The 144179-nt window shown below is 37.6% G+C and overlaps 8 protein-coding genes and 1 non-coding gene across 12 annotated transcripts; 4 read left to right on the top strand and 5 right to left on the bottom strand.

Annotated features, from left to right (window-relative positions):
* The first annotated feature begins 5609 nt into the window (after nt 1-5609).
* On the top strand, nt 5610-23607 carry LOC121881870 (adhesion G-protein coupled receptor F3-like). The gene is made up of 18 exons (XM_042389631.1): nt 5610-5661; nt 6112-6172; nt 8982-9066; nt 9636-9788; nt 10018-10170; nt 11288-11349; nt 11499-11557; nt 13695-13819; nt 14448-14675; nt 16256-16498; nt 16695-16835; nt 16990-17177; nt 17395-17583; nt 18986-20278; nt 20883-20924; nt 21194-21223; nt 21308-21384; nt 23135-23607. Exons 2-17 carry the CDS (start codon nt 6119-6121, stop codon nt 21374-21376), a joined length of 3114 nt encoding a protein of 1037 aa, XP_042245565.1. The 5' UTR covers nt 5610-5661; nt 6112-6118; the 3' UTR covers nt 21377-21384; nt 23135-23607.
* Nucleotides 23608-31216: 7609 nt separating this feature from the next.
* LOC121882395 (adhesion G protein-coupled receptor F4-like) lies at nt 31217-53984 on the top strand. Its single transcript, XM_042390632.1, has 18 exons — nt 31217-31412; nt 33683-33743; nt 35483-35495; nt 36226-36378; nt 36611-36763; nt 38828-38886; nt 39038-39096; nt 40874-40998; nt 41656-41883; nt 46024-46266; nt 46463-46603; nt 46813-47000; nt 48087-48275; nt 49632-50924; nt 51557-51598; nt 51859-51888; nt 51972-52048; nt 53330-53984. The coding sequence occupies exons 2-17, from the start codon at nt 33690-33692 to the stop codon at nt 52038-52040; spliced, it is 3039 nt and encodes a 1012-aa protein (XP_042246566.1). The 5' UTR covers nt 31217-31412; nt 33683-33689; the 3' UTR covers nt 52041-52048; nt 53330-53984.
* Nucleotides 53985-55028: 1044 nt separating this feature from the next.
* Nucleotides 55029-85603, top strand: LOC121882394 (adhesion G-protein coupled receptor F3-like). The gene is made up of 18 exons (XM_042390631.1): nt 55029-55805; nt 70030-70090; nt 70929-70941; nt 71649-71789; nt 71946-72098; nt 74076-74134; nt 74253-74308; nt 75820-75944; nt 76429-76659; nt 77797-78039; nt 78231-78371; nt 78582-78769; nt 80039-80227; nt 81292-82593; nt 83220-83261; nt 83545-83574; nt 83659-83738; nt 84973-85603. Exons 1-17 carry the CDS (start codon nt 55801-55803, stop codon nt 83728-83730), a joined length of 3051 nt encoding a protein of 1016 aa, XP_042246565.1. The 5' UTR covers nt 55029-55800; the 3' UTR covers nt 83731-83738; nt 84973-85603.
* Nucleotides 85604-85687: 84 nt separating this feature from the next.
* Nucleotides 85688-94754, bottom strand: mep1a.2 (meprin A, alpha (PABA peptide hydrolase), tandem duplicate 2). The gene is made up of 15 exons (XM_042391217.1): nt 94747-94754; nt 94345-94471; nt 94231-94255; nt 94073-94129; nt 93929-93966; nt 93769-93844; nt 93558-93675; nt 93242-93417; nt 91853-92074; nt 91599-91745; nt 90200-90415; nt 89627-90073; nt 87795-87968; nt 87411-87615; nt 85688-86148 (listed from the first exon to the last, which is right to left on the bottom strand). The coding sequence occupies exons 1-15, from the start codon at nt 94752-94754 to the stop codon at nt 85998-86000; spliced, it is 2187 nt and encodes a 728-aa protein (XP_042247151.1). The 3' UTR covers nt 85688-85997.
* A 3381-nt stretch (nt 94755-98135) lies between these two features.
* Nucleotides 98136-105294, bottom strand: mep1a.1 (meprin A, alpha (PABA peptide hydrolase), tandem duplicate 1). Of its 2 annotated transcripts, none has more exons than XM_042390725.1 (15): nt 104811-105294; nt 104005-104092; nt 103894-103918; nt 103755-103799; nt 103566-103606; nt 103205-103280; nt 102610-102727; nt 102326-102501; nt 101931-102152; nt 101546-101692; nt 101213-101428; nt 99873-100337; nt 98578-98751; nt 98403-98487; nt 98136-98312 (listed from the first exon to the last, which is right to left on the bottom strand). In XM_042390725.1, exons 2-14 carry the CDS (start codon nt 104062-104064, stop codon nt 98438-98440), a joined length of 1815 nt encoding a protein of 604 aa, XP_042246659.1. In that variant the 5' UTR covers nt 104065-104092; nt 104811-105294; the 3' UTR covers nt 98136-98312; nt 98403-98437. The 2 variants fall into 2 exon arrangements, with proteins under 2 accessions (XP_042246659.1, XP_042246660.1); XM_042390726.1 differs by having other exon boundaries at nt 104005-104134.
* A 2274-nt stretch (nt 105295-107568) lies between these two features.
* trnas-gcu lies at nt 107569-107650 on the top strand. The gene has a single exon. It is a non-coding gene; the product is annotated as a tRNA-Ser (tRNA).
* Nucleotides 107651-107756: 106 nt separating this feature from the next.
* LOC121882350 (protein FAM177B) lies at nt 107757-109857 on the bottom strand. Of its 2 annotated transcripts, XM_042390551.1 has the most exons (5): nt 109237-109857; nt 108809-108985; nt 108658-108721; nt 108457-108551; nt 107757-108223 (listed from the first exon to the last, which is right to left on the bottom strand). In XM_042390551.1, the coding sequence occupies exons 1-5, from the start codon at nt 109255-109257 to the stop codon at nt 108020-108022; spliced, it is 561 nt and encodes a 186-aa protein (XP_042246485.1). In that variant the 5' UTR covers nt 109258-109857; the 3' UTR covers nt 107757-108019. The 2 variants fall into 2 exon arrangements, with proteins under 2 accessions (XP_042246485.1, XP_042246484.1); XM_042390550.1 differs by lacking the exon at nt 109237-109857 and having other exon boundaries at nt 108809-109230.
* A 384-nt stretch (nt 109858-110241) lies between these two features.
* brox (BRO1 domain and CAAX motif containing) lies at nt 110242-118683 on the bottom strand. The gene is made up of 13 exons (XM_042390549.1): nt 118577-118683; nt 117969-118099; nt 117590-117696; nt 117161-117257; nt 116809-116904; nt 116646-116718; nt 116120-116225; nt 114710-114799; nt 114459-114544; nt 114141-114222; nt 112948-113098; nt 112241-112400; nt 110242-112082 (listed from the first exon to the last, which is right to left on the bottom strand). The coding sequence occupies exons 2-13, from the start codon at nt 118067-118069 to the stop codon at nt 111999-112001; spliced, it is 1233 nt and encodes a 410-aa protein (XP_042246483.1). The 5' UTR covers nt 118070-118099; nt 118577-118683; the 3' UTR covers nt 110242-111998.
* Nucleotides 118684-121653: 2970 nt separating this feature from the next.
* On the bottom strand, nt 121654-123630 carry LOC121882348 (alpha-1,6-mannosyl-glycoprotein 2-beta-N-acetylglucosaminyltransferase). 2 transcript variants are annotated; one of them, XM_042390547.1, is made up of 2 exons: nt 123513-123630; nt 121654-123408 (listed from the first exon to the last, which is right to left on the bottom strand). In XM_042390547.1, the coding sequence occupies exon 2, from the start codon at nt 123129-123131 to the stop codon at nt 121872-121874; it is 1260 nt and encodes a 419-aa protein (XP_042246481.1). In that variant the 5' UTR covers nt 123132-123408; nt 123513-123630; the 3' UTR covers nt 121654-121871. The 2 variants fall into 2 exon arrangements, with proteins under 2 accessions (XP_042246481.1, XP_042246482.1); XM_042390548.1 differs by having other exon boundaries at nt 121654-123435.
* Nucleotides 123631-144179: the final 20549 nt, after the last annotated feature.

The following is a 144179-nucleotide window of genomic DNA, read 5'->3' on the forward strand; positions in this document are numbered from 1 at the left end:
ATGTAACATGTTTCAGCGATTTTATATAATTTTTTAAAATATTAAAATTTATAATGGCAGTCTATGGGACTAACCGTCCAACTGAGTTGGAACCTTGGTCACTTTGACACTCAACTGCTCGGACGTCCCTTATCCTACAGACGCCATTCGAACTTTAAAATGTTCACAAAACTTTGAATTTTCAAAGTTATCAGATTGTTTAGTGATATCTTTTATAGTTTTTCAGCAATTTAAGCCAAAAGTCAGGGGTTTTGCAGACTTTGACAGGTCTCACCAGTGTGTCATGTGATCAGGCACAGTGGAGAGCACAGATATTTTTAGACCAGGAAAGATTTTCGGAATAGCTCTCCCTCCCACAATTTTAACTCCTCAAGCACATATCTTGCCTCAGTATGTTGCCACAAGCCTCCTCTCTCTCAAAATGTAAATACATTTCACATAGGTCTTATAGGTTTTGAGATCTGAACCTTAATTGATAGAGAGTCCCTGTCTTGCTCTCATTGACTGCAATACAGTATGCAGGATGTATGTCTCCTCTCACTCCAGTTTCTTAAACGTACAGATTCTCTGATCTTTTTTTCACATATCATTCATTCTCATGTTAAACTAGTCTTGCTTTCACTAATGATGTACAAATCTCTGGGCTTCAAGCTCTGGTTTGAGACAAATACATTTTCCTCATCAAAAGGGAGATTTTTTCCTCTCATTTTTGTGAATGTCTGTTGGCTCAGTGGTTTAGAGCACTGCTCTCATAATCAGCTTCACCTTAGAGGACAAGGTTGTGTGTTTGATACCTGCTCACTGCAGTGCTCCTCATAATATTGCTCTCATGTACAAAGTTGCTTTACATCTATATCATGTATCATAAGTCAATTCCTCTTTAGCTTACAGTAACATTATTACATAAAATGTGGATTGATATGCTTGTTAAAGACATCTTTTCCTCTGCTACATAGCATGTGTGAGTACTCCAGTGGTTTAAGCTCATGTCACTTCTGAGCTCCTTTTAGATCCAAAGGTTGTGAGTATGAGCCCCACTTAGGGCAGAAATCTGTGGAGATGAAGGAGTCCAGGTGATGTCAATCTGCTTACTGAGCTGGGCTGAACTGCTTTTTTGTCAATTTCATGCAATTGACAGACTAAATAACAGAATCTGGCCTGGCATTGCTGTGTGACATGTTAGCTTGGTGCATAGCATGTCTGTCTTACAAACATGAGGGTGTAGGTTCAATTCTTTAATTCTTTAATCTTGGTGGATTTTTCAATAGTGTTCAGCTTCCAGTTAGCTAGATTCGCTTTCAGCAATCACACGCAATTTCTAGTATTAAATGAAATTTGAGGGTTAATATCTTATACTGCACTGTAACTTTTTATTCTCCTGTTTTAGCTGTCCTATTCTATTTTAACTTATTTTTATTTACAATTTAAGACTTTTTAATTGGATTTATATGTCTTTTTATATTGCCTTGTGTTGCTTTTACATTCCATCTTGATGCCTTTTATTTTTTATGTAAAGCACTTTATATCACCTTGTTGAAATGTGCTATACAAATAAACTTGCCTTGCCTTGCCTAGTTATTAGTTAAGTCATAGTTATAAACTTTGGGAAATACGCTTTGCTTTCTTGCAAAGAGTTACATGAAAAGATAATTACCTCTCTTACATGAGAGTGGTATCAATCTTCTCATCTAGCCTGCTGCAAGACAGTGAATAAAGTGTATTTCCCAAAATATTAAACCATGCCTTTTGGCACCAACAGAGACATTTGTTGAAGAGTTTTAAGTCATAAGGAGCATATATTTGTTCTGTAAGGCCTTTCCACAGCATTTCCACAAGCCTCAAATCATTACACCAGTTAATATTACAAATACACCAAGTTCCTTTTGGTTAAAAAGAAAAACTGAAGCACCTATAAGGGATAGGTAACACAATACTAAACCATTTGTTTCATCATCATAAAATATTCAAACTATTGTCACTCAACTCAATCCAACATGCTTTTCACCATCCTAATATTCTGGAAAACATAAAAGAAGGCTTTGAAGATAAGTTGTCCCTGTTTGTGATATTTCAAAAATTGTTCACTGTAATATAACCTATACATTTGTATTTAATTCCAAATTAAAATTGGTCACAGTGGTCAAGAGGTTACAGTTCAAGTATACTGCATGTTTTGTCTAAGATCTATCTAAGATATGTCTGCCACAGTAGTCACTCCTGAAATGTGAAAAGGCAGAGGCGTTTCCCTGTAACTTTTCTGATTGGCCCTCTTAAAAATATATGCAATATGTATTCTGTATTATTGTTCATTGAAAAGACACTAGAACAGTATAGACCTTCTTATAGACACAGCTGTTTGTACCAGAGCTCAAAGCCTACAAGGATCATTACATCATCTACAAACAACTTTTCTGCCTTCCATGTGTTTTTCTCTGCCTGACTGTGACCTGATGTGTGGCGTGACTTAAGTTCAGACATATTTAAATGATCAGGGAAGTCATTGATTGTTTGTTTCTCTCTGGTTGGCTTTGTTCTCCAAAATAGGAAGTGTTTAATATATTTTACTTAAAAAATACTTTAACATGCATTTCTTCAAAGGTGACAGTCTATAGCTTACACACTGTAGTTTAATCCTTTCACTGTTGCCTGTTTTCTGATCTTCATTTTATATTCTAGTTTTGTACTCAGAGTCTAATTTCCTTCTCCTATCACTGTACTTTTGCTGCTGCGAAAAACCCACATTGATTAATACTTTTGTTATCTATTTATTCCATTACCTACTTATCTTGTTAAATCTTACCCAGATCTGTCTATGTTTCTGAAGATAGGCTACCTGTGTTATGATTACCCTCAGCATTAGGTTATAGGTAAAGTTGAGAGGCTCTTTACATATGCTGATCAATCCAGCTGGTGTGGAGATATGCAAATGGTCTTGCATTACAAACCCAGGACATCAGTCTCCCGCATAACACCTCCCCAACTTCACCATCACCACCTTTAATACACACACTTGCACACCTCTTTTCCAGTCTGACCGAGTCTTTCTGACGGATGTGCTCACTTACTTTGACTCTAATTCTGATGCGCACCTCATAGATATGAAGTACAGTCGGATCCCTGTTTGGTAATTGCAACCAGGTTGATGGGGTAATCATCTGCTTTCTGTACAGTGCTGTGTGTGAAGCCAAGGTGAGAGCCTTTTATTAATGTATTTTTATTGTTTTTGAAAAAATAGGATCTAAACAGGTGCTTGATTTTACAAGCACTTAGCTTTACTGTAGACAGATTCATTCCTTATATTCAGGTTTTAGTGTAACACCTTAAAAAACATATGACTGACTTAATATTAAATGTTGTAACAACCACTCCCTTTCTTCCTCTACAAAGTCATATATCGTCTTAAGTCTAAACTGACTGAGTCTTGTTTAAATTTGAGAATCCTGATTATTATTGTGTTAGAATCCTTCAACCTTTCATGTTAAAATGACATTGTTGTACCATTCAGTGCAACATTTTACATGATACTCCTGCGATCAAGAACAGTCCAGTCAGTATTTTGCTAACAGGAGCATAGAACAGACAGTTAATACAACATTTTGGGTTATCATCAAGGTGGACTGCATGGAGATTTCTCAATTTACATGATTAAGTGACTTGACTGTGAAGAATCAGAGTAAGTGAATGGGTGAATGACTCTTACTTTTATTGGGGAAAATTATTCTTAACCAAGAAATGCACCAGGTTGTACAGAGGGTATGAAAAGTGTTTTTTCTTCCTAGAAAATACAATAATGAATGTAAACAGATTTAATGTATCTAATCCCGAACATGAACGATTTGCTTCATAATTAAACACCAGCAATACATTGATTTTGAGCTTTAAAGTCTACTTTTGGGAGCTTATGTGACAGTTTTATTGTTTTGTTTTTGTTGAAAAGAGAAGTGTTAAATTAACTCCAAGGTCATTTTGCAATTCAAAATATCAGAACCACAGACTATGACTATTTAAAAAAAACCTCCCTATTAACTCCTCTGCCAATCTCAACAGAAATTAACATTATAAGCTTAAGAAGTATTATTATTATTATTTATTTATTCTTATAATAATATATAATAATTATACTGGATACGGCTATTGTACAGTATGTATATATTTGTGACTCATATAGCTCAGTTCATAAGCATCTGCATATTTTTGCAAGAACATGCGTGCCTTTCATTTGGTGGTAGTTGTTACAGTGTAACAATACCTCAACAAGAAAATTAGTTAGGCGTAATCTGTAGCACCTTAACAAGCCCTTGACCATTGTGGGTATAAACTACCTCATATGTGGACAGGAGTGAATAGTGCACTGTTAGGACAAACAGTGAAAACCACCAACTCATTCTTTGTATAAATAGTACAAATGCAAAGTGATGCAAATGAGACTAGCTAAAAGATGGCTTTGAATACTTTGGAAGGAAAAACAGGTAGATGGTGATAAGAGTTTAATGAAAACAGTGCTATAATAATCAGTGTAGATTCACCATTGTCTGACTCATAGTCAAATGTAAAGTGGGTGGTGTTAACACCCACAGTTCAGTTCAATTCAATTTTTATTCTTATGGCAGGTCTAAACCATACTCTTAAATTTACAGAGACCCAACAATTCCCCCATGAGCAAGCACTTGGCGAGAGTGGCAAGGAAAAACTACCCTTTAACGGGAAGAAACCTCAAGCAGAACCGGGCAGTTGGGCAGCCATCTGCCTTGACCGGTTGGGTTGAGAAAGAAAGAAAGAGAGAGAGGAGAGGGAGAGAGACACAGAGAAGCATAATAACAACAATAATAACAATAACAATGATAATAATAATAGAGATATGACTAGTAATAATAGCAATAATGGCAGAAGAAGGTGTCAAGGCAGGACACCCACAGGACCACGCCACCATCCCCACACCGTCTCTGCAGCCATGGCCCACAACTCTGACCCCGGATTTTCCTGTGAGATGAGAAAGCACAAAAACTCTGGGGAAGAAGCCAAGTTGGTAGCATGCATTAATGGTACATGAATGCGTACAGATGGAGAGGAGGTGGAGAAGATAGGTGCTCAGTGCATCATGGGAAGTCCCCCGGCAGTTTAGGCCTATAGCAGCATAACTAAGACCTGAACCAAGGCAAGCCTATCCGGCGCTAACTATAAGCTTTAATAAAAAAGAAAGTTTTAAGCCTTCTCTTAAACGTAGAGAGGGTGTCTGCCCCCCAGACCGAATCTGGAAGATGGTTCCACAGGAGAGGGGCCTTGTGCTAGTTTACCACCATTAAACCAACAAGCTAGAAGTCTATAGGTCTGGTAGAAGTCCCTAGAGGCTGCGATGCATACTGCAACCCAATCGTTACATTAAAGTGTTGCTTTAAAGGTCCAGTGTGTAGAATTTAGTGGCATATTGTGGTAAGGTTGCAGATGGCAACCAACTGAATACACCCTCCCTCCCCCTCTCCTTCCAAGTGTCTAGGAGAACCTATGGTGGCTCTGAAAATTTGCGAAAAATGCGAAAGGCCCCTTCTGGAGCCAGTGTTTAGTTTGTCCTTTCTGGGCTACTGTAGAACATGGCGGTGCAACATGGCAGCCTCCGTGGAAGAGGACCCACTCTCTAGGTAGACATAAAGGGCTCATACTAAGGTAACAAAATAACAATTATTCTTATTTTCAGGTGATTATACACTAATGAAAACATATTTATGAATATTAAATTCCATTTCTGCCAAGTCCTTTCCGCTAGACTCCACTAAATTCTACACACTGCACCTTTAAATAAGCTTAAACTAAAAGTCCTTTGTGAGTGGTGATTTAAGACCTGTGACACTGATATATCTTTAAAAATGTTTAAAGAGCACAGACTTTTATACACAAGAATACTTTTAATTTGAAATGTTGCCTATCTAGAAAGAGTTCTGTCATCTGCATAAGGGAGAACATTATGTAAACCCTTGAAATGATTTGGGGATTTCAAATGAGTGCAAGTACATTTACTTTATGTGCATTTGTGAGTGTGTGTATTTTGTATACATCAGTATTTTTGGTCCTAAGTTGATGCTACTGTTGGTTAATCTGATATCTTTTTCCCACTAGAAATACAATGGATTCCAGGGTCTTTAAGTTTCTGATTGGAGCTCTGTACATCTACTGTCAGGTAATGATGCTTCTCAGTTTAATCAGTAACATATTGCTGGCCAGTGTTATAGCTATTATTTTAACAGGATCTTGTTTAAAATTCCCCACTCAAAAATGTTTTTATTGTTACTTCACTTGAATGTTTGGACTTCACTGTGCACAATGATGTACAGTACTGCAACTGAAATACAGTGGAAACCGATTATAGTGATGACTTTCGTCCGGGTCAAATTGATCACTATAAGAAGATGATTATTATAACCGTTTTTTTTTTTTCATTTTCTTAATTTCTCATGCGGATTTCCATTTAATTGACATTTGCATATTTATTACATGAATATAAAGTAACGAAACGGGCAACTTTGCTATTTACTGAACAGTGTTTCAAATGCTTGTTTTGCTGCTGCATCTCGTTGGCTCATTTTTGGCAGTTTGTCATAAGCTTCAAGGAGACTATGTTTTTTATTGAGAGAAAATTACTTTTTCCTTTCCTTTTTCCCATCATGATTTCAATGTGCACGCAGCACCAGCCTCAGGTCACCAGCTGGCAGCATTGTGCGTTTAGGCTGTAGGGGTGGGGGCTGCTGAAAGAAAGTTGTACCAGAATCAACTTGAGAAATGCAACCTGTAATGTTGTACAACCCTGCCATGAGGGAAGACAAAAACATAACTAGGAAGAGGGGAGGACACTTCTCTTCGTTTGATAATGTTAGAAGTAAAGTTAGGCTTTGCTGACAGCTTCCTGGCTCATTTTAAAAAACGCGCACCAGGAGCGATGCAGTGGTCAAGCGAGCTAGAAAGTGGATGAGGAGAGCAAGCGGTGTTTGCAAGAAAATAGGTGAATGAGAAGGATAAAACATTATTTTCTGATTGTTTCACGGTGGTTACAAATAAACACCCACACCCCGCACCTCCACACAAACCTGCGGAGGTGCACCACAACACCTGATAATGGTGCCACAGCCGCTAAATACTACTATGGGAGTAAGGTAAAAAGAAAATAGAATTACCATAATTTTAACCATATGATAACCATATGTTTTCCTGTATGAAAAGACCCAAAATGAACACTGTAAGCGGACTTCTTGATTGAAGTAAATTATGTAAACAGCATTTGTATAGGAATGATTCTGTCCCGAGCTTTTTGATCCATAGAAGCGGTGGATCACTGTAACCATGACCACTATAAGCGGTTTCCACTGTATCAGCTTGTCTAGTTAGGTGATAAAGGCACATAAATACCAGAGACATAGTATTCTCTTGCAGTTCAACTGCCTTTAATAAATTCCTAAAGCATATGCATATGGGCTCCCTGAGCTCTGCAGCAAGAGGAGCCCATTGGACAGTTCACAGAATCATTCTATACTTTCAGCCTCCGCCCAACACAACTGTTAACACAGGCACCTCGTGCGCAGTCATACTTCTTTGTCTGCAGACACCTGTTTCCTGCAAGATAATCAATAATCAAATCCTTGTTAACTATCTGCCTTCAAAGAACACTGCTATCATCTGCTGCAGGTTTATTGGAGATTCCCAGTAACAACTGACAGAAAATCAGAGATGCAGCTTTTGTCAGTTACGCCCCTAAACTGTGGAACACACAACCAATAGATATCAGGGAGCCCAGCTCGTTGAATATTTTTAAAAGAAAGCTAAAAACTTATCTCTTCACTTTAGCCTTTAACTGGCTTTTGTCTCAGTCTGCTTTGCACTTATGCACTATGGCATTTCTGCACTTCTTTTAAAATCTTGAATTTTACTTGATTTTATACATTCTATGTTTTAACTTCATTTTTAACTTATTTTATTATTATTATTATGTATTCTATTTTCATATACATTTACATGCTTTTATGTTCATTTTATGTCTTTTATGTCTTTCTTGATGTGAAACCCTTGGTGCATGTAATTTTAATAATAATATTAGTAATAATAATAATAAAAATTCAAAATATGGTGTCATGCCTGTCTTGTACAGCTTCCAGTTCTTGCATTTTGTTCCCCTTTCCAAAGATCACTTCTTCTATTTATTCTTTCCCAACAGACTAGACATTAATTTGCCTACTTAAACAAGATGTGAGACATCTTGGCAAGACATTTTACTTAAAAATAGAACTATGTGATTACATCATATAAAGGTCAATACACAGGATCAACAGTGCATCATGTTCTTTAGAGACAAAACTGATCAGTTGAACACACTTCTACACTGAGTTAACGATCATCAAAATAGAAATTACTATAATATAGTAATTTCTCCAACAGTACACTTCTAATATCATTTTTTTCTCTACAGTACCAGTCTAAAGTTTGGAAGGACATTCCCGTTCCCTTTTATCCAAACTTTTGACTGGTACTGTATGTGCAGTGTTTGACATTAGAAGGCTGTTTTCATGTTCATCAAAGCAAAGGGGGAAAGTTTCTCTTTAGTCACCTTAAATCTGAGTTTACAGCATGGTCCTATCGTGATTCAATATCTCATCTCAAACAAGTGTGATGTGGAAAATTGAAGCCTCCAGTATAGGAGACATCTTGTGTCCAGCAGCCCAAACTTTTGAAATTAGCAAGATTTGCATATTGATAGATTCTGGATTTTTAAATGTTTTTTTTTATTTTTTATTTTTGCATGTATTCTTCTTTTCTAATGCTATTTTTAATATAATTTTTATAAATTGTATTCTAATGCACACGATCTTGAACGTTACATGTTTGTTTTGTTCTATTCAAAAGTGTTTTAGAATAAAATTTTTATATTTTAATTCGACTCAAGATTGTCACACCCATGACAGAAAGATTAATTCTGTTGTCTGTTTGATCTTGAATTGCAGGTCCTTGCAGAAAGAGCAAATGACAACAACAACAAAGAAACATCTTTCCATTTTCGGAATATACTATCCTATATGTCCACTATACGTATGTAATGTACACACAGTATTTATGCATGTTCAGTCATTTCCTTTTTTCCTATTTGACATCAGCTATTTTTAAATGTATTGTATATAGATGTATGTACATCTATACATAGTAATGTATAGATGAATATATTTTTACAATATTTTTACCATATATATACCCCCAATTACAATTATAATATATGAACATAGTAGCTTCTTCATGACATCATATAATTCTTAAGTGATATACTGTAATGTAACATGTACTGTAGGTTTAATGTATAGTTACAGTGCGAAATGACATTTATGTCACATTTCCAAGAGACAGTCACAGTTGACTGATGGTTAATCTGTTCCTGTATAATGTCACTTCAGCTGCATATTATGTAGGCAAACAGACCTTCAGCATTGATAGTACAATAAGGGAAACAGGGGAAACCTTTTGTCCACCATGGTTTGATATGTTGCATACTGAACTGAGTATATTTGATTTGTAGCATCTCTAATGACAAAATGAAAGGTGCTCTTGTATGCAATCCCTTTTCAGCTTAAAAAAATAACATGTTAAAATATCTCCTGTTGTTGTAGACGATGCAAACAATGGTGAGCTGATGGTGGAGAGTAATGTCACACTGGAAGCCGAGACCATCCTGTCAGCTTTGAATTCAACTGACATGCAAGTGAAAGATACCAACAGCACTCCCCACGATGTGACCCTTTTAGACAGTGGATTGATTTCAGGTATATTCCTGGAACCATTTCTTGTTTCTAGGTTTATCATTCCAAACAGTTCTTTAATACAGTGAGGAGGAAAGGGATGGAGGAAGGGGACATGCAACACAGCTCGGCATAAACCACACGGTTGTAATATGAAACAAATCCATGTTTCAGCTATAAGAAGACATTGGGGATGCTACATCTTAGAGTTTAGGAAAACCAGAAATCTCAGCACCTGTGTTTCTCTCTCCAGAGTGCCTGATCGTTGGAAATCAATCCAATTGCAACTGCTCTGATGGATACACTTGGAGCAATGATGTGTGCTACACTGAAAAATGTTGCAGTGAATCTACATGCACACAAAAGGTGTCGCACATCACACCACTCTGCATTGCCAAAGTCCAAGGTAACGGTCCAGATGTGTGATGAATTTTCATTTGCCTTTGTACAATTTGTACCGCTACTTTCTGGTGATCATTTATTGAATTTCGTATATTTGTATGACCAAGTGGAATAAGGATGGCTGTAACTTGATAGTTATACTACTGTGTTATTAGATTTTTGTATTTTTTATTCTTGTGATGTGGACAATATCCCAACAAACATTACGATGTATGACCGCTGTCTGATCGTCGCCTCAACACGTCCCGAGAAGGTAGACTATTATATTGTGCACTTAGCTGTAAGACAGTGTAATACACTCTTAAGACAATAAACAGAAGAGTATAGGCTACCATTTCAAAAACATAAGTAGAAACACACTGTGTTGATACTGACATGCAACAACATTTTATTAGGATAAACAAAACTGAGAAAAATGCTTATAGATAATCTAATTATTTGAAACTGTAAACCTTTTAATTACTTGTGATTCACTTCTCTCCAGTTTCCACTTATGTGAGGAGCCCAGATGCTCTAAATCACCTCTCATCAACAGGAACGTTACAGAACATATTTGCTAACATGAGAAAAAACTCCTTCAACAAACTCACATAACAGCGTTATATCTGCATCATTTCTGTCCTCTTGTGCTTGTTGCGTCTCAGACAACTGGTGGTTGCAAACGCTGCACATGTGCAACTCTCATCTCTCGTGGAGAGCTAGGTGAATTCTCATGAGGTGGGATGATGCTTCGCTCATGTCAAGCATCAATAAGACAAATTTATTAAGTTATGTGACTCAATAATAACCCCTTTGTTAAACTGTTAAAAACTCAGTGCTATGAAGTTTCCCAACCAAAGAATCTGAATAAAAAAGTTTAAAAGCACGTTTATCCTTTGTGGAGAGGATGTCATTTTAGCACGTCCGCTGACAGCCAATTAAAGACAGATTTAAACGTTTTTGTATAAAAAAATGAAAGAAACTAATCATGAATAAAGGTATTCCACGGTGAAATCCTGAGAAGGTTTTTTTGAAGTCAGGTCCAAGCGGAAAATAGCAACCAACAGGAGACATTGACTCTTGTGTACACATATTTGTGATATCAGAACTGACAGTAACGATAATGTTTGCAATCAACACAGTTAAAATCAATGGATCAGTTATGCTGTCGAAATCCACCTGGGATTCATCCAAAACAACAAAGGTACGTCTGCTTCTCATCTCAAATTTATACACATATATTCCTGAAGATGTTTGATATTTAGTTTTTGTAATAACTATGTTTATATTCACATTTCTACTGTCATTACAAACATTCAAATGTAAATGATTTAATGCTCTTTCTTTTTAAAGCTTGAAACTGCCTTTAAAGAACTGAATGGCTTTGAGTTCCTGAATGTAACTCGTCAGAGGTATTGTACTTTGCAAACTTATTGATTTATTATTTTGAAGTGTCATTTATTTTTTTGCATATACAGAGATTTTATTAAAAAAGGAAATAAGAGAAGAGTCTAAAGGAAAAAATATAGGAAGAGCAGGAGTTCCTGGTGGTTTTTGAGATCAGTCAGAATCTTAGCTGTCACAGGATTTCCACACACACTGGTGCGCACTAAGGGTTTACTCGAATACAAATAGGTTATTTGACAAAGCACAAATTGTTGTATTTAATAAATATTTGTTTCATACAAATATTTCAAAAATTATTTGTTTTCGGGGAAAAAAACAAACATGTCAAATACCAGCGCACAGGTCGGTTACATCGCTATTTCAGTCTCTCTCCTTTGCTCCGCTGTTACGTATATCAGCACGTCTCAACTAGGGGAGTCACATCCACCTGCTACATGACAAACATTTCCTAATATGGACATCACTCCTGGAATTTGGAGTGTTCGCCAGAGATAAAACTGAGCTACTGACACAAGCAAAGGGCTTATAAGGGACTCTCCATAACCTATTGTTTCACATCTCCTTTCCACAAGTTAGGTTGTAAAAAATTGGCAATAAATGAAAAGTGCAAAGTAATGAATCACCTTTGAAGTTCTTCTTTACACGTTACACACTGAACTGTCTCTGTGTTATGGGTGTATAAATAAGTAGAGTTCTGTCTGCACGTTGGTGATGCATTCAGTTTAGGTCAGTAGTCATTTGCTTCGTAAGGTGGTTTATTCATAAACACTTACTTTAACACTTTAATATCCTAAAATTAAAAGCATAAAAACACCACAAAAATTATCTTAAGTGATGATATATTAGCATGTCACGATCATGATGATATGAAGAACTGTAGTTCTATCAATACATTCAAGGCCAAATTAAAAAATCAACTAAAGACGAATCAGCTGTGTGACCACTGAGCCTAGTTTATATTATTAATTTTTAATTGACATTGTGGGTGTATGTGATGTGCTGTTGCTTTGTATTTTGTATGGTGTGTTCTTTGTGGGTTTTGTTTTTGTTTTGGGGTTTTTTTGTTTTGTTTTGTTTGTTTTTTTGGGGGGGGGGGGTTGTTTTTTTTTTGCTTTGTACTGTTTGTTGTTGTGCTGTTGTATGTTTTGATTGTAATGGGCTACAGATGCAAATTAGCTTCAAGCTAACTCTGGTGCAGTGCATCATTTATGCTAATACTGCACACTGTCCTGTTCAATAAATCAAATCAAATGACATAACCACCTTTGATACTCAGAAATAGTTTAGATTTATGGTTAAAGTCCCCCTCCAATAGTTCAACCTCTGAAATTAAAAATACTTGCATTTTTATACTTCTAGATTTTTTAATGAGGTAGAAGGAGGAGACATAATTTTAAGGACTTTTTTGTGGAAAAACTATATCAGACACAAATTATTATTCTAAGTAGAGTATTTTATATACATCTTAAAACTTTTCTGGAGGGGATCTTTAAGGAAAGATTGTGTTTTTAAACATTGAAAAACAGGTCCTGTCTTGTGCCGCAAGTCAGCTTTCACTATTTTAAGTATTTAAATTTATGAGACCACAATCTTTGCATAACCTTAACCAAGCGCTTTGAGTCGCCCAAACATCACTATGAAAACATAAATCATGCTTTAGTTGCTACAAGCAGATACTGTAGGGAAAGCAAATGAAATATGTTGTCAGTGAATGTTATGTAGATACCATTAGTATGAACATTTTGCAACTTAGGAGATACATTAATTATGTTTAAGAAAAAATGTAATCCATGCGGCTTTGCATTTCTTTCAAAACATATTTACTGTTGCACATTAGTAGTAAATACACATCATTCAGGACTCACCGACCAATCAACACCTGGCATGTGCCATAATTTGACAGATAGATCAGAGACTGGTGACCAGTGCTTGCAAATAATGTTTTCACTATGATAAAAATAACACTGAGACATTTATGAAATGTATGTCAATTTGAATACAGTATTTGAAGGTGTGGCAGCAGCAGTACAACTCATGTTGTAAGCATTTCAGTTGCATATCTCCTATTACTTTTATCACATACAGATACTTTCTATGTTTTTAACCAGTTATCTTTCATTGATCCTCTCCAAAATCTTAAAGGCCAGGAAACAGCATTGTTGATTTTGAGGCAGCTGTCAGCGTCAAAGTTGAGACTTCTAGACTTCAAAGCATAGTGTCTCAGCTGGAAACCTCTCTTGCGGCTGTAATTTGGGTCGACACTGTAGGTCAGTAAAAATATATTACTGTTTTTTGGCGTTCATTTGGATCATGATGACCCTTGACTCTGTAATTATTTCTTAGCTGCTGTAGTGCATGCTCTCTATAGACTAATATCTGCTGCTTTCTGTTTTGCACTCTGACTCTGAATTTCTGGTCTTAAAACCGACACTGTCAACACAGGGACAAGTGCATCTGGTGCATAATCAAAAGCTAATTCTAATGTCTCTCCATTTTTGTCTGAACCATGCTTATTGCAAAAAGACCTGGGTTACTGTGAACTGCAGTGAACAGCATCTTCTTGCAACTCACTAGAACAATCATAAGTGGTAACAAGTAAGATGAACGAACAATCGACTGATGATCTTGGTTTTGTCTAAGCTTTATCAGTTGTGGAAATAATAATTCAAGGCCATGGCATTTAGTCCCTTTGAAGCATGAATGTAATCAAAACGTTTCCTGATAATCTGCATATTAAATTAAGATAAACTGATAAAATGGAAAGAGCTGCTCTCTTGAACAGACAGATGAATCTAGGGACTAATGGACTTAATGACATCGCTACATATGACAAGCTGTACCTCCTACTCCTAGCCTACTGTGTTACTATGTATTAATATTACCTTTTCCACACAGGAATGGTCACCATAGAGGCCCCAGAAACAACAAAGTACTTGTCCAGCCCCATACTGAAATGCACTTTAGAGGAGGAGACGGACAGCGCTGGCTGGAACATGAGCAAGAAGCACGAGCGCTTTGAGCTCAACAATGGCACTGTGGTGAAACTGAATGAAAGATGTGCCACACAGGAATACAGGTCTTGTGTGTCTGTTAAACTCCAGGGGGTGACAATCTTGTGGGAAGGCAAGTACAGTGATTTCACATTTACAAAATCTTGCTTAAATTTAAGTCTAACTGAAATTTAAATCCTTTTTGCTAAGAAATCAGTAGAGATGAAAGCAGCACATCCACGTACTTTTCCCTTGTGTCATGCCCCAACCCTTTTTTGGGTGAAAGCAGTCCCTCTAATTTGACTGGTGGTAAAAGCAAATTTCAAGGTCTTTGCCAGTTTAATAGCATAAAATAAGAAACCGTATTGCTTTTTAGGTATTAGGATCCCAAATCCTATAGCCAGTCAAGCAAACAATTCTGTCATTGCCGACCAACAATCTGCATCATTATATAGAAAAAATGAAAGAAATGGGTTGATGAGTGTCATCACTAACAGCTGAGCTAAAGTAACTAGCAGATCTGAATAGCGTGTAAACAACTGTGGGATTTGCAAGAAACTTGCAATTGTGTCTGCCCCATTTCAGTGCGCCGGTGCTACGCTCAAAACGTAATGACGAAGGCCTGGAAAACTGTTTAAACTATGTATTTAAATGGAATGTAACCTCTCTGTAATCTGTCAACCAGCAGCAGCAACCACGTAACTGTCAGTTGACAAAACAAACGACAATGTTGGCCTACAGGGCAAAAGCCATGGTAGCTTTCCTAGCTGACAAATAACTGCTAGCATGGGCAGTAATGTTCACAATATTATTTTATGAAAACCTATCTCATTAATCTTCTTTGACTTGTTTGTGTTTGTACGGAACATGTAGTCATGGTGATGTTAACCTCGCTGAAATTTTGGCGGCGGATCTGGAGTATCTGCTGGCTACAATAACTGTCACCATACAGCGGTAAAACACATATTTTGAAAAGAAAAACGTATTTAAAATAAATACAAATGCAACCATTTAAAGATGCATGTCCCTCCCCTAATCCAAAAACATAACTCCCTTCCCAGTGCTTAAAAAATTATTTGCTCCCTCTGTTTTGCACCCCCCCCCCCCCCCCTCCCATAAATAACGAACAGTCCCTAACACAAAAACGCTGTAAATGAGAAAATACACTTATCGCAGCATGTCAGGTCACAACTTCATCTGGGCAGAGGTTAATGCAGTATTTGGACATACTTTGAATTTGGATTATTATGACGATAATCTTGACATAAAATCACTTCAGGGAACAGGCAGATGAAGACATTTTACTTGATACCTATGGCGAGCTAGCTGTTACAAGCTAAATTGGGATTTCCTTGTTTTTTCAGTATGTTCTATGTACTGCCCTTTCAGTGTACTATCAACATTCACTACTATGACTTTTAAAATTACAACTGTTGACTTTAATACCATTAACTAACCTGAAGCCACAGATCTCTTCTTTTACTGTCCTTCGCTCTTTGGGGAAGTAAACAGGGTGTTTTTATTGCTTGATGTGCAAAATGCGACACAGCAGTTTTTAGGCATGTGGCCACGAATTTTTCCAATTTGGCACTGGCACTTTTGCAGCACTTGTTTTCACCTATTATTATTATTAATTTTTCTGCTTTGATTACAAATTTGTGTTCAGTATGGCCCAATTTCATCCAGTGTGAATTATCTACATGTTCCCTGCAGGTATATATGAGTGTGGATTCACTAATGGGTCAGTCAGGCATACAGCCAAGAAACAGCTGAGAGTGTCATTCCTGCCTGATGAGATCACCCTGAGAATCAATCCTCTTGCTGTGGACTGTTCGGATCGGAAGGACAGTGAGAATGTTAACGTGAATGTCACTGCCACCATCTTAAACAGCATAGAGAGCTTTGATGTTTGGTGGAGCTACAGGGGTAAAGGGAAAAATAATCTAGTGAATACATGTAAGACAAAACTTCACTATTTCCCAAATCAATCGATCCTCCCTCCTTCCTTCTTTCTGTCAGCTGCAGTACAAAACAGCCCTACTTAAACTGAAACATAAACACAAATTGAAATTCACAATATTCCTGCAAAATGTATGTAAAATCCACAACCAACAAAAATAACACTGAAACTAATATCTCTCTTTTTCTACAGCTGATGGGGATTACCTGGTCTACTCTTTCACAGCTAATATCAGTTGCCAGAAATCCAACGTCTCACAATACGTGACTGTCACTTTTAAAAACACAGTTAATCAAAATAAAAGTGCACACGTGGATATACCAGTAATCTACAGTACGTGATTCTGTAAAGAATTGTAAATTTCTATGCTTTGACATGATGATTTCCAAGAGTCTCATTAATTCAAAATTTTACTTTGTTTATATTTACATTTATTTGGATTTGCTTCTCTTACATCAACCAATGATTCCCTACATTTTTCTCCAAGACGGTGAAACATTTTGTGAAAAGGATGAGTTTTGGCCAAACACTCCATCTGGAGACACAGTGATTAACCGAACATGTGAAGAGGGCAGGGTTGGCTATAAGTCACGTACTTGTAATGGCGTTATCTGGCAGGACGTGTTTTTCTACTGCGTTGATCAAGAGTTGAAAAAAGTTACAAAATCAGCAGATGTGAGTATAGCATTTAAGCTCATAGCACTGTGTGACTTTAGGATTATAAGGTTCAATCTGACTTTTTTTTTTTTTTTTAATCAAAAATTAGTTATTCACATGGCACTATTCTAAAATTAATAACATTTTAGTGGGTGTAGGTATATTTTACTTGTATGCATTAATTAATTTGTGTGCTTTTGTACACTGATTTTTGTTTGTTTGTTTGTTTTTGTAGCACTTCCAGAAGGGACTAGGGGCTACTCAGAAGGTGGCCATGGATATATTTGCAGGACTTCAGAACAGCTCTATGGCTGATTCAACCAATTCAAGTAGCATTATGGCCGACCTTGGCGCCTCCATCAACATTTTAAGTGTTATGTCCAGTGCATCAGTAAATATTGCCTTACAAGAGAGTGTCTTACCTGTAAGCCCTTGTCAATTACTTTTACATTTACTGTAATACATGTGCAGTTATGAACTTTAAGTTTCATTCTTGACCTTGGACACAGCAGTATAAAAAAAAGATTAACACAAGGTCTGCCTTCCTTGTTGTTTCCAAATCTTTTAACCACATCTCATGGCTGTCCTCTGCTGACGGAGTTCATACTTGCCAACATTTAGGTTTAAAAAGACAGGATGTTTTTTTCGGGGGGGGGGGGGGGTTAATGGATGAAGTGAAAGAGTTGGCGACAACTCTGCTCATTAGTGTAAGTGCAACAAGACTATCGCAAACCACCTGTTCAACAAGCATAAACATGTAGAAAAGCATATGGGACACTGCGGGCAAAGCAGGTGGAAATATGCTTTACTACATGTTTATGCTTGTTGAACAGGTGGTTTGATGAAGTTGGGACTAGTGCACTGGTTAAGGTACCACAACACATATCCCACACAGAAACTGAGAAACATCCCTTTGATTTGTATCACTACGAAATCGAGAGATTAATTAAAGAAATTACCAAACGGGGGGGCACAGCAGGAGAGAGAGTCAAAAATAGGGAGACTCCCGTGAAAATCAGGAGTTTTGGCAGGTTGGGAGTTGCTCAGTTGTCATGGAGATGGTTTAGTTGTTACCACACAAGAATAGAAACTGAAAAGAACAATACATGCCCAGAGAGGAAAACTGGAGTGCAGTATGCTCGATCTCCTTTGTTATCACGTGACAGAAATTTCATACTTAGGTCAAATGACAACTAAACCATCTCAATGACAACTGAGCAACACCATCCACTTTGGAAGGCTCGGCGATTTGGTTGAAAGCTTTGGAAAGAAGTCAGACCTTATTTTTGTTTAAATGTGTAGTTTCGGTTTTATAGGTTATGTTTCAAATGTGCACTTACAAATGAATACTGGTGAAGTTTTCATAAAGCTCTATGCCCTCTAAAATTGTACATCATTGACACATTACACATTTAAAGAATGAATTAATCTTATATGAGCTAAGAAAATCAGTGGCCCAATTGTGGCTGTTTGTCAGACCATGTGTCTGTTTTCTTTCACCAAAGTAACAAATTCACTCTGGCCCATATAAGGCTGTGAAATTTGTCTAATGGTAAGTTCAAGGTGAATGGACTTGTGGATGTGCTGAGAATCTGCTCCAGTTAGTACCTCTTGAACTAGCTTCAGTTCCATTTAGCTAGATTCTCCTGAAATCTACAGACTGGAGGTGATTCTCAGCGAGTCCAGCATGAGTTTGGAAACTGCAAGTGTTGGACAACTTGGCTACCTTGCCTGGGCTGATGAAAAATTCAATTGAATATTGGCCTGTACCAATAAAATATACCATAACACTGATTTTTCTCTTTTTTTCCATTCTTCTATTTCAGGATTTTGTCAATGCAGCAAGCAACATGTTGAACAAGACCTGGGATATGTACAACACGTCTGTTAAACAGAACTTGTCATCAAATTACCTTCTATCTGTGCAAGATCTGGTGAAGAATATCAAGGTTAACATGACCAATGAATTCAACAGTCCAAATCTAGACCTTAAATTCTGCTCAGGTAGCAGCTGTAGTGTGTTTGACATTGATGTGAATCTGAACAAGACCCACGGAAAAATGAGAACTGTTGCTGTGAAAAATCTAACAGATAAATTGAACAACAACTTCCAGGAAAAAATTACTACCAGCCTCTTATTATCAGTCACACTGGAAGACAACTATGATTCATCTTTAGAAATTAGAATGAACTTCCCCAGCGAAGAGGGAATTAAACCTTTGTGCGTCTTCTGGAACACCACAATGAGGGAGTGGTCGGATGAAGGATGCTTTTTCAACATTAGTGACGGAAACCACACACTCTGCGTGTGCAACCACTTGAGTATATTCTCTGTCCTCATGTCCAAGAGTGACGAATATGATGAAATCCTACATATAATTTCAGTTGTGGGCCTGTGTGTGTCTATTTGCGCCTTGCTGATCTTCCTCATCATTGAGGCTCTGGTTTGGTCAGCTGTTGTCAAGACAAACCTTTCACATTTCCGTCACACAGCCATGGTTAACATTGCTTTGTTCCTCTTGCTCGGTGACAGTAGTTTCTTGGCTTCTTCCTACCCTGACATTCTCAGTGACACCTGGTGTCTTGTTTTGACCATATGCAAACACCTCTTTTTCTTGGCCATGTTCTGCTGGATGCTGTGCTTGAGTGGCATACTCGTCCACCAGCTTATCTTTGTCTTCAGCCCAGTGAGGAAAAGAGCCTTCATGCTCTTCTCCAGCATTGTGGGCTATGTTTGCCCAATCCTAATAGTGGGATCCAGCTATGTGTATTACAAATGCACTGACAAGCCCTACCATGATAAGAAAAAATGTTGGCTACTTTTTAAAAAACCCTTGGAGGGATCCTTACATGCTTTCATCCTCCCTGTGGGAACTGTTATTTTGACAAATCTCTTTTCCATGGTGGTTGTCATTCTTACTCTGTTGAAGTCCTCGGTACCTGATAGCAGCAAGGCAGATGACAAGAAGACGGTCAAAAGTATCCTCAAAGTGGCAGTCTGTCTAACCCCTGTCTTTGGAGTAACATGGGTCATTGGCTTCTTTGATTTCACATTGAACGAAAAGGATCCCATGATAAAAGTTGCTCGATACAGTTTCACCATCCTCAATTCCTTCCAGGTAATTTGAAAGCAACCCACACACCAAACAGAATGTTGATATTAGGGATGCACCAATCCAACTTTTTCTTTGCCAATACTAATTCAGATTCCAGCATCTCCGAATTCCCCATCTGATACCAGTGCTTTAAATTTTACCAAATTTAAAATCTGTAAACCTCACTGCCTAGATTTCATTGGAATCATTTTTGTTTAAGATAACATGAGGCAGCCTGTCGTGACTTAATGAATATAATAACAATCTGATCGATGCATCCCTGGTTGATATTGTACTATAAATGTCACCAATGGCTAGTCAACTAACACTTAAAGTAAAGGAACGATCATAGTTAAATAGATATTTAAAAGTGTTGGGCCACCTGTGACAAGGGGAAACATTTAAACCCTGCCCTGACCTCCACACCCTTCCTGTAGTTTTCACTGACTTGTGTCAAATTACTTCGTGCATTGATTGCAAATTGCTAATGCAGAATGAAAGTTGAATATGAAAGGAATTGAGAGGAGTAATGGTATAAAATGTGTTATATATATTTGGGGTTTTTTTTCAAACAAAAGTATCTGCATAAAAACAGAGTTTGAAACCGATTACACTTGCTGTTTTGCAGGGCCTTTTCATTTTGCTAATGGGCTGTTTAACAGAGGAGAAGGTAGGTTTGTCATTTTATCAATGAGCAGATGTTCAGTTTCACACCGTGGTGGCCAATGCAGTGTTTTCAACTTGCTTTACAATAAACAGAACCATAATACTGCATCAATGACTTAGTGGTGAAATTCTTACCTGTGTAGTAGGAGGCATGTGATGCCAGGGGGCCATCAAAAAAGGCACTAGGGCACAAAAATGTTGCTCAGTAATTATATTTAGTATTTACCATCTGACTAATATATGAATGTAACATATTCTGGTTATTGTTAACAGGTTCGAGAGGAAATGATAAAGCTCATAATGGTAAGTTTACAAAATATGTCTATCTAGAATTAAACAATAAAAATGAAGAAAACATTTCATAACTCTGTTTGCTTCTACCCTCAGGCAAAATCAAAAGGACAAAATGGGAGCAAGAAGAAGTTGAATTCAACCACCTACACAAAAGACAAATGAAGACAGAGGTCAGTCTTATATTATGTGATTAATAGTCTCCCGTTTACTTGTGTCCATGCATTTGCTGTATCTTCTATTATACAACATTTTAAGCATCACATTAAAGACAGTAAGTAGAGTAAGACTCAAAGATGACTTAAAAAGATGACTGCTTCTAATCTGTAGCAAGACGAGACAATTGGGTGTCATTTTATTAGTCAGGTTGTGAGTTTTATATCTTCATCAGAACACAAGAAAGAATATCTCATGTGTAAATCTGTTTTGTTATGCTACTTTACATAGTTGGACCGTTAAAGATCACACTGGAAACCTGTTCATGTTTAAACAAGAGTCTGCAGTCATGCTAGCTGTGTAGTCAACCTCCTAATGCTGATATTTTCATCAAAGGTAAAAAAAAATTGACATAGTTACTGATTTTAAATATCTTGGTGTGATACTGGATCCAAATTTGAACTTCAAGAAACATGTTAAAACCATAAAGTACAACTTAGCAAATTTTAAACGTATTAGAAACTGTCTCTCTTTCGACACAGCCAAGATATTTACGCACTCCATGATTCTTTCCCATATGTCTTATTGCATCACATGTTGGGGGCAGGCTGGAGAAACAGCCATAAAACCTCTTGAGTCCTTATACAAACAAACTCTAAAAAGTCTGAACAAAAAGCCAATGCATTTCCATCACTGTAGGGTACTGGAGAAATACAATTTACTGAGCTTTGACAATTTTAGATTATTCTCAAATTTGTGCCTAGTTTATAAAAATTTAAGTGGTTTGGCCCCTCCTCCACTATGTGACTTTGTGTACACTCACTCAGTAAGTTCTATTAGATCCTCTATAATATCCTCTATACAAGATTGTACCGTACCATTTCTTCGCACTGCAATTGGGCAGTCAGCTTTCTCTGTGAAAGCCACAACTCAGTGGAATGCCTTATCTGATGATATGAAGAACTGCAGTTCTATCAATACATTCAAGGCCAAACTAAAACATGTACTAAAGACCAATTAGCTGTGTGACCACATTATTCATTTCTAATTGACATTTTGGGTGTATGTGATGTGCTGTTGTGTGTAGCTTTGTATTTTGTATGGTGTATTCTGTGTGTTTTCTATTGGGTTTTTCTGTTTTTGTTTTTTTTGTTTGTTTGTTTTTTTTGCTTTGTACTGTTTGTTGTTGTGCTGTTGTATGTTTTGATTGTGGGGGACTACGGATGCAAATCAGCTTCGAGCTAACTCCGGTGCAGTGCATCTTCAATGTTTAAAACTGCACACCGTCCCAATCAATAAATCAAATCAAAAAAACCTTCACCTGATAATGACGCTAGATGGCAGGTCAGCTGATCACCAAAGTCACTTATATTCATCCTCTGGGGACTACAAACATCTGTACCAAATTTTACCGCAATCCATTCAATAGTTGTTGAGATATCTCAGTCTGGACTAGTTTGGACTGGCCAATTGCTAGCCCTAGATCCATGCTAAAGTGGCTAAAAATATATTGTTATATATCATTATTTATCCACCATGTTAAACTTTTAAAACCTATAAATCTTTTAGCATAATTTCATGTTGAATAAATCAGGACACATACAGATTTTAAAAGATTAGCAGCAACAATATTTCTCATTATTCAAATGTTACCTTATTTTGTGTCAGAAATGCCAAGTTTGGACACTTCCAACTGTAAAATAGTGAGATAAAACTTGTGTTTAGTTGGTGTGTGAATCCAGTCTCTCTGTCATCTCTCCATTTCAGACTGTGAAGACGGACCAAGAAGAAGGAAACAGCAACTCACACATGTACTATGCAGCTCCATTTACAGCCACATCTTAGTGTTTGCTTTGTATGAGACTATAGTTCCTGGGCAGTTTAGTGAAGCTTATAAAACACAACACTGATGTTTTGATAATATTTAATGATTTGATTGAAAACCATTATTGTTAGTAGTTGAGACTGGAAACAAATTTCACATTAAATGAAATTCTGCTCTGAGGAATAATGTGTAATTCAAGGTTATGTATACATTTGGATACCATCATTTTCTCAAGGGGAGAGCAGATGCAGATTTTTTTTCATATGCTACAGAAGTGAAAGTCAGTACTGAACTGTCACTGTATATCTTTAAGGAGAGGCTTTAATGTATACCAACTCAAACCACTTAACTGGATTCTGTATGGCCAGATTGTACTTGTTGACTGTATATAAAACAGAATAGATTTTCTAAGATCTCTTGCTTGGTTTGATCCTTTTATTTAACTGGAAAATTTGTAGATTTACACTGTTTGACATAAACCATAACCTGTACTATAATATGTGTGTATAACTATTATCTGTATCTCAAAATATTTAATGAAATAAAGACAAGGAATATTGATTCCTAAGAGGAAGAGATAGACTTGCCTGGATTCATAGTCATATTGAATGTTTTTATCTTATGAAATAAGAATTGTGTTGAATTTATATTTGAATATGTTTCTGAAGGTTTAATCTAATCACACAAGTGTTAACTTTAATCGTATATGGATAAGCACTAGGGGTGTGCCCGAATACAAATACATTATTTGGCAAATCAGAGAAACAAGCTGACCAAACGTTAGCAGCAGCTCAGCTAGCAGCCCCTACTGGACGTCCTGTGCCCGCTGAACAGTGTCAGAGAAACACTGATTTTTAACGTGAAAGTGCTTTATTCAGTGTTTTTTTACCATTTTTAATCCCCGGGTCTGTTTCTTTTGGAGAGGAGGAGACCTCTGTGGATAATTCGGCTCCTGGTAAAAACATCCTGAACGATGAACACTGGAGTAATCCTAACCCGAAGAAGCTCATTTAACAATGAAGACAACCACTCCCATGATCCCACACTACTTCACACTTTCATCAAACTCCATCTTTTGTTATTGTTTTGATTGAGAGACACCTAGGAAATTACACATTGTGCATTTAAGTCTCGTAAATCCACGTACAGTATATTAGTTTTGAAGTAATTATTATTAATATTATTTATTTATTTATTTTACTTTATTTTTCATTTTTTCTGTATATTATCTTATACTTTATCATGTATCCTCAAGACCTTTAACCTAAAAGTGGTTAGTTGTTTCTTTGAGCTGCAGTAAATAGATGTCACTGTTTGGGACAAGAACTTACGGTATTGAGACTCATTCATTGATTAAACTGAAAAAGAGTTAGTGCTTTCTTCTGGCACTAATAAATCTTAACCAAAAAGGAGTTGGTGCTCCTAATAATGAGGTAATTAATTAATAAAGTACTAATACTCCTACTTTTATGGTGCCCTGTGTGAGGCCAAAACAAACCAACTGTCCCTGCTTCTCTAACATAAACAAACAATGTTAGCTTTAAAGATGGTTGCTTAAAAGTGCTAGAAAAGTCCAGAAAATGATTTGAAATCTAGTCAATGTTTGCTGGTATTTACTGTGAGATGATGGTGAGAATAATAGGGTTATTATTCTCACAGTTGTGATTTGCAATTTGCTTTGTTTTTAACTGATGTTAGCTGTTAGCATTAGCCGTTATGTTAACTGTTAGCCCATTAGCATGAACTTATTAGCTGTTATAGCTGAACTGGTTGTTTCACGTGTTGGCTGCCAGTTATGGTGATAACATGATAGAATTTGGCTGCCGTGATGCTTGGTAATACTTATATGTGTTTGTTTAAACTTGTGAATTGAGCTCTGTGTGAATTGTTGAAATGAAATCTGGTGCCACTGTCACCCGAGTTGAAGCATCTGACGCTGCTGTGCGCTGTTAAAAGCAGCCTGCATGGCTTAAGTAATTAACCCACTGCCCTGAGACTCTGGAGCGAATTTGCAACGAAAATTCCTACTATTATGTGGTTTTTAATGTAAGATTTGGCCAAAGTCATGGGATTTATGAAGATTTTTCCACTAGAAGACTGCTCTGAAATCCTGCTCTCAATCTGACAGGGAGAAGGAGGGAAGAAAGGCGGGGGATGGGTGTGACAGTTGAATGTAGCTCAGTTTTATAGGATACAGCAGAAAGGTTTCTATACATACAGTACATTATATACAAACTTTGTATGACGTTTAGGGTTATTATCATTTATTTTACAGTAATTATAGGTCTTATATGTATAATCACTAGTGGGGATGACCTATGAGGGGAAGGGAAAAAATGGAGTGAGGTTGACTGTTTAGTGATAAAGTGCTGCAGAAAAATAAAATCATAACTAAATTTTGTAGCTCTGTACTGAAGTTTTTCGTTTATTAAGGCCCGAGCACCTAGTGGTTCGCTCACACTCTCCATTCAAATATATGAGTATTTTTCTGTGTCCAGCTGCAGTTACTTATTGTCTCTACACACCTGACAGTACACATTTCAATCAAACTTTTACCAGGTCATGTGGGTTAAAAGTCTTTACTTTTCTAAAAATAGACTTGATGAAAATTACTTTTACACACAAACTCATCAAAAGTTTTCAATTTATTAATTGAAATTACAGTATAGGGCCCAAAACTTGCATAATTGTTATGACACTGGTGAGCAAGACAGAAATATCTCACCCTGCAGAAAATTCTCATCCTCACACCGTTGAGATTTGATATTTCACCATGACAGAGGAAGATGCTATAACTTTATTGTACATGCTCCAATCTACACCAAACTTTACATGTTTGATAAGAGTCCCGGCCTGAACACGTCTACATGACAATATTACATCAGTGATGCGAACTGGCTGAATAGTGCCCCCTACGAAATTGCAGCAAAGCAGCCCCAGCAGCAGGCAAAACAGTGGAGAAAGGAAGTGATGCTTAACTCCTTCCTGCCCTGTCTGAAAACAGCCCGGGTCTAAAAAAATTTATTTATTTATGTTATTTTATTGGACAGCACTTTGGTCATCTCTGGTTGTTTATAAATTATAAATAAACTTGATTTGATGTGATATAGTTGTAAATTGGTTACAGGTATGGGGGTAGGAGTTGTGCTTTATATATAGGGGATAGGTGAAATTTTGGCATTGCTGACTTCAAGCCTATAGCCACTTCTTGCTCAGAATATTGTAAAAATATTAGAATATATATGTTTAACACCTGACCAGCCTATAATGATTACCCTTAGTTCTGATACTTGATTATATTTAGCAAATAGTTCATGTACTTTCAATTTTAGTTGAAATCTTTTAATTCTAGACTTTTAGCTTTACAAGATCTGAAACACTTTATTGTTTTTTTGTTTATTTATGTGCAAAAATATCATTGTGAAAGATAAAAACGTGCAAGAGAGGCAACACACAGGTGCAAAAAACAATAAATATTAACCAATCAAGGGGCAGTCTTTAGTCCAGTGGTGGGGCAGTGTGGGAGGTTTTTTGGCTCAGCAACAGGGCAAGCTAACCATGAACAGACAGAAATCAATTTTGAAAGTCTCTTTGAAGGCATCTGGTTGCTTCAGCCTTGGACTTGAGGAAAACACATTGAAAAGAAGCAAAATAAATAAATAAATAAACATTAGGCTTTGTCTCACTGTGATGACATAAACAAATCATTTTGTGCAGTTGATTTAATGAGGCTGCTTCTCCTATTGTGGTCTTACTTTAATTTTGCTTGAGCGTTTTCAGCTTCTCCCAGCACTGTTTCACATTGTGATTAATGTTCAGATCACTCATCCTAGAGGAAATTTTCATGTAGACCTTTTTTATTCGACCCTTGTGTGTGAATGTGTGCTTGTACATTTGGTCGACCAAATGCTCACTGTTCAGGGAAAGTCTTTTTACTGAGTTGTCATTGCAGTTCTCTCCTCTTTCTTGTAAAACTGTAGTGAACACAAAGTTGTTTGCAAAAGGTTCAGAGGCTAAAGTATTTCTTAAATATTAAAATTTGTTTTCAAACACAAACATTCATTTTTACTTATTAAAAATCTGCACAAAATGTAAGAAAAATGTCAAAACTTACAAACAAAGGCCCTCTTTGGCAGAAATGCCAAGGAAATATTGTAGAGATGCTTATTACCACATGGAGCACAAAGCACAGGCCACTGTAGGTTTTGCTTCTATGTCAAATCACCACAAGGTGGTGCTAGTATAATAAACTTTACAGGCTGCAGGAATAATGTCATGACACTTCTCATTGCCGGTCGCTGTCTCAAATTCCACAGTGTTATATGTGCTTATGTAAGCTACACAACAGTGGCTTATATAAAATAGTTAAATAGCTCCATCATGACCAACTACACTACTCTTTCCCCCTCTAGCTTGTAACTGTCAAGTGTCATTGTTGTCAGGTCTTTTTCTTTTCCACAGAGAGAAATCATGTGCCCTGGTTTGTTTCCTATATATTTGCATTTGGTGTGTGGCCCGATCAGTTTTCCACTATCTATTTTGCCTTCCCATGAAACTGGTGGGTTGTGGAATAAGGCAGTAAGGCAGGAACATTTATTCATATATTACACACATATATTACTTTTTTACGGGAATACTTATTTTGCCTGGGAGGAGTCGCTACCATGACTAAAGTCGGGAGCAAAAGGCTCCTGTGCACACAGACTATGTGACAGACTGAAACATGATTGGCTGCAGCTTACTCTGTCAATTGTGCACTGATGCATATCTGTGTATCTATTTTCACAGAGGTATATTGTCTATTGCCCTGCCCAGAGGTGGGTATAAACCGTATACCTGTTTATAAAGGATAATAGCAATGACTTGCAGAGTTATCATTCATCATCATGATTGTTTCTGTGTTTTTTGCAGTCTGTCATTCCTCTACATCTGTTAGTTTTGACACATTTCACTTGAATAAGAAAGTGTGTCCAAACTTCTAACTGGTAGGCTACTGTAAATATGAGACTAAAATTAATATTTAAAATTACCGGCTATTTGGTTCTTCTTTTAAAAGTAACTGATGTCTTAATTTGCTTTTGGGAGATATTTTTGCCTATCTGTGCAACAGTCACAAATTAGCGAACAATACCTTTAATTAAATGTAATAACTGACTGATAGGGAAAATTCAGCAACACTTGACCTACCATTTATACCCAAATCTACACCTGTGACTGAACCACTTTTGTGATGTAACTAAAACGTAGCCCATTTCAATTTCAATTCAATTCAATTCAATTTTATTTATATAGCACCAAATCACAACAGAAGTTATCTCAGGGCACTTTTCACATGGAGCATGTCTAGACTGTACTCTTTGTTTTACAGAGACCCAACATTTGCCCCACGAGCAAGCACTTGGTGCCAATGGCAAAGAAAAACTCCCCTTTAACAGGAAGAAATCTCAAGCAGAACCATCTGCATTGACCGGTTGGGTTGAGAGAGAAAGAGGGAGGGAGAGAGAGGAGAGAGAGACAGAGAGACGCACAATACCAACAATAATAACAATAACAATGATAATAATAATAGAGGTATGACCAATAATAATAATAATAGTAGGTGTTAGTGTCAAGCATCCAAAGGAACCTGTGAGATGAGAACGCACAAAAACTCCGGGGAAGAAGCCATGTTAGTAACATGCGTTAATGGTACTTGAATGCATACAAATGGAGAAGGAGAGGAGGAAAGAGGAGCTCAAGAGCACAAGTAAGCCTACATTCTGGGAACAAAGTGTTCTAGTGGGATAATCTTTAAGATATGATGGAGCCTGACCATTGAGGCCTTTATAAGTGAGGAGAAGGATCCTAAAAAAAAAAAAGGTTTGTTCCTGTAACAGCCAGACTATGATTTTATATCTTAAAAAGAGTTACAGGTCTGGTTTTAGGATATAATCAGTATGTAGCTGAGGCTGAAATTTCTCTGAGGTGATATCAGTACTGCTGTCACTTTAGACACTTTTTTTTTTTCAGAAGAGGAAACAATATTTTAATGTTCCAAACTCAAATGAGTGGATAGAGGCGGGTAAAAAGATTTGGAACATATGTTAATACCACATACACATAATATGACAAATGCTCTACTAGTCAAATGTTCTGTTAGTCAAAATAGACTTGGGTCACAGCACAACTTGCACACCCATGGATCAGTTTATCAGTTGCACTGCAGAGTAGACTGGATCAGGAACAATACACTGACTGTCCTATTCAGCATGGGGTTATTTTTGTGTTGTTTGCCTTCATAAGGGCGTTGAGTCATTTGCATGACCTAATATGTACTCCTTCACAACAGTGCTAGTTGGTCAACAATGCATAATATGTAACTATCAATAAAGGTGGACTCAAACACAGACACAGACAATGAATTAAGTAATATAAACAGGGTTTTTTTTGTAGGACTAAAGCAAAATGAGGATGGCTGGCAAGGCAGAAGGTAGACGAACTGGAGTAGATATATTGTTGAGTTGATGGAGGGCAGATGTGCAGGCTGGGCAGGTGAGGTAAATGAGCCGCATTCAGGAAGGAGCCAGGGAGTGCCAAAGAAGGAAGCCACATACACACCACATACATACACTCAGAGACAGACAGACATGGGAAAACAGGAGACATAGGGGAAAAGGGAAACATATGGAAACACAAGGGAAATAACTGGAGGCACATCCGGGGCCGTGACAATATCCTGCTGCACTAATATGGCCGAAAAATGTTGACTCAGATAAATCTTAATGAAAGGATAATGTTCACCACACAGTCTGGGTCTCCATGTGGCATAATATCCATAACATCCTGCATACTTATAAAAATGTTGAAATATAGCAACAGCCTACTATAGCTACAAAAAATCAGTCGTAGTGATTTATGACCTCCTCAGTACTACGTGAGTGAGGCCTATCAACAGCACAAGCCTGTGCTGCAGTGACTGGATATGTGGCATATCACTGAAAACACTAGTGAAATATTTATTCAGGCTTTCTCTTCCACATCCGCCCTCTCTTGGGTCTCAGCTTATGAGCTTGTAGATAATTTCTGTTCTAAAATTACAAATATTATTGATGCTGTTGCACCAACTAAGGTGAAGGTTGTCTCTGGTAAGAAAATCTTCATGATCTCGATGGAGAAATGCCACGTGCCACAGTAGTCACCCCTGAAATGTGAAAAGGCAGAGGTCTGTTGATCCCTGTAACTTTTCATATTGGCCTCTTAAAAATATACGCCAGTACAGACCTTCTTACAGACACAGCTGTTTGTACCAGAGCTCAAAGTCTCCAAGGATCATTACGTCAGTTTTACTGCTATGCAAATATCAAACGTGTTAGTTTGCTAACCTTAAGTAAATAAGGGATTATATGAAAATTAGACAAGAGACAGATGTTTCAAATATGCATGCACTATCTACAGCCAACTTCACTGCCTTCAATATGTTTTTCTCTGCCTGACTGTGACCTGATGTGTGGCATGACTTAAGTTGAGACATATTTAAATGACCAGGGAAGTGACTGATTGTTTGTTTCTCTCTGGTTGGCTTTGTTCCCTAAGATAGGAAGTGTTTAATATTTTTTACTTAAAAAATACTTTAACATGCATTTCTTCAAAGGTGACAGTCTATAGCTTACACACTGTAGTTTAATCCTTTCACTGTTGCCTGTTTTCTGATCTTCATTTCATATTCTAGTTTTGTGCTCAGAGTCTAATTTCCTTCTCCTATTACTGTACTTTTGCTGCTGCGAAAAACCCACATTGATTAATACCTTTATCTATTTATCCCATTACCTACTTATCTTGTTAAATCTTACACAGATCTGTTTGTGTTGCTGAAGAAAGGCTACCTGTGTTATGATTACCTTCAGCATAAACTTATATGTAAATGCTCTGTACATATGCTGACATATCCGGCTGGCGTGGAAATATTCCATAAATGCAAATGGTCTTACATCACAAAGCCAGGACATCAGTCTCCCCCATAACACCTCCCCAGCTTCACCATCACCACCTTTAATACACACACTTGCACACGTCCTTTCCAGTCTGACCAAGTCTTTCTGACGGATGTGCTCACTTACTTTGACTCTAATTCTGATGCGCACCTCATAGATATGAAGTACAGTCGGATCCCTGTTTGGTAATTGCATCCAGGTTGATGGGGTAATCATCTGCTTTCTGTACAGTGCTGTGTGTGAAGCCAAGGTGAGAGCCTTTTATTAATGTATTTTTATTGTTTTTGAAAAAATAGGATCTAAGCAGGTACTTCATTTTACAAGCACTTAGCTTTACTGTAGACAGATTCATTCCTTATATTAAGGTTTTAGTGTAACACCTTAAAAAACATATGACTGACTTAATGTTAAATGTTGTAACAACCACTCCCTTACTTCCTCTACAAAGTCATATATCCTCTTAAGTCTAAACTGACTGAGTCTTGTTTAAATATGAGAATCCTGATTATTATTGTGTTAGAATCCTTAAACCTTTCATGTTAAAATGACATTGTTGTACCATTCAGTGCAACATTTTACATGATACTCCTGCGATCAAGAACAGTCCAGTCAGTATTTTGCTAACAGGAGCTATAGAACAGACAGCTAATACAACATTTAGGGTTATCATTAAGGTGGACTGCATGGAGATTTCTCAATTTACATGATTAAGTGACTTGACTGTGAAGAATCGAGTAAGTGAATGGGTGATTTACTCTTACTTTTATTGGGGAAAATTATTCTTAACCAAGAAATGCACCAGGTTGTACAGAGGGTATGAAAAGTGTTTTTTCTTCCTAGAAAATACAATAATGAATGGAAACAGATTTACTGTATCTAATCCCAAACATGAACAATTTGCTTCATAATTAAACACCAGCAATACATTGATTCTGAGCTCTAAAGTCTACTTTTGGAAGCTTGTGTGACAGTTTTATTCCCTATTATCACCTCTGCCAATCTCAACAGAAATTAACATTATAAGCTTAAGAAGTATTATTATTATTATTTATTTCATCTGAGTTATATAATATAATTATACCGGGTATGATTAAACAGTTCAATTCAATTTAATTTTATTTATATAACACCAAATCATAAAAAGTTATCTCAGGGCATCTCACATAGAGCAGGTCTAGACTGCACTCTTTAATTTACAGAGACCCAACAATTCCCCCATGAGCAAGCACTTGGCGAGAGCGGCAAGGAAAAACTCCCCTTTAACGGGAAGAAACCTCAAGCAGAACTGGGCTCTAGGTGGGCAGCCATCTACCATCAGTATAATAACCACAACAATAACAGTAACAACAATAACATTAATAGAGATATGACTAGAAATAATACCAGTAATGGCAGGAGAAGGTGTCAAGGCAGGACACTCATGGAACCACCCCACCATCCCCACACCGTCTCTGCAGCCATGGCCCACAACTCTGACTCTGGATTTTCCTGTGAGATGAGAAAGCACAAAAACTCTGGGGAAGAAGCCAAGTTGGTAGCATGCATTAATGGTACATGAATGCATACAGATGGAGAGGAGGAGGAGAAGAGAGGTGCTTATTGCCTCATGAGAAGTCCCCTGGCAGTTTAGGCCTATAGCAGTATAACTAGGAGCTGAACCAAGGCAAGCCTGGTCAGCCTTAACTGTAAGCTTTATCAAAAAAGAAAGTTTTAAGCCTACTCTTAAACGTAGAGAGGGTGTCTGCCCTCTGGACCGAATCTGGAAGATGGTTCCACAGGAGAGGGGCCTTGCATTAGTTTACCACCATTAAACCAACAAGCTAAAAGTCTATGGGTCTGGTAGAAGTCCCTAGAGGCTGCAATGCATACTACAACCCAATCATTAGTGTTGCTTTAAAGGTCCAGTGTGTAGAATTTAGTGGCATCTAGTGGTGAGGTTGCAGATTGCAACCAAGTGAAAACACCTCCCCTCCCCCTCTCCCACCAAGTGGAGAACCTATGGTGGCTGTGAAAATTTGCGAAAAATGTGAAAGGCCCTATCTAGAGCCAGTGTTTGGTTTGTCCTTTCTGGGCTACTGTAGAAACATGGCAGTGCAACATGGCAGCCTCAGTGGAAGAGGACCCACTCCCTAGGTAGACATAAAGGGCTCATACTAAGGTAACAAAATAACAATTATTCTTATTTTCAGGTGATTATACACTAATGAAAACATATTTATGAATATTACATTCCATTTCTGCCAAGTCCTTTCTGCTAGACTCCACTAAATTCTACACACTGCACCTTTAAATAAGCTCAAAAGTCCTTCATGAGTGTTGATTTAAGACCCGTGAAGCTGATATATCTTTGAGCAAATTTTAAACATTATGTAAACCCTTGATATGATTTGAGGTTCTCAAATGAGTGTAAGTACATTTACTTTATGTGCATTTGTGAGTGTGTGTATTTTGTATACATCAGTATTTTTGGTCTCTAAGTTGATGCTACTGTTGGTTAATCTGATATCTTTTTCCCACTAGAAATACAATGGATTCCAGGGTCTTGAAGTTTCTGATTGGAGCTCTGTACATCTACTGTCAGGTAATAATGCTTCTCAGTTTAATCAGTAAGATATTGCTGGTCAGGATTATAGCTATGATTTTAAAAGGATGTTGTATAAAGTTCCCCACTTAAACATTTTTTTAAATTGTTCCTTTACTTGGATGTTTGAGCTTCACTGTGCAGAATGATGCACAGTACTGTCATTGCAACTGAAATATCAGCTTGTCTAGTTAGGTGGCAACTAAATACCAGAGACACAGTATCCTTTTGCAGTCCAACTGCCTTTACGTTCCTAAAGTGTATGCATATGGGCTCCCCGAGCTCTGCAGCAAGAGCAGCCCATTGGACAGTTCACAGAATCATTCTATACTTTCAGCCTCCACCCAACACGACTGTCAACACAGGCACCTCGTGCGCAGTCATACTTCTCTGTCTGCAGACACCTGTTTCCTGCAAGATAATCAATAATCAATCCCTTGTTAACTATCTGCCGTCAAGAACACTGCGATCATCTGCTGCTGGTTTATTGGAGATTCCCAGTAACAACTGAAAGAAAATCAGGGATGCAGCCTTTGTCAGTAACACCCATAAACTGTGGAACACACCATCAATAAATATCAGGGAAGCCAGCTCACTAAATATTTTTAAAAGGAAGCTAAAAACTTATCTCTTCACTTTAGCCTTTAACTGGCTTTTGTCTCAGTCTGCTTCGCACTTATGCATTACTGCACAAAACCTTGTCTCTATTTATTCTTTCATAACAGACTAGACATTTGCCTACATAAACAAGATGTGTCATGTCTCATCTCAGACATGTGTGATGTGGAAACTTGAAGCCTCCAGTATAGGAGACATCTTGTGTCCAGCAGCCCAAACTTTTGAAATTAGCAAGATTTGCATATTAATAGATTCTGGATTTTTAAATGTTTTTCTGTTGTTGTTGTTTTTTTCTTTGTTTTTTTTTTTTGTTTTTTTGCATGTGTGTAAAAACTACATCAGACACACAAATTATTATTCCAAGCAGAATATCTCTTATAATACATGTGCCTGAAGGGGATCTTTAAACTTCCGTTTTGTTCTTTTATTTTAATGTTAATTTTTAATTTAATTTTTATAAATTATATCCTGATGCACGCAGTATTGAATGCTTTTGTCTCAGTCTGCTTCGCACTTATGCATTACTGCACAAAACCTTGTCTCTATTTATTCTTTCATAACAGACTAGACATTTGCCTACATAAACAAGATGTGTCATGTCTCATCTCAGACATGTGTGATGTGGAAACTTGAAGCCTCCAGTATAGGAGACATCTTGTGTCCAGCAGCCCAAACTTTTGAAATTAGCAAGATTTGCATATTAATAGATTCTGGATTTTTAAATGTTTTTCTGTTGTTGTTGTTTTTTTCTTTGTTTTTTTTTTTTGTTTTTTTGCATGTGTGTAAAAACTACATCAGACACACAAATTATTATTCCAAGCAGAATATCTCTTATAATACATGTGCCTGAAGGGGATCTTTAAACTTCCGTTTTGTTCTTTTATTTTTATGTTAATTTTTAATTTAATTTTTATAAATTATATCCTGATGCATGCAGTATTGAATGTTACATGTATGTAAATATTTTTATTAACTAACTTTTGTATGTATATTGCATATTTGTTTTGTTTTATTTAAAAGTGTTTTGGAATAAATGTTTTATATTGTAATTTGACACAAGATTGAATCACACCCATGACAGAAAGATTAATTCTGTTCTCTGCCTGTTCTTGCCATTGCAGGTCCATGCAGCAGGTGAGGCAGAAGATCATACATCACATAGAGCACTTCAGTAAAATTCCTCAGAAAACTTCCACAGATCCTCAGCTATGCCAGGATTACACTGGGAGACCTACCATCCACTGGAATTTAGATGGCAGACTCACGTTTAACCAAAAAATTAAGAAATAAAATAAAACTTTCCATTTTCAGAGTATACTATCCTATATGTCCACTATATGTATGTAACGTATACCCACTATCTATATCATATACCCACTATCATGTTCAGTCATGTCCTTCCATTTGACATCAGCTATTTTTAAATGCATTACAGTACATCTGTGTAGATGTATGTATTTTTACAAATATTTTTACCATATATATAGTCCTAATTACAATTACAATTACAATTCATATAATTCTAAAGCGATATACTGTAATGTAACATGTACTGTAGGCTTAATGTATAGTTACAGTGCAAAATGACATTTATGTCACATTTCTAAGAGATACAGTCAAAGGTGACTGATGGTTATTCTGTTCCTGTATAATGTATGTTATGTAGGCAAACAGACCCTCAGCATTGATAGTACAATAAGGGAAACAGGGAAAACCTTTTGTCCACCATGTTTTGATATCTCACATACTAAACTAGTATGTTTAATTTGTAGCATCTCTAATGACAAAATAAAAAGGTGCTCTTGTATGCAATCCCTTTTCAGCTTAAAAAAATAACATGTTAAAATATCTCCTGTTGTTGTAGACGATGCATACAATGGTGAGCTGATGGTGGAGAGTAATGTCACACTGGAAATCGAGACCATCCTGTCAGCTTTGAATTCAACTGACATCCAAGTGAACGATACCAACAGCGCTCCCCACGATGTGACCCTTTTAGACAGTGGAGTGATTTCAGGTATATTCCTGGAACCATTTCTTGTTTCTAGGTTTATCATTCCAAACAGTTCTTCTTTAATACAGTGAGGGGGAAAGGGATAGAGGTAGGGGAGATGCAACACAGCTCAGCATAGACCGCACAGTTGTAATATGAAACAAATTTATATTTCAGCTATAAGAAGACATTGAGGATGCTACATCTTAGAGTTTAGAAAAGCCAGAAATCTCAGCACCTGTGTTTCTCTCTCCAGAGTGCCTGATCGTTGGAAATCAATCCAATTGCAACTGCTCTGATGGATACATTTGGAGCAACGATGTGTGCTACACTGAAAAATGTTGCAGTGAATCTACATGCACACAAAACGTGTCGCACATCACACCACTCTGCATTGCCAAATTCCAAGGTAACGGTCCAGATGCATGATGAATTTTTGCCTTTGTACAATTTGTACCACTACTTTCTGGTGATGATTTCTGGTGATTTGTATGAGTGGAATAAGGATGGCTGTAACTTGATAGTTATACTACTGTGTTATTAGATTTTTGTATTTTTTATTCTTGTGTTGTGGACAATATCCCAGCAAACATTACGGTGTATGACCGCTGTCTGATCGTCCCCCCAACACATCCTGTAATGGTTCAAAAATAGTTCCAAAATGAAGGTTGAACCAACATCTGGGACATTACCTGGCTCTCACCTGGTTGTCCTCCCTGGGCTTTCCAACAAAGTCGAAATATGTTCTTGCCATTATCAACAGGCCTTTATAGCTATTCTGTAAAAGTGTATGTATACGATATGCATTCTATTGCTTCCTATATGTCTAAATTAACAATTTATTATGTTCTAAAATAGTTGACGGTCTGACCTAGGCAGCTGCAAGACGTTTTAATGACGTGGCACTTCCAAAATAATCCTGTTCATCAGTAAATGATATGTAAAACTGTCGTGGAAATTTAAAGTTGAAATCAAAGAGAGCAAGTTGTCTTCCAGAGTTTTATTGCAATGAACAGAGTTCACATTTTCAAATGCAGATCTGCCACTTTGCTATAGGCTGAAAGAGATATTGTATGAAATTCAATAATCGTATTTGTACATACAGGCGTGAGTCACAGAGCATCCCATATTAGTCATCCTAACAGGTGTCTTTTGATTAACGCATAATGTTCCTTCTATTCATTCATAGCCTTATCTATCTCTCTCCCTTCGGTGGTTTCCTTCTCTGCCTCTGTCTACTGAGAAGTAAAAGTTGAAGGCTGAATCCCACAGCTCGTTTTTGTTAACTTATTCAAACTTGTCAGGAACTGGCAGTGGAACATGTTCACACAAGAGGCAGAGAAGGCAGACTATTATATTGTGCACTTAGCTGTAAGACAGTATAACACACTCTTAAGACAATAAACAGAAGAGTATAAGGGTCCATTTCAAAAATATTTGTAGAAACACACTGTGTTGATACTGACATGCAACAACATTTTATTAGGATAAACAAAACTGAGAAAAATGCTTATAGATAATCTACTTATTTGAAACGGTAAACCTTTTAATTACTTGTGATTCACTTCTCTCCAGTTTCCACTTATGTGAGGAGCCCAGATGCTCTAAATCACCTCTCATCAACAGGAACGTTACAGAACATATTTGCTGACATGAGAGAAAACTCCTTCAACAAACTCACATAACAGCGTTATATCTGCATCGTTTCTGTCCTCTTGTGCTTGTTGCGTTTCAGACAACTGGTGGTTGCAAACGCTGCACATGTGCAACTCTCATCTCTCGTGGAGAGCTAGATGAATTCTCGCGAGGTGGGATGATGCTTCGCTCATGTCAAGCATCAATAAGACAGTTTTTCTTTAAATGTATTTTTGTTGGAAACCGGTGTCATGTAAATATCAAGAATGCAGAATGCAAAACTGTGTCCCAAAATTGTTTTTTTTTTTTTTTGGTGTAACAGAACAGAGGAATAAAACATCAATAAGACAAATTGATAAAGTTATGTGACTCAATAATAACTCCTTTGTTCAACTGATTTAAAAAGTTACCACATACAGTATGTAGCAGTAGACTACAGAGTAAATAAAATTTTTTAAAAAAGAATATGAAGTAGATTCCGCCTATACATTTATTCTTTGCGGAGAGGATGTCATTTTAGCACGTCCGCTCACAGCCAATTAAAGACACATTTAAACATTTTTGTATAAAAAAATGAAAGAACTAATCATGAATAAAGGTATTCCACGATGAAATCTTGAGAAGGTCTTTTTGAAGTCAGGTCCAAGCAGAAAATAGCAACCAACAGGAGACATTGACTCTTGTGTACGCATATTTGTATTCAAAAGTTGTGCACACTTCAGTTAAATGGTGATTTTACTTGATTCCCATGATGTCATGTCACCATCCAACCAATGTTTGCTGGGATACGATGTGATATCAGAACTGACAGTAACGATAATGTTTGCAATCAACACAGTTAAAATCAATGGATCAATTATGTCGAAATCCACCTGGGATTCATCCAAAACAACAAAGGTACATCTGCTTCTCATCTCAAATTTATACTGATATATTCCTGAAAATGTTTGATATTTAGTTTTTGTAATAACTCTATGTTTATATTCACATTTCTACTGTCATTACAAACATTCAAATGTAAATGATTTAATGTTCTTTCTTTTTAAAGCTTGAAACTGCCTTTAAAGAACTGAATGGCTTTGAGTCCCTGAATGTAACTCGTCAGAGGTATTGTACTTTGTAAACTTATTGATTTATTATTTTGAAGTGTCATTTATTTTTTTGCATATACAGAGACTTCATTAAAAAAGGAAATAAGAGAAGAGTCTAAAGGAAAAAATATAGGAAGAGCAGGAGTTCCTGGTGGTTTTTGAGATCAGTCAGAATCTTAGCTGTCACAGGATTTCCCCACACACACTGGTGTGTACTATGGGTTTAGCCGAATATAAATGTTATTTAGTAAAGCACAAATTGTGGGTCTTTTTTACAAATATTTGTTTCGTACAAATATTTTAAAAATTATTTATTTCGGGGAAAAAAACAAACATGTCAAACACCATCGCACAGGTCAGTTACATTGCTATCTCAGTCTCTCTCCTCTGATCTGGGGAGTCACATCCACCTGCTACATGACAAACATTTCCTAATATGGACATCACTCCTGGAATTTGGAGTGTTCGCCAGAGATAAAACTGAGCTACTGACACAAGCGAAGTGCTTACAAGGGACTCTCCATAACCTATTGTTCCACATCTCCTTTCCACAAGTTAGGTTGTAAAAAATAGGCAATAAATGAAAAGTGCAAAGTAAGAATCACCTTTGAAGTTCTTCTCTACACGTTACACACTGAACTGTCTCTGTGTTATGGATGTATTAATAAGTAGAGTTCTGTCTGCACATTGGTGATGCATTCAGTTTAGGTCAGTAGTCAGCACAGTCATTTGCTTTGTAAGGTGGTTTATTCATAAACACTTATTTTAACACTTTTATATCCTAAAATTAAAAGCGTAATAAAATAAAAACTGGATTTTTACGCCTATTTCCATTTTTATTCGAATACAAGTACAAATGTACTGCCTCAACAAATATAGATACAAATACAAATGCTGGCCTCTGCACATCCCTAGTGCGTACATGGCTAGCAAGTTATGGCTAACGTCTGTACAGTCTGTGCTTTACCTGCCAGTTTGGGACTTATGAACACAGACTAAAAAAAAAATCCATTGGTGAAATTCACGTCACTTAACTAAAACTTGGGTCACATCCTGTCTGAAAACACCTTAAACATGAGCATAGATCACTGTATGTGACGCCACCTTAAACTATTTGAACTGATGATATATTAGCATGTCAAGATCATGACATAACCACCTTAGATACTCAGTGATCCCTCCTCATGACTACATAAGTTTTGCAACCCTGTCTCTTAAAAATGACATTTATATATCTGTAAATGGTTTGGCTAAATACTTTTTTTTTTTCTGAACAAATGTAATTTTGGATTTTGTTCACTGGCTACATTCTTCCAGTTCAGGAAATGTGGTCAGGGTGGATGATGAGTGTACAAAGCATGGGGCCTTTGGGTTCCTACATGAAAATAACATTTTCTTCCAAATTTATGTCAAGGTCAATCACGCAGCACTGATGAAGCAGATTAGCTCAGTTTTTTAGTGTTAGACTCTAAACAAATAATACCTAAGAATGTTTTGCTGTTGCACATTAGTAGTAAATACACGTCATTCTTAGGAGACTCACTGGCCAATCAACACTCACCCAATCAACAACAGATAAATAAGGGACTGGTGAAACCAGTGCTTGCAAATGTTTTCACTATGATCAAAATAACACATTTATGAAATGTATGTCAATTCGAATATTGTATTTGAAGGCAGCAGTCTCATGTTGTAAGCATTTCAGTTGCATATCTCCTATTACTTTTATCACATACGGATACTTTCTGTTTTTAACCAATCATCTTTCATTGATCCTCTCCAAAATCTTAAAGGCCAAGAAACAGCATTGTTGGTTTTGAGGCAACTGTCGGCATCAAATTTGAGACTTCTACACTTCAAGGCATAGTGTCTCAGCTGGAAACCTCTCTTGAAGCTGTAGTTTTGGTCGAAACTGTAGGTCAGTAAAAATATATTACTGTTTTTTGGTGTTGATTTGGATCATGATGACCCTTGACTCTGTAATTATTTCTTAGCTGCTGTAGTGCATGCTCTCTATAGACTAATATCTGCTGCTTTCTGTTTTGCAACATGACTATTTTTTTGAATAGTGAAAGTTTGGTTGAATATCTGGTCTTTAAAAAAACACCACTGTCAACACAGGGACAAGTGCATCTGGTGCATAATCAAAAGCTAATTTCTAATGTCTCTCCATTTTTGTCTGAGCCATGCTTATTGCAAAAAGACCTGGGTTATTGTGAACCGCAGTGAACAGCATCTTCTTGCAACTCACTAGAACAATCATAAGTGGTAACAAGTAAGATGAACGAACAATCGACTGATGATCTTGGTTTTGTCTAAGCTTTATCAGTTGTGGAAATAATAATTCAAGGCCATGGCATTTATTCCCTTTGAAGCATGAATGTAACCAAAACGTTTCCTGATAATCTGCATATTAAATTAAGATAAACTGATAAAATGGAAAGAGCTGCTCTCTTGAACAGACAGATGAATCTAGGGACTAATGGACTTAATGACATCGCTACATATGACAAGCTGTACCTCCTACTCCTAGCCTACTGTGTCACTATGTATTAATATTACCTTTTCCACACAGGAATGGTCACCATAGAGGCCCCAGAAACAACAAAGTACTTGTCCAGCCCCACACTGAAATGCACTTTAGAGGAGGAGACGGACAGAGCTGGCTGGAACATGAGCACGAAGCACGAGCGCTTTGAGCTCAACAATGGCACTGTGGTGAAACTGAATGAAAGATGTGCCACACAGGAATACAAGTCTTGTGTGTCAGTTACACTCCAGGGGGTGACAAGCTTGTGGACAGGCAAGTACAGTGGTTTCACATTTACAAATCTTGCTTAAATTGAAGTCTAACTGAAATCAGTAGAGATGAAAGCAGCACATCCACGTACTTTTCCCTTGTGTCATGCCCCACCCCTTTTTTGGGTGAAAGCAGTCCCTCTAATTTGACTGGTGGTAAAAGCAAATTTCAAGGTCTTTGCCAGTTTAATAGCATAAAATAAGAAACCGCATCGCTTTTTAGGTATTAGGATCCCAAATCCTATAGCCAGTCAAGCAAACAGTTCTGTCATTGCCGACCAACAATCTGTGTCGTTATATAGAAAAAATTAAATAAACAGGGGTTGATGAGTGTCATCACTAACAGCTGAGCTAAAGTAACTAGCAGATCTGAATAGCGTGTAAACAACTGTGGGATTTGCAAGAAAGTCACTAAAAGAAGGAGAAAGCTATGACTGCTTGAGCAGAACAAATGTAACTTTAAATGTATAGCTGCTGTAAAGAAGAATATAGCTAAATTAATGGGGTTCAGAGCAGCAAAAACGCTATCAGTAAGGGACTGTTTATTTATCAGAGGGAGGGGGGTGGCTGAGGTGTGACTTTGTTTTTGTTTTTTTCTCCCCGGAGCTACAAATATTTTTCCTTGAGCCTCCCTGAGTGACTGGGGGAAATGTATGACCCTACCTCCACCATAAATAACCATATTTTATCATATTCACACCAAAGGTAGGTAGAATTGGAGAAAATAAAAAGCAAAGGCTGACCCTTTCCAACCATTACATTTAATAGTGAACCGTGACTCTTAAACCTTGGCCCTCTGACCCCCTTTCCCTTGTCAGGAAAACAGGAAAACTACCATCCCGACTTACTGTGTCTCTCTTATAGTACTGCAAAAGTTACCTATGACAATTCCAGCTCTGAAACAAAAATAAGACACTAACTTAGTCCAGCCAATGTAACGAGCAAGCAACATGGAGGGAATGAAAGTTATCACCAAAACAAAAAACAGCTAATTTCTTATGACAGCCACCCCTCCTACCACACAAAACCAACAACATTTAATAAGCCTACATATCACACACACACACACACACACCCACAAATACACACACAGCCAACATTAGCAGCATGTGCATATTTTTCATATTTTTCAAAATTAACTAACATACAACAGTGGCAGCAGTAGCCATAATAGTATCAGCTGGCACGGCTGCCGTTATTAGATTTTAAAAACGTACCCTTTGATGATCGCATTAACCCTCCTGTTATGTTCATTTGTCAGGAACAGCAATGGTGTTCCCGGGTCAATTTGACCCAGTGCATGTTTAATTATCCAAAAGATGTCCGAAACCAAAAAAATCCTAACAAGCAGTGTGAATATTTCATTACTAACTCCATTACTAACCATTCTATCAATATTTAGTGCAATGGCGTTCCTTACCTCTAACAGGTAATGGTTCAATTAGGATAATTCACTTGTTTTTCATTAAAAAAAATGCATGTTCAAACTTTTTTTTAAATGTTTCACCACTTTATTGCTTTTGAAAGACCAACATATGAAACACAATAGTTTTACATAACATTGAAACATAACATTTAAATTTTGTTTTACATACATGCACTGTTTGTGACCCAGAAATGGACAAAATCGCAATACAACAATACAACAGACAAGCAATCGCAATATGAACGTGTGTGTGTGTGTGTGTGTGTGTGTACATCTACACAGCACACAAGTGACATGTCACCACACTGTGCTTTGTGCAAATAAATTTAACACATTTCACACAGGTCATGCTTGTCTTGTTATCGTCAGATGGCCTGCAGACCTGGTACCTCTTCCTCTTTCTTTTCCCCTCAGCAGCAACCTAGAAACAAGAGGACCATGATTACTTTTCTATGGTGTCTTTTTGCTGATCCCAAGACACACACAACACACTCTCATATACTTATACACACACATGCACACGCACCACACACCACACACACACACACACACACACACACACACACACACACACACACACACACACTTACTTACCTCACGCACTGGTGTAGTACTTGGTGCAGTCCTCTCCTGGATGTCCCTCACCGTGGCTGCAGCGGCTGGGGTCCCGGGGACTGGGACTGGATTGGACCAGGGACTGTCATCCTTTTGCTTCTGCTGCTCATTTTGTAAAGGTTTGCCTGACAGAGTGTAATGTTGGTAGGACTCCCATGCAGAGAATCTTTTATATGTTTTGCCCCTCCCCTGTTGAGTGTCCACTGAATGTGGGTGGAGTTTTCCCGCGAGAACATAAATGGTTCTCGTCAAATATCATAACACCTGCACCTGTGTGTGTGTGTGTGTGTGTGTGTGTGTGTGTGTGCTCTGTGTGTGTGTGTGTGTGTGTGTGTGTGTGTGTGTGTGTGTGTGTGTGTGCGTGTGCTCTGTGTGTGCACTGAGTGTGTGTGTGTGCTCTGTGTGTGTGTGTGTGTGTGTGTGTGTGTGAGAGAGTGATTGGGATGAAATATGTCTCACAGTTGCAAAGAAAAAAATAGTCTGACATTTCTGACACCCTTTTACCTCCAGTTTGACTGCTGGGTCAAATTGACCCGAACAGTATCTATATGATATAAACATGCAGGGGGTGGTTGCAAATATGTGAGATGAACCATTTTCATATTATATGTTGATTACACTAATTAAGGCAAGCAGAAGAAGTTTCATACTGAAAAAATACTTTCAACTATTTTTCCTAGATCTTCAAACTTTAAAACAGGTCAATTTGACCCGGAACATAACAGGAGGGTTAACGTAAGTTACTTGAAAACGAAATTCTGGAGTTGAAAAAGACTTGGTTTTCTGCATCAAATTAGCTCTGGTGAAGGTCTTCCTTCGCAGATCAACTCCAACTTTTCATTAAAAGTTAATCTTGAAAAAGGTATGAATAATCCTCACTAGCCACGGATACTCCCGGCTTGTTTATCTGTTTTTGCCCGCTAGTTTGTGATCTCCATTTCAGTGTGCCGGTGCACTGCTCAACAAGTAACGGCGAAGGCCAGGAAAACTGTTTAAACTATGTGTTTAAATGGAGTGTAATCTGCCTGTAATCTGTGTAATCTGTCAACTAGCGGTGGCAACCACGTAATTGTCATCTGACAAAACAAACAACAATGTTGGCCTACAGGACAAAAGCCACAGTAGCTTTCTTAGCTGACAAATAACTGCTAGCATCGACAGTAATGTTCACAATATGATTTTATGTAAACCTATCTCATTAATCTTCTTTGACTTGTTTGTGTTTGTACGGAACATGTAGTCATGGTGGTGTTAACCTCGCTGAAATTTTGGAGGCTGATCTGGCATATCTGATGGCTACGATAACTGTCAAATGGTGTGAAGACGCCGCCTACTCGGTGCAGCACAGGTGTCCCGGCATTGTAATGGTGCGGACCCATTCACAGCGCAAAATGGGCCGAACTCATCATAAAATAGTGACAACAAAGCCCACCTATTTAGAGGGAAGATATGGTTATGATTGGTCAATTTTACTGGCATTTGAATTACTTGGCCCTCTGTAAAATTATAGCTTGACCACCAATCACAGAGCTGAAAGCAGCATTGTCCTCCCTGCAACTATGGACATGCAAAATTCTGATAGGCTGACAAAAAATTTAAATTGGGATTTCCTTGTTTTTTCATTATTTTCTATGTACTGCTCTTTCAGTGTACTATCAACATTCACCACTATGACTTCTAACATTATAGCTGTTGACTTTAGTATCCTTAACTAACCTGTGATGAAGTGTTTGCCACAGACATAAATTATCCCAGAGTTTACCATTTTCATAATCTCTGCAGATGGCCTGAAGCCACAGATCTCTTCTTTACTGTTTTTCACTCTTTGGGGAAGTAAACTGGGTTTTTTTATCGTTTGATGTGCAAAATGTGACGCAGCAGTTTTTAGGTATGTGACTTCTAGTTTTTCCAATTTGGCACCCTTGCAGCACTTGTTTTCACCCAAAAGGGGACGTGGTAATTCTGTTGACAGGGAAGTGACTTATATCTGCTTTCAGAAATTTAAGTTTTAATATTATTATTCATTTTTCTGTTTTGATAACAAATTTGTGTTCAGTATGGCCCAATTTCATCCAGTGTGAATTATCTACATGTTCCCTGCAGGTATATATGAGTGTGGATTCACTAATGGGTCAGTCAGGCATACAGCCAAGACACAGCTGAGAGTGTCACTCCTGCCTGATGAGATCGACCTGAAGATCAATCCTCTTACTGTGGACTGTTCGGATATGGAGGACAGTGAGAATGTTAACGTGAATGTCACTGCCACCATCTTAAACAGCACAGAGAGCTTTGATGTTTGGTGGAGCTACAGGGGTGAAGAGAAAAATAATCTAGTGAATACATGTAAGACAAAACTTCACTATCTCCCAAATCTATCGATCCTCCCTCCTTCCTTCTTTCTGTCAGCTGTAGTACAAAACAGCCCTACTTAAACTGAAACATAAACACAAATTGAAATTCACAATATTCCTGCAAAATGTATGTAAAATCCACAACCAACAAAAATAACACTGAAACTAATATCTATCTTTCTCTACAGCTGATGGGGATTACCTGGTCTACTCTTTCACAGCTAATATCAGTTGCCAGAAATCCAACGCCTCACAATACGTGAATGTCACTTTTAAAAACACAGTTAATCAAGAAAAAAGTGCACGCGTGGATATTCCAGTAATCTACAGTACGTGATTCTGTGAAGAATTGTAAATTCCAAATTTAGTGATATAGCTTTTAATCGTTTTAACATGCTTGAATTTCAACTTAGTCTATGTTTTGACATGATGATTTCCCAGAGTCTCATTAATTCAAAATTTTACTTTGTTTATATTTACATTTATTTGGATTTGCTTCTCTTACATCAACTAATGATTCCCTACATTGTTCTCCAAGAGGGTGAAACATTTTGTGAAAAGGATGAGTTTTGGCCAAACACTCCATCTGGAGACACAGTGATTAACCGAACGTGTGAAAAGGGCAGGTTTGGCTATAAGTCACGCACTTGTAATGGCAATACCTGGCAGGACGTGTTCTTCCACTGCGTTGATCAAGAGTTGAAAACAGTTACAAAATCAGCAGACGTGAGTATAGCATCAAAGCTCATAGCACTGTGTGACTTTAGGATTATAAGGTTCAATTTTTTTTTTTTTTTTTAAATCAAAAATTAGTTATTCACATGGCAATATTCTAAAATTATTAACATTTTGTGTAAGTGTATTTTACTTCAATGCATTAATTACCTTGATTAGAAAAAAGAAAATGTCAGGTAAAGTTCTGTCCCCTGTGTCATTCTCTAACTTGGTTCTACAAGGTTTTACCTGCAATGTATGCAAGAGGACCAATCAAGTTCTGCCTCTTTACTGCGTTACCTCACTGCTCTGTGACTAGGGTTAAGTTAGCTGAAAAGAACATTAAAACAATGCTTGATCTTAAGTCTTGAAACCTCAAAATGAATGGTTTTATCAAAAACACTATGAATTACACTAATGCAAATGCCAACTGAATTGTGAGCCATTTTTTAAAATCTTTTAGGCTAAATCTTTTTTCCCATAAGCTACCATAATAAAAAAGCTATCTTGCTAATGTTAATCACACAGCTCATCCTGTTTGTTTGAAAGATTTAATGTTATTATCAGTTACTGTGACTACTTCAGAGATTATCGCAATGAGATACAACAAAGGAATGTGAGATAAATTCAGGCCTCTAGCTGCTAATTGCTGAACATTTTAGTGATCAGATGCTAACTCTACTATGCAGCTACTGAATTGAGTTTGTGTCTACTCTGTTTCACCCAGCTGGCCAACAGATGGTGCATATACAGTGCCCCACTGTCTACAAAGCTTAATTCAGAGTCAGCAAGTTTCATAAATTATTTTTTTTTTACATTTGAAACGAGCAAATAAATTAGTTATTACTTTTTAAGCTTTGTGATGTCAACTAATGGGGGGTAAAAGGGGGGCAGGAGACAGTGCCATAAAACTAATAAAACAAAAGTGATTGGGTGAGGTAGCAATCAAGAGCTGACACAAAAGAGGCTGTTCAGATTGCAGATGGAACCTTACAAGTCCAAGATCACTACTGTTAAGACACTATCAACATTTTGTGTCTGGATGTAATTTGTGTGCTTTTGTTCACTGATTTTTGTTTTTTTGTTTCACCTTTCTAGAACTTTAAGAAGGGACTAGGGGCTTCTCAGGAGGCGGCCATGGATATATTTGGAGGACTTAAGAACAGCTCTACAACTAATTCAACTGATTCAAGTAGCATTATGGCCGACCTTAGCGCCTCCATCAACATTTTAAGTGTTATGTCCAGTGCATCAGTAAATTTTGCCTTAGAAGACAGTGTCATACCTGTAAGCCCTTGTCAATTACTATTACATTTACTGTAATACATGTGCAGTTATGAACTTGAAGTTTCATTCTTGACCTTGGACACAGCAGTATAAAAAAAAAAAAGATTAACACAAGGTCTGCCTTCCTTGTTGTTTCCAAATCTTTTAACCACATCTCATGGCTGTCCTCTGCTGACGGAGTTCATACCTGCCGACATTTAGGTTTAAAAAGACAGGATTTTTTTTTCCGGGGGGGACGGGGAGGAGGGTGTTAATGGATGAAGTGAAAGAGTTGACGACAACTCCGCTCATTAGTGTAAGTGCAACAAGACTGTCGCAAACCACCTGTTCAACAAGCATAAACATGTAGAAAAGCATATGGGACACTGCGGGCAAAGCAGGTGGAAATATGCTTTTCTACATGTTTATGCTTGTTGAACAGGTGGTTTGATGAAGTTGGTACTAGTGTGCTGGTTAAGGTACCACGACACATATCCCACACAGAAACTGAGAAATATCCCTTTGATTTGTATCACTATGAAATCAAGAGATTAATGGGAGAAATTACCAAACGGGGGCACAGCAGGAGAAAGAGTTAAAAATAGGGAGACTCCTGGGAAAATTGGGAGTGCTGGCAGGTTGGGAGTTGCTCAGTTGTCATGGAGATGGTTTAGTTGTCACCACAACAGAATAGAAAGTGAACAGAACAATACATGCCCAGAGAGGAAAACTGGAGTGCAGTATGCTCGATCTCCTTTGTTATCATGTGACAGAAATTTCATACTTAGGTCATATGACAACTAAACCATCTCAATGACAACTGAGCAACACCATCCACTTTGGAAGGCTCGGCGATTTGGTTGAAAACTTTGGAAAGAAGTCAGACCTTATTTTTGTTTAAATGTGTAGTTTGTGTAGCTCTATACCCTCTAAAATTGTACATCATTGACACATTACACATTTAAAGTATGAATTAATCTTATATGAGCTAAGAAAATCAGTGGCCCAATTGTGGCTGTTTGTCAGACCATGTGTCTGTTTTCTTTCACCAAAGTAACAAATTCACTCTGGCCCATATATGGCTGCAAAATTTGTCTACTGGTAAGTTTTAGGTGAATGGACTTGTGGATGTGCTGCTGAGAATCTGCTCCAGTTAGTACCTCTTGAACTAGCTTCAGATCCATTTAGCTAGATTATCCTGAAATTTATCGACTGGAGGTGATTCTCAGTGAGTCCAGCATGAGTCTGGAAACTGCAGGTGTTGGACAACTTGGCTACCTTGCCTGGGTTGTTGAAAAATTCAATTGAATATTGTCCTGTACCAATAAAATATACCATAACACTGATTTTCTCTTTTTTTCCATTCTTCTATTTCAGGATTTTGTCAACGCAGCAAGCAACATGTTGAACAGGACCTGGGATGTGTACAACAAATCTGTTATTCAGAACTTGTCATCAGATTACCTTCTGTCTGTGGAAGAGATGGTGAAGAATATCAAGATTAACATGACCAATGAATTCAACAGTCCAAATCTAGATCTTAAATTCTGCTCAGATAGCAGCTGTAGTGTGTTTGACATTGATGTGAATCTGGACAAGACCCTCGGAATGATAAGAACTGTTGCTGTGAAAAATCTAACAGATAAATTGAACAACAACTTCCTGGAAAAAAATACTACCAGCCTCTTATTATCGGTCACACTGGAAGACAACAATGATTCACCTTTAGAAATTAGAATGAACTTCCCTAGCGAAGAGGGAACTAAACCTTTGTGCGTCTTCTGGAACACCACAGTGAGGGGGTGGTCGGATGAAGGATGCTCTACCAACATTAGTGACGGAAACCACACACTCTGCGTGTGCAACCACTTGACTGCATTCTCTGTCCTCATGTCCAAGAGTGATACATCTGATGAAATCCTAGATATGATTTCAGTTGTGGGCCTGTGTGTGTCCATCTGCTCCTTGCTGATCTTCCTCATCATTGAGGCTCTGGTTTGGTCAGCTGTGGTCAAGACAAACCTTTCACATTTCCGTCACACAGCCATGGTTAACATTGCTTTGTTCCTCTTGCTCGGTGACAGTAGTTTCTTGGCTTCTTCCTATCCTGAGATTCTCAGTGACACCTGTTGTTTAGTTTTGACCATATGCAAACACCTCTTTTTCTTAGCCATGTTCTTCTGGATGCTGTGCTTGAGTGGCATACTTGTCCATCAGCTTATCTTTGTCTTCAGCCCAGTGAGGAAAAGAGCCTTCATGTTCTTCTCCAGCATTGTGGGCTACGTTTGCCCAATCCTAATAGTGGGATCCAGCTATGTGTACTACAAATACACCAACCAGCCCTACCATGATAAGAAAAAATGTTGGCTAAATTATAAAAAACCCTTGGAGGGATCCTTGCATGCTTTCGTCCTTCCTGTGGGAACTGTAACTTTGACAAATCTCTTCTCCATGGTGGTCGTCATTCTTACTCTGTTGAAGTCCTCAGTACCTGATAGCACCAAGACAGATGACAAGGCGACAGCCAAAAGTATCCTTAAAGTGGTGGTCTCTCTGACCCCTCTCTTTGGAGTAACATGGGCCATTGGCTTCATTGGGTTCATGTTGGATGGAAATGATCCCATTTCAAAAGTTGTTGATTACAGTTTCACCATCCTCAATTCCTTCCAGGTAATTTGAAAGCAACCCACACACCAAACAGAATGTCGATATTAGGGATGCACCAATCCAACTTTTTTGCCAATACTAATTCTGATTCCAGCAACTCCCAGTTCCCCATCTGATACCAGTGCTTACTTTTTCCCAAATTTAAAATCTGTAAACCTCACTGCCTAGATTTCATTGGAATCATTTTTATGTAAGATAACATGAGGCAGCCTGTCGTGACTTAATGAATGTAATTAATAGTGGACACACTTTATGAAAATTGAATTTCATGAAATTGACAAAGAAACTGTATTTAATGTGAATTGGTCATTTCATGGTAGGGCTTATTAAGGTAAGTATTGGCTCAATACCAATCTGATCGGTGCATCCCTGGTTGATATTGTACTGTACATGTCATCATGGTTTAACCTCCACACCCTTCCTGTAGTTTTCACTGACTTGTATCAAATTACTTCCTGCATTGGTACAAAATGTTGTCATTGATCACAAATTGCTAATGCAGAATGAGAGTTGAATATGAAAGGAATTGAGAGGAGTAATGGTATAAAATGTGCTATATATTTTTGGTTTTTTTTCAAACAAAAGTATCTGCATAAAAACAGAGTTTGAAACCAATTACACTTGCTGTTTTGCAGGGCCTTTTCATTTTGCTAATGGGCTGTTTAACAGAGGAGAAGGTAGGTTTGTCATTTTATCAATGAGCAGATGTTCAGTTTCACACCGTGGTGGCCAATGCGATATTTTAATCTTGATTTACAATAAGCAGAACCAAACACTGCATCGATGACTTAGTGGTGAAATTCTTATCTGTGCAATGGGAGGCATGTGATGCCAGGTGGGCCATCAAAAAAGGCACATTTTGTGCACTAGGGCACAAAAATGTTACTCAGTAATTATGTTGTAATATTTGAACGTAACATATTTGTATTATTAACAGGTTCGAGAGGAACTGATAAAGTTTGTAACGGTAAGTTTACAAAATACATCTATCTATAATTAAACAATAAAATGAAGAAAACATTTCATAACTCTGTTTGCTTCTACCCTCAGGCAAAATCAAAAGGACAAAGTGGAAGCATGACGAAGTTGAATTCAACCACCTACACAAAAGACAAATGAAGACAGAGGTCAGTCTTATATTATTTGATTAATAGTCTCCCCTTTACTTGTGTCCATGCATTTGCTGTATCTTCTATTATACAACATTTAAAGCATCACATTAAAGAAAATAAGTAGAGCAAGACTCAAAGTAAGAGTCTTAAAAAGATGACTGCTTCTAATCTGTAACAAGACAAGACAACTGGGTGTCATTTTATTTGTCAGTTTTATATTTTCATCAGAATGCAAGAAAGAATATCTCATATCTACATCTGTTTGTTATGCTATTTTACTTAAAGATCACACTGGAAACCCTGTTTATGTTTAAACAAGAGTCTGCAGTCATGCTAGCTGTGTAGTCATGCTGCACAGCTGTGTTTGGCTGAATGCTAATGTCAGCATGCCAACATGCTGTTGTTAAGCACGTGAAATGTTAAACATGTTCACCATCTATTAGGGTAACATTCCCAAATAAGCATTAAACACCAAGTACAACTGAAGCTGATGGCAAGTATTTCGTCATAAACCAAAGTATTGGAAAAATCGAAACTTTGACCTGATGTTAGCACTATATGAAAAGTCAAAGGGTCACCAAAATTTAAATTCTGACATGCTGATGAATCTAGATGCAAAGTTAAGCCAATGTTACCAATGTTATTACAATTAATCATTTGGGTAAATGTCCTTACTGCATTTCATGGCAATCAATCCAATAATAGACATCTCATTCAAAACCACAACCACTCAACCTCATGGTGGCACTAGAGAAAAAGGCAGGAGATCTCTAAAGTTATTAGGAACCATCATGAATGTCTGTACTAGATTAAGTGCCAATCCATCCAGTAGATTTTCATATTTGAAAACCGTCACCTGATAATGACAATAGATGGCAGGTCAGTGGATCACCAAAGTCATTCATATTCATCCTCTGGGGACCACAAACATCTGTACCAAATTTTACCGCAATCCATTCAATAGTTGTTGAGATATCTCAGTCTGGATTAGTTTGGACTGACCAATTGCTAGCCCTAGATCCATGCTAAAGTGGCTAAAAATATATTGTTATATGTCATTATATATCCACCATGTTAAACTTTAAAAATCTATGAATCTTTTTAAATAATTTCATGTTGAATGAATCAGGACACATACAGATTTTGAAAGATTAGAAGTGGCAACATTTCTCATGATTCAAATGTTCCCTTATTTTGTGTCAGAAATGCAAAGTTTGTACACTTCCAACTGTAAAATAGTGAGCTAAAACTTTGTTGGTGTGTGAATCCAGTCTGTCTGTCATCTCTCCATTTCAGACTGTGAAGATGGACCAAGAAGAAGGAAACAGCAACTCACACATGTACTATGCAGCTCCATTTACAGCCACATCTTTGTGTTTGCTTTGTATTAGACTATAGTTCCTGGGCTGTTTAGTGAAGCTTATAAAACACAACAGATGTTTTGATAATATTTCGTGATTTGATTGAAAACCATTATTGTTAATAGTAGTATTGGCACTAATTGTGATCTCCATCAGCTGAGGCTGGAAACAAATTTCACATTAAATGCAATCCTGCTCTGAGGAATAATGTGTAATTCAAGGTTATGTATACATTTGCATACCATTATTTTCTCAAGAGGAGAGCAGATGCAGATTTTTTTTCAAGTGCTACAGAAGTCAAAGTCAGTACTGAACTGTCACTGTATATCTTTGAGGAGAGGCTTTAATGCATACCAACTCAAACCACTTAATTAGATTCTGGATGGACAGATTGTATTTGCTGACTGTATATAGAACAAAATAGATATTCTAAGATCTCTTGCTGGGTTTGATCCTTTTATTTAACTGGAAAATTTGTAGATTTACACTGTTTGGCATAAACGATAACCTGTACTATAATATGTGTGTATAACTACCATATGTATCTCAAAATATATAATGAAATAAAAACAAGCAATATTGATTCCTAAGAAGAGACAGACTTGCCTGAATTCATAGTCATATTGAATGTTTTTATCTTATGAAATAAGAGTTGTGTTGAATTTATATTTGAATATGTTTCTGAAGGTTTAATCTAATCGCATAAGTGTTAACTTTAATCATATATGGATAAGAACATTAGATAGGAAGGCACTTTGAATGCTTGAAGTTATAGAAGTAATGAAATAAATATGTTGAATGTATATTTGTTTCTGAATGTTGTGTTAACCTCCAAATTACTTCTTTAACTCTGTTACTCACTCTATTACAGCAGCACCGTTATTAATCAGAAAATATCATGAATTACTTGAACATTATGAAAAGAATGTGTTTACAACTTTGTTGTGAAAGAGTAGGCCACAGTGACTTGAAGTGTGATTTTTGTGTCTAAAAACTCAGAATTACACTTCCCAAAAATTCCTTTATTTCAGAAGATTCAGGTTGCAGACACCAGCTGCACCTAAAGTCCCCTGAGAACAAAGAAATTGAATATTTATCCACAATTCAGCGTGAAAACCTTGAAACACACTCCTTTTTTCTTTTCTTTTTTTAACAAATTCTAAAAAGGAAAGCTAAACCGAACTTAGTTGAGCTGGCCTCCAAAACTCTCTGTCACACCCTGCCTGGACTTGGTGTGTTTTTTGGTCTTTTTATGTTCTTGTGTTCTGTGAGGTCTCCTGGTTTGCATTTCTGTTTAGTCCCTTGGGTCTTATGGGTTTTCTTGTTATATTTGGGTGGTGGGTTTGGCCACCTTTTGTTTAGACTGATGTGTTTTATACTTTAGTTCATGGTGGTTCTTGTACAGGTTGGTGTGGGTTGTATTTAGAATATTGTGTTTTCTGGGTTTTGGTTTTGTTACTGTGTTTCCCTTGTGTGTTCATGTACTCCTCCTCACCTGCCCTGCTTCACCCTTGCTAGCCCTGCTCTGCTCTGTGTCTTCCCCACACCTGCCCTGTATCAGTCTCATCAGCCCTGCCCTGCTTCCTGTGTTTCCTCAGCCAACTACTCCCAGCCTGCCCTTGTGTCTCGTCACCTGTTCCCCATTCCCTGATTAGTTTAGTCCGTATTTAAGGTCTGGTTTTGAGTTGAGTCTTTGTTGGATCATTCGTTTTGTTTCGTCTGCTAGTTCTGTTTAGCTCTGTTTGCCTGTTCTTGACCATCCGTGATTAAGGGAGGTTTTCATCAAATCTGCATTCCGGCCTCTGCGTTTTGGTCCACTCCTGCTTCCCCACCTGACACTCTCAAAGATGTCTCTTTATTTGTTTTTCAACCAAGTATATGTGCATTTAATCTTTAATTGAAACAAGTTTATTTGTTTTGTTTTATTTGTAACATTAAAGCTAAAATATGTAGCGTTGTGTTTGTCTGCTACAATTAGCATCTACCAAAGAGTATAAACTTACAAGATAATATGTCAGTGCTTTGGTTGTTTGACCGAAACTGTTATAAATTGACTTTTATTCAGTGTTCACATTTTTATGATAAACATTTTAGATCTTGGTCCTTTTTTATCTATATCTTAACCAGATGAAGGACTTGAGTCAACTTTAGACGTCATCTTAAGTTATCAGAGAAGCAAGCTGGGCAAACGTTAGCAGCAGCTCAGCTAGCAGCCCCTCCTGGATATCCGGTGCTCACCGAATATCATCAGATAAACATTGATTTTTTTATGTGAAACTGCTTAAGTCGGTATTTTTATGGCTTTAATCCCAGTGTACGTTTTTGGAGAGGAGACCTTTGCAGATAATTCAGCTCTGGGTAGAAACCTGCTGAACATCTGTATCTTAAGTTATCATCATCCCAACAATGAGGTAATTAATTAATAAAGTATTAATACTCCTACATTTATGGTGCCCCATGTGAAGCCAAAACAAACCAACTGTCCCTGCTGCTCAAACATAAACAAACAATGTTAGCTTTAATGATAGATGCTTAAAAGTGTTAGAAACTCCTCGGAAAGTCCAGAAAATCATCTGAAACCCAATCGATGTTTGCTGTTATTTACTGTGAGATAATGGTGAGAATAATAACTGTGAGAGAAAACTGAATAGTGGGTTATCATTTGATGTATTTACTGTATATATCATACATGTTTCAGATAGTGTTTTAGTTTGTGTTTCACACCTGTTCTAAATTCCTCTGTACTTAGTTCTTTGCTGTGTAAGATGAGGCAGTTGTATGTTTAACAGTTAGTTTATTCTGTAGTACTTTTACCTGAGCCAGTGATAAGATAAAATATAGTTATGAAGATGTTTATGTGTAAATCTGATGAGCTTTTGGAGGATAGTGTGGTTTGTCCTTAATTTAATATAGTAGTAATGTCATCTTGTGATGTCACTTGGTGCATGCTTATGTATTGTCATATGTGGTCGTGAAGAAAGACTGTTCCTAGGTTAGTTGAACTTTTGACCTGTGTTTCTATCTGAGGTTTGGTTGCTGACCTGTAAGGTTAGTAAACAGATGTCTTAAATTCTGTACAAGAGGTATTTAAGGGACTAGTTAAGTGCCAACTTTTCAGACAGAAAAGATAGCAAGGTAGTATGTATCTTTGTCTCCAGAACTATGATGCATTATACTTCTGACTGTATTATTTGAATACATTATTTCATAACCTAACAATGCTCTCTTTGTGTGTTTATTGAGTGATCAGCAATTTCCCATTACATAACCCCAGTTGTAATTTGCAATTTACTTTGTTTTTAACTGACATTAGACATTAGCATTAGCCGTTAGCACTAGTATTAGCCATTAGCCCATTAGCATGAGCTTATTGGCTATTATAGCTGAACTGGTTGTTTCACGTTTTGGCTGCTGGTTATGATGATAACATGATAGAATTTGGCTGCCGTGATGCTTGGTGATACTTATGTGTGTTTGTTTAAACTTGTGAATTGAGCTACGTGTGAATTGTTGAAATGAAATCTGGTGCTATTGGCACCCGATTTGATGCATCTGACACCGCCGTGTGCTGTTGAAAGGACCCTGTGTGGCTTAAGTAATTAACCCACTGCCCTGAGACTCCAGAGCGGATGATAATAATCGTGAACAAGTTAAGTGTAAATCGTTGAATTGAAGTACTAATGCACCCAAATTGCTGAACGTGGCTGCAAGATTCAAGCATGTATGAATTTATTGCATGCATATTAATAAAAAGGTCTTTGGCTAGGCGAGTTGCTGCAATGTCCCAGAACTCATAACCTAAGCCATGATTTAGTACAGCTCGGCCACGATGTTCTGGAGGGTAAATGATCCTGAAATAGAGTTGAAAGTAAGCTAAATTGTGAATAAATATGGATGCTTGTTGCTTGTGTAAGAGCCACTGAGCTCATTGTTTGAAGAAGAAAGTGCAGAGTCACTGTGCTAAAGAGCTAACTGTGTGTAGGAAGCAGGCAAGTGCCACTGTCCGTGTAGAGTTAACCCTTTATGGGTCTTCAGAGTATGACGTTTGCTTAGGTTAGCAGTGAGTGTATATCAGTGGACGGAGCCAAAACGTCCCTCCTTCTAACTTCTGGGACACCTCTTCCTGTTATTAAAAATCTATTTGTTATGTATGAATGAAACCAGTTTAAAGCTGTACCAGAGATGCCCACCCAGTTATGCAATCGATCAAGTGGGATGGTATGGTCGATGGTATCAAATGCAGCAGTTAAGTCAAGTAGAATGAGAATGGAGTATTCACCTTTGTCAGTGTGCATGAGGATGTCATTTGTTACTGTTAATAGCGCTGTCTCAGTACTGTGTTTGTGACAAAAGACTGAAATGTATCAAAGATTTTATGATCCTCAAACAGGTTCAGGAGTTGGCCAGTGACATTTTTTTTTTTTTTTTAATTTGCAATGTCCTCAGAGAGTTTGGGTTACCCAAACATCACACAGTCCTCCATAACTTTTTTAGAGTGCTCTCTCTCTCTCTCTCTCTCTCTCCTTTCCTTTTTTCTTTTCTTTTTTTTTTTTTACATCAATCTTCATACTAAACTACGATTTACTCCAACTCTATTAAGAAGTACCAAACTTCGATTGATGGAGAAAAGTTAAGTTAAAAAGTTAAGTTGAAGAAGCCTTCCTGAATAGAAAGGTTTTTAGGCCTTTTTTATAAGAGTCTAGGGCCCTCAGATGGTTAGGAAGCGTAGTGCAGCAGAGCAGAAGGCTCAATCCCCCATGGTTCTATAAAGGGTGATTTACACACTCTCACCTGTTGTAAATACTGAGCTTACAGTGCAGTATTTACCTGGCTCTCCCTCGATCGAGGCTAAGGGGTAAGGGTGATCGTGCGTTCGCAGTTGCCACCCCGAAGCTTTGGAACAGTTTGCCATATTCAATGAAGTGTTCTGTAGACACTTTTTAGGCTAAACTTAAGACCCACATGATTTCTCAGGTCTCTGAGTGTCCTTAAAGTTTTATGTTTCATATTACTCATTTATTTGTGTATGCTTATGGGACAGTATTGTTATGTTATCGCTACTGCTTTTTTGCTGTTACCATATTATATTATTATATTTATGTTATTTTATTGTACAGCACTTTTGTCACCTCTGGTTGTTTATAAATTATAAATAAACTTGATTTATTTATAATTTATTTATTAATTTAAAAATACAGGAGTTGTGCTTTATATACAGGGCAATAGTGAAATTTGGCATTGCTGACTTCAAGCCTATAGCCACTTCTTGCTCAGGATATTGTAAAAATATTAGAATATATATGTTGAACATCTGATCAGCCTATAATGATTACCCTTAGCTCTGATAGTTCATGTACTTTCAATTTTTGTTGAAATCTTTTAATGCTAGACTTTTAGCTTTACAAGATCAGAAACACTATACACACCAGTGTTTGTTTATGTGCAAAAATATCATTGTGAAAGATAAAATTGTGCAAGAAAGGCAACACACAGGTGCAAAAAACAATAACTATTAACCAATCAAGGGGCAGTGTGGCAGGTTTTTTGGCTCAGCGACAGGGCAAGCTAACCATGAACAGACAGAAATCAATTTTGAAAGTCTCTTTGAAGGCATCTGGTCTATTTGGCATTTCTGCCAAATAGACAGAAATGCTAAGGAAATATTGTAGAGCTGCTTTCTACCACAATGAGAATTTCTTGCTGGCTCCAAACCAAATAATGTCATGACTCAATCCATCAATCAAAACACAGGCCACTGTAGGTTTTGGTTCTGTGTTAAATCACCACAAGGTGGTGCTAGTATAATAAACTTTAAAGGCTGCAGGAATAATGTCATGACACTTCTCATTGCCGGTTGCCGTCTCAAATTCCACAGTGTTATATGTGCTTTTGTAAGATACTCAACAGTGGTTTATATAAAATAGTTAAATAGCTCCATCATGACCAACTGCAACAGTAAAATGCTGCTTACACATAATGCATCAGTAATAATAATCTATAGTATAACTAATAGTATAACACTCACAGGGGCCTTCATCTGCAGTAGGAAAAATTTTACTTTTGATACTTGAAATATACTTTGCAATGATACTTGCTACTTAAGAGACATTTTCACTGCAATTATGTGTAATAGAGAATTTTTGTGTTGTCGTATTACTTCTTTTACATCACTAAAGAATCTGAATCTGTCCTCCACCACTGCAGCTGTTGCATGCCTCGTCTAGTTTGTAACTATCAAGTGTCATCGTTGTCGGGTCTTTTTCATGTCCACAGAGAGAAATAATGTACCCTGGTTTGTTTCCTTCATATTTGCATTTGGCGTGTGGCCCAATCAGTTTGCTACTATCTATTTCACCTTCTCATGAAATTCACTGGCAGTAAGGCAGGAACACGTATTCATATATTACACACATATATTACTTTTTTACAGGAATACTTATTTTGCCTGGGAGGAGTCACTACCATGACTAAAGTCAGGAACAAAAGGCTCCTGTGCAAACAGACTATGTGACAGTGAAACATGATTGGCTGCAACTTACTCTGTAACTGATGCATATCTGTGTATCTATTTTCACAGAGTTATACAGTCCTTCCCAGAGGTGGGTATAAACCATAAACCTGTTTATAAGGTTAATAGCAACCACCAGCAGAGTTATCACTCATCACCATGATTGTTTCTGTGTTTTTTGCAGTCTTTTATTCCTCTACATCTGTCAGTTTGGACACATTTCACTTGAATGAGAAAGTGTGTCCAAACTTTTGACTGGTACTGTAAATGTGAGACTAAAATTAATATTTAAAATTGACATATGATATTTTTTAACAATAAATATTACAAGTAAATAAATGTATAATGACCTGTAGGTAATGTGCTCTGTTTGAACAAACTGTGTGCTGTAACCCTTTTTAAACCTCACCTGAGATTCTGTAGCTCTGTTCTTCTTTCTGTTTGTTGGTTGGGGAAACACAACTCAGGAGACTTTCACTTGTATTATTTTTAATTCAAGTCCTAAACTCATGGCTAGACCTTTCACTATGACATCAGAGATCACCTGAGAGGCTGCAGCTCACCTGTCTGTGAGTCTCTGTGCTGCTGATAATAAAATTACGGATGACATTCACAAACAAATCAGTTGGACGAGCTGCGGTTAACTTACCTTCTAGATAATGTTCATGTCATAATGAGCCATATAAAACAATAACCCTGCTCCTGATCCACTCATGGGAAAGGGGAGGGATGGGTTTATTTAATATTTCTCCTAATAATGTCAAAGAAGATTAATGTTTGGGTTGATTACAGAACATTCTTATTAGCTAAACTCAGCTGTTGTTGACTCTTTGGTTCTTCTTTTAAAAGTAACTGATGTCTTAATTTGCTTTTGGGAGATATTTTTGCCTATCTGTGCAACAGTCACAAATTAGCGAACAATACCTTAAATTAAAATGTAATATCAACTGACTAATTCAGCAAATTAAGCCTGCATTCTGAGAACAAAGTGTTCTAGTGGCATAATAGGGTAATATGAAGTCTTAAAGATATGATGGAGCCTGACCATTAAGGGCTTTGTAGGTGAGGCAGTGCAGCGAAGCTAAAATTGTAGAAATGTGATCTATCTCTAGTTCTTGTCAGTACATGTGCAGCTGCCTTCTGGACCAGCTGGGGAGTCTTTACAGACTTGTTAGGACAGCCTAGTGATAAGGAATTGCAATAATCCAGCCTTGAAGTAACAAATGGTGAAAAAAGGCAGTCCTTGAAATTTGTTTTATGTGGGAGTTGAAGGACATATCCTGATCAAAGACAACTCCCAGATTCCTTGCGGTGGAGCTGGAGGCCTGGGTAATGCCATCCAGAGTAGCTATATCATTAGATAATGTGTTTCTAATTGGTTTAGGGCCAAACACAATAACTTCAGTTTTGTCTGATTTTAGTAGCGGAAAATTGCAGGCCATCCAGGTCTTTATGTCCTTAAGGCATGCTTGAAGTTTAGTTACCTGATTGGTGTCATCTGGCCTCATTTATAAATGTAATTGGGTATCATCTGGGCCCAGCCCATAACGCCTCACACCATTTTTTGGATTAACTTGGGGGTTGGACTGGAGGTGAGAAGCTTGACCAACCCAAACAATAGAGGAATCCATATTTCATGTACATCTTTCATTTCACTGCAGATACAAATACAGTGGTTACTAATTATGCTCTGTATCTTCTACTGTGGAACTTTAAATTATTTGATTGACTTTTGAACAGTTAGTTTGCCTTTTGTCCCTGAATCCCTCTTAACTGATGCTACTCTGTGTGTCTATATAAAGGGTTTAGGGTGTGCTTGCACGTATTAGATTAGCCAATGCAATGCTTCTAACCGATCACTAAATTCGTTAAACGAGAATGAATTACAACCTTAATCAACCATCTCCTATACCAGTGTGAACTGCAATAATACTGCCGCACACATTCTCCTATCGTTTCTCCATCTTTTAGTCATAGTTTTGTTATTCTACGGTAAAAAACCCCCAACAATTCTTACTTTCAGGTGATTATACACTAATTAAAACATACTTATGAATATTATATTCCATGTTTGCCAAGTCTGTCCCACTATATGCCACTGAAATCTAACACACCGGTCCTTTAAAAGATTTAGCATAACACTTCTATGATGTTGTTGGTCTCAGGATATACAGTTTTCTCAGTATCAGTATCAAAAGAATCTCGAAAACCAGAGATATTGTTTTTTATTACATGGGTTCTTCATGTTAGCATTCTGACCTTACCATTTAAAAGTACAGCCTCTTAGTATCAGTTGTATTGTTTTGCCACAGACTGAATCTTATTGTTTGTCATTGTTTTTTTACAATGTGTTGTCCAATGTCTACAGTGCATCTCACTCCTCCATCAAGACTTGATCTGTGCAGACAGCTCAGGTCAGTCAGAATGACAACCAACCAAAAACAGCTGTTTCACAAAAATAATGATTGAACTTTCTTCATCACAGTTATAACAAAGTTAAAATATGAAGGTGAGATTGAAAGGATAATGAAACACCCAAGAAGAGACAGTTTTATTTTTGGAATGATTGTCAAAGCATTAATTCAGTTTTTCTAAAACTGTATTTTGTCAAAGCACTGCTCATAAAAACACAAATATACAGTATTTATGAATATTACATGCTGTATGTTGGATGTATAGTATAATTTTTTAAATGTTTTTGGCAACAATCATGAAGTTACATGTACTTCCTACAAAGAGCACATGCAGAGGATAGATTTTATATCTGATATCTTATAAAAAGTGAATAGAACACTTTGATTAATAAATAGTTGTGTGTGTGTGTGTGTGTAGGAAGACACATACGACATATTAATAGAATCTACTTAGACTCTCACTCAAAGTAGAAAAAATGCTCTGTTTGACCATTTTTGACATTTAACAGTATCCATCACATCATTTTCAAACAACAAAATGTCCACAAAGTAGATGCAAAATGGCTCTCATCTTGGTTTACTTTGCCAATCAAATCAGTTAGACATGGCAAGGTCGTCTCACACAGATCAGTGAACTTGTTTACTAAAGTGGTGCATCATAATGACATATTGACTTGGACAGGACTATCAGTCAAATAAAATTACAAACAGGAAAAGGAGTACCAGGAATTACCCAGATAAAGTATCAAAAATCAGCTTTATAGGCCTTTTTCACAGCAGACATTTTGACTTGTCATTGCAGGAAAGGCATCTGCGCTACCAACTCAGTCTTTGGATGCTATTTTTATCATGCCTGGCAACAGGAAGAAATCTCTCAAAATTGTACAGAAGACAATTTTCCACTCCAAACAGCCCAACAGTTTAACATATGGATAAATAACCATCCATGGGTGTGTGTGTGTGTGTGTGTGTGTGTGTGTGTGTGTACATAAAATGTTACAAATCATAGTCTGTGTGTATTTTGTGCAGTAGTCCTGTGTAGCATAAAACTAAAACAGAAGCCACATCACAGGTGCACCATTTATATAGCTGTGGTGTGTGATATGAATGTTAAATGACTATCAGAGGTACAAAGTTGATCAAACTGCTCAGTAGGCTTTATTAAAGCTCCATCTAACTCTTCACATGCTTTAAATCTATGTTTCAGAAAGGACTGAGTTCTTAATTCTGGAGTATTTAGTGTTTAATGGGCTGTATCTTTTGTGAATTGAAGATATTTTGCCTATAGTTTCTATAGCATACATGTGCCAGTCATGGAGCTTAACAAAAGTTCAATCAGGAACACCAGGTGTAGTTTCATTGCTCATACCGCTCTGTCATACTCATCTCTCATACATGTTCACTCTATTTCCTAGCTGTCAATGTCCATCTAGCGACTACTCAGGGATGATGTCCTTGTGGACTATCATTTCTATTTGTGTAATAATCATCTTTTCTCCGTTCACTTGTCTCTCTTGATTGAAATACCATAGTCACTCCCTCCAGGCTACAGTAAATATCAAGCAGACTGAAGCTATTTATTGCACATGTGGAGAGAATGATTTAAAAAAAGCTTCTTTTTTCAGAAGAAATCTCTCAAAATTGTACAGGAGTATATAATGTATAATGTATGTTGCAGCTACATAGTTTTTTTTCTACTTGGCAAAAATGATATCTTGAATTTGTAATACAGTTGTTCTATAAATGATGTCTTTGTGATGAATTAAAACTTTAAACCCTTTCAAAAACCCATCTGCTTGTCAGTTTCCAAATCTGCTAATGTGGCACACTCATTTGCAGTATCCTAAAAAAGAAAGAGTTTTGTCCCTGTAACAGCCCGACTATGATTTTATATTTTAAAAAGAGTTACAGGTCTGGTTTTAGGATATGATCAGTATGTAGCAGAGGCTGAAATTTCTCTGAGGTGGTATCAGTACTGCTGCAACTTTAGGAGGAAACAATATTTTAACGTTCCAAACTCAAATGAGTGGATAGAGGCGGGTAAAAGGTTTTGGAACATACGTTAATATCATATACACATAATATGACAAATGTTCTACTAGTCAAATTTTCTGTTAGTCAAAATAGACTTGGGTCACAGTACAACTTGACACCCATGGATCAGTTTATCAGTTGCACTGCAGGGTAGACTGGAACAACATAATGTCCTATTCAGCCTGAAGTTATTTTTGTGTTGTTTAACATTATAACGGCAACAAGTAATTTGCATGACCAAATATGTGTTCTTTCCCAACAGTGTTAGTGGGTCAAAAATGTATAACATGGTAAAATCAATAAAGGTGGACCCAAACACTGACACAGACAATGAATTAAGTAATATAAAAAGGGGAGGGGGAGGTTGTAGGAATAAAGGGGAATGAGGATGGCAGGTAAGGCAGGAAGTAGGCGAACTGGGGTAGATTTACTGTTGAGTTGATGACTTGATGGAAGGCAGATGTGTAGGCTGGGCAGGTGAGGTGAATGAGCTGCAATCAGGAGGAAGACTGGTATCAATCTTCTCAGCTAACCTGCTGCAAGAAAGTGAATGAAGTGCATTCCCCAAAATGTCAAACCATCCCTTTTGGCAACAACAGAGACATTTGTTGAGGAGTTTTAAGTCATAAGGAGCATATATTTGTTCTGTAAGGCCTTTCCACAGCATTTCCACAAGCCTCAAATCGTTACACCAGTTAATATTACAAATACACCAAGTTCCTTTTGGTTAAAAAGACAAACTGAGGTAACTATAAGGGATAGGTAACACAATACGAAACCATTTGTTTCATCATTATAAAATATTCAAACCATTGTCACTCAACTCAATCCAACATGCTTTTTCACCATCCTAATATTCTGGAAAACATAAAAGAAGGCTTTGGCAATGTGATGAGCTGTCCCTGTTTTTGATATTACAAAAATCATTCACTGTAGTACAAACCTATACATTTGTATTTTATTTCAAATTAAAAATGGTCACAGTGGTCAAGAGGTTACAGTGCAAGTATAAAAGTATAAAACAGTACAGGCCTCCTTACAGACACAGCTGCTTGAACCAGAGCTATTTGTTGCTATACAAATATCCAACATGCCCCAGTTTGCTAACCTAAAGTAAATAAGGGACATAAAAAAAAGTTAAAACAAGAGACAGAGAATCATTGTTCTGTTTGTTCTTGACCTAGTAAATTCAGAGCCAATTTCAAATATGTATGCACTATCTACAGCCAACTTTACTGCCTTCCATGACCTGGTTGAGTTTGTTCCCTAAGGTAGGTCGTAACATGCATTACTTCAAAGGTGATAGTCTTTAGCTTACATACTGTAGTTTAATCCTTTTACTGTTGTCTATTTTCTGATGCTTCATTTTTATTAGTTTTGTACTCAGAGTCTAATTTCCTTATATTCTTCCTTATGTTCTTTTGCTGCTGTGAAAAACCCACATTGATTAATACTTTTGTCATCAATTTATTCCATTACATACTTATCTTGTTAAATCTTACCCAGATCTGTCTATGTTTCTGGAGATGGGCTACCTGCTTTATGACTACCCTAAGCATTAAGTTATATCAGGCCAGTTGACTCGAAGAAAGCAAAAACTGAATTGGTTTTATAAGACAGGCCAGTGTTCTGTGACTTCCTGAGGGAAAAGGCTTGATTTGTTAGACAAATATCCATGGAAAGCTTATAGTTTGTTGACCAGCCTGGCTGGCATGGAGATATGCCATCAATGCAAATGGTCTTTCATCACCCTGTAACAGCCCCCCCACACCACCCTCAATACACACACATGCACATATCCTGTCCAACTTGACTCAGTCTTTCTGACGGATTTGCTCACTTACTTTGACTCTTATTCTGATGCGCACCTCATAGATATGAAGTACAGTCGGATTCCTGTTGGCTAATTGCAACCAGGTTGACGGGGTAATCATCTGCTTTCTGTGCAGTGCTGTGTGTGAAGCCAAGGTGAGAGCCCTTTACTAATGTATTTTTATTGCTTTGATATGAACAGGTGCTTGATTTTACAGGTACAGTAGTTAGTTCTCTTCCTGTTAAAAGGGAATTTTTCCTTGCTGCTGTCGCCAAGTGCTTGCTCGTGGGTGAATGTTGGGTCTCTGTAAATTAAAGAGCACGGTCTAGACCTGCTCTATGTGAAAAGTGCCCTGAGATAACTTCTGTTGTGATTTGGCGCTATATAGATAAAATTGATTTGAATTGAATAGCTTTACCATAGGCAGTTTTATCCCTTATATTAAGGTATTAGTGTAACACCTTAAAAAACATGACTGACTTAATGTTAAATGTTGTAACAACCATTCCCTTTCTTCCTCTACAAAGTCATATATCGTCTTAAGTCTAAACTGACTGAGTCATGTTTAAATATGAGCACCCTGAATATTATTGTGTTAGAATCCTTCAACCTTTCATGTTAAAATGACAGTGTTGTACCATTCAGTGCAAAATTGTACATGATACTCCTGTGATCAAGAGCAGTCCAGCCAGTATTTTGCTAACAGGAGCTATTGAACAGACAGCTAATACAATATTTTGGGTTATCATCAAGGTGGACTGCATGGAGATTTTTGTCAATTTACATGATTAAGTGACTTGACTGTGAAGAAGTAAGTGTAAGTGAATGGGTGATTTACTCTTACTTTTATTCGGGAAAATGGTTCTTTACCAAGAAATGCACCAGGTTGTACAGGGGGTACGAAAAAGTGTTTTTTCTTCATGGAAAATACAATAATGAACAGAAACAGACTCACTGTATTTAATCCCAAACATGAACGATTTGCTTCATAACTAAACACCAGCAATACATTGATTCTGAGCTCTAAAATCTACTTTTGGGAGCTTGTGTGACAGTTTTTTTTGTTTTGTTTTTGTTGAAAAGAGTAGTGTTAAATTAACTCCAAGGTCATTTTGCAATTCAAAATAACAGAACCACAGACTATGATTTTAAAAAAAACCTTCCTATTAACACCTCTGCCAATCTCAACAGGAATTAACATTACAAGCTTAAGAAGTATTATTAATATAATTTATTTCATTTGAGTTTTATAATAATTATACTGGATATGGCTATTGTACAGATGTCCCTGTTAGGGTCTGACCCTTGTAAGGTTAGTTAATGTATGCGTTTGTGTGTCCGTGTGGGTGAGTATATTGTATATATGTAGATGTCAGTATGTGTATATTTGTGACCCATATGGCTCAGTTCCTGAGCATCTGCATATTTTTGCAAGAACATGCATGCCTTTCATGTGCTGGTTGTTGAAGAGGTTGGCTGTACTCTTAGTCCAGTATTACATAACCACATCGTAACAATGGCTGAAACGCAGCCAAGTCCTATACCTCAACAAGAAAATTAGTGGGGAATGAACTTTACCACATCAACAAGCACTTGACCTTTCTGGGTACTGCCACATATTTGGACAGATATGAACACTGCACTGTTACGAGAAGCAGTGAAAACCACCAACTCACTGTTTGTATCTCTAGTTCACATGTAAACTGATGCAAATAAGTTTGACTAGCTAAAAGATGTGCTTCCCATACTTTGGAAGGGAAAACAGGTGGATGCTGATAAGAGTGTCATGAAAACTTTAGGATAAATAATATTATAATAATAAGTACATGCACTACTGTTTGACTCATAATCAAATATAAACTGGGTGGTGTTAAGGCAGCTAACAACAATTATGTGAACAGACAGGGAAGGCTTATATTTCAGGTTTTATGTAGTTTGCTTGCTTAAATTAGATTAGATTTTTTTAATGGATTGTTAAAGGCCCTATCGCTATTTTTTTAATCATACCAGTTATAGGTGTATTCATGCATACTATAATTGAAGAGTGTAACTAATAAGTATAAAATGTATGTATTTCCCAACTGATCATGACTGAAAATAAAAACTGCCCTGGCTGACACAAACACCCAACACCTACAGTACGAAGGGCAAGAGTATTGGGAAAAAAACATAGATGCAGCAAAAGGGACATCATCAGCCAGTATCTGAAGGAACATTTTGAAGCCTGCAGTTAAAGCTGCTCAGATCAATATTTTTTATATTAAGAACGGAGCAAATGACTGTGTCATGTGAACGTTGTTGCTTGTAGTAATGAACCCACAGAAAATTATTATCCAACACTGCAGTTCCTCTCATCTCTATGGAGCATTTTTCAGTCTTCCAGGTCATTATTTTGGTTTTATGAACTGCAACGTTACTATTTGGTTCACTCTCACCGCTCTCATGAACCCCCCTGCCAGCTGCAGCAGGCAATGGTTTTTAACAAAAAAGCTCTGATAAACCCATTGAATGTTACTTGCTCACCGCCTAACGGCAAAGTTAGCAACTAGCTAATTAACACAGTGGAGTTGGTAAAGACCAAAACAGAGCTAGAAGGAGAGGAAATATTAAACAAAGATTTGTTGCAAGGTCATTAACACAACTCCAAATAATGATAATATCAGTGTTGTGTTTGCAGCTTGTTGCAGTAACCCCAAGTGGCTAAGTGACAAAAATCATTACATGCAGGTCTAATCTAACTACTATCTTTTTTAGTTAGCCAGATAATCCAAATTTAGGCAGTGGAACTAGAGCTTGGGTGAAACTCTGATTGAATAATTAAAGAATATTTGTAATGGTGGTAACAAGGGTTTCTGTTAGCACCTTTAGTGAAAATATTTTGTTGTGGTGGTATTGGACAATTGTGCTAGTTTACCTCCATTAAACCAACAAGCTAAAAGTCTATAGATCTGGTAGAAGCCCTTAGAGGCTGCAATGTTCACTACATCCTACAATATGAAAGGTGAATGGAGCAAACAACATACTGATGTTGCAAATCTTTAGGGGGCTACCAAAATTATTAGGAACCATCCTCGGGAAACCTTTAATATGCCTTTCAAATTTCATGATAATCTGGCAAGGAGCTGCAGAGATATAGTATCTCCTCATAGACCAAAGACCGATCATTACTGTACATTAAAGTGTTGCTTTAAATAAGCTCAAAAGTCCTCCGTGTATGCTGATTTAAACCTGCAGTTTGGAACTTTCACATATAAAACAATGTCTGTTACATTCAAGCCCTTGCCAAGCGAGTTCACACAATGCTGATTAAGCCAGATGAATCTCAGTATACAGAGTTTTCAATCTGGTTTGCATTTGACATTCCCGCACTGGCTGGATGATTATATACTGTGTGACTTCCACTGGCCAGCCACCTATCTCCCAGTTAGCTCTCTGCTAACTTGAATGGGGATAAAATAATTCATTGTGCGGCTCTTCTAGACTTTCCAAATGTTAGTGGACCGATGGATAAAATTCTGATAGTGAAATGAGTCATTTCACAGGGGTTGTGTGAGGCTCAAAGCAATTTATCCACCGTTTTACAGCCGCAACAGTAAAGACAGAGTAGGCTACGGCGGAGCTTATGACATAAGCACATGTCAATAGTGTTTTTGTAATTACTCTCAATTTGAAATGCTGCCTATCTAGAAAGAGTGCTGTCATCTGCATACAGGAGAACATTATGTAAACCCTTAAAATAATTTGGGGTTTTCAAATGAGTGCAAATACATTTACTTTATGTGCATTTGTGAGTGTGTAGATTTTGTATCGGTCTTTTTGTTCCTCAGTTGATGCTACTGTTGATTAATCTGATCTTTTTCCATTAGAAATACAATGGGTTCCAGGGTGTTTATGTTGCTGATTGGAGCTGTGTACATCTACTATCAGGTAATGATGCTTCAGTGTAATCAGTAATATATTGCTGACCAGGACTGTAGCTATGATTTTTAACAGAATCTTGTTTAATGTCCCCCACTCAAAAATGTTTTTATTGTTACTTCACTTGGATATTTTAGCTTCACTGTGCAGAATGATGTACAGTACCAGTCAAAAGTTTTGACACATATACCCATCCCCTTGTGTCTAAGCTTTTGACTGGTACTGTATGTGTGGTGTTTGACATTAGAAGGCTGTTTTCACATTCATCTGCTGAACGGGGGAAAAGTTTCTCTTTGCTCACCTTAAATCTCAGTTTACAACGTAGTCCAATTGTGGTTCAATATCTCATCTCAAACAGGAGTCATCTTGTGTCCAGCTGTCAAACTTTTGAAATAAACAAGATTTGCATATTAATAGATTCTGGATTTTTAAATGTCTTTTTGTTTGTTTTTTTGTTTGTTTTTTGTTTGTTTTTTTGCATGTGTGTAAAAACTACATCAGACACAAATTATTCTTCCAAGCAGAATATCTCTTATAATACATGTGCCTGAGGGGGATCTTTAAACTTCCGTTTTGTTCTTCTATTTTAATGTCAATTTTTAATTTAATTTTTATAAATTATATTCTAATGCACACAATCTTGAATGTTACATGTATATAAGGAGTTTTATTAACTAACTGAAAATTAAATGACCAAAGCCAACTTTTGTATGTGCATCACATATTTGTTTTGTTTTATTTAAAAGTGTTTTGGAATAAATGTTTTATATTGTAATTTGACACAAGATTGAATCACACCCATGACAGAAAGATTAATTCTGTTCTCTGCCTGTTCTTGCCATTGCAGGTCCATGCAGCAGGTGAGGCAGAAGATCATACATCACATAGAGCACTTCAGTAAAATACCTCAGAAAACTTCCACAGATCCTCAGCTAGGCCAGGATTACACTGGGAGACCTACCATCCACTGGAATTTAGATGACAGACTCATATTTAACCAAAAAATTAAGAAATAAAATAAAACTTTCCATTTTCAGAGTATACTATCCTATATGTCCACTATATGTATGTAACGTATACCCACTATCTATATCATATACCCACTATCATGTTCAGTTATGTCCTTCCATTTGACATCAGCTATTTTTAAATGTATTACAGTACATCTGTGTAGATGTATGTATTTTTACAAATATTTTTACCATATATATAGTCCTAATTACAATTACAATTACAATTCATATAATTCTAAAGTGATATACTGTAATGTAACATGTACTGTAGGCTTAATGTATAGTTACAGTGCAAAATGACATTTATGTCACATTTCTAAGAGATACAGTCACAGTTGACTGATGGTTAATCTGTTCCTGTATAATGTATGTTATGTAGGCAAACAGACCCTCAGCATTGATAGTACAATAAGGGAAACAGGGGAAACATTTTGTCCACCATGTTTTGATATCTCACATACTAAACTAACATGTTTGATTTGTAGCATCTCTAATGACAAAAAAAATTTCCAGCATAAAAAAATAACATGTTAAAATATCTCCTGTTGTTGTAGACATTGTATACATTGGTGAGCTGATGGTGGAGAGTAATGTCACACTGGAAATGGAGACCATCCTGTCAGCTTTGGATTCAACTGTCATCCAAGTGAACAAAATCAACAGTGTGACCCTTTCAGACAGTGAACTGGTTGCAGGTATATTCCTGGAGAAATTTCTTCTTTCTAGGTTCAGTTCTTCTTTAATACAGTGAGGGGTAAAGGGATGGAGGTAGGGGAAAAGACACATTGAGGATGCTACATCTTAGAGTTTAGAAAAGCCAGAAATCTCAGCACCTGTGTTTCTCTCTCCAGAGTGCCTGATTGTTGGAGAAAAAACCAAATGCAACTGCTCTGACGGGTACGTTTGGAGCAATGATGTGTGCTACACTGAAAAATGTTGCACTGAATCTACATGCAAACAAAACGTGTCGCACATCACACCACTCTGCATTGCCAAAGTCCAAGGTAACGGTCCAGATGCGTGATGAATTTTCATTTGCCTTTGTACAATTTGTACCGCTATTTTCTGGTGATGATTTGTTGTATTTCGTAAATTTGTATGACCAAGTAGAATAAGGATGGCTGTAACTTGATAGTTATACTACTGTGTTATTAGATTTTTGTATTTTTTATTCTTGTGTTGTGGACAATATCCCAGCAAACATTACGGTGTATGACCGCTGTCTGATCGTCCCCCCAACACGTCCCGTAATGGTTCAAAAATAGTTCCAAAATGAAGGTTGAACCAACATCTGGGACATTACCTGGCTCTCACCTGGTTGTCCTCCCTGGGCTTTCCAACAAAGTCAAAATATGTTGTTGTCATTATCAACAGGCCTTTATAGCTATTCTGTCAAAGTGTATGTATACGATATGCATTCTATTGCTTCCTATATGTCTAAATTAACAATTTAATATGTTCTAAAATAGTTGACGGTCTGACCCAGGCAGCTGCAAGACGTTTTAATGACGTGGCACTTTCAAAATAATCCTGTTCATCGGTAAATGATATGTTAAACTGTCATGGAAATTTAAAGATGAATTCACAGAGAGCAAGTTGTCTTCCAGAGTTTTATTGCAATGAACAGAGTTCACATTTGCAAATGCAGATCACCCAATTTGCTATAGGCTGAAAGAGATATTGTATGAAATTCAATAATTGTATTTTTACATAGAGGCGTGAGTCACAGAACATCCCATATTAGTCATCCTAACAGATGTCTCTTAATTAACGCAGAATATCCCTTCTATTCATTCATAGCCTTATCTATCTCTCTCCCTTCGGTGGTTTCCTTCTCTGCCTCTGTCTACTGAGAAGTAAAAGTTGAAGGCTGAATCCCACAGCTCGTTTTTGTTAACTTATTCAAACTCGTTGGGAACCAGCAGTGGAACATGTTCACACAAGAGGCAGAGAAGGCAGACTATTATATTGTGCACTTAGCTGTAAGACAGTATAACACACTCTTAAGACAATAAACAGAAAAGTATAAGGGTCCATTTCAAAAATATTTGTAGAAACACACTGTGTTGATACTGACATGCAACAACATTTTATTAGGATAAACAAAACTGAGAAAAATGCTTATAGATAATCTAATTATTTGAAACGGTAAACCTTTTAATTACTTTTGATTCACTTCTCTCCAGTTTCCACTTATGTGAGGAGCCCAGATGCTCTAAATCACCTCTCATCAACAGGAACGTTACAGAACATATTTGCTAACATGAGAAAAAACTCCTTCAACAAACTCACATAACAGCGTTATATCTGCATCATTTCTGTCCTCTTGTGCTTGTTGCATTTCAGACAACTGGTGGTTGCAAACGCTGCACATGTGCAACTCTCATCTCTCGTGGAGAGCTAGGTGAATTCTCATGAGGTGGGATGATGCTTCGCTCATGTCAAGCATCAATAAGACAAATTTATGAAGTTGTGTGACTCAATAATAACCCCTTTGTTAAACTGTTAAAAACTCAGTGCTATGAAGTTTCCCAACCAAAGAATCTGAATAAAAAAGTTACCTCATACAGTATGTAAAAGTAGACTACAGAGTAAATAAAAATTAAAAAAACATGAATATGAAGCAGCTTCTGCCTGCACGTTTATTCTTTGTGGAGAGGATGTCATTTTAGGCCATCTGCTCACAGCCAATTAAAGACACTTTTAAACGTTTTTGTATGAAAAAATGAAAGAACTAATCATGAATAAAGGTATTCCACGGTGAAATCTCTTTTTGAAGTCAGGTCCAAGCGGAAAATAGCAACCAACAGGAGACATTGACTCTTGTGTACGCATATTTGTATTCAAAAGTTGTGCACACTTCAGTTAAATGGTGATTTTACTTGATTCCCATGATGTCATGTCACCGTCCAACCAATGTTTGCTGGGATACGATGTGATATCAGAACTGAAAGTAATGATAATGTTTGCAATCAACACAGTTAAAATCAATGGATCAATTATGTCGAAATCCACCTGGGATTCATCCAAAGCAACAACGGTACATCTGCTTCTCATCTCAAATTTATACTTACTGTACTTTTATACTTTATACATTTCTACTGTCATTACAAACATTCAAATGTTTGTAATTTGTTTAATGCTTTTTCTTTTTAAAGCTTCAAAATGAATTTAAAGGACTGAATGGCTTTGAGTCCCTGAATGTAACTCAGAGGTATTGTACTTTGCAAACTTATTGATTTATTACTTTGAAGTGTCATTTATTTTTTGCATATACAGAGACTTTATTAAAAAAGTATCATCAAAAAAAATGGAAGAGTCTAGAGGAAGAGCAGGAGTTCCTGGTGGTTTTCGAGATCAGTCAGAATCTTAGCTGTCACAGGCACACACATACACACACTGGTGTGTACATGGCTAGCAAGCTAATGTCTGTACAGTCTGTGCTTCACCTGCCTGTTGGGGACTTATGAACACAGACTGAAAAAACAGTCCAGTAGTGAAACTCGTCTCATCTGCATGTGAAATGTGCCATAATAACTATTTTAACTGATGTATTAGCATGTCACAATCATGACATAACCATCTTAGATACTCAGTGATCCCTCCTCATGACTACATACGTTTTGCAACCCCATCTCTTAAAAATTACATTTATATATCTCTGAATGGTTTTGCTAAATACATTATATTTGAAGAAATGTAAATTTTGGATTTTGTTCATTGGAAACATTCTTCCAGTTCAGGAACACAAAGTTATGTTGTCAATCAAGGTCAATCACACAGCACTGATGAAGCAGATTAGCTCAGTTTTTTTGTGTTAGACTCTAAATAAATAATACCTAAGAATGTTTTCCCCTTCAAGCTTCAACTGCAATTGTACCATGTAATCACGTAGTCATGACTGTGCACAGTTATAGAGAAATAGTTTAGATTTATGGTTAAAGTCCCCCTCCAGTAGTTCAACTTCTGAAATTAAAAATACTTGCATATTTATAGCTTCTGGAATTTTTAATGCGGTAGAAGAGGAGTTGTAACTTTCAGAATTATTTTATATACACCTTAAAACTTGTCTGGGTAGGATCTTTAAGGAAAGATTGTGTTTTTAAACATTGAAAGCAGGTCCTGTCTCGTGCCTCAAGTAAGCTTTGACTATTTCAAGTACGTTAATTTATGAGACCAAAATCTTTGCTTAACCTTAACCAAGTGCTTTGAGTCACCTAAACATCACTATGAAAACATTAATCATGCTTTTGTTGCTACGAGCAGATACTGTAGGGAAAGTAAATGAAATATGTGGTCAGTGAATGTTACGTAGTCAGTATGAACATTTTGCAACTTATTAGATACATTGATTAAATATGTTTCAGAAAAAATGTAATTCCTGCGGCTTTGCGTTTTTTTCAAAACATATTTGCTGTTGCACATTAGTAGTAAATACACATCATTCTTAGAGGACTCACCGGCCAATCAACACCTGGCATGTGCCATAATTTGACAGATAGATCAGAGACTGGTGACCAGTGCTTGCAAATAATGTTTTCACTATGATCAAAATAACACTGAGACATTTATGAAATGTATGTCAATTCGAATATTGTATTTGAAGGCAGCAGTCTCATGTTGTAAACATTTCAGTTGCATATCTCCTATTACTTTTATCACATACAGATACTTTCTATGTTTTTAACCAGTTATCTTTCATTGATCCTCTCCAAAATCTTAAAGGCCAGGAAACAGCATTGTTGATTTTGAGGCAGCTGTCAGCGTCAAAGTTGAGACTTCTAAACTTCAAAGCATAGTGACTCGGCTGGAAACCTCTCTTGCAGCTGTAATTTGGGTCGACACTGTAGGTCAGTAAAAATATATTACTGTTTTTTGGTGTTCATTTGGATCATGATGACCCTTGACTCTGTAATTATTTCTTAGCTGCTGTAGTGCATGCTCTCTATAGACTAATATCTGCTGCTTTCTGTTTTGCACTCTGACTCTGAATATCTGGTCTTAAAAACGCCACTGTGCATCTGGTGCATAATCAAAAGCAAATTTTTAATCTCTCTCCATTTTTGTCTGAGCCATGCTTATGTTGCTGCTTTGTCTAATAATGCAAGGCTATGGTGTTTATACCGGCCGATTTCAATCGGTGGCCAAACGATCAGTGCATCTTTAATGATGATCTCTTAAATTAAGATAAATTGATAAAAAGGAAAGAGCTGTTCTCTTGGACAGACAGATGAATCCAGGGACTAATGGACTTACTGACACTGCTACACAAACTGTACCTCCTACTCCTAGCCTATTGTGTCGCTATGAATTTATATTACCTTTTTCACACAGGAATGGTCACCATAGAGGCCCCAGACACTAAAGTGTGCGACATGTCCAGCCCAGAACTGAAATGCACTTTAGAGGAGGAGACGGACAGTGCTGGCTGGAACATGAGCAAGAAGCACGAGCGCTTTGAGCTCAACAAAGGCAGTGTGGTGAAACTGAATGACAAATGTGCCACACAGGAATACAAGTCTTGTACTGAAGTTACACTCCAGGAGGTGACAGGCTTGTGGGCAGGCAAGTATGGAGGTTTCAGATTTACAATTCTGTTTTAAATTAAAGTCTAATTGAAATTAAAATTCTTTTTTGCTAAGAAATCAGTATACTGTAGATGAGAGCAGCATATCCAGATGCTTTGCCCTTGCATCATACCCCCGCCCCTTTTTGGGTGAGAGCAGTCCCTCTAATTTGACTGGCAGTAAATGCAAATTCTGAGAAAAAAGAACAAGAAAACTGTTTTGCTTTTAAGCTATTAGGAGCCGCCCTGACGCCAGAGGAAAATAACTGGCTGGACATTCGTTTGTCTACCTTTAAAACATTTTCTTCCTGGTTTTACTCTCGGGGAAGTCCAGGGCTCTAACAATGTCACTTTCCAATGTGATCAATGTTAAGTCAAGCATGATTCTGTTTTAATTTAATGTTTTGTTTTAATGTTTTGATCGTTAACAGGTTTAACTAGTGACTGTGACCGTCAGTGTGGATATTGCAACAAGATTCAGCGTTACATCTCAAGCTAGCTATTTTAAAAGATTGATTTCAGAAAAATAAGTGAGGAAAAATAACCCTCCTGATGCAAACAAACAACTCCCATTTGGGAGGACCCCATGAGTCCAATATTCAGAAGGACCCATCATGCTGATGGGTCCTTCCAAATGTTGAATGTTGTGAAGGGACAGGTGGCTTAAATTTCTAAAGGTACATCACCAACGTTACAACATTTGAGCTTGTTTAGAAAAGGGGAAAAAACTTCTTGTATCAATGTTGGTGTATCATTATGATGTGTTTCATTCAGTAGTGTGACATAGAAGTTGACAGTGATAGTTGACAGCGCAACTTACACAACAAGTGGCGATAATTCAATATCAGTTTGACTTTAGGGGCTACTTTGATCGATGACAAGTGCAAAGAGGTAGGTTTTGGGTGCACAGAGTGTGCGCTTCTCAAATCACAACTGCTCAAAACAATAATATAACAATAATTTGTACACTGAAGATTGAATAGGCTGTTTCAGCCCATATGATCGCATAAATACGACACTATTTCAATTTTAAGTCTACTTTATCTCACTTCTGATCTGAGTCATCTGTGAGAGAAAAGAAATCATATTGGCCCAATTTCATCCACAGTGTGAATTTACCTACATGTTCCCTGCAGGTATATACGAGTGTGGATTCACTAGAGGGTCAGTCAGGCATACAGCCAAGACACAGTTGAGAGTGGCACTCCTGCCTGATGAGATCACCCTGAAGATCAATCCTCTTACTGTGGACTGTTCGGATAAGAAGGACAGTGACAGTGTTATCGTGAATGTCATTGCCACCATCCTAAACAGCACAGAGAGCTATGTTGTTTGGTGGAGCTACAGGGGTAAAGGGAAAAATAATCTGGTGAATACATGTAAGACAAACCTTCACTATCTCCCAAATCTATGTCCTCCTTCCTTTCTTCTTTCTGTCAGCTGCAGTACAAAACAGCCCTACTTAAACTGAAACATAAACACAAATTGAAATTCACAATATTCCTGCAAAATGCATGTACTGACAACCAACAAAAATAACACCGAAACTAATATCTCTCTTTCTCTACAGTTAATGGGGATTACCTGGTCTACTCTTTCGATGCTCCTATCTCTTGCAAGAAATCCATGGACGCACAATACATGAATGTCACTTTTAAAAACACAGTTAATCAAGAAAAAAGTCAACGAGTGGATATTCCAGTAATCTACAGTACGTGATTCTGTGAAGAATTGTAAATTCCAAATTTAGTAATACAGCTTTTAATCGTTTTAACATGCTTGAATTTCAACTTAGTCTGTACTTTGACATGATGATTTCCCAGAGTCTCATTAATTCAAAATTTTTCTTTGTTCATATTTACATTTATTTGGATTTGCTTCTGTTACATTTAGCTAATGATTCCCTACATTTTTCTCCAAGGGGGTAAGCAATTTTGCTCAAAGGATGGGTTTTGGCCAAAAACTCCAGCTGGAGACACAGTGATTAATCGAACATGTGAAGAGGGCAAGGTTGGCTATAAGTCACGCACTTGTAAAGGCCCTGAGTGGGAGAACGTGTACTCTTCCTGTATCAGCCAAGAGTTGAACAAGGTTTTAAATGCAGCAGATGTGAGTATAGCATTACAGCTCATAGCGCTATATAACTTTAGGATTATAAAGTTCAATCTAACTTTTGTCTGTTTTTGTTTTTGTTTATTTTGTTATTTTTTTCTTTTTATCAAAAATTAGTTATTCACACAGAGATATTCTAAATTATTAACATTTTGTTTAGGTGTATTTTTACTTTTATGCATTAATTAGAAAAAGAAAAGGTCAGGTAAAGTTCTGTCCCCAATGTCATTCTCTATTTTGGTTCTACAAGGTTTTACCTGCAATGTACACAAGAAGACCAATCAAGTACTGCCTCCTTACCACGTCACCTCACTGCTCTGTGACTAGGGTTAAATTAGCTGAAAAGAACATTAAAATGTTGCTCAATCTTTTGAGTTTTGAAACCTCAAAACTGATGGTTTTATCAAAAACATTATGAATTACACTAATGCAAATGCAAACTAAGTTGTGAGCCATTTTTTAAAATCTTTTTGGCGAAAAGCTGGTTTTTCCCATAAGCTACCATAATAGAAAGCTATCTTGCTAATGTTAATCACACGGCTCATCCTGTTTGTTTGAAAGATTTAATGTTATTATCAGTTACTGTGACTAGCTCAGAGATTATTCAGAGATTAATACAAAGGAATGTGAGATAAATTCAGGCCTCTAGCTGCTAATTGCTGCACATTTTAGTGATTTTATGTTAACTCTACTATGCAGCTACTGAATTGAGTTTGTGTCTACTCTGTTTCACCCAGCTGGCCAACAGATGGTGCATATATGGTGCCCCACTGGCTACAAAGCTTAATTCAGAGTCAGCAAGCTTCATAATTATTTTTTTTTTTTTTTACCTTTGAGATAAGCAAATAAATTAGTTATTACTTTTTAAGCTTTTTGATATTGTTTCAACTAAAGTTATACAGTGTGAAACTAACCGTGAAAATAAATGTATTTCATATTCTCTTTCCTAATGGGCACCATCCCAGCCATGTAATACACTCTAATTCAACCAATCCAGCATCTAATGATCCTGCCTGATCCTACATAAGCAGATAGCTGTAAAAGGGGGACAGGAGACAGCACCCTAAAACCAATAAAACAATCAGATGCACACGTGATTGGCTGAGGTGGCAATCAAGAGCCGACACAAAAGAGGCTGTTCAGATTGCAGATGGAACCTTATAAGTCCAAGATCACTACTGATAAGACACTATCAACATTTTGTGTCTGGATGTAATTTGTGTGCTTTTGTTCACTGATTTTTGTTTTTTTGTTTCACCTTTCTAGAACTTTAAGAAGGGACTAGGGGCTTCTCAGGAGGCGGCCGTGGGTATATTTGCAGGACTTTCAAACAGCTCTACAACTAATTCAACTGATCCAAGTAGCGTTATGGCCGAAGTTGGTGCCTCCATCGGTGTTTTAGATGTGATGTCCAGTGCATCACAAAATATTGACTTAGAAGAGAGTGTCTTTCCTGTAAGCCCTTGTCAATTACTATTACATTTACTGTAATACATATTAGTACCCAGTTATGGGCTTAAAGTTACATTCTTTACCTTGGACGCAGTAGTGTGAAAAACATATATTAACACAAAGTCTGCCTTCCTTGTTGTTTCTGAATCTTTTAACCACATGGCTGCCCTCTATGGACAGAGTGGCTCAGTTGTCATGGAGATGGTTTAGTTGTTATCACATGAGAATCGAAAGTGAATAGAACAATACATGCACAGGGAGGGAAACTGGAGTGCAGTATTACATCCCATGTTACAGCTGTAAAGAACATTACATCTATGACATGGCAGGGACCCTGGGCGAGACTGAATGAACACAAAAAACAGACAACTTCAATTGTCCCAGGACCACCCCTAACAGAAGCAGGGGTAACGATCTCCTTTGTTATCGTGAGACAGAAATTCCATCATATGACAACTAAACCATCTCCATGACAACTGAGCAACTCCATCCACTCTGGCAGGGTCAGAGATTTGGTTGAAAGCTTCGGTAAACAAGTTAGTTAGTCCTTGTTTTTGTCTGAATGTGCAGTTTTGCTTTAGGTTATGTTTCAAATGTGCACTCACAAATGAATAATGGTGAAGTTTTCATAAAGCTCTATACCTTGTAAAATTGTATGACACATATTGCTTTATCTTTTAAAAGAATGAATTGTTCTTAAATGAGCTAAGAAAATCAATGGCCAAATTATGTTTTTTTAACAAATTCACTCTGGCTCATATAAGGCTTTGAAATGTGTCTACCGGTAAGTTTTAGGCGAATGGACTTGTGAATGTGCTGCTGAGAATCTGCTCCAGTTAGTACCTCTTGAACTAGCTTCAGTTCCATTAAGCTAGCTTTTCCTGAAATCTACCCACTAGAGGTGACTCTCAGCCATGGTATGAGTCTAGCATGAGTCTTGAAACTGCATGCGTTGGACAACTTGGCTACCTTGCCTGGGCTGATGAAAAATTCAATTGAATAATTTCTTGTACCAATGAAATATACCATAACAATGATTTTTCCTGTTTTTCATTCTTCTATTTCAGAGTTTTGTCGATGCAGCAAGCAACTTGTTGAACAAACCCTGGGTTGGGGTCAACAAGTCTATAATTCAGAACATGTCATCAGATTACCTTATGTCTGTGGAAACTCTGGTGAAGAATATCAAGGTTAACACAAGCGATGGATTCAACAGTACAAATCTAGAGCTTAAATTCTGTAATTCGAGTAGTGGCTGTAATGTGTCTTTGTTTGACATAGACGTGAATCTAACAAAGACCTCCGGAATTATGAAAACTGTTGCTGTGAAAAATATAACGGATAAATTGCCCCACAGCCTGACCTACCTGACAACCAGCCTCTTATTATCAGTCACACTGGAAGACAGCGATAATTCATCTTTAGAAATTAGACTGGACTTCCCCAGGGAAGAGGGAAGTGAACCTGTTTGTGTCTTCTGGAATACCACAGTGAGGGAGTGGTCGGATGAAGGATGCTCTACCAACATTTCCAGTGATGGAAACCACACACTCTGCGTGTGCAACCACTTGACTGCATTCTCTGTCCTCATGTCCAAGAGTGACATATCTGATGCAACCCTAGATATGATTACAAATGTGGGCCTGGGTGTGTCCATCTGCTCCTTGCTGATCTTCCTTATCATTGAGTCTCTGGTTTGGTCAGCTGTGGTCCAAACAAACCTTTCACATTTCCGTCACACAGCCATGGTTAACATTGCCTTGTTCCTCTTGCTCGGTGACTGCAGTTTCTTGGTTTCTTCCTACCTTGACATTCTCAGTGACACCTGGTGTCTAGTTTTGACCATATGCAAACACCTCTTTTTCTTAGCCATGTTCTGCTGGATGCTGTGCTTGAGCGTCATGCTCGTCCACCAGCTTATCTTTGTCTTCAGCCCAGTGAGGAAAAGAGTCTTCATGTTCCTCTCCAGCATTGTGGGCTATGTTTGCCCAATCCTAATAGTGGGATCCAGCTATGTGTATTACAAATACACTGACACGCCCTACTATGATAAGAAAAATTGTTGGCTGATTTATGAAAAACTCTTGAAGGGATCCATATATGCTTTCATCCTCCCTGTGGGAACTGTTATTTTGACAAACCTCTTTTCCATGGTGGTTGTCATTCTTACTCTGTTGAAGTCCTCGATACCTGATAGCACCAAGACAGACGACAAGGAGACAGCCAAAAGTATCCTTAAAGTGGTGGTCTTTCTAACCCCTCTCTTTGGAGTAACATGGGCCATTGGCCTCATTGGGTTCATATTGGATGAAAAGGATCCCATGATAAAAGTTGTTAATTACAGTTTCACCATCCTCAATTCCTTCCAGGTAATTTGAAAGCAACCCACACACCAAACAGAATGTCGATATTAGGGATGCACCGATCCAACTTTTTTGCCAATACTAATTCAGATTCCAGCATCTCCCAATTCCCTATCTGATACCAGTGCTTACTTTTTCCCAAATTTAAAATCTGTAAACCTCACTGCCTCGATTTCATTGGAATCATTTTTATGTAAGATAACATGAGGCAGCCTGTTGTGGCTTAATGAATGTAATTAATAGTGGACACACTTTATGAAAATTGAATTTCATGAAATTGACAAAGAAACTGTATTTAATGTGAATTGGTCATTTCATGGTAGGGCTTATTAAGGTAAGTATTGGCTCAATACCAATCTGATCGGTGCATCCCTGGTTGATATTGTACTGTACATGTCATCATGGTTTAACCTCCACACCCTTCCTGTAGTTTTCACTGACTTGTATCAAATTACTTCCTGCATTGGTACAAAATGTTGTCATTGATCACAAATTGCTAATGCAGAATGAAAGTTGAATATGAAAGGAATTGAGAGGAGTAATGGTATAAAATGTGTTATTTTTGTTTTTTTCAAACAAAAGTATCTGCATAGAAACAGAGTTTGAAACCTGTTACACTTGCTGTTTTGCAGGGCCTTTTCATTTTGCTGACGGGGTGTTTAACAGAGAAGAAGGTAGGTTTGTCACTTTATCAAAGAGCAGATATTCAGTTTTACACTGAGGTGGCCAATGCAATGTTTTAAACTTGCTTTACAATAAACAGAACCATAACGCTGCATCAATGACTTAGTGGTGAAATTCTTACCTTTGCAATGGGAGGCATGTGATGTCTGGTGGGCTTCAAAAAAGGCACTTTTTGTGCACCTTGGCACAAAAATGTTGCCCAATAATTATGTTGTTTAGTATTTACCATCTGACTAATATATGAATGTAACATATACATGTTATTATTAACAGATTCGAGAGGAACTGAAAAAACTCATAACTGTAAGTTTACAAAATATGTGTACCTAGAATTAAACAATAACATAAGAAAATGTGTATCATAACTCTGTTTGCTTCTATCCTCAGGCAAAATCAAAAGGACAAAATGAGAGCATGAAGAAGAGCATGAATTCAACCGTCTACACAAAAGACAGATGAAGACAGAGGTCAGTCTTATATTATGTGATTAGTAGTGTCCCGTTTACTTGTGTCCATGCATTTGCTGTATCTTCTATTATACAACATTTAAAGCATCACATTAAAGAAAGTAAGTAGAGTAAGACTCAAAGTAAGAGTCTTAAAAGATGACTGCTTCTAATCTGTAACAAGACAAGACAATTGAGTGTCATTTTATTTGTCAGTTTTATATTTTCTCTTCATCAGAGCACACGAATATCTAATAATAATATCTGTCTAAATCTGTTTTGTTATGCTATTTTACATGGTTGGACCATTAAAGATCACACTGGAAACCCTGTTCATATTTAAACAAGAGTCTGCAGTCATGCTAGCATCTCTGTGAGGCTGCACAGCTGTGCTTTGCTAAATGCTAACGTCAGGATGCTAACATGCTGATATTAACTTATGATTTCATTATGATTTCATCATAAACCAAAGTATTAGACAAATTGAAATTTTGACCTGATGTTGGTGCTATATGAAAAGTCAAAAGGTCACAAAAATTTTAATTTTGTCATGCTGATGAATCTAGATGCAAAGTTAAGCCAATGTTACCAATGTTATTACAATTAATCATTTGGGTAAATGTCCTTACTGCATTTCATGGCAATCAATCCAATAATAGACATTTCACTCAAAACCACAACCACTCAACCTCATGGTGGCACTAGAGAAAAAGGCAGGAGATCTCTAAAGTTATTAGGAACCATCATGAATGTCTGTACTAGATTAAGTGCCAATCCATCCAGTAGATTTTGATATATTTCACTTCATATGTGAAAATTTTGACCTGATAATAGTGCTAGACTGCAGGTCAGCAGATCACCAAAGTCAATTGTATTTATCATTTTATTTATCTTTATTTATCTCTTTTTGTATTTATCTAATTTTATTTAGTTTGGACTGACCAATATACCGACATTGCTAGCCCTAGAGCCATGCCGCTAAAGTGGCTAATCATGTACAGTTATATATCATTGTTTATCCACTGTGTTACGCCTTAAAAATCTATAAATCTTTAAGCATAATTTCATGTTGAATGAATCAGGACAGGTAGAGATTTTGAAAAATTAGAAGCAGCAACGTTTCTCATGATTCAAATGTTCCCTTATTTTGTGTCAAAAATGCAAAGTTTGGACACTTCCAACTGTAAAATAGTGAGCTAAAACTTGTGTTTTGTTGGTGTGTGAATCCAGTCTGTCTGTTATCTCTCCATTTCAGACTGTGAAGACGGACCAAGAAGAAGGAAACAGCAACTCACACACATACTATGCAACTTCACGAACAGCCATATCTTTTTGTTTGCTTTGTATTAGACTATAGTTCCTGGGTAGTTTAGTGAAGCTTATAAAACACAACACTGATGTTTTGATATTTTTTATTGATTTGATTGAAAACCATTATTGTTAGTAGTAGTATTGACACTACTTGTGATCTCCATCAGCTGCAACTGGAAACAAATTTCACATTAAATCAAATCCTGCTCCAAGGAATAATGTGTAATTCAAGGTCATGTATACATTTGAATACCATTATTTTCTCAAGGGGAGAGCAGACGCAGATTTTTTTCCATGTGCTACTGAAGTGAAAGTCAGTACTGAATGGTCACTGTATATCTTTAAGGAGAGGCTTTAATGCATACCAACTCAAACCACAATTGGATTCTGGATGGTCAGATTGTATTTGCTGACTGTATATAAAACAGAATAGATTTTCTAAGATCGCTTGCTTGGTTTGATCCTTTTATTTAAATGGAAAGTTTGTAAATTTACACTGTTTGGCATAAATCATAACCTGTACTATACTATGTGTGTATAACTACTATATGTATCTCAAAAATATGTAATGAAATAAAAACAAGGAATATAATGTCTTTTATTGTTCTGAGAAATTTCAATGCATACATATATTTTTCATAACAAATTATTTAGCAGACTATATATGATTATTTTTATCATACAAATAAATTAAACTTAGGACACAGAAGTACTGATGCTATCCTCCTGCAGGATGATGCTACTTTGAAAGACTTGTTCATTCATTCTGGTTTTGATCCTAGTTTTCCTCCTGTTGCAGACTAAGGTGTAGTTCTTAATTTACCGCTGCTACTCCTTCATGATAAATGTATTCATTTTAAAAGTGACCCCTTACCCCTTAACTTGTATTGTGGGGGGAGGTTTAGATTTGAGAAGTCTTAACTCTGCTGGATGAACGCAGATGACACATTTAGTCCTGTGAAATGTGATTTAGCGAGTTCTCCTGATGACAGTGAAGATGGCCAGTGTCAGAACAACGGTCCCCGCTGCACCACCGATCAAAGCTCCCAGAATGCCTCTGTCTATTTTCAGTTCCTCACACCTCTTACCGGTGTAGTAGGTGCTCTGGCTTGATGCACACCTGAAAAGCAGTAGAAAGAAATATTAATTTGTTAATAAAAAAATAGTTGACTAAGAAAGATGAATTGCTTTGAACTGCAAGTTCCACATGAACACACCCCCTCATGTATTTGCTGAGTCCTGTGTCACTTAGCTGGCAAGCTTAACTTAAGCAAAGGGAAACACCAGTGTTCAATTTAGATAAATGGTCTCTAAAGATACAACAGAGAAAGGGTTGTGTTTCTGCTGTGGATAAAATCGATGTTTGTTTCTAATTAAATCTTGGCTTGTGAGGCTTTGAAGGAATAAAACAACATTTTGTATTAGTTTTTTCCCCAGAGCATTAGATGACAAGGTCAATACCAGTATGGAGCTAAAGTTGGTAAGCAATTAGCTTAGCTTAGCATAAAGACTTTCTCCAAAGTTCAAAAATTCACCCACCAGCACCTCTAACACTCAGTAATTAACACATTACAGCTCGTTTTTTGAAATCTGTACAGAAACAGAAATGTAAAAACTGCAATTACAACAATTACTTTATTGGTGTTTTGACTGAAATGATAGTGACCAGATAAAAGCAATATAATTTTACATGATAAAAAATATTTTGGAGTGAGCCTTTTCTTAAAGGTCCAATGTGTAGAATTTAGTGGCATCTCATTCATTTGGTTGCAATCTGCAACCTCACCACTAGATGCCACTAAATTCTACACAGTGGACCTTTAAAGGAATAGTTTGACATTTTGCTAAATATCCTTACATCTGTGCAGCTACTGAACTGGAGCTGGGAGTTGGTTACATTAGCTTACAGATTAGTTGGATACATAAGCTTACAGTTTGCGTACAGATTAAACAAATTTGTGATATTTAGATGTGCTGGTAGGTGTTTTTTAAACCAGAGAGCACAACTAGCTGTTTCCTTGTGCTTCCAGTCTTTATGCTAAGCTAGGCTAATCATCTCCAAGCTCTAGCTCCATACTTAACACACAGGCATGAGAGTGATCAATCTTCTCATCTAATTCTCAGCAAGAGGGGGGGAAAGTGTATATCCTAAATTGTCAAACTATTGCTCTAAACACATATGAGCACAAACTGGATATAAATGCTTACTCTAGAATTGTGACGTTGTCTTATTGACACTGAATGTAAACTTATATCTTTTTGAAGTGAGGACAAGCTGAAATATTAGCTGAAATAATTCCCACATTTCAAAAAATAATAGCACATTTAGTAATGCAAATACACATGTGCTGTACATCCAATGCTAAAAACACAAATACACACCTGCACGAGGCTTTCCCTTCACTCTCAACACACACGCCTCCATTAAAACAAGGGTTGGGATGACAGGGGTTGGCAGCACGTGCTTCTCTGTGTTTTATAGCCTCTGGTCTAATTTCCTCCTCTCTGATTGGCTTCTCATCTGTGATGTCGTTACTTGGTGCAGCCGGTTGGACAGGAACCTCTGTCTTGATCAGGTGGGTCAAATCTAACAAAACCAATAGGTAAATAAAAATGGCAGCTAATGCTTCACTGAAAGATTTGAATATGTAAGAGAGAGGTGAGACAAGATTTGTGACATGAGTTATATGAATTGAATCGGTATTTGCTAGTAGAATTTATGGAACAGTGAAATAAATCTAGAAAACTTGAGCTGATATTTCTCACCATTGAAGTCAGCAGTAATGATGAGATCATTGTTCTTGAGGAAGCTCCTCCTTTGTAGATGCTTGTGAGAAATGAATGTGCTCCAGCCTAGGTCTTGGCCGCGGTAACACTGGCAGCTCGGATCCCACTTTGCTCCTGAAGTGGATGTTGGTTTGTTCCAGCGGGCATGAGTGTCTGAGGGGGAAATTGAGTCGAGAAAAAAACCCAAAAAAATCACACGCATTATGCCTTTTTCATCGTTCAGTGCAACAGATACATTGAAGCCACGAAGAAGCTCCTCAATCATGATATTGTAACTTAATTCCATATATTTGTGGTTAAAACAGGATATCAGGGTAAGAGATAAAGCAAAATAGATTGTTCAAAATGAACAGGTTGGGTTAGAACAAACTGAAGAAGAAGAAGGGTATAATCCATAGTTCTGTATTAACAGTGGATCAAATAATTATGTGGGTTTAAAAGGGGTGGCTTATAGTGATGAACACACTCTCTACGGGGCTTTTAAGCAAGTTCACCATATCAATTTTATAAATTGAGAATATGTTTGTGTTTACAGCTTGTTTCAGTTGCCCTAAAGTGGCCAAAAATACAGATTTAAGTAATGATATTTTGATATAAATAGGACATTTAAAATAAATTATCATTTGGTACGCAAGGCATTTTTAAAGCAGCAATAACTGATTTTGCGGTCACCTGGGGGCAGCGCAAGAAGATGTAAACGAAACATCATCATCATCATCATCATCACCTTATGAAGTTGTTAAAGTTGTTATAATGAATTGAAGGCCAATATTCACTTTTTTTTTAGCTCTGTTTTAGTCTATGTTCACCAGCTGGTCGCTAACTTTGTCTGTTTGCCAGTTGGTGTTGGGCAGGTAGTGTACAGTCAGTTCATTAGAGGTTTTTCACTGAAAACAGCTGCCTACTGCAGTTGGAAATAGGGTTGATGAGAGCAGTGAGACTCAACTAACACAGAAAGTTGCAGGCTGTAAAGCTAATCAGTAAGAGGACATATTATTCACATTTCCAGGTCTATATTTATATCCTTGGGTTCTACTGGAATACCTTTGCATGATTTACAGTTAAAAAAAAACTCCTTATTTATCTTATACTGGCTCTTTATGCAGCCCCTCAGTTCAGCCTCTGTCTGAAACAGGCCGTTTTAGCTCCTGTCTCTTTAAGGCCCCCCCTCCCAATGAGCCCACTCTGTTATGTTTGGTCAGCTTCCGGCTTTGACTTGAAGAGAACATTTCTACATACATTAACCTCAAGTTTTGGAACTCTGACCATGTTTAGCATAGATATCTGACATCATAACAGTATAAAAATGACAGAAAATCACAAAAAGCATAATATTGGTAGTCATTGTTAATATAAAAATATGTATTAGGGCAGCTCTGAGGATTAATTATCACTTTAAAGATCAATTGAAGTAAGGACTTCAAAGTTCCCAGTTGATTTGGCAACACTGATGATTTGATAATTAAAAGTACGTCGTAAGAACTAAAGTCCCACAGTTTCTTTCAAAATGCCATATGGTCTAAATGTGTCACTGGAACTGCCTGAGTTCCTGTAAAAACAAATGAAAGTGTGATCTCTGAATTATCCAGAGTAACTAGGACATTGTATCTGGAAAACCTTTAAATGTTGTTTCTCAATGCTGTGAACACCACAAGACAAATTCTATTCACCTCCTTTGAATTGGGGTGAAGTAGAAATCTCAAAACCTGGGCAAATAAAACCTGGCTTGGCAATATACAACTAGCTGTAATTTAGGTGAACCAACTTTTTCATCATGCAAGTGTACTTAAATGCCAGCGACCTTGACCCACCTGTGGTGAAGCTTCTTGTAGAAGACATCCTCAGTTTCACATCAGGGTCCTGGTCCATGGCAACAATGGTTGCCTGCCTGTTTTTGGCAGGCCACTGCATCACTGCATCATTTTCCCCACTGCAGAGGTGCATGGTCACGCTAACATAGTCTGGGTAGTCGCTCTCTCTCCCATTTGGGTAAACACTGATACCAAATGAGTAGCCCTCCGAGTTGTAGAAGCACTTGCTTTTAAGCGACTTGCCAACAGGGTTTGCGGCAAGGACGCTATCGAAGTTGTGGATTTGCCAAACAGCACTGGGGCAAACTGTCTCAGTAAGAGTGATGTCATCAATTAAGATAGCACCCGTGGAGTTGGATGAACCTCTGATGCCTTGGAAGAAATAGCGGAACTTCTTTGTCACCTTGAGAGTCACATGGGCTATTTTCCAGGCATCATCTCCATCACCTGAGAGACCAAAAGCAGGAGTATTTTAGAGCACTCAATAGTAAAGGGGGAAAATTAAACCTGAAAATTCATACATTTTAATATACACTGTGAAATAAACAATATATGAATGACAAAATAATATACCTGTGATGGTGTGGATCTTTCTGACACTGCGAACAGTTCCTGTCCCATCATCAGTCCTGATCCATATCACAAGTTTGTCCCCAGCTGCTCCAGTCATTTTGTAGAAAAACTGCAGGCACTGTTCGTCTCTCTTGGGGTAGAGGATACGTGACTCCAGCAAGGCGCTGTTTCCAGCTACGCCAGAAGAAGTGTCAAACTTCATGAAGTAGCCAGAATCTAAAAGGACAAGCGGCAATCAGTACATATTTTGTTCATTTTCCCAGAGGACATTTTGACATGTCACTGCAGAAAAGGCACAGGTGTTAAAGATCAAATTAATGATGGCTGAATTCAATTTAGCTGCTTCCGTTTCTGTGTCCTGGTAGCGTGTGTGCTCGCTGTCATGGCTTACTGGGACACTTGAACGAAGGAGGCATTGTTAATGTTATTAGTAAGAAAATTAGTAAGTAAATTTACCAAATGGTACACATGTTGTTACAAAAGTCTAAATAAGGTTTTAGACAATATTTAACAGAATGTTCTTTCATATAAGTCTGTCATTTACTGTATATAATTATCTGTCATATGATGGTGAGACATGTAGAGCTATTCATGAGAATTTAAGCATGTAAATTCATCCATGGCCTTGGGATTAATATGTATGACAAAATAATCCTAACTCAGGTGGGCCCTCTCACCAGCTTTTTCTGAGCTTTGTAGAATGTCAATCATGTGATAACAAGTGGTCGTATATGGGAGGGATTGTAACCACTGTAGCTGATTATATTTGGTGTCAGTAATATTGCGTTGATTGTGTGTGCACCTGAGCTAGTTCCATTTGCTGATAACAGCTGTAAGATGCAGTAGAAAGCTCTGAAAAAGCTAGTAAGTGCACCTTTAGTTGAAATTTGTCAAATACTGTATATGTGATACATTTCTTTTGAGAATTTTTGATATTTTTGCATAGTGAGAATCAAAATACTCTATTATTGTTTCTTAACATGATCAAATTGTTTCTTGATTTCTTTTTCTTTTTTCTGATTTTTTTTTCTTAACTCCAATGGGTTGAAGGCACTTGCCCAGAACTAGAACTTTCTCACAACAGACATTGTTATGTGTCATAGCAAGATTAGCACAGGTTTAATTAATAACATTAAAGATGGCTTCAGTATACAGTTCTTTATCCGGGGCTCTGCTATTTTGAATTGCAGTTCCATTGCATTGGTTACCGTCTGCCCTGCAAATCATCATCAAATAAAAAGTAATAAAATAAAAAGTCTAATAGCCTTCATATGGAGTTGGAGTTTGTGATATCTCTTTTGTCACATTGTATTAGGTTACCAGATGTTTTCTGTTAGGATTTAGTGGAGATCTACATTTGATATACCATTGCGTATGATGTAGAAAAAGTGCTCCGTACCTCTGCAACGCCCTGCCAGGGTGTGATCTGCATCAACTGGACTGCTAAGTGTCTGGACCCAGTCTGCATTGTCCTCCTCATTCTGGATCATTCCACAGATGTTGATCAGCTCAAAGGAACACTGGTCCAGAAGAGTGTGTGTGTTGGCTGTGACAGGACAGTTATCAACAGTGAACCTACAAAGCTTAAAAGCTAGTTTTGATTATTGTGAAATATGGAGGATCTACAAAATAGATGTGAGAGGAGACACTCACCACAGTCATACATGCGGTTGACTCTGGTGATGTCTATAGCACTGAAGTCCAGTCGCTGGCCAATGACTTCATTAAAATACGGTATGGCGGTGGTGATTGTGGGGATACTTTCGTTCTTGTTGAAGGACAGTGGTCTGTAGTGCATGATGGACTCATAATCATACGGCGTATTCAGATCAGTGACGAAGTTATCCTCATACTTATTGAAATTGTGCTCCTTCCCTGTGAGGAGAGAGTAACATAGTCACTGATATGTGGATTGTTAAGTGACAGTATATCCTTCAGTACTACCACACAACAGATGTACATGTGGAAGCTATAAAACCTTTGCTTTTAAAAGTAATTTTGTATTGTCAGTTATTTGTATTTGTGTACTTTCCTTACAACTTGTGTAAATGTCCTTTTGAAAACCAGCTTAGTGATGCATGACTAAAGGACACAGTCTGATCCCAAAACAGAGAAAACCACTACATTTGATTGCATTGCAAATAAAACAAATAAATAAATAATAAATAAATAAAAAAGAAAAATAAATAAATTAACTATCATGGAGGACATCAAGGTCTTTGTAATATTTCTGTGAATTTTAGAGGTTTAATGACATGAACAGGAATTTACATTCTTCAATTTCACATATGACTCATGTTAGAGTTTTTAAGGACTGTCCCAGTACTTTGTGTTTTGTGCTAACTAGCAAATGTTGGCATGCTAGCATGCTAGACAAAGATCATGGAGATCATGGTGAACGTTATACCTGATAAACGTTCACCAGCGTTCACCAGTGTTCACCAGCTAAATGCTAACATCAGCATTTAGCTAGCACTGCTGTGCCTAAATACAGCCTCAAAGAGCTTTGAAGACTAAATGCCTTAAAATGTGACTATTTGACTAAATAAATGAAAATATAAGGGGTTTACTTTTTGCCTCTCTGATGGTGTAAACTGTAGATGTACTGTGTAGATAAGGTTGAAAGCTCCACAGCAATTGAGTAAACCTTGTAATGAGATAGTCTTCGTCAAAATGTTTTGAATGTCAAGAATTAACTTTCAATCCCATTTGTTGACCAACACGAATGGAAAATCCTTAAAGTGCTCAGAAATAATGTAAATGTGAACATCTGCAATTACATAACTACTGGGCAGTTCCAACTGCTGAGAGGCTAGCTCCAGAAAAGCTACCATGAAGTTGACTCTGTCAACTCTAATTGAAGAGTTAAATCAATAAATAAAATGTGTGATTATGTAAATGTTCATAAAAGGTTACAAAATTTGGTTGTTTGCTAGTCAAAAGTGGGGTTCTACTGGGGGAATTTGGGCTCATGATGACCTCAGTATTTCTAAAATTTCAGCCACAGCTCTGAATAAAAATGATGAACTAATTGTGACCCACCTTCTTCAATCTGGTCCCACCAGATCTTGACATAGTCATCTCTATCAGAACGAGACTGTTCGTGGTAAAAGCCCAGAGCGTGCAGGAGCTCATGCTGCACAATGGCCTTCGTGTCGCACCTGGCCCCAATAGACACATTCTGGCCTTTTTTATCATCTCCAACATATGACCAGCATCTGAATTAATTCAATGGAAAAATCAAATCACATCAGCATTTCCTAATCTTTGGTTCTTAATGCCTCAAGTTTATGGATATGACAGCATGACCTATAAAGTGTGCAACTGTCAAGAGGATTTCTGAGTAAAACTGTCTCACCCAGAAAGCTTAGTGAAGGAGATGTGGCTGGCTTCTCCTTCATAGGGCTTGAAGTCGACACAGGATCTCAGACGGTATTCTTCAAGAGCCTGGAGGATCACCCCTTTCGCATTCAGCTCTAGAATAATCGAAATTAATTTCCAAATCAGTACGTGTTTTACCTACTTGTCAAACTTATTGGTAGAAAGTACTTCCATTGTGCACAGCGTACCTAGTGAATCTGTTAAGATGTATGGTATAGGAAACTTCCATCTTCTTGTTTCATCAAGGATTGCATTTCTGTTGGGCTGCAAGACACATTGAAAGCGTTGAGAATGTGCTTTTATGTCTTTGACAAACATAATCTCCACACAGACTCACTGTATACTTACATCACCAGCGATGTCTCCCTCAAACAGGTGTTTTAAACCTAAAATTAAAAAAACCAAACATGTTTAGTATATATGAATATCAGTCAACAAAGCTTATGACTACAGTGCACATATCAATAGAAGGACTGGGCTTAACAAATGTACCTCTGTTGATCTCGGGTATGTCGTCCCTCAGTTCACCTGCATCTACATTATCATAACCTGGAAGATATGTTTATTGTTAAAGCTACAAAAAAGGTAACATAATGCATGTAAAAGCTTGTATTATGTGCATGTTATCAATAAAGTTAACAGGAACCAACCGGTAAGTGTCGGAACAGCTTGCACCTAGCACACAAATAGAGACAGTTCTCAGTTTACACCTTCCACTGCAACATTTTTTCAACTCCATTTAAAATACTTTAGAAACTCTTTACCTTCAAAACCACAAAAACTCCAAACAGTGCGGCAATCTTCGTCAAACCGTCTCGAGAGACCATGTTGTTATCCCGACAGAAACGTGTTACCTTGATGCCAGTGTAAACATGTACATAAAGGCAGCAGCTGAAGGGGAACTTTGATCACCATTATAACGTTTAATGAGTAACAAGCATTCCACACGTGTCTTCACTGTTCTTAAGACATTTTGTCAGGTGTTCAGGCATGCACATGTATTGACAGCCATAAAGCCATTGACCAGCCATTGACAGCCATTGACCCTGGAGGATTCAACAACAAATTGACACGAGCTGATCTCAAATCTAATAAAACAAGCAATTATGTCGTTTATAGGTTTGACCTCTGACCTCTCTGTTGCTCAGGGCACCTTGTTTTCTTACCAAGTCATGTAAGCTACTTCTTCACAAAGCAAAATCGTAGGCAGAACAACAGCAAAGTCTGCAGATTTGTGTCAAAACCATATCCTCTTTCTGTTAAAGATCCCCTCCAGACATGTATTGTGAAACATATGTAAGACATATAAGATACTCTGCTTGGAACAATAATATGTAATCACCACTTTAAAAGTTAAACTGCTGGACACAAGATGTCTCCTACTTCACTGTAAAGTCCATTCTCAGTGTTTGTGTACTGGAGGTTTCAAGTTTCCATATCACACTACTGTAAGGTGCATACTGGACCACATTTAGCTCCAAACTAGTTGAAATATCACAAATCCTGCTCATAATCCCGCCCCTCACAATCTGATTTTCAATGAGCTCAGAGAAACTTTCCACTTTCAGCAGATGAATGTGAAAACAAACTCTGCACATACAACATTCTGCACAGTGAAGCTCAAACATCCAACTGTAGGAACAAGACTTTACGTGCTAGTGAAGTATAAAGAAACTGCCTGTAACAAATAATTCAATCCTCTTGTAATTATGTAAGATTTATTAGAGTGACATTGCCTTTCAGGTGTGCACTATAGTGCTTGGCTAGAGAGTGAAGCTGTAAACATAGAGCAGAAAAGGATAGGACAGCTAAACTGCTGACAGCTCAAGCTGTTGTGACACCTTTGATGCCTTTAATACCTGATAAGGTTCTGGTAAGGCTCTATATTGCTTTGTCCTTATCTTATAATTACTGCGTTATTATCAAATGTCAACACAGCTGATTTAGTTGATATTAAAAGAGCTCTTCAGCAATTTAGTATTGCACTACCATTAAGTTGAAGGACTCACAAGATACAGATTTCAAAGGCAATGCTCAAAATTGAGGCAGTAGAGGCTGAAATACCCTGACTTTAATTACTTATTATAGGTCAAGATCCAAAAAAGCTGGGTTCTACATTGCCCATGATGCAACTGATAACCGTTATACTGTCCCTGTCTGTAAATTCCCAAGTTCTTCAACCTCCTACAAGATTGTAATACAGGCTTTCTGTTAAGAATTTGTAGTGTCTGTGCCCAAGCTGAGATAATATGGCATCATAGGGGTTATTTTGACAGACTCGACAAAGCTGCTCCAGACCTGCAATACTGCCCATTAACTGTGTGACTTTGTGACAAGTAAATTGAACTTCATTTGTAAAATTTGTGGAGTTGATTCACCTAAGATTAGCAGCTAAGTCAAGATTCTTATATTTTACTATTCTGAATTGATTCACAGATTCCAATTATCCATTCTTATATATTAAATATTATATATTAATATTAAAAGGTGGAACTGTGCCACAAGGGAACAATGCAGCTCCTGGATGGTGTACAGCACTACAATTCATCTTCAATGAAGGCAAGTATTTGGGCACGTTTTGGATTTAATAACTTAATAATTAACTTTACATAACAGAGCATTTAACCACCACACACTTCCCAACTTTACAAAACCTCTAACCAACTCTGATTGGGATAAGAAAATAACTCCATTGTCTAATTTCAAAATGGGTTTCCCTGGTAGGGGAGAACAAATTCAATTCAATAGTTCAATAGTTACTATATATACCTCAGGTTGTTGTGTACCCATGGAAATTAAAACAAGCTTTCTCATTATTATGGTTTTAGAACAATGACCCATCAAAAAAAGTTAGTCCTATGGCGCAACTTGCCCCAAAGTAGGGATGAAATGAGCATGGGGATGGGGTAAATTCAGAATTCTAGGCGTAAATTGTGCCACCATTAAATACTGGTATAAAAATTACACAAAATCAAACAATTTTGAGATAAGTTTGAACTTCATTAATGTCATCAATTTAACAAAGGCAAAAACTCATACTTTTAAGTAAAACGATATATTTGTGTCCTGTTGTTCAAAATGTTACCTGAACATTTTCAGTAAAGATTAAACTGTGATCTTTGAGTGTTACTGTAGCTACAGAAAGAATGTGTGTGTAAATGTGCTTTTGTGTATACAGACAGGTGACAAATTGAAGGAAAAACCGGTACAGGCCTGAATGCTTGACCCCTACAGTGAGGGGATCCGGTGGCTCTGTTATGCTGTGGGGGGCATTTTGGTGGCATGGTTTGGGTCCACTTGTCCCCTTAGAGGGAATGGTCACTGCTAATCAATACAAAGTTGTTCTGAGTCATCACCTTCATCCTATGATGAAACATTACTATCTTGATGGGAGTGGTCTTTCCCAGGATGACAATGCCCCAATTCACAGGGCATGAGGGGCTCTGAATGGTTTGATGAGTATGAATCACCAGATCTCAACCCAGCTGAACACCTATGGGAGATTTTGGACTGACGTGTTAGAAAGCGCTCTCCACCACCATCATCAAAACACCAAATGAGGGACGAATGGTGTTCATCCCTCTAGAAGAGTTCAGATACTATAGAATCAATGCCAAGGTGTATTGAAACTGTTCTGGTGGCCCAACACCTTACTAACACACTTTATGGTGGTTTTTCCTTTAATTTGTCACCCGCTTAAACTTAACATTAGTCAACAATTAACGTAACACTTGTAATAGTGATCAAACATTAACATGAACAGTGTCTCTAGTCTCTAGAATATCAGAAAATAATACTTAAATACACAGGTTACTCTGTATATATTAGCCTATTTAAACTTTTGGGGGTAAATTGAGCCATTGACTCAACATCACTGGCACATTTTACCCCACAACCTCCATTTTGACAAAACTGTTTCACACAGTGGCTCAGATCCGCAATTACGTTTATTAAGTTTATGACCTTGTTTTATAGCTAACACTGACTTAAATTAACATGCAATAATGTCCAAAACTTATCTGTTTTAATTAAGATACAAGACTGAACTTTTGTAACTTTTGCTGTGTTTTGTTTTTTTTTGCTCTGTTTTGCTGACCACTCTCTCCATGTGCTTGAGTTCAAGATGCATTGAGTAATGTGAACTATGCTTTCTTAATTTGTGGTCACATGATTACTTTTGTTTATGGTTACCTAGATACAGGGGGTGGCTCATTTTACTCACTGGCTCGACTTACCCCGTTCTCCACTGGTAGTAACAGCACTACAGCAGTAGCTTATTGCTTTTGTTCCCCTTACTTCCCCTTAACTTATGTTTCTACAAAAAAACATTTAGCCTTTCATTTTATTATTCTCATGCAGGCAGAAGCTGCATACTTTCACGTGCTTTTCTCTGCTTTTTTCCATTTGGTCAGACCAGTTATTATAACTGCCAATTATGTTTCATATACTGCATTTGTCACTCACATTTTCATCACAAAACAAAAGACACATACCACAGGCTTGTCCTTGAACTTTAATTAAGACATTTCAATTAAAAACAAGCAAAAAAGACACTTCAAAACCTTTTCATGTATATATTTGAACTTTTACATATAGATTATATAGCAAATGTACCTTTACATTTAATGTTTTTTATATTATGTGTTTTAATTCTGATGTTGTGTCACAGCAGTATTCTTCCACCCCTCATCTTCACAGGTTGTTTTTCTCATCCCAGCTGCATATGTTGCATCTGATAAAAGAAAAAACAAATTAATTACACAGGATCATGAGCACACACAATGTAATCTTCACAGGTCAAATAGAAAAGAGTATATCTTACCTCCAGTTCATCATGATATAAAAGCCGGTGTGTCTTTACTCCTGTGGTTTAATGGGAACCTCTGTTTTGATCAGTGATGTTATATCTGTGGACCAAGAAATAATTACTTGTTACTGGGTAGAAGTATTAGGATCATTTTTGAAAAACACACAAACTTTAAACACAGACAACTAACCATCAAAGTCGATGAGGATGATGAGGTCATCATTCTTGAGGTAATTACGTCGCCTGAGGTCAAAGTGCTTGACAAAGTTACTCCAGCCCCATGATCCCCCTCTGTAGCAATCACAGGAAGAGTCATACCACCCCACCTTGGAGGGATCGTCCCAAAAGAAATTTCCATCTGGGTCTAAAGGAAACAAAAAGACGGGGTGATGATACAGATACAGTTGTCATTAAAGAACAACCTGTGACTTCTTGTTGTTGAAAGCTTACATGTGTAGTATTTTAAGGACAGGGATGACTATCCAGAATTAAATATCTCAAAAACTATGGGATTGATTGCCATAAAAGTATGTAGAGACATTTATATTCACCAGAGGATGAAGCCTAATAACTTTGGTGACCCTATGACTTTTCCTTTAGTGCCATGATCAGGACAAAATTTTCACTTGATACATCTCTTAGGCTTCTGAGACAATGTGTCTAAATGATGTTGGTGAATTTCCCTGTAGCGTTACCATGTGGATGACATTTGCAGTGCTGAGTGAAATTTTTCAACTATGATAGGCATTCACGTCCCACTTGTAACTTGTATTACTTTTGATCTAACGCCATCATTGGGTCAAAATTTCAATGTGTACAATACTTAGGTTTATGACCAAATACCTATTTAACTATCATTGTGAGCATATTAGCATGCTGACCTTAGCATTAAGAACAAAGCACCGCCTGTGCTAAATGAAAATGTTTAAACACAAGAGAAAAGTTGTGCTTATCCCTGTGGTTTTTGGATTCAACATACAAAGATGAGGACAAACAACAACAGAAATAATTAAAGTCCCTGGTGAGTTGAGAGACCTGTCAGAGGCTGAACACATGTCACACACATGTAGTCGGTGTGTACATTGCTAGTTAGCCAACATCTGTATAGTTGCTATGTGGCTATTTGGGACAAATAAACACAGACTGCATTGATCCTGTAATGATTTCAATTTTGTCCTTAGGATTATAGATTTGTTCATAAACAAATACTTTGAGATCCATAAATTTAGAGCCCTGTGCTGCGTCTTTGACTTGATCTATACTTTGGAAAACACTTTATACAGTATTTATAAAAGTTATCAATAAATAAAGTTTCACCATCTAATTGAACATAGTTGCAGTCTATAAAAGTTCTGACATGCACCGTCCTGCAAACAAGTTATATCATATTTATTGTACTGCCTGTTAAATTTGTATGTTTGATGTCTTTTTAGTGCTCTTTTCTTGTCTTAATCGCTCTGGGGATAATGGATAAGGAGCACGTACTCTTCATCGTATCAGTAGTGAGGCTGCGGGCAGTGGACATCCTCCGTGTAGCATCTGGGTCTTGGTCCATCACCACCATGGTGGCCTGTCGGTTTACCGCTGGCCACTGCATCACCGCATCATTCACCCCACTGGCCAGGTGGAAGTACAGCCCAGTGTAGTGCCCTGTGTAATCAGAGTATCCTGTCAAAGGCACAACACGGACGCCATAAGCGTAGCCTTCTGGGCTGTAGAAACGAGGGCTGTCGATAACTGTGCTTATGTCAGCGGTTTCCATAATCTTGGAGAAGTTCTGGATCCTCCACACTGCGCTGGGGCAGCGTGTCTCTGTCAGGCTGATGTCATCAATGTAGATGCCACCGGTGGATGCAGCAGAGTTGCCACGGACGGCTTGGAAAGCATAGCGGAATTTCTCCCCTACCTCCATTGGGATGTGGGCGATCTTCCATGTGTGGTCAGAATCCGCTGGGCAACAACAAAGAAAAGGTCAAGTCAACAAATCTTAATATTAATAGTGAGCTTTTGCTAATCACATTAACGGAATAGTTAGACATTTTGGGAAATACACTTATTCCCTTTCCTGCTGAGAGTTAGATGAAAAGATTGATACCACTCTCATGTCTGTAAACTAAGCATAAAGCTACATTCAGCAGCAGATTAGCTTAGCTTAGCATGAAGCAGGGGGAAACAGCTAGCCAGGCTCTGTTCAAAGATGGATAGATAGGTTGCAGGGAAACTACAGGAAAACGCTGGCCAGGCCAAGAAATTGTTACAGTATGTAACTCCCGATAAAACCACAACTTGTTGTTCTTACATTATTGTTTGTATACAGGTTAAACAAACAAGATACAAAATGCTAATAAGCACAATTTAGAAGTGCATAAGCAAATTGTTGTTACAGAGCCAAAGGCAAAAAAACACCTTTGCTTCCAGGCCTTATGCTAAGCTAAGCTAATCTCCGGCTGGCTCTAGCTTCATATTTAGCATACAAACATGTAAATGATATTGACCTTCTCATCTTATTATCAGCATTAAAAGCAAATACGCATATTTTCCAAAATGTGGAAATTTTCTTTTAAAATAATGACACAGTAGACTGTGTGTGATTTAAATAATGAACTGTCCTGACAGTTACATAATAACAGTCTAACTTGTATGTTTTATGATGTCTAGAAATGACTTGATTTGAATATCATTGTTAGATGACTGAGCAGCTAAACAAATGTTCATATAAAGATTTGCCTGGATGTAAAGCTGAGTATTTAGGCATTAAGCTGTAAAGCTCCAGGTAGCTACTGTGACATATGTGTCTGCCATAAACACGTCCACTAAATAAATACCATTAAAGGTGTGTATTTTCTTCATTTTACGAACGGTGCCTGTGCCATCATCCGTCTTGACCCAGATCACCAGCCTGTCCTTGGGGCTTCCAGTCATCTTGTAGAAGAACTGCAGACACTGAAGCTTCCTCTTGGGGTAGAGGGTTCGGGATTCCAGCATAGCTGACTCCCCAGGGCTCTCTTTATTGGTGCTGAAGTGCATGAAGAAACCAGCATCTAGAAAATCAGACAAAATAAGACAAGCAACATCCTATTTGAACATTTCTTTCAAGCTGCCTAAACTTAGGATAAACAGTAATTGGGATTTTAAAAGAGACATTATTCAACTCTGACCTCTGCATTTTCCCAGGAGCGTGTGATCTGGTGCACTCACACTGCTCTTGGTATGGATCCAGTCAGCGTCATCAGAGGTGCTCTGAATCATCCCGCAGATGCTGGCGTACTCAAAGGCACACTGGTCCAGCAGGGTGAGAGGTCCAGCTGGGGGAGGAGAGGGGTGAGGATTTGGAGAGCAGGAGGATATAAATCATGTTATGATGTGTTTCAGCCGATTTAAGGCTTAGCAGGTTTTTGTACACACTAAATCCTTCTTCACAAAGACTCTGATCATTTATATCTAATAATATTGCATTCTGTCCATTGGCAACTTTTAAGAAACTAAGAAAAACAGGTCAAAAGTCAACATAGGAAATTCACTGTCACATGATATACTACATACAGCAGTTGTACATGCGGTTGAGCCTGAGGACGTCCATCTCGCTGAAGTCGAGGTACTGGCCAATGATGTTATAGAACTCTGGGATTTTGGTGGTGATAGTGGGGATGGAGTCGTTCTTATTGAAGGAGAATGGCCTGTAATGCATGATGGACTCGTAGTCGTACGGCGTGTTTTGGTCTGTGATGTAGTCATCATTGTATTTGTTGAAGTTGTGTTCCATTCCTATGGGAAATAACCATCCTTTTAGTCCCTCCTGCCACAAAATGGCAGGAACTTGTGCTGTATGTTATCATTTCTGGGTCTAAATGGTGTATTGAATGGGACAACATTACATTTTATAGCATTACTCACAATAAAAGAAAGAAAACGATGGACCATGAAGTTCCTAGACATACCTGGTAAAACCTGATTCAGCCAGATGTCGACATAGTCATCCCTGTCTGTGCGAGACTGTTCGTGGTAAAAGCCCAAAGCATGGAGTAGCTCATGTTCAATCACCGCCTTGTGGTCACAGCCAGATCCCAAAGACAGAATCTGACCTGTCTGCTGGTCACCAACGCTGGAGAAACACCTATGACAAACCCAGCGGAAGCAGTCGATTAAAGGGACACTCCAGCAGTAACCTCATCAGTAGATTTTACAAACACAGAAAAAACAACTGTCAAAGCTAGAGCCATACCCTCCTCTCTTTTCAAACTTGATGTAGGTCTTCTCTCCTTCATAAGGCTTGAAGTCGATGCAAGACTTCAGCCGATACATTTCAAAAGCCTGGTGGACACAGCCCTTGGCATTCAGATCTGAGGAGCGAAAGAAACAGTCACAGCGATTAGATGCTATTCTGTAACCAAAACATCACATGTTCACCTGCAAAAGCTGATGTGCTCTGAGTAAATGCATCAGTTAAAAGTTGAAAATGTACATGTGATCTCTGTGTTGTATCTCTGGGTTTGCCCCAGTTTGTGCCTTTCGTGTATTATTGATACATTTGAGGCACAGAGCTAAGCATCTGATTTTTTCAAGAAAAATTAGTTTTTTTTTAATCCAAGTGTCTTTGTGGATTCTCAAAAAACCTTTAGTACAGCGGTAAATGTTGGTAAACCACCTTCCGGGTTTTTTCAGACTACTTTTGTGAGTATAATGGTAATACATGAGGGGCACAAACTGGGGCTAACTTCTGGACCAGACTTTGCTGTATATATGACTATGATATTTACAGTCAATACATAGTGTCCAGAATATAATTAATTTTAAAGGGTGTTTAAAAAAAAACTTACCCAAGTCATCACCCAGAATGTAGGGGATTGGAAATTTCCATCTGTATGCTGTGTCAATCAGGGCATTTTTTCCTTCCTGAACATAAAAGAGGCATTTAAAACATACCCTAATTGTAACCATAAAGATAATCAGTGCTAATAAAGACACACAGTTAAATCCAATACAGTCTATTAGATATCAATCTTATCTGATATAGATATCACACTGTAGTTACTCAACATCAAAAGGACATCCACTCAGATGTGATTGTATATGGTAGTAATTAATTTCACTAGAACAACCAAGGAACAATTAGCAACCATTAAACAAAATGAAGGATTAAGTAACAACAGCATTTCCCATTAAAAAATCACCACTTACTGGAATTAAAATATCCCCCTCAAACAGGTTGGCGTCTGAACCTGCAGCAAAAATGCAAACAACATAGATGTCTAAATGTTGTCGTCATCAGCAATAATTAAAACTTAACATTTATCGTATTATTTCAGTGAATACAGCATCACTCTATTAATTTGGACCACTGAACAACACTGAAATGTAGTATCTCACCCAGGTTTAGGATGGGGTTCTCATCTTCACCATTCTTATACACCTCTGTAACACAAATACACAATAAACAAAACAAACATGGCTCACAGTGACTCTAATCCTTTTCATTTCTTTTAAGAAAAAAATATTTTTGACATACCATGTACCTCTCGGGAAACAGGTATCTGCATAAAACAAAACCAGTGTAAGTCATCACACAGTTAGTAGCCATATCACACCATGTTCTTTGTTATAAATAATAAATACTTACAGTATAGGAAGTGGCCAGAGCCACCAGTCCAAACAATAACAGCCCTCTCTGCATCATCATGCTGAATGTCACCAAGAAAGTGTTGCTGCTTTGGTTTAAATATGCAAATTTGACCTTTAGCCCCTATTAGCTATAAAGAATAACAGCAGGACTTTGACTCAACAGTGTTACTGATTGACAATCTGGTTTATGAAGTTACATGTGCGCAGGGATACAGTGCCATGCAGTTTTTTCACTACCTACTGCTTTCTTATCTGGCTCTTAATTTTGTAATACCATCTGATAACACTCCTAAATCTATAAATTTCATGCTAGCTTATTAATAATGTGATGTAACAGAGCTGTTAAAAAGCATGCATGTTGACCTAACACCAAAAGGTTGAAAGTTTGCTTCAGATGTTTAAATTGTGTGTCAAAGTCTAAAAAAGAAATGTGAAAATGAATAGACACAAGATCAAGCCGAGGCTCTTTATACGTGGACTTTGCGAGTCCTCAGTGTGTCAGCTTGGGTTTTTTTTTTTGTCAGGTGTTTCAATTTCCCCAAAATTGCAAAAAAAATTAGAGATTATAGTTATTAGAGACTCACTGCATTTGAAAGTTATTGTTTGACTTCGATAAAAGTGACTACTGGTGACCATACACTGTATAAAGGATATACAGGCTATGGTTCTGACGTGTCTTTTGTTTTGAATCAAGTAAAGGAAAAGGAGTCAGTCATTTGTGTTTTTCCAGTAATTTCATTCAACTAGTAGATGGACACAAATAACCAGAACTGTTTCTGTGAACCTTTGTTATTCATTCAATACCTGCATTGTTGATATACACATGTTAAGAGGACCCCTGACCCCTAGCATAGACCAGTTCCTGCTTTCGTGGTTGCAGATGAATATTTTGGCAATAACGAATATTTTACTCTACAGTTGCAGCAGAAAATCTCAGAATTTGTCAGATGGGCGCTGGTGTCGTCACTGTCGCTCCTTTTGAGGAAACCAATCATATATTAGATGGGGCGGGACTCGTCACCCAGGTAACCAAGAAAATGGAGGAGAAGCTTGATTTGGCCCTCCTGAGCTTCATGTCAGACAGAAACTATCATAACACAGACAGAAAAGTCCATTTGTGGGAGCAGATTGGCCAGACACTGAATGTTTTTGGTGAGGGTTGTCGTGGGTTGAAATTGTCAAGATATTGTTGTCATAAAAACAAAACCCACGCGCGGAGTTTTTTTCTTTCACCACACAAACGCTTCATCCCAGCGCCCCTCAACTGCGGTAAAGTGAGCCGGCAGTTGAATTTCATTGCGCCTAAAGTACTGTAATTACGGTAAAATCAGCACCTGAGCATGGCGAAGGTCCTGAAAGATACGTTTACGTATATATTTTATTTCATGTTCCTTCTGTGTTGTTTTAGGAACATAATGCGTTGTACTTTTCCCTCATGTTTGATCTGTTGTAAGTTTTATTTTGCCGATAGGTTTTCAGATAAATCCTAAAGCCAATCCATTCACATGATTAGCTTAGCAGCATCTTGTCAATCCATTTTATTGGATAAGAGCACATTTATATATTTTGGTTGGATGATGGATAACAGTGAGTTCAAGCTGTGGAAACTACTTATATAACAGTTACTTAATGGTATGATTTCACAATGCTATGAGAATTGTTATATCTGTAAACATTAAATGTATAGGTAATGTGACACGAACAAGTAAGCTTAACGTGGGTTTGCACTTGATCATCTTTCTTCTGTCAACTCAGTTTCAAGTGTGACATCCGCACATTTTTTAGGAGCTTAGTTAATAGTTGTTGTGGTTGCTAACTCCTAATCTTTTCTTCTATCATTGCATGAAATTTTGAAATATTTTACTTAAAATCTTTGAGGAATCTCAGTTCAAATTAACCTCCAAGACTAAAAAAAGCACAGATACATTTTTCTGAACTTTGACCTTTCACCAATCAGACTCCACTCTAGGTTAGTACAAATTCTTCAACAGGTTTGCTCACCACTGCCATGGCATCCACTTCCTAATGTCCTATCACCTTTGCAAATTTGGTTACATTTCAATAACAGTAGCCCTTTTTCACAGAAGGTTCAATAACTGAAATAGTTAAAATAACATGTTTGCTGTAGTGTAGTTGTTGCTGTAGTCTCCTGGTCGACTGGTCGTTTAGTTGGTTGATATGCGCGTGTCTGATCAAATTCTCATTGGTCGAATAATCGCTGTGTTACTTTCATAAGGAGAAAAGTGCTACATCAGTAGCCTTCCAGGATTAATCCATTATTTACAAGACCAAGAAAAGTCACATCTGTTGTTTCCACAACCGCTGGAAAAGTAAAGGGGGTTAGCTCCAAAGTTAGCAACAATAGGTTAGCCTAACATGAAGATGCTAAACAGAAAAATAGAGAACGAAGAAATGTGTGGCTGCTGAGTTAACTCTGTCCCATAACATCCAATAGTTTCTGTGCTTTTTTGGTCTTGGAGGTTAATTTGATATTATGCAAAATATTTCAATATTTCATGCAATGATAGAAGAGATTAGGAGTTAGCAAACACAACAACTATCAACTAAGCTACTAAAATGTGCGGATGTCATGCTTGAAACTGAGTTGACAGAAGAAAGACCTACTTGGTCGTATAAATAATTCTTAAATCAATCTTATCATTTACAGATATAATTATTGGTATAGCATTGTGAAATCGTACCATTTAGAAAACTGTGTTATACAAGTAGTTTTCACAGCTTGAACACGCTGTTATCCATCATCCAACCACAATATATTAATGTGCTCTTATCCACTAAAATGATTGGTAAAGATGATGCTAAGCCAATCATGTGTGAATCTAAGATTTGATCACAGTAGAATAAGAGACCATAAAGTGTAGTGCATTAGAAGTGTCTGTGGAATAATGCAAAAATGTTTAATCAAAGCCCAAAATAGAAGAAACAAACACAGAGTGAAGAGGTTTCTTTTATTTTGCAGTTTCCACAAAGGATGACTCGACTTAAATACCTTTAGAGAGAACATCAGGAGCAGCAATCTGTAGGATGTATCTGATAACCTATTGACAAAATAAAACTTACAACATACTAAACATGAGGAAAAGGTACAATGCATTAAGTTCATAAAAGAACACAGAACATTAAGGAAAATGCGTATATGTACTTTTCAGGACCTTCGCCTCGCTCAGGTGCCGTCCTTACCGTAATTACACTACTCTATGCGCAACGAAATTCAGTTCACTTAATCACGGTTTTGCACTCGGCTGCTCACGTTACCGCAGTGAAAGACTCACAGGGACTGATTACATCTAATTATAGTTAATTTAATATCAACACCATACTGAAAGAGCGTCTGTGCAGGCAGGCTGTAAGTGTCGCTAGGCGTAAACATGTCTGTTTTAAAGCATTTAGCTGTTGAACGGTGGCACAATTTAATAACGCAATATAACCCGTAGTTATTTAATATAACGTTAAAGTTATTTGCATTAATTCTTAGTGCTGGTAGATACTGTGGCTAGAGTTGATATTCATATGTGCTTTATTTTACTGTTATAGCCAACGGGACGAGGTGGCCGAGTGGTTAAGGCGATGGACTGCTAATCCATTGTGCTCTGCACGCGTGGGTTCGAATCCCATCCTCGTCGGTATGTTTTCATTTTGTGTTTTTGTTTTCAACTCAACAACCATGTATGTCCTACTAAAACAGAGCTATACAAGGAGTTTGTGCTTGTCTTAATCTTTATTTATGACAATTTTATTGTCCTATGTCGATATTAACAGCAAACAGCAGCATAAGCCTCCTAAAAGTTAGTCGTTTCTCTGTGTACACATGTATGACATGATAATCAATTTATTTTTATTACATAAACAACATTGCAATATTGTACCATTCGCCACACACTGAAATCACATATTTCTGGTGTAACATTACCATACTATACAAACAAGCCCACCATACTTTGTAAGAATCATGCATTATTTCTGACACACAATGGACCTGATGTGCTTTATTTTCACTCCTCATCTGCTTCATAGGCTCTGTTGTGACGTCCTTCATTTCTGTCCATACATTTCTCATCGCAGCTCTTTTGGGGATCAGCGGGGTGTCTTGTATCCGCTGTAGCCCCATAAGGACTCCCATCCAGTCCAGGAGAGAGGTGGGTTGTCTCTGCCTGTCCTTTCATTTGGCCATTTGTGGTTTGGCTGCTTGTTGTTGTCTATGAAAAAGAAAGGGGGGGGATTACCAGTACATCGATGGGAAATACAGAGACTGAAATACAAGGAAGTAATTATCCACAGGCCTGTGAGTGTGTTGTTTACAGAATGGGAAATTTTTATCTCATTTGCTCCCCTGAGAAATCACACTTATCATTGATCAAGAAGTCTCAAAGGTGAGACAGTACAGTCTACTTTTTGACTGTTGTTTCTTTTCTCTTGAACGTAACCTTACCTTGTGATCACGCTGATACTGATCAATGGCGTACTGGTATTTGGCTGCGTTCAGTCCAAGCGCACCAGCTGCTCTCTCTCCAAGGAAATCACAAACTGAATGTGTAAACAAACACAAAAGTAAACTCAGCGAGACTTTGTTACATAAAGTAGCACTTTGTATTTATTTTAATGGAATATTTTTAATTCTGGCTTCACGTACTCATCAGTGACATCCTCCCGACCAGAAAGGCCACATTCTTGAATGAGAACCGAGTCTTGGAGGACTGATAAAGAGACAGATATTGAAACAGATGACGTTGCTGCTATTTATGACATCTAACAGGAAATTCTTCCATAAACAAGATTCCCACCCTCTCTGCAGGTTCTCTGAAGGGGCCTCTGTTTGGTGACTGCTCCTCTTCCTCTTCCTCCTCCTCCTCCTCCTCGCTGTCTTCCTCCTCCAAAGTTTCACCGTTGGAGAAGTAGATGATCCTCTTCTGTCTGGACGGGGCACCACCCCCAAGCTCTGTTTCCTGGATGTCTGTTACCTGACAGATCAGACAGATATTTACATAAATGTTTGTCTGGATTCTCTTTAATTTGCTACCTGACATGTTGTCTTTATGATACATTATCTTTCTCCAGCATGTTGTCAGTTTAAAGGCAACTTTTATGTATATGTAGACTACATGAGGCTCTCCGGTAAAAACACAGCAGCTGTTGAAAATTAACCTAACAGGAGAGTGTAACTGAACACGCCACTTCATGTTTGCTTTGCTTCAAATATTACAACACTTACTTCCTGCTGGCTGTTGTTCATTCTTCAGATACTACAAGTCTTTCTTTACTGCTCCAATGCAACACTGTAGATCCTTTGTCATGTCACAGCTGTACTGTACGTCCATCCACGCTGACTGTGTAGACTTTGTGTAGAAAAAAAAACAACTACAGGATACAGGATTTGTCTTGAAACCCGAGACGCCAAACACAGAGGTGCGAACCTTATCACGGGCAAGTCGTCAGATAAGCAATCCGTTTCCTTCTCTGTATTGAGGGGCTGGACTTGTTGCAGTGTGTTGAATGTCAAGGTTTATTGCCAACTTCAACCCGCATAAGTCCCCCTCAGGTAGCCACAAAGCCAGATAAAAATATTTGTTCAGTCTGTTTGACTACAAACCAAGAAAACACTCATTTAGATGTCTGCAGCATAATTTTCTGTACGTTTCCTATTATTGTTGGAACTTCAGATTTATTTATTAAAAATGTATTTTGGTGTTGGAATATAAAATGTATTTAAATTACGCCACAAATAACAGGAGGGTGGCGTAATTGTGGACCACAAACTGGCAACCATAATCACATTTAAAGAATGTTTTTTTTATCTTTTTTTGAGGATGTACAATCAATTTTTTTGTCATCTCAGGGATCTTCTAATGGTCAGTATGAACAGGAGGAATGATTACAGCAAGAAAAACATGTTTCAGTGTTCATTTGGGCATCTGACTGTTGTTTTAAGACAGACTTTTGTGAACCCAACTTAAAAGTTTTTATGACATACTGAGTGAGGTACTAGTGATTTTGTTTGGCACTTCCATAGAGATATCCAGACTTTTAAGTCTCCCCAAAGATGTTTGTTAGACCACAAGGACATCATTAAGGTTATTGTTTCAGACTTATAGTACCATTTTAACTAACCATGAACTTTACTGTATGTGTAAAATTAGTGTAGTGCCGCTTCCACCTATCAACAGATATTATTAATAATCATGTTGACGTATATATACAAACAACAACGTGGAAGAAATGAGTTTTATGGATGATTTAATCCGTTTGAGATACATTTTACATGAAGGACACCATTAAGAGAAAGAATAACGAGCAACAGGATTGTAGTCATTACAATGAGCGTACACTGTGACGACAATCCGACCCGCCCTATTGATAAACAGAGGCCTTGCAAAGAACAAAGAACTGGCATAGGTCTGCTTTCTGCAAATGTTAAATCCGCTGTTCCAAATATAGTGAACAACCGTTACACTAAGTGTGTTACAATGGGCTAAAAAGAAAATTGTGAGAACTTTTTTTTTTTTTTTTACTACTGTGAGTCTACCTCAGCTAAAGCAAATATACTGTATATGTATGTACGGACATAAATGAGCACGTGTGAGCGGTAGATTAGTTTATACAAGTTTCTAGCGATTGATGGTTCAGTTTCGACTTGATAGGATTTTATTTGCAACTGGGAGAGTTCGGGTAATGTGAGCGGCTCTTCGGCAGCACGTACAATTATTTCAAACATGAAGATTCAATACTTTCTCCCATTCCTGGTATGTTAATGCACATGTCCCAATCTACAGTACGCCTTTAAGGAAGGGGATAACACTCAATACAAGTACAGTACATACATACATTGTGTCAGCATACAGCACTCTCTCAGCAACTAAGAAGTTTACAAGCATTGTGGCTAATCTGATGTATCCACTGCAACATAAAATTGAAAATCATCATCACCAAGAACATATGATTTGAATCATATATAATTATACAAGTGTCTTAAATGTTGTTCAATTAAAATATTACACAACAGAAATAAATAAAGAACTACTAAGAATGATTCGGCCTTCTCCGGTAAGAAAGTTTTTTCCTTAAATGAATAGTAAAAGTAGAAAACAGCTACGTCATGTCATGTACAAAAAGAACTACAGTAGATACATCATGTGATCTAAATAAGATATTGATTGTAAACTGCTACAGCTAGAAAACAAACCCAAAACGCACCAGCAGTGAAACACACGCGGTCTCTCGTTCATTTTTGTCTGCTCACTGTGGATTTTTACATTTCTATTGTGTTGATCGTCAGAAGAAGTGTCTTTAATGAGGCGGTCCTGAACAAATCTCAGCTTGAAAAGCATTCAAATGCTTATAAAAGTACTTTAATAGTCAGTATACAGGTTGATTGTTGTAATTTTCTACATCTACTCATTCGGGTGGTTGTATCATATTTGTCTTTTTTTTTTTTTTACATTTTGAATGCTGCTGCATCTTTTGTTTAGATCCATATCTGGTGTAATATGATGGTTTCCAGGCCAGAGCTCCACACCCATCGTCTGTCAAAGGGCCACAGTGAACAGTTTACATTGCAGCCAAAGGCACCATTAATAGAACTACTTCACCCCTAAGGCTCATTTATCATCATTCAACTTGAAACTGCCTCACGTGAAGAGCTAATTTGAAGTAATCCTCTCAAAAAAAAAAAGGGACTGTCCATCTCGTTTTAGGTTTTCTTTATGACGAGCTGTTTTTCATCGAATGTCATAAACGTGAGATGGTGAGAGGATGCGAGATGTTTTAACTGGCTCTGGCGTAGATGCAAAAATGATGGCTGTCATAATGAAATACACTACACATGTTCAGCATAAATGTAAAACGCCATGGATTAATATTACAAAAAAAAAAAATACATTTTCCCTATGGAGGTTTACATAGAAAGAAAAATGGAATCCATCATTATAACCGATGGTAGTGAAGCATGAGACTGAAAACAAGAATCAATGTGGTGTTTTAGGAGATGGAACAGCCTGTGTCCTTCTGAGGCTTCAAATCTGGCTCCTTCACTGGTTTCACTTCCTCCTCCTTGGGTTTGGCCTGAAGTTGAAGCAACAATAACACAACGATTAAGAAATGCAACCTCAGAAACACTGAAAAAAAAAAAGTTTACTGTGTGCAAAGAGATTTTGTTCCATTTTTGTGTGAACTGTCATACAGCGTATGTTGAAATTAACTTCGAAGGGAAGCTGTCTTACCTTGTCGTTTTTGGCTCCCTTGGTCAGGTCGAAGGTGGCGTAAACCTCAGCGGTGCATTGCTCGCTGAGAGGCGGCAGCTCGAAGGAGATTGGCTCAGCCAGGCCGTAGCTCGCCTTCAACTCCAGCTGGGGCGCCTCAGCCGGGACCTTGTGGAAGTATCTGAGTCGCAATTGAAGACATGAAGAGAGTTTACAAATGAAACGAGCTCAGATGATTACATTTCAGAGTCAGAATTATCCGGTGTGAACATACAAGGAATTTGTCTTGTGATGCATAACAATCAAAAAGTAAAGAAAACACAAATTCCTATGAAGAGTAAGAGAAAATGCAACTACCACAAAAGTTTTTTTTATAAATATTTTCAATAATAAATAAGTAAAAATATATTCTGAGTGAGTGAAAAAAGCTGTTAAAATATTATACAAGATATTGACCAACTCTGCCACCTGGTGCAGTGTCATAGAGGTGCAGTATGTGATAGTTCTGCACCAAAGTCCACTTATCAGCCAAATATGATACACCTGTGAAAGTCAGTATGTATTATATATATATATATATATATCCTAAAAGAGACAGTATGTGATATAGCATAAACAGTTTATTGGATGTAAACCTGAATGGACTGAGGTATTATATGTGTCTACAGATGTATAGTATCTGGTGTGTGTGTGTGTGTGTGTATGTATGTTTGCCCCAAATGACTCACATGAAGCCATTCTCTCTCTGGCACTTCTCCAGTGTGTTTTTAATGAGGCCGCCCAGTTTGAGGAAGAACAGCTGCTCCGATGGTTTGGCTGTGGTGCCCGGGCCTTTGGTCTGACGATACTCTTTACACAGCGCCTCTGCACGCGAGTAACCTAAACACAGATCTCCTCATGTTAACAGAAAACAAAACCAGGTAGTGAAGCAAGCAAAAGAGAGTGACTCTTGTACGAGAACGTGAGATGAAAGTCCAAAAATACCGCAGCAACTAAGGAAACAAATAAACAGGAAACACCTGTGAAGTAATTCAGACTTGACGAAGAAGAAAAAAGCACTTTCAACAAATGCACTTGCTGCTGGAAGCTGAATTGTACAGTATATTTGAATTGATGAACATGTGCTTACACCAGTGTTGGCACACGCATGCACAAACATGTGAATGTTTAATAATGATGAGTTCACGCTACATTTTCACATTATGTTTTAAATCTGATTTTCCACTTGGTGACAGTTTTTGGACATCACAGACAAAAGCTCCTAGATCAAAGGCAAACTGGTGTCGGCTTTTCACTTGCAAATCAGCACTCGATCGCTACGTGTGAACCGTTCAAAGACGTGCTCCAAGAACACTCGAAAGATATCAAGCAGGCTAAATATCTGGCTGTGTCGGGGAGCCAAGCAACAAGCTACAGCCAATGAGAGCGCAAGACACGGTGATGGCAGCAGAGCGAACTCCTCTGCTGTCATCTGCAGCAGCTCGCTGAACCCAGTCTTATCATGAATCTATTTGTATGGAGGAGCACAATAATACACTGCAGTTAATCAGCTACTTATGTTTCCATTGCAGAAATATTTATTTACCTCCATCTATCTCTGCAGAACAGACAATCATCGCGACCCACATATCTCAATCTATTCACCCATATTCTTTTCTTTTTCTTCCTTGCAATCAGTACACTTCTTGCATGTGTTTTCGTGACAAAACATAGTTTGGAGACCAGACAGACTCGTCAGGGATTCATCCTGGTAAAAGATCTTGTAATGTGTGACCCCTTAATGCCGAACAACGCAGTGTGAAAACCACGACTCTTGACTAATAGTTGTAGTGTGAACAGTACAGCGATCTTATGACTTTTAAAAGTCGTGTAGTGTGTCCACTGTGCAACTGAAATACAACAAATTCCAAGACATACGTACACTTCTCTGCTTCCTGGAGAGATCTTATAGCCTCACCGCACTTGTCACTCGCCAGCAGCGTCTGTCCATGATAGCAGTACGCCTACAAACAGAGTGAATGAATATAATCATAAAACTTTGTACGCAAAAGAATCAAAGTCTGAGTAAACTTGGCTTGTTTCCTGCCAGGTTTACTCTTTTCCTTTCCTTTCTGTGTAAAGGAGAGAGGATTACATCCAAAGCACATGTACTGTACTGTATGCTCACCGTTCCTTTAGATAAATCAAAGTTATCCACAAGGATGATTTGTGAACTGCATCAGGATACGCATGAACTTACATAAGCCATGTAGAAGTGCTGCTTCAGCTGGAAATACTTCCTCCACTTGCTGCTGCACTCTGGCTCCAAGGTGTTCAGCGTGTGGTCTGGAGAGACAGAAATACAGACCTTTAGCATTGTCTTAATCATTGACTGACTTACATTGCATGTTTTATACAAAAGTAAAGAAAAAAAAATCATTGCTTATTTTAATAGGAACTGTAACACCTCAACAGACATCTTAAAAAAACCACAAGTGCAAAAGTACTGACCTGCTTTCTGATAGAAGTTTGCCGTCTCGAATGACAACGCTGCGACGATCGTGGCGTTGTGTTTCAGTTCAATCGCTCTGGCAATTGTCACTGTGAAAATGAGAAAGAGTTGGTAGAGAAATGAAATATGGATAAAAATAAATAAATAAAAAGATGGATTTCACATTGGATTATTATGAGTGAGATATTAATGATACATGGACCCTTGGTGTGGAGTCTACCCAAGTTAAGAGTTATTTTGTTATGGACAAAACTGTATTGTTACTTCATCCAACCATTAATTATTTCAGTATAATTTTTTGGTTATGATAAAATGGATAAGATACATTTAAAGGGTAGGTTCAGTTCAGTCAGATGCTCATATGAACAGTAAAAGAGGTTTTCCTCCCTGTAATCATTCCTCCTGTTCATACTGGCTGTTAAAAGATCCTTCAAATGTGCTTTCAATGTAACTGATGGGGGACGAAATCCACAGTGTGTCCACACAGTCATTTTGTGTATAAATGCGTGTAAAAGTTTATCTGAAGCTTATATGAGGCTTCAGCAGTCTGAGTCATATCAAGTGGATATCTGACACATTTACAGTCTTTTTAGCATCAAATTTCCTCTTTGTGTCTCCTCAGACAGTGTTTCCCTGTTGTAACAAAAAGAGGGCACTAAAAATATAGTTATATAAAATATAGATATAAAATATAGATATCTACTAGATATTAGACTCATTTGGACACTGAAGCTTCATTCTAGCTTCAGATGAACTTTTAGATACATTTTTGCACAGAAGGGGGGCTGTGGATTTTGTCCCCCATCACTTACATTGTAAGTGCATCATGAAGGAATCTTCTAATGGTCAGTATGAACAGAAGGAATGATTACAGCAAGAAAACCTGTTTCAATGTTCATTTGGGCTCCTGAAAATTGTTTTAAGAACCTATCCTTTGAGGGGACATTCTGTCTTGAATTCAGACCTGCTTATATTAAGAGAAATATCACAACAGATACTTAACTGTAATACATATCATACAGGTGTTGGCCTCCTCAGTTTTATCACCTCAGCTCATGTTTATAGCAAGTATAGAAAAATACACCTTCATAGCCAAGAAACATGCACTTCACATGATGTCATATTGAGATTAAGCTAATCTTTAAGTGAAAAGATGACTGAATGAGGTACAGCTACAGTTGTTCAATACAAAAGAACTATGGACCAAAACTTTGGTAGAAGACATAAGACACTTGTATGCAAAACAGACAGAAAAGAAAGAGACCCAACATGTTTATTGACCACATAGAAAAGTGTCTGACACTCAATTAGCATCTCAGCGATAACTAGCTTCGGTTAGCAGTGCGTACAGGTTTATAATGCTTTGCGACGGCAGTGTTGTGCAGTGTAAAAGCCTGGAGCCACTGTACCTTCCTGCGCTTCTGCTTGGCACTGGATGATGTACGCATCAATCACTCTGGGCTCCAGGTCTCGGCCTTTCTCAGCTGGGGTGATGAGACGAGGGATGTGGATCTCCTGTTAAGAAAAAAAATGACAAAACGCAGAGGCTTATGTGTTATTAAATTACCATGAATATATTCATTCCTTTGCTTCTAGCAAAAGGAGACTGTGCTCGTCTGAATGGGGTTTTTGTGCAGCAGGGGAAGTAAGAAAACAAGATGTGATGTTCCCAGGGTCCTCTGGCAATTTTTTCTTGTTTTTAACTTTTTTACATTTTTAGACAAAAAAGGTGTTTTTGCAAAATGGAATTGACTGTTGAGATCAAATGTTCAAACAAAAAAAAAACATCGAAGTGTTCAAAATATCATTCTGTCACCTTATTACTCACACAAAACAGATGTCAGGCAATCACTGTGAAATGAGTTCCTATAATTTTAGAAATAGAACAGCTTAGGAATAATTAAGGGAGAAGACTCGTCTGTACATCCACCTCACCTTCAGATTTTTGAATATTCCAGCAGCAACCTTCAGGCTCCGGTGAACATCTTTCGCTTCAGTCTCTGATATGCTGTTAAACAGGCAAACATGACAGTCGATATGCAGTTTTAACATTTACAATTCTTATAAACAACAATACAGACAAAAAAAAAGGACATACTTTTCTTTCCCCGCTAGTCTCGAGGCAAACTTGGTGTACCAGACGGCTACATTGAAGGCCATGGAGACCAGTTCAAAGACTGCATCTTGCTGGGCACTGAGATGAGAGCGAGAAGAGACGGTGGGTTATACAGACTGATATAAGCACAAAAGTCAACAACGCCAACATTTTTGACATGTTTTAACAATTTCTCATAACTAATACAACACTAAATCAGTCAAATATGAATGAACCTACTTTGTAAGCGGTCATTCCTGGCAAGTTTATTGAGTCTAGTGCCATGCAACAACAATATTTGATTATAAACGCTTTCACCTATGCAACTAGAAGTAAAATCTCTTTTTTTTTCTACCTTGGTGTGTTTCCTTGTAAGGTGTCAGTCCACTTGAAGTTCTGGATGAACCTCATCTTGTTCTCCTGTGTAGTTCCATCCAAGGATGAGATAAAGCCTATTGTGTCATAAATCAAAATTTAACACACACACAAAAAAAACCAACAAAACACAAGCAGCTAGTTAGTTGCAAATCAAAATGAGTAGAATAAAGGTCATGTTAGAGGGTAGAGAAGGAGAAAGTTTACAATAACTAAACCTGATTAGACCACATGAAGTCTGGTCGTCTAATAAATGCTCAGCAAGAGAAGTTGATGACATTTTTTGCTTAATGTGTTCATAAGCAATGATATACTCAGTAACTATGCATATGTGGAAAATTAGCCTGATTAACTGGCCTTTTAAAGAAGAAAAATAACAGTTCCTACATTAGTTGAAGTGGAAACATACCTTGTAGGAGGGAGAAGTACGCATCTGTGGCATTTTTCATGATCTCAGGGTTGCAGGTGACATCAGTGAACATTTCCAGCAGCCTCGCCCTGGTTGTCCGCAGGTCACTGGATGTGTTGAAACAAACGAAGCAAATCAGTCAGCGTAATAAATTATGATAACCATTACAGTAGTGATTACTGTGTCCAACGAGGCATGGATATCTTCCCTAGAAAGTAGTAACAGTCATTCACACTGTACATCAGTGAGATAAGGTAAAAAGACAGACTGTATCAGGAACAAGTCAAAACCAATATACACTCCATTTATATCTAGGATCACAGCCACAATCCATTCTGACAACACTGTTCTCGTTGTGTAAAGTGAAGATAAGACATACTTGCATATCTTATTGGCAGAAGGGCTCCCTGCCACTCCATAGAAATTAAAAGACACAGGTGCTGTTGCCTTCAGTGGATTTCTGTGAAACCAATGTGCCATCCTGTGTGTGTGAGGACACACCTTAAGAGGCTGAAAGATGGAGAATGACAATCAGTTAATTAATGAGTTATACCTGCTATAATGAGGAATGTCGTCGATGGATAAATTCACGAGTTACATATTTTAGTAAGGCGTTTCTTGGAAGTATGCAGCTGATGAGACATACTGGCTAACGTCATGTTACCATACGGTCGCTGAAAACTCGCCAGCAGCTGTGTGAGCGCTGTCACAGAGACTCTGCTTTGCCCCCTTTAAAGTGTTACCTTGTTCACAAACTGATACGTAATCTCTAACGTTACCTGTGTGTTTCTACGACTGATTATTTTTACGAATCGTTTGTGTGTCTGTTGTAGACAAAAGTCCATTACGTAACAGCTAACAGCTAGCGGCTAACACTGGCTACACCTAAATACATGATTTACTGAAGCGACGTGACAACTGACTTATTACACGACTAGACAAATGAACCTTAATAATTCAAATACATAATCATTTGTCATGTTTTACCTGCTGTGGCGGCGCTGTTGGCTTGAGATGTGCTACTCCTGATGGAAAGTCTGACACTGACAACTTACTTCCGGAAATAAACACCGAATAGAAGCTGACCAATGAGAGCACACGGTTAAGTCACATGACGCCTCTCTGAAAAATACCTCAGATCTCTGATCAGCTTTTCTTTTGTTCAGGTTGAGTCTCAAAAGGCCTTAAACACGCCATGATATGTCTGTTTTTAGCACTGTCAGATCAAAGAGACATGCTCTGTCTGGAAAGAGCCTTTTGTCCAAAGAGTCCTGTGATTTCACAGTTATTTCCTTGCATGTTTCCTGGAAATATCTTTGTAATTTGTCACCAATTGGTATAATAGAGGCACTGTTCTCATACAGTTGTTGAAATTAAATTAGTTGTGTTGAGTTTATAAGCAGCTCCTTTAGAAGAATTGAAAGGACTGCAAAAATAATGGATGGCTGAAAAAACTGACTGAGATCCATTTACTCATAAGAAGGGGATGAGCAGACTCTATTTCCTGAGGAAGCTGAGATTCTCCAACATGTGCAGCAAGATGTTGGAAATCTTCCACCAGTCTGTTGTGGCCAGTTCTCTGTACTTTGCTGTAGTCTTCTGGGGGAGCCATTGACAACAAACAGACTTAATAAACTGAATAAGAAGGCCAGCTGCGTAATTGGCTGCAAACCAGACACCTTTGAAGTTATGGTAGAGAGGAGGACACTGAACAAACTGTTATTCATTATGGATAATCCTGACCACCCTCTCCACCACCTACTGAACTGACAGCCGAGTACTTTCTCCTGGTTCAGCTTCACTGTCACCAAGACTGATACAGGAAATCTTTCCTGCCTAAAGCTATGACTCTCACGTCAACACTTCACCTCTAACAGAACTCTCAGAACTCTCAACTTTACTTTCTGTTTTGATTCTTTGATAATAACTTTGCTCATGGTGAATTTGCACATCTTTATACTCCTCATCTACCTCATTGCATTTTTAAAACTTCAGCAACTTTGCGCACTTAATCTGCTGCTGTAAAACAAGAATTTTGGAATCAATAAATTACATCTATTTATCACTGTAAACACAAGCGGATTTTAATTCATTTGAAAGTCAACCTTCCATATTTGCTAAGTTGTATGCTTGTCTGTGGACAGATGTTCAGCTAACCTGCTCGGTAATGACTAAATGACTTCAGGTTGCTATTGGCATTAACTGTACCTGCACCCATTGAACAATTAAAGCCAAATTATACATTATTATTTCATCTTTATTTCCAAGAAACCTTCATAAGAATTTCCAGTTACACATCTGTTCATTTCTAGAAAAGTATTATAAAAGTACGGGACCTGTAAAACAAAGTGTTGCCAGTTATTTTTATCAGTCAGGAGACAAACAGTGACAATTCAGCTTTTTTTATTTTTTTATTTTCCCATTTGGCAAACATTGAGTGAACAATAAACAGCTATTTCAAGTGACAATCAGAGCGCAAACAATCAAGAAAACATGCACACAGACACAGAAAATAGTTGGTCTCATTCCCAACAACTGTACATCTCACCAACTGAGGAATCATGAAACAACCTATCTACATACATGCATACACACACAGACACCACAGAAAGTCATTTTCATCAAGTACATCTTTCTGTATTAGACCAACCTTACCAACAAATGCTCCAAAACTATTGATTTTACTTTTCAACAAAAGATAGAACGTATTTTATTTCACTATCACATTCATTTCATATTCCTTGACCAGGTTATCTCAGTAAGGCACATTGACGATTGCAGAAATAAACAGTCTGAAAAGATGCTCCAATAACTGGAAAACCACTGATATGGAGCCAATGACACCTGTTACAAGCAAGATGCTGATGATGCCATAACTTTACATAACTGTACAATGAAGCTTTTTGTGAAATTAACATTCACATTCCATTTTCCCTCAACATCTAATTAACAACAACACAACCAAAAGATTTCTAAAAGGCAAACTATGAGTCCCCAGCATTAGCAAATTGTCATATAAGTACTTGATCAACAACAAAGTTATCAGTGCACCTTTAAAAAACCTCTTTAAAGCAGGTTCGGGCACAAAGGAACAATCAAAAGGCACTTTTGGTCATCTTAAGGCACTGACAGCATTATTATTCTTGTGTTAATTTTCTTATTAAAAAGGCAACTTCAGCAATAGCGGGATATTTACTACAAGCTCCACAAACTATTGAATTAATGAAGGAAAAGGCGCAATTGTCTTTCCAATTCATTAAATCTCAACGCAGTGCATTCTGTTCTCAATTTTCTGTTATATCCCAAAATAAATCTTAATAAAAGAAGGTGCAAATATACAAATGCAGAATCACAGGTGACCCTGATGTTTGCAGAGCAAAGAAATCTTCAACAAGACTCCAAAAGGTCACTTTTCTTCTTTCAGAGAGCAAATAAAACGCTCACAACCAGAGAAAGAAATCAATAATCAAGCCAGCCTTTGTTGTTGCAACCAGGGATCGATATAGTGGGGAGTAAAAGGCTGATGAAGCAAGTGGAGTAATGACCCCTGGTTATAACAGACAGAAACATGCACAAATTCCATTATGTACATGACATCAGTGTGACAGTAAAGTCAACCGTTGCTTAATAAACTGCAGCTTTCCCGTAATATTTAAGATTGTCACATAGATTTTGATTAAACCTAAAAGTCTGTGCATTACATGTGTTTTTGTTGTTGCACTTAACAATCGTACCATAAAAAAGCACATATAAAAACACTGCAATTGAGGATTACATAAAAGCACAGCAAGTTGAACTTCTTCTAGTGAATTAACAACATCCTGTGCAGTGTTCTCAGTGAAGTGATGGAAGTATATTTGCAAATAAGACCGCAAATTATTAAACACTCTCTCATTTGCCATTATTGTGCAATAAATCTAATGTTTTGGCTTGTAAGACACCCAGAGATAAACAAACCTGGTGACATGATATTGAACAGCATGACCAAGCTTGCATAATACACAACACAAATATCAAAAAAGTCTTTGGCAAATGTGCAGCTTTGGTGATGTTTAAAAAAAAAAAAAAAAAAAAAAAAGATGTTAAAACTCTAGCTGAGCACATGTAACATACTCGGACTTAACTTGGTTGTGGTTTTGTGGAAGACCTCGCTGGTGGGGGAAACATAACACACTGAAAGTGACAACCACTGCCGCCTCTGAAACCCTAATGGTGTGAATGGCACATATTTTGCAGAATACAGATGAACATTTTACCCATGTTACATAAAGAAAGGCACAGTTCAAAGACGTTTGGCATAGTTATTGCATAAAATATGGTCACGGACATCTCCCCACCCTCCATTCTTCATGTGTGCCTTGTGCTCCACTGCCTCTGCTCCACTAAGGGCAAGAGACGCAGGAAAGAGGCCGTCTTTGGCCGTCTGAAGGCCCTCCTCGACCCTCTGTAAGGCCCATTCTGGCCTGCAGTTCTTCTTCTGGTGAAGGCCACAGTCTCCTGTGTGAAGAACCCTGGAGCCCTGAGCCACAAGCACTTTGAGGGGCTTTGAAATGCAGGTTCCCGAGAGGTGCTGCAGAGTCCAGTCCCAGTTGTAGTCATCATAGGTGCAGAAGTCCATACTGCAGCCCATCAGCTTGTAGTACACCTCCCTGGAGATGGCCATGCCTATGTTGTGTTTTGTGGACATCCACCCACTGGTCAACACCTTATTGGACAGCTTGTTAAAATCAGTCAGGCCATTGTGGTTACCCAAAGCCATCATGTCACAGTCTGGGCAGTTGTTCTTCCTGTACTCTATCATTGATTTATAGAAATGGAAAAAGTCAGGTAAGATGTAGTTGTCCTCCTCCAGGAAGATTGCAAAGCCGCTGTAGCCCTGCATCGCCTGCACTCGCTCCCACACAAAGTGCAATTTCCACCACCAGTGGTGTTTGGTTTGGGTGATGAAGGCTTCCCTGTAGTGTCCATAGGAGTCAGGGTGTTCTGCGTTGAGGCATCCTGTTTTCAGAGCGTTGTCCTTGCTTATGTCTCGAGGGCAGTCTCGTGGATCCTGTCCAGGAAACTCATTGGGATACAGCTGAGTGCTGAAAGGGAAATAAATTTGCAGTACCTTGCAGAAAGTTATCCCTTGCACAATGGCGTTTATTTCCTCTGAAAAATAGTCATGGCTAAACACCAGGAGGAAGCTGTGGACCTCAGCAGCCTTCTCCAGTGACTTGATGAGCAGTCTGAGGTATTCAGGCCTGTTGTGGACCTGCACAACCAGCACCAGATGAGGCTCCCCTGGAAACTTATCCGCATTGTGGATGCACTGTTTGTAATTAGCATTGTAAACGGACTGACTCAATTCTGGCAGCGAACCAAAGTTAAACTTCACCATGTCACCAGACTGCACGCCGTGATTTCCCTGAACGGCGTTACCAGCTCCACTCGTGTCATTATCGGAAACGATTAATACACGTGTTGATAACAGGAGAGTCACAACTACAAAGAAAACACCCAACAGCGCGAGCAGATTCCTTTTGAGCAGCCGAAACCTCATTTTTCTCAAAGTTAAAAACAACCTTTGGCGGATAACAACGATGGCTTTCAATCACCTTATCGCGCGCGTCTTCATTGTAAACGTGCTTGCAACAAAGTTTTCCTCGTGCGTTACAAGTCCAATAGTTGTTACATACAATCCAGCGTCGCGTGACGCGCGTCTCAAACCAAGTGTCAAACGTTTTTTGATGGCTGCTCTCCCCCTCGCAGGCTCGTCTCTCCACTTGAATACCGTGTCATTTGACAAACTCTCGCCTCAGCCGCTTGTTTTTTAGCACCTGTAGGGGAAAGCAGAACAAAGCGAACTGTGTTAAGTGAGCATTACATTCAAATTATACGTTAATATGGCGCTAAAAGAGAAGTTAAACTTAATTTGACTTACCGTAATTAGGTGCAATGTGTCAACACGCTCATACCAGGAAGGGGATGATGAGACTATTGCATCTCCTGTACAATTTATTGACTGCTGACGTGTACAACCCAGCCAACGAGGGAGAGACGGAGCTCCTGCTGGACGAATCATTGTCCTACCTTTAGTTGTGTAATATGAGAAGGAAATGTAAATAAGGCACCATTTGAATAGTGAGCAGCAGGCAAATCTCTTACAGCGTAATTACCTCTAGTGCAGCGAACTTGGGACACGCGTTTCTTTTGTTAACCTGCGGTATGTTAGTTTAAAAAGGAAACCATATTAATAAGTGTATAATCGTATTCAGTGGTGGAAGAAGTATTCAGATCCTTTTCTCAAGTAAAAGTATTGATACACCAATGTAAAAATACTCCATTAAAAGCAAAAGTCCTGCATGAAAAACCCTATTTAAGTAAAAGTACATAAGTATTATCAGCTCGATGTAGTTAAAGTATTACAGTAAATATTGTAGTATATACGACATGAGATTATTAATAATGAAGCATCAGTGTTAGAGCAGCATGTTACTGTTGTAGCTGCTGGAGGTGGAGCTAGTTTCAACTACTTTATATACAGTTAGCTAGTTTAGTCCAGTGGTTCCCAACTTAGGGGTCGGGCCCCTCCAAAGGGTCACCAGATAAATCTGAGGGGTCGTGAAATGATTAATAGGAGAAGAATGAGAGAGAAAAAACAAAGTTCTGATACACAAATCTGTGTTCAGTTTTTGAGACTTTTTCTCTATTTTTGATTTTGGGTGAAATATTGGATCATTTGGACATTTATTGAAATGAAACCATGTGAGAAGTTAGGAGGGAAAAATCACTATTTGGTGGAGCTGTTAACAACTCATAGACATCTGAAATGTGACCCCGACTACACACTGCTTTTTGTAAGACGTCTAAAGCCAAAAAGGTTGGAAACCACTGGTTTAATCTTTAACAATGTGTTGTATTTTAAAAGCTTGTTATATTATCCATTGTGTCAAATCTTCATCTGACAAATAACTAAAGCTGTCAAATAAATGCGGTAGAGTAGAAAGTACAATATTTCCCTCTGAAATGTAGTGGAGTGGTACCTCAAAATTGTACTTAAGTACAGTACTTGATTACATGTATTTAGTTACTTTCCACCACTGGTTACATGATGAGCCTACTAAGCCTGTTCAGGTTTGACTGGTTGAGTTAGAATCAGGTTTGTTGTAGGAAGTCTCACACAAACACATAACAAAAGGGTGTGAGGTGTAATACCTGAAACTACAACGCAGGAGAACTTGATACCCCTGATAGGAGGGGACTTTACAGCAGAAGATGGAACTAGAGATGCTGGGATTGGGTATCAGATACTGGGTTTAAACAGGCTTAAATAGGACACCAGTAATGTTGGAGAATACCTGTGTGACTGTATTTGTTCAACCATGTGTAATATTAATTTAGGAGTGATGACACATTAGAAGTTAATAGGTTTGTTTTCTACTTTTTAATAAATACAGAGTATTAGGAGCAGGTGATATGGATAAATTCCTCTATCCAGTGATATCATTATATACCATGATACACTGAATTTTCTGGGGAATTAATTGAGAAACTGTTTATGAATAAAACAACCAGACAGTGTGTGAAGTAAATAACAAATCAAAGCACTTCATCACTAGATTTAAAAAATTGTAATACCAGTACCAATACCAATACCAGTACCCTTAAAGTGCTACCGATACCAATAAAGTACTTCATTCAATACCTTCATTCAAACTCAGCATGTGAATGAAGGCATTCAGTTGCGTAAAACGCCACCACTCCTCCCCATCCAAATGATTTTTACACAAATACATTTTGAAAGTGTTCTTATGATTGGAATATTTATTAAATAACTGTACAAAACTGTACAATAAAGTATTATCACAAGAAATAGTCTTTTTGTTTTCTAGATCTGGGTACAAAAAGGCTTTAATGCAGGCATCGTTTGACTGGAGAAGTTTCGATACTACTCGGTAATAGGTTATTTCAGTTGACATCGTAAAGGTATGAAGAAGTGATACCCAGCCCTATTTATCACATTGATGCATAAATAATCTAAAATCTTATATCACCATAAATCAGTCCTGCTCATTGATTTGCATGATTGCCTATAATGGTCCAATACAACCACAGATAGTAAAGAGAAAGAGGATGACATATTGTCTCAAGGTGTTTATCATCATATCACCTGAACATAGAGGGTATTGCAACGTTTCCAACGGATTACACTGCACTCCTTTTTGAGCTATATGACACTAAATTAGTGGCGTGTTTAATTTAAATCTTACAAGATTAATAGAAAGTACTTAACAGTAAGAAAACAGGTTAATTACATCCATTTTAGATGAATAGGCATTGTGGTTTTGACTGTCTTGATCTAATATTAGGCTAATATGAGTAGTCACCTGTGTTACAATGCCAGGGTCTTCAGGTCCTACCTAATCATGACTGACTGACATCTGAGGACCAGAGAACAAAAGGGACTGGACCACAGACTAACGTTTCAACACTACGGTGTCTTCATCAGAGTCAGAGTGGACGAAGACATGAGGCAAACAACATATGTAATCAACCTAAACCAGGTGTGCAGTTGTCATTAGATAATTGACTGACCAGGATTTCAAATCTATTGGATATCCAAGGATGGGACGAAGATATGGTGATATGGAGAAGTAATCAAGAAGAGCTGTCTGAGTTTCTGAAATATATAAATTCTACTACTAACTATCTTTCTTTCACTGTGGAGCAGCATGAAACCTTTGTCCACTTTCTAGACCTAAAACTTTACAAGGGAAACAGCAGTACTATTGAGACTACAATCTATTGTAAACCACCTAGCAGAAACACACTTCTAAAGGCTGAAACAACTAATTGGCAATATTCCTATTGGTCAGTTTTTGAGATTGTGCAGAAACTGCAGTACTGTTACAGATTTCCAGTCTAAAGCAGAGAGCCCTAAATACAGAGAGGGAATCCCTGTTAGTTAAGAAAACTAGAGCTACCACTATTCCCTCACAGATTACTTTCTCTACTGAATACTCTCCTCTGGCAGGCAAGGTCAAAAATATTACCTTTAAACATTAGAATGTCCTCAAGAGTGACCCATCTTTAAACAATATCAGCTCTGTGTCTCCCCTGATTACATTTGCTGCAATCTGAGAGACAGACTGGTTCATTCTGACACTAAAAACCACCTAACACTGTCTCCTGGCTGCCTAATCAACCCACAGGCTTTTTTCACTGTGTCCACTGTGCATAACGCTCTAATTCGTCATACACATCCACATACTGGTAAAAAAAAAAACTTCATCAATTGCAGCAGCAGACATGTTTTCTATATGCTGAAATGTCCCTGTTGTCCGGTTTATGTCAGACAAACAAAAACAGCTTTAAAGACTTGCATATCTGAACGTAAGACTGCATTACGTACACAAAACATGAACTATGCTATTGCTCGACATTATGCACAGGTTAACCATGGCTCTGCAGCGTCGTTAAAGTTCTGGGTAATAGAAAAAATTTCACCGTCATCAACGCCTTGCTGCGCAGAGAGGCATATTGGATTCACAATCTGAACACGGTGGAACCCTTTGGCACAAATGAGGAACTGAATTAGTCATGTTTCCTCTGAGCTGTCATACTTGATGGATGTTTGTATCTGAATTTAATGCACTTTTATCTTTGTAGCTTTTAGAAAGGTCTTTGTTTCTAATATTATGTTAACCCTTTGGCATTAACAAAGGGCTAAATATGTCATGTTTCCTCTAATTTGTCATATTTGACAGAGATTTTTTGGCCTCTTTGTAACTTTAAGAGATGTTTATGTTCTTTTGTTTCTGACATGATGTTAGGGGTGTGGCACTTGGACACTGACTATGGCAACTTCCACCCTTTTATCATTCATTATCCAATAGATTTGAAACCCTGTTCAATCAATTATCTAATGACAACTGCACACCTGGTCTAGGTTGATTACATATGTTTATGCCTCATGTTTTTGTCCACTCTGACTCAGATGAAGACACACTAGTGTCAAAATTAGTTAGTCTGTTTGCATAATTAAAGGCTGTGAATTAAGCGGTGCGTTCAAGTCCCTTTTGTTCTCTGGAAGTCTTCTATCCTCAAACTGAGAAGCACCTTATTCAGCCGCATTTTGCTGGAAGGTGTTCAGAGAACCCTGTTTAAACGTGACTACCAAGGACATCAATGTGGAGAGCCATTTGGTATTCAAATTAATGTCTCGTCACACCAATGAGTAGTCTGTGTTTTTCTCTCCTCTTCCTCTCTTTACTCTTTTTACTCTTCTTAGTAGTTACCTATATAAAGATTAGGTGATAAAGTGAGAGACGTTTCCTCTTCAGCAGATGAATGTGAAAACAGTCTTCACGTGATAAACACACACATCACTCTGCACAGTCGTGTTCAAATATCCAACTGAAAGAACAATATGCAAACCATTTGTCAGTGAAGGGGGATTTTAAATAAGTTTTTGTATTTGTATATTTGGTTTGTGACGCATGATATCTTTGACTGACAATGACACAAGCTGTGAATGGGAAACTTGTATATATCAGTTCCTTTTGAGGCTATAAAACACTATAAGAATAACTTTTTGCAAGCAAATAGTGGACTATTATTAAAACATTTTCTGTTTATAATCCCCCCACAGGCTGTCACGCTCCACTCCTGGTTTATGAAGGCCGTCTCTGTAGCCATGTTGTTGCTGAGGCAGCTGGACCACTTCCTCCAGATAACACAAACAGACTGGGTGCATGACCCAGTGAGATAAACTGTCACACTGCCCGACATAATTTAACATTTAAATCATGTGGCCTGAATCGAAGTTCAGAGAGGACCTCTACTTCCAGGAAATAGCATCGGCCAAAACAATGACATACATCAATATTTTTCCAAGATCGTATCGGGCAGATTCTGGATACAATGCAGCTTCTCACGTATCAAACGTACAACATTCTGAACCTGAAATTGTACGTATGAAAAATATATGTAAATCTTACCAGAATTTAATACTGAGAAAAGTTGAATTTGTTCCTAATGACTTCATATTATTGTTTTCTGTTTCTGTTTTAATTAGTGCTTTTTTTAAAATACCAACGTACTGGGGACTCCATTCAAAAGCACCTAATTCTATACAGTTTTAATAGATGGAACTATTTATTGAGTTCATGTTTCCCATGGGTGCTAATTTAAAGTATCACACACTATCAGTGGGGGAGTAGAGGCGCCCTATCAGTCATTTTGAAGGAGATGCAGCAGACACAGATTTCCTCATGTGCTCTGTCAACGACCCTAAAGTTTGCTCCTCCCAGGGGTGTACTGGGAAAGGGTTAACCCTAACCCTAACCCTAAAATAATAATAACAATCTGTTTTTTGGTGGGGTTTTTTGTTTTTTTCAGATGACATTCATTACATAACTAATAATGTTTTGAGAAGTAAGTACGGTTGTTACTTACAGTAGTTTATTCAGTCAGTAGTTCTTGTATGTTGAATATGTCGGTAGGATGAGGGTTAAAATGACAAATTCCAATGCAATTCTATCAGGAGCTGAAGCAGAAGTGTAAAGTGAGGCCTCCTTGTGGTTGATCAGCAGCACAGCAGATGACATAAACCATGTTGTTAAACCATAAAAACCAAAAAGGTGTTTTTGAAGTCATGGCAGTCGGATTCACCGCTGGAACGCCTTCAACATTAACACAGCTGGACTAAAAGTAATCTGTGAAGTTTGGTAAAAGTTATCATTTTGGGAATTGGTGTTTTTTTTTAGAATGGTATGTTGAATTAAACCACATGTTGATGGTTATTAAAGTACTTCAAAATCAAAACCATCCCTTCGTCTTTTTTCTAAGCATGCTTTTTCCTGATATGGTCACACGGCCTGTAGTCTACCCCAGCATGATGTGGCTGAAAGCAGGAAGAACTGCTAACATTTTAAGTTTTTTTGTAGGTCCCATTGTTCCCATATAATTCCCTGGAAAGGAACTGAGGTGGAACTGGAAATTCTTAGGAAGATTCCTGGGAAAAAATATGTGATTTGACGACTTATTATAGTAGACATGGTGACTATGTTCACTAGACACACATTTAGTGTCTGCTTCTCGAATATACAGTATATCAGTGAAAGGTAAAACAGTCCCCCCAAAAAAACCTAAAAAAAAATTACACTTCAATTATTTAAATCTGTCTAAACGTCTAAATTCAGTGAACTCTTAACCCTCTAACTAACTCGATCCAGGCCTTCTTCAAAAAGCTCAAAGAAGATACACAACATTGTTTTTTCAGCTTGACTTCATCATCATCATCACTTTTCCGAATTGCTTTTAAACATGATTTTGACCTGATGAGTCAGAGTACAGAAAAATATTTGTAAACCACATACAGCATGGTTAAACACACATGATTTTCATCGTAGCAACCCCTTCCAAATATAATAAGGGTGTACACACGAGCGTGCACACACTCATACAAGTGCAGCTGGCTTGTGTGGATGATGGGGTTCCTCATGGGAACAGGCTGTATATGTTGTAAATTTGTACAAAGTCAGTTTGTTAGTCCTTTACGGCTATCTGCATACATCGTAAATTTGTACTTGTTTGAGCATCCTAGCAGAGTGAGGACCCTTTTGTGAGCGTGTGGAGAGAAAGAGAGAAAGAGAGAGAGAGAGAGAGAGAGAGAGAGAGAGACTATTTGAATTTTTGTTATTGGAGTTTTGTAACATGGAGTTAACCTCTCTGGGGTCAAACTATCATTATAGCATAACACATTTCTTTTGAATGACATAAACAAAAGGAGTATGATTTTTCATGCATAGTCATATAATGTAAAATATTAAATATGTATTAATTTGTGTTAATAACAGTACTTTATGGTCATTTTTGTAGCTTGTCACCTTCATCCAACTAGTTGAATTTGAAATAATTATTATTATTATTATACAGCAGTTGAGTTTGTGGGACCACAAGCAATTAAATTAGGAAGTAAAGCCAACAAAGTCAACAAAACACAAGGGTTAAATTGCTTTCAGTTATTTTTTTGTAAAAGAAAAGGCACATGGTAATCCATGAATAATAGTAATGATGTAGTAATGATAGCATAAAATGATGGTAAGACAGTTTATGTCCTGAGGCAGCAGGATCAACTTCCTCTTTACAGTATTTACCTGTTTACCTGTGAAGTCCTGGCTGCTGGCAGGGAGACTCAAACTGAAACTGCTCAGTGATTTGAAGGCCTCACTGAAGGAAAACTAACATGTTTAAGTTTTTTACAAGAAGAAGATATTTTTTCTCACTCCATATTTGCTACAAACAGCCTCATTACTCATAATGTAATATGAGTTTGTGACATCAGTGATGTTTTGTTGTTTTTTGAAAAAGGACTACTGTATGTTTTTGTATGTGGCCCTACTCTGTGATCTTCAGTTAAAACCTTGTCCACTGCAGCTTTAAATGCTTCCAAAATGACTGGTATGTATAAATCCATGGAATAGGATACAACTTCAAATTAGGATGTGCATTTGTTGTCGCTATATCTACATTTATACCCAGGCCTACTAGTCATCTTGCAGCTTGGGTTTCTTGTAGCAAGCTGCTTGTGTAACATCAACAGCCCTCAAAAACTGAGTGAAGAAAACTTCCCATACTTCTTTGCCTTCCACCAACTCACAGAAGACACAAGATTGAGAAACCGTATGATGTAACCTGAACATTTTAATCCCCAACTTTATTTGGTTTCATATTGTCACCTTCTATTAGTAGAGTATGACCATATCTTTCCTTGGGTTTTATGCTCATATTCCAGTTAAATGAAATCCTGTTTCAGAAATGACGTTTGGTTCTCTTCCTTGTGGGAAGAAAACTTGAGTCGTCACCTGTGAGCCACATGATGATGAGGGGAGTGTTGAGACTGGGCCACGGTTGAGGGAGCCTGAAATACATGCAGATCCATGGTCACAAAAATGTCTTTTTTAGGGTCTCTGGAAAAATGAAATCACTTTCCACACCGTTCAAGAATATGTACTGTTATGACCTGGCTCTCAAATAAAAGGAAATACAAACAGCTGTACCCAAAATAAATCAATTATATTTATTTTTAAGAAATTGCAACAAAATATTAAAGTAATATATGAAATGATCAGTCAGTAGGTCAGTGGTGTTGGTGAGTGGATGTGTGAATGTGTAGTGTTGTATAGTGTAACCTAAAGAGAAGTGCAACACAACCAAACAAACAAAAGAAAACATGTTGCAAGGGGGAGAGCCAGCGATGAAGTGAGAGCAAAGGAATGGGGATGGCAGATCCTTAATGCATTCTGGATGGACTGGCAAGGTGCACCCAGTTGCACTAATACAGTCTCCACCTACCAGGACCTGAAGGGAGAAACACACAAACCTAAGAGCCATGGACAAACCAAGAGAGTCACAGTATTCTTTCAATTCTCTGAGCTTCCACAAAATTAAAGTACCAAAAACTGTCCTTTCCATTTCCACTTCCCTTTTTGGAAATCATTGCTCACCATGTTTTTGTCATTTTTTGTCTTATTCAGTATTATTGAGTTTGAGTCATGTCTGCTTCTGTTTTTCTATGTTGATGTATCTGCTTTACTTTGGGGAGGCAGTTCAGGGACATGGAGCCTCATTTTCTGCAGATGTTTCTGGAAAGACAGAAGGTGCGAATCATGGCAGTCTTCAGCATAAACCTGAAAACAGACTATAATAGACTGTGTGCTGATTACATCATCTGTTGTACAGCACTGTGCAAAGGTTTTCGGCACTAAAAGCGAAGTGAAGATGCTTACAAAAATAATGCTATAAATTGTTTTTATTTCTCAATTAACTTCATAAAAAGTGCAGTAAAGAGAGAAAAAAGCCTTTAAAACAGCAGCTGTTCTCCTCAGTACACATGCACACAGTTTTTCAGTCGGTTTTTCCTGCATCTTGGAGAAGTTGCCACAGTTCTTCTGTGGATTTAGGCGTCTGAGTTGCTTCTGTCTCTTCATGTAATCCCAGACTGACTCCATGATGTTGAGATCAGGGCTCTGTGGGGGTCATACCATCTGTTGCAGGACTCCTCGTTTTTCTTGTTGATCAAAATAGTTATTTTTGACTCTGGCTGTATGTTTGGGTTCGTTGTCATGCTGCAGAATAAAGTTGGGACCAATCAGACGCCTCCATGATGGTATAACACAGTACTGTATGTGTAGCTTCATGCTTCTTTTTTAACTGATGTTGCATCTAAAAAACAATATCTTAAGGTCTTTTAATCGATCAGCAATTATATTTGTACTTCCTTAAGCCTAGATTTAAACCAGTAGTAAGTTTTGCTTGAAGTGCATCACACACTGTATATGCCATATCAGAAGTTGCTCTTTATAAGCATTTAATCAGAAATTAGTATAACTGTAAAATGCATGCACAGGTTGAAGTTAGGTGGAGCAATACCGGGAATTAAGTGATGTCACCAAACTCTATGTACTAATAAACATGTTGTTAGATGGAATTTCACTCCGCATTGATTCCTGTAAGAAACAGGATGAGATATATTCACTTCTAGCCAACAAACTGACCCAGCTCTTTCACACTCTCTGTATCCTGTGTGTGTGCAGATTTTGATCTGATTGAACTTTGACAAAAAGTAAAATGTAAATTGCCCAAACAGATGCAACAATAGAACGGTGAAGGAGATGTCAAACATATGTAGTTTGTGCTCAAGTTCATAGTCCTGAGAGGAGGCCTAATCAGGCATCATGAGTGAAAACAGCTGTGTGTGTAAAGTATCAGTGTGTAGGAGAGTTAAGTAAAAAATACTTTTAATTTTGATTTAGTGCATTTCACAAATAATGTGTTTGTATTTTCACTCTGACATTTGCTTTTGAAAAAGCAGTGGTTTTGCAACTTTTATATAAGCAACTGACCTAGATATACTATATATCTAAATTGTTGACATGTTAAGTATTAACTGCTAAATGCTCTAGTTTTGCAATTATTTTGAGCTAAAATGAGCTAGAAAGACTCATATGTGAGAGTTTAATGGTCCCTCTATGGCTCATGATGATGAAAATAATACAGATCATTCATGGAATTAAGTTAGTTTAGATTTTTAGAGGCACACATTTACTGATGGCATAGTTATTAAGTGGGAATAGATTTGGAAAAATGTAAGATTCTTTCAAGCAGAAAGCACAGTATATGTTGGCAGTGTTTAAAGCAAACTTAGTAAGACAGCATACTCTAAATGATCCTCAACAGGTGCTTCCTTTGCAGGTCTAACTGTGCTGAAGTGTACTCAGCCTGCATCTATAACGGCCCATATTGCAGCAAACCACATTTTTATGAAAGATCTGCAATTGCCTGTTTAGATAAAATGTCTCCATGATTATGAAGCATTAATCGTTGTAGCTTATTATGAACAAGCCCCCTTTTACGATTTACAAATTAAGCATTTTAAGATACTAACTTGTCATATGATGTCTTATCTATCTAATCAGAATTCTAGTGCTCTTTCTAATTTATCCAGAACACAGAAACTGCACAAAGCTCTGTATCTTGTGACTCATCTAAGAGAGAGACTGTGTTGATTCTGTGCAGCTCAGTGCAGTTTTTTTTTTTTTTTTTACTGTAGCCACTGGGTGGTAGCAGTGAACCACAAATCACTGGATGAAATTTCACTTCAGTTTGGACCATGGCTGCAGGAGATAGGACTGTTTACTATGTCATGTATCTCAGTAAACTCCAGCATAAATCAAACAAAGTGACTGATCAGTATCTGAATTGCTAAATAAACTGCGCTCAAATTCACCCACTACAATTCAAGCATGTACATTTCTACTTGTAATGTTAAATTAGCTATTTGCATCCAATATGCAGCTTTACAAGCAGAGCCCACAAATTGCAAAGGAAACCTGAAATATCTGCACATCAGTTGTATACAAGTGTAGGCTACATGCATTTAGTGTAATTTAGATTTTTACACTTTGTTTTCAAAGCTGGACATTTGAAGGCTAGCCCTGCCGTACAGGACTGAAGGTCCCCTCTGTGCCTGTAATACATATCGCACAACAGCTTTTTGCAATCTGAGATTTGGATCAGTCCCACAACAAATGCTACATGTTGTAAGTTGTAATCGGCTGCATTTTGAGAAAAACTGTAGATTTTTTTTCAAAAAATAAAACAAAATGTTGCAGTAATTGTTTTTTCAAACAATGGCAGAGCATGTATGATTGTACATGACAGATATATTTCAAAAAAGACAAAGAGAAACAAACAATACTGATTATACATCATTAATATTTCTCATTAACAGATACAGTTTGACCAACTGCATACTGTAAGTTTGAAAAGTACACAATGTCCTCATTGTCTGAGCAAGAAGAATGTGGAACCAATCAATAGATGGCATCAGTTCTCTCCTTCTGCTGTGAAAGCAACCCATTTGTCACGCTTCAGAGCTTCACGCTGTTTTACAGGACAACCATAAGTGATACATAACATCTGAATTTGACAATATTATGTTTCATTCTGGTTATTTACATTGTATGTATTTCATTCATTTCCTGCTGCAGTGCACGTGTTTCCAACGGCAGAATCCATTGACATGTGTATTTTTTTTTATTAACCTGGGTTTCAGCCTGTTTTGATATATTAAATTCTTCATTTATGCGTCTCTCCTTCAGCAATCCTAGGTTGTTTAAAGGCAGTGAATTTAGCTTTCAAAGTTGCCTGTTTAGAGTTTAGCATGAGAGTTTGAGTAAAAAACACTTCAGTCCCATACAAGAAGCAGCTGAAAAGGCTCTCTTCAGACGTACTGTTGTATTTCACTGAAGACAGTGTTGTAGGGTTTGTTTCAAACTATTGCCCCAAATGTACGTGTACTGTTACTGTATCTAAACATTTTGACCAGTACAAACAGCATTCCACTGCAGGGAGGTCCCAACATCTGCACGAACAAATGTGACCATGACGGTCTCCTCTTACAGGCCACCCTAGAATGCAAAGTTGTCATCCAGCTCAAACTACTAGCACATGTTTTAAGCGTCGTACGTTTCCAAACATCTAGCCAAGAGTTACTTTACATCCTCCAAGTCTGTACATTGTTAAAGACACACCCTCCCTCCGTAATTGTTGCCATAAACACTCAGTTTGTGGGTATTGTATATATGCCCACGAGAACAAGAAAACAATTACCGTTATGCAGATGTTTCCTTCTGTTGGTTCTGTTGGAGAACAATATTACTACCTAACTTGAAGAGAAAATAAGCCCAGGATTGAAGAAATAATCAGATATGTGTGTGGATATTATTCTGGATGATGTAATCGTGTTGCTCCCTGTGCATGAAATAATCATGCACACCAAACTAAAGCCCAGTGTTGTCTTTTTACGCCTCAGGCACTTTGTATGAACTCATAACATAACTGAGCACAATGTTGTAACTGTGCATAATATAATAAAAAAGTAACAACACTAAACTGTTGCATAATGTAAAATGATATTATATTTTGTTCTGCTTATTACATTATGATTCAGGTGCTATTTCTGTACTAACTTTACATATATTATAATAATAAACAAACCAGAACATGCTTAAATAGATTTTCATGCTTCGTGGATACAATTTTGAGTCATGGTTGTATTCAGGTGTGGTTCAGTGAACAGGAAATCCTACTGAACAACTAGCAACTGGAATGCCAGTGAGGGATTTATACTTGTTTGTTGCACTAGAGACTCCAGCTAGTTTGTTCAGGGGCCCCTCAGTCATTACTTCTGCGCCGATGTGCTGTAGACCAAGACAGTTGTCTCTCAAACTGCTCGTCAAAGACTTCCTGATTCTCCTTTTGCTGTTCAGGGTAGCGAGGAGGCGCCAGGATACACAAGAGCATCCATGTGCTTTTACCAGACAAACACATATGTGTTGAAAAGCAACTGTTCCCCATTGTACAAAAATTAAGCAATGTGTGTAAATCTGAAGGGAGGAACGATCATGATGATTGAATGATCATGAATCAGAGCATGAGGCCTGAGCATGTTTTAATTTTAAGTGATAATAATTCAGTGCAAAAGATATTTTGCTCATCACAAAGCAATGAAAACTTGTCTTTGATGTAGCTAATAAAGTATAAAATATGCAATGTGTGCAGACAAACATAACAAATACAGTGATTATGGCTGTACCAAAGGAAGTAATGAAGTACAAAAATATGTGCTAAGTGTTAGCATGAAATTGTCTCTCGCTGTTTGTTTATAGTTGGAATAAATGGTTTTTCTGAGTAGTTTGTAATGAAGTGTGCTGTGTGATGAGGACTGAAAATGACTGAGGACTGATAGAGATCTGGGACTTCCTGTTATTTTACTTGCACAGTTGATGACCCAAGAAAGTGCTGATGTGCTTTTAGAAAGTTGCAGAGCATGTCATGTTAAAAGTGAGGATTGAGCCACTTTATTAGTAATTATCAATAATTATTAATAATATTCCCTCACTGTGATGAACCAAGTTGTAGAAATGTTTTAATCCATCATCATCATCATGTGTTTCATGTTGTAGGTACCATTATGTGCAAGTTATGTACATTATGACACATTTTTTTACATTTTAAGATTCTGCAATGTTATTAATTTTTATTACATTCTATACTGTCATATAATGGTCAACATTATCAGTTTCTGCACACCAACAGATTTCCATTTTAAACCTTTCAGCTCTATAAACATATGTTTACATACATGCATGAACGGGATAGTATGCCGAAGTCATCAGAGGTCATTGACAGTTATGAGTCTTGCCTTACTTCCCTTTCCGTAAGATTTGTGAGCTGTGAAACAGCTTTTTCCATATCTACAGTGCTGCTCCACCAGCAGCCACATATGCTGTTATTTTTCTAAATTTTCCATTTTAATGGAACAACAAACGCAGTGAGGTGGTTTTTTTTTTTTGCTTCTTGAGCCCAACAATTGTTCATACACAACATTTACAGGCATTAGAAAGCTTGTAAACATGTCACAAACGTCTTCAATTAAGCCTCGTCATGGTGCATTTTATACAGTTGAGGACAACATCTTTTGTCCTCAGAACTTAAGTGTTCCCATATGCCAAAAAAAAAAAAGTGGAAACTCCTGAATGTCTAAGATGAAGCTGTGTAATCATTTTGGTCATGCATATTTTGAACAGAGAAAAAACACACACAGTGGCAGACATCACAGTAGATGACCACACATCTCAGCATGATACCAGACATAAAACATTGACCTTTATGAAAATCCCAACCCCATTGTTTTTCTAGAACGCAGATCATTAAAATAGCCTATTTTCATCAGATTAAGACATTTTAACATTATTTTCACCATTTGCCCAAGTGTTTTGAAATTGTTAAATCCCTAAATCATTAGTTAGTTTTTATTTCCCATATGGGATCACTATTTATCAAACATAAAAATAATCTAACATGCAACTTCTTGTAAAACATGTGCAAAACTAAAAGAAAAAAAAATCCTCATTTACAGCATTATAATGTACTTCTATATAGTTTCAGAAAGAAGCCTACAGTTTGTCCTTATGAAAGGATAAACAGGCTTTCTCCAAGTCTAAGGTAACTTTCCAAAAGGATTTATGGTCCACAGACAGTCTCCAGACAGAAAGGTACACAAGACAGTCAGTGTTTTTCTTGTGTCCCCACTCTTACCACAATTGTTTGATTATGAAATGTATGTGTTTTAGTGGGATAGAAACATGACCACCAATTCTAAAACCCAAATCAACCAGTGTCACATCTTTCAGCCCATTGTGAAAAGTGTTTTGGACACATCCTAAAGTCTGAAAACAAGGCTGAGATAAGATTTATTACCATAGTTGGTACACATGTCAGAGATCGGAAGTTGTTTGAAGTTCATCAGAATCTACCAATTGTTTCCCTGAGGTGTTTAAAGACCAATGAAAAGCTGAAAAAGGATCTGCCAGACGCTGACTCAGAGGCCAAAGAGGATGAATGTGTTGAGTGGCTGTATTTCCCTCAACTTACTTCAGAGATGTATTCGCTTGTCAGAGTCAGTGAACACATCGTGTATTCTGCAGTGTACTTAATGCTCTAGTTTTCTAAATATTGACATCATTAACTATATAGCATATCTGCTTTTCTACTTCTAATGATACCTAAAAGTGTAAATACTGCACTTGTGTTTTTAATAAGGAATCATTTGCAATATAATTAATTATTGTTAAAGCTGCACTAATCAATATGTTTTATATTAACCATGGGTCAACTAAGTGTACTATAAAATGTGTCACTCACTCTATGGCGCCTTTTAGCCACTTTCAGCTCATTGTTTTGGTTTTACAGCCCGCAACTCACTGCTCTCTTTCTGCAACCTCGTTCCCAGCTGCAGCATGCAGCTGTTTTCAGTGGAAAAAAAGCTCTGCATGGCACCAATGCACGGCTCACAGGCAAAGTTAGCAGCTGCCTGGTGAACATATGTGGAGCATTTAGCAGCTACCGAGCAGGATATTTTTCCGAGGAGTTGGTGGTGACCACACTCATCGAGTGTCAAATGAATGTTCCTCTGTGTCTGCTGGATGTGTAAATGGGTAACTGTTTGCTAACAAATTCACCAATAATCAACATAATAAGGTGATAATAATGTTAATGTTGTATATATACGGTACAGTTTGTTGTGCTAACCCAATGTGGACAAAAATCAATTAATACTGCTTTAAAGTAAAGTAATCAGTTTTAAGGAGTCACTCCACAGAGAACAGCAGCTGGGATCAATTTGAATTCACTGTTTATAAAGTTTTCCAATAAAGTATGCAATTTTTCCAAGTTTTCACATGTGGAAAGTATCAAAACAGATACACTTTTCAAACCACTCTGTCAGCAGAATTGACTCTTCTTCAATCTGTGTGCTCAGTGTGTTAAAAAAAAAGTGATATTTTATCACATGATAAGGATCATTTTTCATGCTCAACCGTGTTGAATGAGCAGATGGGCAAGAGTTTTTGGTGTAGTATCACTTTAAAAGTAAAGTAAAGTAAATTTTACAACTCTATTCATAGTTGTTGTAATTGTGAAGAGTTTTGTCTGATGTTTAAGAAGATTTATGCCTGTAGTTGCTGCCTAAAGAAAAGCTGAGGCCAACTCTAGTTGATAGCAACCAGGGGAATAAAAATTAACAGCAGCAGCTGGAATGTGTCTTTAACCAATCCCCTCAGTTGAAACATCCCATTCCTCAAATTATGAAAACATCCCTTGCGTGAGGACCTCATGAAAAAACGGATGACCTCATCGTGTTCAAAGCCACAGCAGTGCAGCCAAGTCCTGCTGGGGTTAAAAACAGCTGGTTTAGTTCAGAGAAGACCTGTGAGCTAACTGCTAATGTCGTTTGCCTGAGTGTAAATCTGACAGAAATGTGTGCAAAGAAGAGAAAATATCTGTCTCTCAATATCTCTATTTATGATGCCCAAATGAGAGAATTTTACTGGTTAACATACTTTTAAATGTCTGTATGGGGTCAGGGCTTGGGTTTAATATTTTGCATTAGTTTTAGGGTTAAAGGTTTAGGGATTAAAGGTAGATTTTCATAAACAAACAAAATTTATCAAAATGCAATATGTGCATTATTGGGGCCAAACCAAAATGTTAAATGCATAGGACATGCATTTAACATCTCATAAAAAATTCATTTTTAAGCTATTTTGAAACCTGTGTTGTTTACATCCATTAGTGTTGCCATGTGTATGATCATTATTATGAATATTTGTAGATAATTTAGCCCAATGTAAGATTAAAACAACACATTGTATGATCATTTTGTCATGTCATGTGAGTTTTTCAAAATAATCTTTTATAATTTATATTTATTTTTGATAATAGTAATGACTATAAATGTATTTATATGGCACTTTTCTTAACAATGTTACAATAGTGCTTTACAAAAAGAAAATAAAACCAGACAAGGCAGATAAAAGAAAGTAAAGAAATTAAAATGAATAGGATCAAATAAATAAAAACATATATCAAACATTTCCAAAAGGTTTCACAAAGAGAAAAGTTTTAAGAGGAGAATTTAAAGATGCTAGCGATTTAGTGTGTTTGAGTTCAGCAGGCAGATATAGTGTGGCAGCTCTAATAGCAAAAGCCCGATCACGCTGAGTCACCAACTGTGACATGGTAACCAGCAGGTTTTCATCCGCGCATCTTAATGGCTGAGAGGGCATTTATCAGGTCAATAAATTAGAGATATATTTGGGCGCAAGGCCATTTAAGGCCTTGAAAGTGAGCAATAAGATTTTAAAATCAATGCAAAATCAGGTAGCCAATGTAGGGAGGCAAGCACGGGGGTTATGTGATCATGCCTCTTTGTTCCAGTAATTATTGAAGCAACAGCATTTTGTACCAACTGGAGACAGTGGAGAGAGCCCTGGCTGATCCCCAAGTAGTGTGTTGCAATAATTTAATTGAGAATAGATAAAAGCATGTACAACTTTTTGAAAATCAGCAATTGTGAAAAAACCTTAGAGAGTATCTTGAACTGGAAGAAGCATGACCAAATAACATTTTTGATTTGATTGTCAAAACAGAGATTAGCATCAAATGTTACCCCTAGATTCCCAGCAGCCTATTTAATATTATTTGACAGATCGAGGGAGTAGCGTTACCCAAGGAAACAGGAAAAGTTCTGTTGGAGAGGTATGAGCATAATAACCTGAGAGCTGAGCCATTGAGGCCTACCTTAGTTTCTAAGCAATGTAAGGAATGTAACCATAATTAACTGCGTCAAATGCAGCTCTTAAATCTAAAATAACTAAAACTGAGCGGTCACCTCGGTCAGCAGTCAGCAGTAGGTCATTAGTAGTGATGTGGTATTGAGCTGATTTGGAGCCAGTCTGATTTTCAGTCAAACGTTAACTCAAGTTTTCATGAGACTGCTCACCACCCACAACTTCTTAGAATTTCTCTGTGACTGTATTTCACAGCTTTCGTTTGGTATGGTTTATGCTACAAAATGACAACCCTGAACTTATCTGCTAACATGCAAAGATGTTTGGTGTCCTGTCCTGTAGCCTGCATAATAAATGCTGGTCTGTAGGTGGAGCCCATTGCAGGCAACTTGGTAAACCCGTAGATGTATTGTGAACTGTGTGACAGACATATTTGGGTTCTGCCTTTCAACTGTTTTCCAATTGTTTCACTGGGCTTCGCATGCTGGCTTTTCTATCATCCAATGTTTTTGTTCTCTGCTGTCATTGCAGTCTATGCAATGACCCTCACACCCCTTCACCACCCTGGTGTCAAGGCCCCGTCTATGGCTCCCCTGGGGAAGATCTCTGATTGGTTGCTATTCATAGAGCTCCATCTCTGTATATCCTTTTCATTTACAGGGTGATATCAAAGACTATCAAATAAATCTTTTGAACTCATGTCCACTTGTCTCTTCACTGATTTAACTAAATTTGTACATGAAGCTCAGTTTACTTCTCATGGGGTTCACTATTCAGCTGTTGTTTGTCTCTTCTGTGTCTCTGGAGGAACTTTCTAAGGCCTGAGAAAATAACCCCCCGTTAATGTCATTAAGGTTATCTTGGCTTGGACTTGGAGATTACATTATGGACAAAGAATGTGGTGTTGCATTGTGGGGATCATAGAATAAATGGCTCTTGGAACCTGATGCACCAAAACACATGGCATTGCCATGAGCCTCAGCTGTACTGTTATATGCCACCAAGTTTAGGCCAGTTCCATCACTAACAGCTAATGTGTTATTGGGCTTATTGTACCTTTAAGGTCAGAGGTCTGCAAATAAATGAGCCAGAGACACGAGAAAGCATGTGTGTGCGTGTTTGTGAGACAGAGTTTGGAAGAGGAAATCGTGGGATAGACTTGGAGGCAGCTACAACGAGCTACACAGCGACATGCAGAGCCAGTTGTGCTGTGTGCCAGGGTCATGACAAGGGGATGGTGAGACGTAAGTGAAAGCAGATGAGAGCATGCTGGTCATGTGAAAACGCCCTTGTCTGACACCTTGGGTTGTCTTTCATGCCAGGAAATGAAGGAATGCATGTGTATATTGGTGCATGAGTGTGTGTACTGGTCCTCTGATTGGATTTTTTCCTATGTGTTTGAGTGTGTCTATGTGTGTGGGTGGTGTGGGTATGTGAGAGCAGGGTGTTGGTGGTGTATTCAGGTCTCTTATCGGACAGAACTGTGAGTAGTAAGTAAGTTTCCAGTTAAGCCTGTCGACACTGTCATTAATTCCTTTTTATTCCAATTACCTTCCCTATCTTGGTGCATTAAAAGACTCTCTTAGCAAACTTTTTGTCAAAAATAATACAAGAGACCTCACACATCCTGCCCTAGAGATTGCTCTGATCCCTAACTGACTAACTGTGAAACCAAACATATGTGGATTTAGGGTCATTTCCAAGCCTGCCTGTGTCAAAAACAACTCAACCTGAGGATTCCTTCCAGTGCCAAGAATATCCTGTGGAGATCTTTAATGACTGTGTGTGGAAGAGATTGGCTTCTTCTCCAATGTCTCAACATTTCTGCCTCCCCTTCATTCCTTTGTCCTTTAGTAAAGGAGCACAGGGCGTGTAAACCTTGACTTCTACCAGATTATCACAAGTCTCTCTCACGTAACCGGATGAACATGTGAAGGTAACATGGTGATTAATCTTGTAGGAGTGTTTTTCATTTCTCCTGATTTTGAAGCAGCAAGTATGTGAAAGCATTTGAGAGTAGAGCCTGCAATGTTGAGCCACTGCTAAAACATCATCCAAACAGCATGACTCTCCCTTTCCATGAGAGCAGAATTTGATTATGTTCAGTTTAACAGGCAGACTACATGGCCTTTATCCATCTGCTTTCAACAGCCAGCTAGTGTTCACAACCAGAGTCGAGAAGCAAGCTGTAGATCCACCCTGCCAGTTCAGCTTAACAAAGTTTATCCTGGTTTAAAACAAAGTGCAGAGGAGAGTTGAGCTGCTTGCAGATTTCATGTGACAAAGTGGGATTTTTCAGTGGTGGAAAGTAATTAAGTACATTTACTCAAGTGCTGTACTTAAGCACAGCATTGAGGTACTTGTACTTTACTTGAGTATTTCCATTTGATGCTACTTTATACTTCCACTCCACTACATTTCAGAGGGAAATATTGTACTTTCTATTCTACGACATTTATTTGACAGCTTTATTTACTTTTCAGATGAAGATTGTACACGATGAATGAAATAACAAGCTTATAAAATACAACACACTGTTAAAGATGAAACCAGTGGTTTCCAACCTTTTTGGCTTTTGATGTCTTATGAAAAGCAGTGTGTAGTCACATTTCAGATGTCTATGAGATGTTCACTTTGTTTTTTCTTCTTTCCTCTCTCATAAATCATCTCACAACCCCTCAGATTTATCTGATGACCCATTGGAGGGGCCCAACCCTTAGGTTGGGAACCACTGGACTAAACTAGCTAACTGTATGTAAAGTAGTTCAACCTAGCTCCACATCCGGCAGCTACAACAGTAACATGCTGCTTACACACTGATGCTTCAGTATTAATAATCTAATGATGATATATATGATATGATTTTTTAAACATCACTACATCTTTTAACCTTACACAGTATGTATGGG

The sequence above is a fragment of the Thunnus maccoyii genome, chromosome 17, assembly GCF_910596095.1.
Source record: "Thunnus maccoyii chromosome 17, fThuMac1.1, whole genome shotgun sequence".
In the NCBI taxonomy this organism is placed as follows: domain Eukaryota; kingdom Metazoa; phylum Chordata; class Actinopteri; order Scombriformes; family Scombridae; genus Thunnus; species Thunnus maccoyii.

What these genes read in the sequence shown, in the direction of transcription:
- mep1a.1 (XM_042390725.1), bottom strand. Translation starts at nt 104,064, where the DNA reads ATGATGATGCAGAGAGGGCTGTTATTGTTTGGACTGGTGGCTCTGGCC. An exon ending in CTCTGGCCACTTCCTATACT is followed by an intron (nt 103,919 to 104,004) that starts GTAAGTATTTAT and finishes TGTTTTATGCAG; the next exon opens with ATACCTGTTTCCCGAGAGGT. An exon ending in GCTCCTGGGAAAATGCAGAG is followed by an intron (nt 101,429 to 101,545) that starts GTCAGAGTTGAA and finishes CTGATTTTCTAG; the next exon opens with ATGCTGGTTTCTTCATGCAC.
- mep1a.2 (XM_042391217.1), bottom strand. An exon ending in AGGGAGACATCGCTGGTGAT is followed by an intron (nt 93,845 to 93,928) that starts GTAAGTATACAG and finishes TGTGTCTTGCAG; the next exon opens with CCCAACAGAAATGCAATCCT. An exon ending in CAACCGCATGTATGACTGTG is followed by an intron (nt 91,746 to 91,852) that starts GTGAGTGTCTCC and finishes GTCCTGTCACAG; the next exon opens with CCAACACACACACTCTTCTG.
- LOC121881870 (XM_042389631.1), top strand. Translation starts at nt 6,119, where the DNA reads ATGGATTCCAGGGTCTTTAAGTTTCTGATTGGAGCTCTGTACATCTAC. An exon ending in CCATCCTCAATTCCTTCCAG is followed by an intron (nt 20,279 to 20,882) that starts GTAATTTGAAAG and finishes GCTGTTTTGCAG; the next exon opens with GGCCTTTTCATTTTGCTAAT. An exon ending in AAATGATAAAGCTCATAATG is followed by an intron (nt 21,224 to 21,307) that starts GTAAGTTTACAA and finishes TTCTACCCTCAG; the next exon opens with GCAAAATCAAAAGGACAAAA.
- LOC121882350 (XM_042390550.1), bottom strand. Translation starts at nt 109,204, where the DNA reads ATGAAGTGGCGTGTTCAGTTACACTCTCCTGTTAGGTTAATTTTCAAC. An exon ending in TCAGAGAACCTGCAGAGAGG is followed by an intron (nt 108,722 to 108,808) that starts GTGGGAATCTTG and finishes TCTCTTTATCAG; the next exon opens with TCCTCCAAGACTCGGTTCTC. An exon ending in AGTATCAGCGTGATCACAAG is followed by an intron (nt 108,224 to 108,456) that starts GTAAGGTTACGT and finishes TCTTTTTCATAG; the next exon opens with ACAACAACAAGCAGCCAAAC.
- LOC121882395 (XM_042390632.1), top strand. Translation starts at nt 33,690, where the DNA reads ATGGATTCCAGGGTCTTGAAGTTTCTGATTGGAGCTCTGTACATCTAC. An exon ending in AGACAGTGGAGTGATTTCAG is followed by an intron (nt 36,379 to 36,610) that starts GTATATTCCTGG and finishes TTCTCTCTCCAG; the next exon opens with AGTGCCTGATCGTTGGAAAT. An exon ending in AGTTTTGGTCGAAACTGTAG is followed by an intron (nt 40,999 to 41,655) that starts GTCAGTAAAAAT and finishes TTTTCCACACAG; the next exon opens with GAATGGTCACCATAGAGGCC.
- LOC121882394 (XM_042390631.1), top strand. An exon ending in ATTCATCCAAAGCAACAACG is followed by an intron (nt 74,135 to 74,252) that starts GTACATCTGCTT and finishes TTCTTTTTAAAG; the next exon opens with CTTCAAAATGAATTTAAAGG. An exon ending in GGATATTCCAGTAATCTACA is followed by an intron (nt 78,372 to 78,581) that starts GTACGTGATTCT and finishes TTTTTCTCCAAG; the next exon opens with GGGGTAAGCAATTTTGCTCA.
- LOC121882348 (XM_042390547.1), bottom strand. Translation starts at nt 123,131, where the DNA reads ATGAGGTTTCGGCTGCTCAAAAGGAATCTGCTCGCGCTGTTGGGTGTT.
- brox (XM_042390549.1), bottom strand. Translation starts at nt 118,069, where the DNA reads ATGGCACATTGGTTTCACAGAAATCCACTGAAGGCAACAGCACCTGTG. An exon ending in TTACAAGGAAACACACCAAG is followed by an intron (nt 116,905 to 117,160) that starts GTAGAAAAAAAA and finishes CTCTCATCTCAG; the next exon opens with TGCCCAGCAAGATGCAGTCT. An exon ending in AGGGAGCCAAAAACGACAAG is followed by an intron (nt 112,083 to 112,240) that starts GTAAGACAGCTT and finishes CTTCAACTTCAG; the next exon opens with GCCAAACCCAAGGAGGAGGA.